The 121896-nt window shown below is 39.6% G+C and overlaps 2 protein-coding genes and 1 long non-coding RNA gene across 9 annotated transcripts in view; 2 read left to right on the top strand and 1 right to left on the bottom strand.

Moving 5' to 3' along the window:
* Nucleotides 1-4556: 4556 nt before the first annotated feature.
* On the bottom strand, nucleotides 4557-10673 carry LOC129206368 (uncharacterized). Its single transcript, XR_008577098.1, has 3 exons — nucleotides 10450-10673; nucleotides 7052-7240; nucleotides 4557-4690 (listed from the first exon to the last, which is right to left on the bottom strand). It is a non-coding gene; the product is annotated as an uncharacterized LOC129206368 (long non-coding RNA).
* Nucleotides 10674-10880: 207 nt separating this feature from the next.
* Nucleotides 10881-63827, top strand: GLRB (glycine receptor beta). Of its 3 annotated transcripts, none has more exons than XM_054825434.1 (10): nucleotides 10881-11005; nucleotides 12587-12740; nucleotides 24798-24904; nucleotides 27537-27604; nucleotides 34947-35176; nucleotides 38057-38139; nucleotides 40844-40984; nucleotides 44404-44556; nucleotides 50483-50775; nucleotides 61075-63827. In XM_054825434.1, the coding sequence occupies exons 2-10, from the start codon at nucleotides 12619-12621 to the stop codon at nucleotides 61369-61371; spliced, it is 1494 nt and encodes a 497-aa protein (XP_054681409.1). In that variant the 5' UTR covers nucleotides 10881-11005; nucleotides 12587-12618; the 3' UTR covers nucleotides 61372-63827. The 3 variants fall into 3 exon arrangements, with proteins under 3 accessions (XP_054681409.1, XP_054681410.1, XP_054681408.1); XM_054825435.1 differs by having other exon boundaries at nucleotides 10915-11152; XM_054825433.1 differs by having other exon boundaries at nucleotides 10916-11132.
* Nucleotides 63828-80574: 16747 nt separating this feature from the next.
* Nucleotides 80575-121896, top strand: part of GRIA2 (glutamate ionotropic receptor AMPA type subunit 2) — a 98853-nt gene continuing 57531 nt past the window's right edge. For 2 of the 5 annotated variants that reach the window (XM_054824191.1, XM_054824194.1), the window contains exons 1-2: nucleotides 80651-81039; nucleotides 81449-81589. In XM_054824191.1, coding sequence (XP_054680166.1) covers nucleotides 80952-81039; nucleotides 81449-81589 — 229 coding nt within the window. In that variant the 5' untranslated portion in view covers nucleotides 80651-80951. Of the gene's footprint in view, nucleotides 81040-81448; nucleotides 81590-121896 lie in introns of all 5 variants that reach the window. The other 3 variants (XR_008576880.1, XM_054824193.1, XM_054824192.1) reach the window with 2 other exon arrangements.

The raw sequence follows: 121896 nt of genomic DNA, 5'->3' as shown, positions 1-121896 counted from the left end.
TCTGGACAGGAAACTACTGGGTGGAAAGAGGTGGAGTTGCTTTGGATGTCTGGACCTCCTTCCATGCAATGGCCGTGTGGTCAGAGCAGGCCAAGGTGTGGGCCAGGTTTGGGTGTTTTGTCAATCCAAGTTCAAATGCAGCTCATATTTGGAGTGAATCACCAGTAAACATCAGTGGCTAGCTTTACGGAAAAAATACATTTTTGAAATAAAGATCTTTTAAGTGGCCTATTTTGTGGTTAATCTAATAAAAGGTTTTGGCTATATGTCTTTACACTTCTATGTTTGCATTTGTTTATCTTCCACCACTTTAATAAAAAAACTGCCTCTCTGGTCTTGTGTTATAAATAGCTGACTGTCAACAAAGTTGTTCTGAAATATAAGAAAAACAACAATAAAAAATTCTTTAATCTACACTGCCAATGATATTCCATAACTAGAGCTCAAAATCCCCGTTCACATGAACTAAAAGGGAGTTTTTTCATTAACTGCAGCTGAGCCAGGACTGTCCATGCTTTTGAACTAGTCAACAGGTGTCATTTTTTGTTTGGTTTGTTAGGAAAGTTCACTGGAGCATTTCAGGGATAATGGTAACATGTTGTATAGAGAAATATCAGCTATATGTGGCTTTTTCATGCTTAGTATATCCCAATGAGCATCTCAAGATTTCTATGTTTTGCTGTGATCTGTATTTCTGTAAAGCTTCAAGCCAAGGTACTTATTAAAGGGAAATGTTCAGTTAATTTTCATGTCTTTAATAAAATAAACAGCAGAGATAAGCATTGTTACAGTGGACTTAAATCCATTTTATGCGAAAGGCCCAGTACCTGAAGTGGATTTAAGACGACTGTAAAAAAAGGAGGCCGCTCCATTTTTGGAGTGATCAATCTAGCTACTGATCTGAAAAGTCAGAAAATCCCCTGATTATTAATATTTGTGGAAGTTAGCCACAAATGTGCAGAAAGGAAAGGGGAGAAGAGGCCTGAATGAAATGCTGGAACTGTGAAGCTGATATCGGTTCAATTTTATTAAACTATCATGAAAAGAGAAGAAAGGAGGAATGTGAAATTCTAGAAAGGGAAAGGACATAACATATTTGTTTCATCAAACTGTATACACTTAAAAGATGAGGTGCTGAGAAGCATACAGTATGGGCTTGTCAAAACACACCAAGCCAACCATTCTTTGACAGAGCAGCTAGCCTACTCTGTAAGTGAATAAAGGAGGTGTGAAATAATTTGACTTTAGTGAGGTCGGACTTTGTTATCTATCTCAGCATAAGCAAACCAGGAAATGTGGTCTAGTTTGAACCTTACTAGTGCCATTCTAACCTCCTTATCATCAGCTCTTAGTTCAGCATAACACCACAATTTGCTCCCTCTCCCTTAGGCAGCATTCCTGATGCCCAGTGCACTTCAGTCACCATTCAACTGGGAAGGTCTCTAGCTTGTGACTACCAGCCTAAACATCTAACCCAAGCGGTGTTACTCATCTCCTTTATGGCAGTTGTCTAAAACTGTTTTATCTAGAGGTCCTTAATTCCAACCGAGGCTCCACTGATGAGCCCACCCAGGCAGTTTGGAATCGAGTCCCCCCGCACTGGCAATGGGTGAGAGAGCCCCGATATCTCCTACATGCTCCATGTTACTGTCCAGGCCCTTGTGCAAGAATCGGAGAGTGGGATTTGACTGGCTGACAGTGGTCGTTAAGATTAGATTAGAGCGGGTGCTGAGAGGCTGGACTGGGGAACTCCATAACATGAATTGAGTGAGGAAATATAGCGAGACCATAGTGACTGAAGCAGAGACTAAAGTAAGGACAGTTTGTGTGGTAGACAAGGTTCAGACAATCTGAGGTCAGACAGACCAGAGTGTAGCTAGGGATGTGTGCCTGAGATGTGGAGATGTAGAAACAGATCTGCACAGCAGGCTGCTGTGTTTGCGTCGCACCAAACATGCTGTTTGTGGCATGCTGTTGCAGAGAAAAACAATGGCAAAACATTTGAGAGGAGACTGAATGGCAGCAAAATGTCTCCTGTGATTTGTGTTCCTGAGTTTCATGTCTGACTTAAAATTGAGGAGTGTAACTGCAACACTGATAGTATGTATTCTTTGTGTGATTTTGAGACCAGTTGTCTCCAATACATTTTATTTATGCTATCACTCTTGCATCAGGAAACATCACCCTCAGCATCTAGGCCATTAAGTGGCCAGTGAATGATGTCAGTAATTCAGAGCCTCCAGATTCTCACTGACTGTAAGGAGCTAGACCAGATGAGCCACCAGAAAAGAGGCCTCACTGGATATTAGGGAAAGTTGATGTGACTTATAAGTGCTGTAAAGCCCATTAGAGATGCACTTCTGCCATCATTGCTGCCAGCAGATATATATATATGAAGACTGTTGGCTGCCCCTAATGTCACTGTACAGTTTGCTGACATCTTTACTCAGTTCTTATGTCAGTATATGATACCTTCTCAGCTTCTGGTTCACATACCGGCCACAAAGAGATTGGCCAGGTCCTCTGTCAGTGTAGTCCCAGCAGTCTGTGTGTCCTTTCGCTGGTCAGCTGAACTTCCAGCAGCGAGAGACTCTAATGGGACAGAAAGCAGCTTCTGGAGGCTCGTCTCTGAGAGGCACTCAGGGCAGCTTCAGAGTCACATTTTCCTAGACACTGGGCTGGAACCCAGAAATAGTCACTGTCCAGTCTGTCTTCAGACAGATCTTCACTGGAAGCCTGTATGTTTGGATCCAGACACTGGCATGCTAACCTAAGACAATTTTTCTTCACAAACCATTACTGGGCAGACTGGGGGCTAAGCAGGGAAGGAATTGGGTAAAGATTGGAAAATCGCTTCTACTTGTGAGCCTGAGTGATTTTTGATTTTATGAAACAGGGAAAATGGGGAAAACCAGGACAAACTGTGTTCCTGTGCACGTTGGGGCAAATACCTATGCATGTATAGTGTTAGCCAAAGGAAAATGATGATATAAAGAGCCTGGAGTTTCTGGCTCTTATTTACCCAGTTCTTCTGCCCTACAGCAGCAGAAATTTGGACCTTTGAGCTGAGCCATCATGCCAGACTTGACAGCTGTGACAGCTAGTCTCAGACTATTTCTCTGCAGTCCGACAGTTCCTCTGTGCACCCAGGCTGCCCCATATTCTTTTGCTAATCTTGGAGGGGCAGGGCAGCAATGCCCTTGATATGTCCCTTGTTCTAATACACTAAGGTCTATGTGCTTTTGCAATGGTATTAAGAAATCCCTTGAGTTGAAAATGGTTGGAGTTTGGAAAGGTATTCCGGGAAAGTATAGAACCTGCTGGTCCTGTTCATACTCTTCCCTGGGCACCCGCCTGCGGCCACTGTTGCAGGCAGAATATTGTGCTACGGGGTCCAGTGGCCTGAAGCAGCGTGGCTGCTTTCATGCAGTCATTTGGCAATCTTCATCAAATACTTAATGACTGCATGGTCTTCATATGAACAGTACTGCAATTATATTGCATACAGAATAACGGAATGGGGCTTTGCCACGATATATGTGTCTGGGCAGACAAACCCCAGTCCTAGTCCTTTAGATGTTCAGAATGGAATATTTCCATTGAGTTCTGCATCCAGAGTGACTGCAGGATCTATGATTTTAACTAATACGTTCAAGATAAGCACTAACATAAAATACTGATCCTTAATCAAACCAAGCATTTCAAATCACGCTTACGGACATGAATAGTGGCAATGGCTCTGCCGACTGGCCTAATTTGATATCATAGTCAACCCATGTAAAGGCAGAAATATAACAATAATTATCTATAATCTGAAAAGAAGAATGTATTTTTTTCAACAACCAGGTTGTTTCTGGCATAAAAATAGTTCTCTCTACCAGCACTGACATCAGATCCGTTAGCATGTATGAGTCTCTCCTAGTTCAAGACAGGAAGGGTAATGTCTTAGAGGTGAGAAAATTATACTAAGGATGCAGTAAAAGGTCAGTACATTCTTTAACACCAAATGACCACAAATGCTAAAACCTCTGGCATCTATTTATAGTTAGATGTAAAAAAAGAGAATTAGCAGCACAAGAGCTTTCACCACGGCTTCTTGAACTTTCGGTGCTAGATTTATTTTTAATGCTGATGTAAGGTACATAATTTACACTGTACTTTTCGGGCATACTGTGTAAAATACTTGTTTCCATGACAAGCTGTCATTGTAGGATGAATGCAATTCCTGCAGGGATTTCTGGGTAACATATTTTTGGAAGTTTCTATTTTGGAAATTATTAATTGCTATTATAATTTCTGAGAAACCATGTCGTGTAATAACTAGGCACCAAGTATATAATTATGATTACTCTGAAGTGTGTTTTCCAAACTAAGAGGACACGGCCTTTCTCGCATGCTTAATTGTATTCAAACCTTTCAGAAGTATGTTCAGTCAAGAGGGTTCATATAACAGTGATTGCTCCAACCCCTAATTTTCTCCAATATTCCCTATTCTTGAAAAATATCTCCTTAAATACTGTGTGTCACATACCTGCGTTTGTGCCTCAAGCACCTGTTCTTCTCGCTGAGTGCTTATATTCTCCAGGACTTCCTCTGCTGTATAGATAATGGTTCTTCTACATTTTACAGTCTTCATTTCACTCCTTACCCAAAGAATCAGCAGTCAGGCATCACCAATTCTTTGAGTTTTCTGAAAGAAAAGTAACAGAACTTTAATTTCAGGGTAAATTTAATAATGCCTTTTAGGATCTTCTAATGCAGATCCTTTAACCTGCATGGATCTTTCACGCTCATGTTAAATGTGAAAACGCAGACATTCTCCTGCAAACTGCATTTATTTTGATGATGTCCCTTTTCTGAATTGCTAAATGTAAATGAGGAAACAGATCCTAAAGTTATGACTTACTATAGCACAAATGTAGAGAATATAATTTTTTTAGACTAAGAACCAAACAAAGTCCTTACAGTGAGATTTCTGCTGAAATAGCTGTCTGAAAGGCCAAAAGGATCTGTTTTCTTTAGGTAGCAGGCACACGACGAATTTTGGGCCTCACGTCCAGCTTGGAGTTGGAGCCAGGGATAATCATAATTCCTTCTAACACCATGATAGTGTGCTAGAAGTGTTCCAAAGACTGCAACTGAGCATCTTGTGGGTTGTAAGAAATTTGCCCTGCGGGCCTCTGGCACCATATGTCTAGCAGGTAGCTGACAGCTGTTCAGACTGAGTGCAAATCAAGAAGAATTTAAGTAAAGAGCAGCTACTACAGTAAAGCACATCAGCTGTGTGATTTAGGCAGAATGCATGCACTATGGTGGGCAAAAAGGAAATTTGAATGTGACATTGCAGGCTGTCCTCAATTCTGTCCTCAGGAACATCTCAGTGTCTTTCCAACATAGTCAGCCAGGAGGAATCCCAAATCATACCTAAAACTATTAGCTGGAATTGCCTTGACTTGCACAACAAGGCATCTGTCTCTTCTTTTCCTTTCATTATGTAAGCAGAGGAAATACAGGCACTTCAGCCTGTGTAGCATTTTGTATGCAATAAGTGCCTTTAGAAAGTGTTTATGATGCAGAAAGTATAGAATGTGTTGTTGAATGACATTTCAATAATAACTGTCTTCCCGTTTCTTTTCAAGGTGCAGCTATATTCTTTATCGATTTGTATAGATATAGCTGTGGTACAGTTATTCATGGGGCATGCAATTCATGCCTGTAGCATGTTGATAACAATTACTAATCATGCATTAACTCTTCCCAAGTCATTTACTTCTACCATTTATGCATGAACAAGCACTGCCTCTAAGAACTTTGAAGCTGACAGGCTAATCCTTTTCACCACTGACTTGTATCTCAATTCTTAAATGGCAGTATAATCCACAAAAGAAATGATGCCGGCGCTAAATGTGTTCAGCCAATTAATTACACAGCCAGACAGTTTTACTGAAACAGAGGGGTTAAATGTGAGCATACGGGTTAAATGTGGATGCATTCAAATAGGCATCTTTTGATTGATTTTTTTTTTTCCCCCAAACCAGAGTGACAATCTTTCTGAACATTCCAAAAGATTATCTTACAGGTAGAAAATGAGCGTGAGTAATTTTAAAGAGAGGTTTAGCTGGTCTTTTAACACTGTTATAAGTATATCATTGTGTGCAAAACTTTTTTTTTTTTAAGTTACTATGCTGACCGTGGGTATTACAAGGTGCAACAAGAGTTAAAGTTACTTCAATGTCACTAGTAAAATACTCCAACACAAGGAGAGGTGTTTCAGAAGAGAGAACACTTTTTTTGACAGTTTATACATTTCTCAGGCTGATTAAGCTGTCTTCTAGGAACATGCAGAACTTCACATAGCAATGTTATTAATTCTAGGTCCTAGGCTTATTTCCATAACAACAGGAACTATGAATTTGATCACTTTGGAGACTGTTTCTTAGATTGAAACCTCTAAAAGAGTTTTTCACCCGCTGATAGCAGCAATGCAAATCTTATTGGCTTCGGTGACTGGGGATTAAACTGTAATCTCTTTGGCAATGACACTGGAGAACTATTGACACACTTTTTGGTCTTTCTGCACAAGATATGGATATATGTATTCTAATATGGATACCTCTGCTTTCCATATTGATCAATCCTTTCAGGGATTACAGGACATGTACTCTGTTCTGCTGGGTTTTTTCACAGCTTTGGGGTCATTGCTACAGTACTTTCATTTTAGCAATGAGAGCAGGGAAAAAATCTTGAAGTCATACACAGAGCTTGACAGTGCTTTGCACGTGGACATCTGTCAGCAAAGGCATAGCTACATAGGAAATGCAAGCAATAAAATGCATAAGCCTGCAAGGAACATATGTTTTGGGCATCTTGTACGATCCAAATTTTCTGTATATCCACGACAACGATAAGACATGTGGTTGCTTCCTGTGAAGTACAGGCATTATTAATATGATTATGTCTTTTATGATCAATATATGCCATTTCCATTCTGACAAGCTATTTATCTATCAGATACATAAAGCCTGATATAGCCCAGGCTTATTATACTTACCAGCAATACCATGTTTGAAGGGGCACACGTTTCTAATCGTTTTCTCATTTAATTTTAATAAATGAGACACTTGGTTGTGCATGCAGCTCTCTTAAAAGTCTTCATTTTAGAGCCTCCACCAAGGCATAATAGTCTGAATTTGCCAGCATTCAGATCAACCCCGTAAGGATCATCTGTCACACTCAGTATCTGTAAAGAAGAGAGAGATGAGGGAACTGGAACATTACGGAGGACAGACTATAATTTTCTTCATCTGATGGCTCATCTGTTTGTTATTTTCCTCGCTGCTGGGTTTGCTACTTTAAGTTTCTGTATTTCAAAATGGAATGAAAATCACTCATTTTTTCAGAAGGAAGGAAATCAGGTACCTTCCGCAGATCTGGTTATTGGTAGCAGAAGGGAGAAACCTTTTATACCAAATACCTATTTTGTCCATATTTCCTACAATGACCTGAGGATATATACCTCTTCACAATAGTAGAAAAGGAAAGAAGAACAAAGAGCTTTCAGCATCCTTTAGAAATCGGTCTTTCTTAGGAGTCCTGTAAACCTCCGCGCTTTCTGGATGATCACCAAAGCCATCAAGATGTGACAGGTGATTGAAATAAAAAACATCTGCAATTACGAAGGTTGCAGAACGTGAAATCCTTTTTAAAATTATATTTTTTAATCATGTGAATTAAATCAATTCAGTTTATAAGAAAAACTTGTTTGGTGAGCATTGAAACTAATGAAATCTGATTTCCAATCATTGTGGGTCTTGTGGCTGTCTGGCTTTTTAACTGAATTAATCTAAAAGCTAAGGTATGGGTTTTTCTGTTAACAGAAATTTAAAAATACATATTCCCTTTCCTGAAAAAAGCTTGGTAAAGGCTTTAATAAAAATTTGTCAGCTATTTGACATTAGAAGTTCTGTTTTTCAGTCATAATTCTTCCTCTAGTAAAGCAGATACTTTATGAATTAAATATGTTTGTGTTTAAAGAATTTATAATAGCTTTCTCCCAGGTGGATTTTCTGATGTCTAGTAATCACTCAGGCCAGTCTGCTTTCTTTCTCACTTTTTTTTTCTTCTGCAGCAACATTAGCTCAATCTGTCTTCCCAGCCAGCTGTCTTTACAAAAACCCCAGGACTTAATATTTCTTTCTGGGTTTTTTTGTTTTCTTTTGTTTTGGTGTTTTGGGGTTTTTTGTGTGGATTTTTTTTTTCTTTTTTTAATTGTAGTATCAATCAGGTGGAAAAAATCAAAAGTTTGCAACAAGCTGTTTGAAACATGCACGCGTACAGAGTGTTATTACACAAAACTCAATAACTTAAGAAAGTAGACTAAAAAGAGCTATAAACCCAAAGAAATTCTATCTTATACAGCTACAAAGTATCTTTTATGTGATTGAACAGCAGGGCTGGACTGCTTGATCTTCAGATCTCCGTGTTCCACTACTGAAAACTAAAGAAAGGACGACCGTCCCTGGGCTGATCACTAGGAAATGTCTTGTTATATTTTGCATATGGTTTACACAGCTATTTTGTAGTGATCAGGATAATGCCTAAGATCAGGAATTCCTGGGAATTATTCCTGAATCAGAGAAACGAACATGGTTAGATATTCCCAGCAGGGGACACAGCAGCAGTTGTGAGCAGAGGAAAGACAGGAGTCCGCTCCTGCCCTCTGAAACGCAACGAATGCTGAGACGGAGGTGGGTCTGCCCTTATACATTCATTTAGTAGTCAGAGGATCTCTGAAATACAAAACACCTCCAAAACCAATCAGCAGAACCTGGCCCATTACTCATGATCAACTGGCTTGCTGGTACAAGGCTTTTATAGGAGGCTTTTTTCCCCAGTTCTGCAGCTCCCTTTTCTTGTCTTTGTCACATACGTCTCACCTTTATTAGCTCTAGAAAGGTATTAGCTGCATGCTATTATTTAATGTGAACCTGAGGGGTGGATGGTACTCATTTCTATTTTATGCATTGTCCTGTTGAGTTACCACAAATACTCATCCATCCTTAGGTGCCTACAACGATAGCTGCAGCGGGAGGCAAACGCCAGCGGATGTGGAGCCAGCCCAAGGGAGGCAAAGAGGCGCTTTGCGTACAAGAGGCGGTAAGAAGCAGCGGGGCTGGGGGCTGCAGGAAGCAGCCTGCAGGGAGCGGAGCCCGCCGTGGCTGCAGCAGCTCAGGCTGCTGGTGCTGGCAGCCATCCGACGCCCTGCCGCCGCTCCTACCGCATCTTGTAGGTGCTTGTTCTGCTCTACCGTCTTAAGGCTTTCTTAACGCAAACAGGGGACACGTCTGTCCTCGTGTCTCAAGCATGTTGCTGTCTTATTTGTCATGCCCCTATCCCGGTAACACAACAAAAATGCAGAAATGGCAATCAGTAGGTACCCAGTCTCAAAAATGTTTATGCCAGTCCTTCTAGAACAACTACAGCAGCTTGGTTTCTATTCCTGAGATGAAGTTTGGAAGGGTTTTAAAAAAATCAGCTTACCTTTTTTTTCCACACGCAGACAGTGTCATGGGTGGCCTCTGGGCTTTGCTTTCTGTTTCAGGAAACAACTTCACTTTGTTTAATTTTGCAAGTTCCTGTGTTTGAGCTGGAAAACTATGTCTTGAAAGACCTGTGGCCTTAAACTGACTCATGGCAGCAGATTTTTGCATCTGCATGCATGCATGCATATGCACATATGTATGCATATATGTATATGGCAGTATATGTATACCGTATGGCAGCAAATTCTGAAGGGCATGGAATTATTTTCGGAGTGTGTTTATAATTCAGTTAGGATGGGAAAATTGCTGAGAAGGTGGAGCTTAGGGTACCTAAAATTTGAGTATTACAGGATTTACACACTGCTTGCTGCCTGCCATGGCACACTCACCGGGTCGTGTGCCCACTTAATTCTCATTTGCCAAACAGGTGACTTCCTTCACTTTTTATCTGTCATTTTATTATAGTTCAAACCTCAAGAGAGCTTAACAAAGAAGCATGATGAGGATCACAGGACGTTGCAGAAAGTGCAAATTAACGTATAACACTGAATCATTGGATTCATTCTAAAGAATAAAAAGCATTCTTCAGGTGACGCTGCTCTTTTATCACACTGCAAGCTGAAGCTCTGGCAACGTGAACCCTTATACTATGAAGCTGAAGCTCTGGCAACGTGACCCACTCTTATACGAGGAGTGATAAGAGATAAGGCTGGAAGATAAAGAAAACTTGAGAATCATCATGATTTTCAGTAACTTGGTCGCTAAAAAGAATGGGAGACGAGGCCTCTGAACTATGATGGGAGGGCGAGCATTTGCTAACTTAAGTCTACTCGGCTGTATAATGGTGTTTGTCCATTTCCAAAATGTAGGCTAAATAGCTGATGGAAGCAAGAAGCTCAGCACGTACCTGTACTTCTACAAGTGTGAGATACCAGGAGCTCCAGAAAGAATTTGAGATACGAAATTTCCATTCCATCACCTCTCTATAATGCAGTTCAAGCCTACAGCGATTGGAAAAACCAATGTCCTTCGTAACAGCAATCCGCGCCTATCCCCGCAGCGAAATTTCTCGCTTTTTCACGGGGAAAAATTTGAAATTTTAAATGAAGCCACCGGTAACTATTGACTAAACGTGTGTGTATGTATAAATACACGCCTCTCCTCTGCATCTCCCACCGCTCCGTCGGTGCCTCGGCGGCGGGAGGGCCGGGGGGGGGGGGGGGGAAGCGGGAGGGGGGGCCGGCCGGTACCGGCCGGCCCCCCCTCCCGCTTCCCCCCCCCCCCCCCCGCCCCGGCCCTCCCGCCCCTCCCGCTTCCCCCCCCCCTCCCCCGGCCCTCCCGCCACCGGCGGTGCCGCTCGCCCAGTGCCCATGTGCGGGCGGGCGGCCGGGACATGCTCACTGGGAGGGCGCCGCGCCGCGGCTACCGCACATGCTCACTGGCCGCGGAGGACACCGTGGGAGGTAGGGGCTCGCTCCGCTACCGGAGGAGCCGCGTTTTAGTACCGAACGGGCCGCGAAATGGCCCGCCGCCTCTTCCCCGGTCGCCGCCGGCCTTAATCGCGGGGGAGCCGCGGCGGAACGTCTGGCGGTGAGCGTTGGGTAGCGGCGGTGAGGGCCGTGGCGGGGCTGCGTGTGGGCGCCGGGCCCGTGCCCTCGGTGGGGGCGGGCGGGGAGGGGGCAGCGGAGGAGCAAAGGGCCGGCCGGACAGCCCCGTCCCCGCCGGGCGGCAGCATCCCAGGCCCTGTCAGCACCTCGGCCAGCGCCGGTGGCGGCGGGGCCGGGCCGCGGCGGCGGGGCCGGGGCGGGCGCCGGAGGGGCTCGGGGGTCCTGTCCCGAGGGCAGCGCCGGGCCTGTCCCGTCGCTGCATGGCGGGAGAAGAGGGAAGTGCGGGGATCCCCCCCCCCCGCCCAGCTCGTTCACTCCTCCCGCTCTGCACCGGCAGCGCTCGGCAGCACGGAGGCCGCTCTCTCCCCGGTGCTGGGGCTGGCGGGAGGCCTCGGGCCGTGCCGGGGAGGCGAGGAGGCCGGGAGAGGGGTAGGGGGCGGCGGGGGCAGCTCCGCGACCGGTGGCGGCCGGGGGAGGGGGAGCTGCGGGTCTCCGGGGTGGAGTGAAGCATCCCGCTGCCTCCCGGAGGTGGGGGCAGGGTGAGAGAGGCAGCCACTGCTCCTTCAAAAGAATTAAACCCAAGTAAATCAAATCAAAGTGGGAAATGCAGCTGATACCGAGGCATCTCCGAGGTTTCCGCTGGCCCAAGGAAACGCCTGGGAAGTATCTGTGCGAGGGGAAACAAATGGAAAATGCCCTGGGTGTCGTGCGGCTGCGACCAGGGGCAGGTGGGGCCGTGTCTGGCCAAAGACAAACTCAGCTCCTGGCCTCTGCGGGATGTGCTTTTCTCTGTGAGAAGTCAAAATGTTAACATGAACACGATGTAATAAAGCACAGTATTCCAGATTGTGTTTAGTCATCTTTGCAAGGCCCTTTCAGTGCTGGCTTCTCTGCGGGAGTACTTCATGCGAAATAATCATTTGTGTTTAAATTCTGTACATAAAATTAAATGTGCAACTCTTTCTCATAACTAGCATTGAGATAATTGTCACTTTATCTGTGCAAGGACGTAGAGGGCTTGCAGTTCTCTGCCTTGCTAGATGACTGGCCGGTCACATTTAACCGTATTTAATGTAATTGATACATCACACTTTTGGTGAGGAATTCTGTTTCCAAGTTTCTGAGGATTTTGAGTTAGGCAGCCTTTGAAGGACATCATGTTTTTTTCTCAAACACACTGGAGCAAACTTGCACTTAAATCTGTTCCTCGCTGTCATTCTCTTAACTTTGGGAAGGTACTTGACTCTCAGAAAATTGCCTAAGTTGGTTCCATATCAGAGGTGCACCTCAACGGAGTCTCTCTCCCAAGGCAACTAAGACCAAACTTCTTAAAAAACCCCAAAACAACCCACATTTATTTACTTTCTGTAGGTACGTGTTCCCATTTGCCATATCTAGCCCTACTAACATAAACCTCTGTCTTTCCTTTTGCCACAGACTGAAGGTTTCTCTGAAGCTTAATCTTCAAGATGAAGTTCTTACTAGCGGTATTCTTTTTCGTGTCATTCTCCTTATGGGTCGAAGAAGTCTGTTCCAAAGAGAAGTCTTCAAAGAAAGGAAAGGGGAAAAAGAAGCAATATCTATGTCCATCGTATGTTCCCTGGTTTTTTTAATGCTTGTGTATGATGGCGATCTTGCCATATTTTTAACAGTGGAAATTAAGTGACAATTGAAGTAGAAGGTGATGCCTTCTGCTGAGAGAATGGGGTTTGGGGCGGGGATGGGAGGAAGAGGGTTTGACCAGTGCCAGAGCTAAGTTCTGTCAATGAGTGTGTTTCTTCTGCAGCAGGTCCTCTGTTTTAATGAAAGGAAAAAATCTAAGCCATAGTAAATTGTTTCTTTCTCTGTGGGGGATTCCAGCCCAGTGTCTTGCTATTTATGGGGACACAGTAATGTAGTCCCATAGTGTTATGCTGTCTAGCGTCATGGTGCAGGTGTACTGAAGAAAGCAAAGAGGATGGAAAACTGTCGTAATTCAATTTCTGGTTAGCTTAGTTCTGTGAGAGAAGGCTTGTCCTACGCGTATTCTTACTGCGTGTTGGATAGAACTAAGGTCTTCAGCATCTTCCATCAATGATTTACAGTACTATAACTTTTATGGAAGTGGATTGATTGTTGCTATAAAGCATGGCCTTATGGAATAATCTCTCTGTAAAAATACAGAAATTAAAATCTGCGATTACCCAGCTGAATAGGGAACGTATTCTGGACACTTACGATTACTTGATGTTAAAAATACTCCCTCTTTCTAATGCTTACCACATTTTAGGTTGTGATCCATAGGACAATGCAAAAGTTTTATTTGTGAGGGCCTCTTTTGTCATTTTCTTGGCTAGCCTTGCTCATCGTTTTAGTGTTATGGTGTAAATATCCAAGGAGAAGATCAATGGAGTATAGTAAGTTGCCAATAAGTGTAGAAAAGCGCTGTGCCTGAAGTGATAAAATTGTTTAGACAAATTGAAAACACATTTCTTCTTTGACCATAAAAGAAGAAGACTGGAAGATGAGACTGGCTATTTAACATTAATAGGTTTTTTCCAAAGAAAAGAAAAAAATAAGTAGAATAACCAGACGGAAGCAATGTTTGAATAATACTTTTTAAAGTTCCCACTCTTTTTAAATATTAACAGTGATGTTTATTTGTAACCCAAAATTTTTAGGAAGTTTCTACATATGGTGAGTGTTTTCATTCTTTTTTATATCAAACCTGAAAAATAAGATGAATCTTTGGATTTGAATACATTAAGATACAAGTCTCAAATGTGATCATGACTCGTCTGAAATGACCCCTACCCATTCTATCCCTTTTGAATAGTTAAGTTGAGGTCTGTATGGAGCTTTTGATCTGAGCTACCATGAGGTTTTGTAGCAAGGAGAGAAATGTCGTAGTTCCCAGGACAGGTGTAAGCACTGAATTCCTCAGAAAGTGAGTTATGCAGCTGAGAACTGAATCCGCATCTCCCATGGTGTGATCGAAGCAGCCATTATTTCCCCCCGTTTGTGACTTGGTCCTAATTAGAATTCAAAACATTGATGTCATTTTATCTTGATAAGTGGGGGGATTTTGGGGGGGTTATTTTTCTCTTAAGCACAGTATTTCTTGGTACCCTGTTCTTTTTGATACCAGTTGATGTTACAACCATTAAATATGATGCCATTTGTCACCAATATATTTGAAAAGCATTGAATAAATGCCATAATTCTTTAAGTGATACTTTTACATTCCAGCCAGTTCAAGCTTTCTGCGAAAATACTAGTGGAATCCAGTATTTGTCTGATGTATCATGTGTGCAGTATTGCTAGCTAGAATTAATTGCCAGAGCACTAAGCCCTATCGAATTTTCTGAATAATGAGCAAGTTGTCTATATCTTACTTGGCTGAAGTTTGCAGCTTGAGAGACAACCACTTGTAATAGCAGGGTTGCAAGACTGCTGGTTTTGTGGCTGGCACCTGGAAGACCTCTCATGTGAATGAACGATGAAAGCCAGTTCTGTCTTGCAGAGAAATTGGCTAATGCTCTCTTAACTCAGGCTACTGACGGTAAACTTTCAATCAGCAGCAAGCTTTTTATAATCTTTCACAAAACTTTACTTGGTGACACTCTGCATTATAAAAAAGGCTTCCTATTAGTAATTTTTTTCCTGTGGAAAAAAGTAAGGAATCTTTCCTCAGAAACAAACCAAAACACTGTGCAATGGAGTGGGAATTAAGTGACACCGTAAGGGTTGACCAAAAATAGTCTCAAAGGAAGTGGTCGAATGAAAAATTTACTAGCAAAGCACAAAAGAAATCTTTTAGAAGAAAGCATTGTATTTTTTAAAAGAAAATAAATAGGATTTTGCCCCATTTATAAAATAGAATGGTACAAATTCCTAATGAAAACATATAAGTTAAAATCTTAATCTACCTTTAATTTGCATTGGTCGCTGGTGCAAGAAAATTTAAACCTTAATTGTAACAAATTATTGCCTTTTGTTTCCTTATAAAATGTGAAAAGCTAAATTTTACCTCCTGAAGAGAACAAAACCCCCACACTAGTAGTTATATAAGGAACAGTCTTCTCTTTACAAACTTTATAATGAAATTCAAATGTACCCAAATACTTTTCAGGGAAAGATTTATGCTCAGTCTGATGTTACTGCCTGAGTTCCTTAGCTTGACATTAAGAAATGGGTGGTTATAAGACTGGTTTGGGACTTTAGCATGAATTTGTTTGTATGAAAACTGAATATACTTGAACTTTTCCTTTTATGGCTCTCCAGAATACAAGCCTTTTGCCAAATGTGCCCCTCTGGCATGACATTAACTACTATTAGAATAAGCTGAAAACAAGCTGATTAGAAACCCCATAAAAAGTTCATTATTGTCTCATAAACAGATATTTGCTTCTTTCAATTAGGAAAATTCTATTTTGTATCTTAGAGCAAAATCTCTTACTTGTGATTATTCATAACGTTGTACTTCTCAGTGCATTGTGTGACAGTGGCTTCATTGGCCATTTTAGTTTCATCTATTTCTGAGACTGTTTTCCCCAGCCTTTTTATCGAGGGGTTTCATGAAGCTGATGCTTAATCACTTGCTTCTTATTTTGATTTAATGCTTGCTCAGAGCAGATGTAAGATTTCACATCTTACATTTAGATCATTTTCCTTCTTACCTCAGGCTTTCCAGATGAAACATAGAGTAATTATACTTGTGTCTGATTCCTGAATGTTTGTTGATTAACAAAGAAATTGATATATTAGGCCTACAGTCCTATAATAGGGAGTATTGCAGCATAAATCTGAGAAGCTGGCTTCCACAGATGCATAGTGCAATAAAATATAAAGCTTTAATGTAACAAAACTCTTGCCTTTTGTCTCCATGGAATATATTAAAAAAAAAAAACAAACAAAAGAAAAAACAAAACAGGTCCACCTCTTCAATAAAAAAAAATAAGAATTTTGTGGATTACAGTCTTCTGTTTACAAAGCTTATTTTGAAATTCACTATACTGAATACGGATGATTTCGATATAGCTGCAAATGGATTTAGTCACTTGATCTCTTTCCTGATCGGAGACTACCCGTCAACTGCATTACCTCTGTTACTCACTTGTTAGTGACTTCTTCATAATTTGTCATCATACCTGTTTCTGGTAAACATGTTGGACACTTAGCTGTGACTTTTTCTAAGAGCACTGCTGAAAAATGTTTTTCCTTTTGGTACATCATAATAAATACTTCAGTTATTTTATGATGTGTGAGCTGCTGCTGTTATCCCCACAATCCTTAGCAGCCCAGAAGGTCTCTACTCAAAACTGCCTGCGAGATCTCTAGACAAATGAAATTATAAGGAAAGTTTTACTTATGACAGTGTTATAGAAGGTACAGAGATGTAAGAGTCAAATAGCAGCTAACAAAATCAGTTACGACTATGCTCATAATCACACCTATCCCTGTTAATTATAGTTTTCGTATGACTCAGCTGTTCACTTGCAGAGTGTTCATTTCTGAAGATCCCACAGCGTCTCTAATGCTACGGCAATGCTAAGAGTATAACCTCAATCACTAAATCTCATTCTTTTGTCTGGATATCAAGGCTGTGCTTAAAATAGCATCCCTCCTCACCTTGACGTATTGTTCCACATGGAGATTTATATCCATCTAGATGGTTAACTAAATACTGTATGATATCTATAGAGACTTTTTTACCCACAAAGCAAGAGTACAAATCATATTTTGGCTCGTATTCAATAAAGCATATCGGCTACTTCAGAAACTGTGAAACGGCCCTCTAAGCCCTCCAGAAAACATGGCTTGTGCCATCTGCCAGGGCAGAAGCTTAGAAAGGTCACAGATGCCAAGGTTCAATAAACAGCTTCTTTTAAAAAACAACAACAAAAGACAGTGGAGCTAGGGAAAAAAGCCTTTGATGTGTTTAAAACAGAGAGTTGTATGAAAGCCTGTCCTAAAATTTCTCTTGGTTAACTGTCAGCTTCTGACATGCTCTTCCCATAAAGACTGAAGTATAAGTTCAAAGTGTATCTATCTTTTATTCTCTCTACCTTCCCACGGACAAGGACTTTTCTTAACTGTATCACGCGTTTGGGTATGCGTGGCCTCTCTGTCGGTATGTAGTATGTGATCATCCTCAAAACATAAACGGTGGGAAAGTGGAATCGTCTCTGTCTTCATTGCCATCTTGCAGAAGACACTGTTGATAGTTGGTGAACATTTTCGTTTGTAGGTATGATGGGAGGGTTGATACAGTTTGTGGGAGAAGATGGAATGAAGTTGAAAGAAAAGCCTGAATTTGGTTGTGGAGGCAGTTACATCTCACAGTCATTCTGAAGATAAGTACATTGCAGAGGCCAGGTCTGGTTCCTATAAAAATTCTTTTGCCCCATGCTAACAGCAGTTGGTCAATGGTTTAATCAGTCTGTAGCATGTAACTCTCATGGAAAGCCATGATCCCGGACAGATAGGGCCACATTCCAGGAGGTTTGGGAATTAGTTTTCAGAGTGGATAAACCTGCTGGGGAGTAAAAGATAAAACTATATAAGCAAAACCTATGTGTTCTTGTAAAACAGTAATTAAACATGGTAGGCTGGTTCTCGTTCAGTAATTCTCCCTGTCAGTGAGCAGCATTTACTGTATTCTGAACACTGTAGTGATGAGACACTACAATCGTGCGGTAAAGTTACAGACTTTGTATTTCATATTCAACCTCCAGACTGAGAAAATACTTGGAACTGCAGGTTAAATTACACCCCCTAAACCTAAACACAAGGAAAACCATTGAACTAAATTCTGTTCTAAGCTCCACCAAAGGGATCTTTGAAAGACAAATTATATCGAATGTATCTCCACGTATACCACTATACAAGGTGGTTAGATTTTTTTTACCAAGATCCACGTATTGTCTCAGTACTTACCACGTTTGGAGAAAAGACTGGGACAAGGAACTGATGTGGATAATTTTAAAATGTCTGTAGTTCTGCTTAAACATCTAGATGCTGATCATGGTTCATGTCTGCATGCAATATCAGGACACAACAGGATGCCTGTTATGCACGAGAGTCTCTTAGGTGGTGACTTCGGTGGGATGCAGAGGTACCTAAGCTAGGAGCAAACAAGCTAATTTTAAGAAATGAAAGCACAGTTAGCTTGCTGTGAGCAGTACTAGTCAGGCTGGATGAAGTACCATACTAGCCTGGTTCTACTGGTTTGGGGGCTGTCCTCTCTGTGGCAGGCAGATGAATCAGCTTGCTTCTCTCAAGCTTAGGGAATAATAAGAAGGCACTTCAGATTACCATATAAACACTCCTTAAGGTGTCCAACTCTGGCAATGTTGAATGTGAAACCAAAGCTTCTCTGGTAGACAAGGACTGAAGTAGTGACACTAACTGAGCTATTCACACCACCCAAGTTCAGGAAGGTTGCTTACATGACTATGTTAGCAGACTATGCTCTTTGGTCTATCTACAGTAGGAGGTAAAAGATGAGTTATTTCACCTCCACAATTCAGCATGCCCAATCTGGGTTTCTGTTTCAAATTCCACTATGAAGGAACCTTTCTCTTGGTTCACCACACTGCATTACCTCCAAACTTAGGTACTGAAGTTACATATCTAACTTTAGGTGTTTAGTTGTCAACTGCATTTATGAAGACACATAAACTTTTTTTATAAGGGCATGTGGTGATAGGATGAGGGATAATGGCTTTAAGCTGAAAGAGCGTAGATTTAGATTAGATGTTAGTAAGAAATTCTTCACTGTGAGGGTGGTGGGAACAGGTTGCCCAGAGAGGTTGTGGCTGCCCCGTCCCTGGAAGCGTTTAAGGCCAGGTTGGATGGGGCTTTGGGCAACGTGGTCTAGTGGAAGGGGGTCCCTGCCCATGACAGGGGGCTTGCAACTGGGTGATCTTTAAGGTCCCTTCCAACCCAAACCATTCTATGATGATTCTATGAAACAATTATGCAGAGTTCCATAGTTTTAATGTAATTTGAGTGATATCATTTTGCATTGGAGGCATCATAATTATTCTTCCTAGTAATAGAGATGTTACCTGGTACAGTTTGAAAATGTAGCTATTAAGCATACTAGAGATCATAGAGATCACTCAGAAGAATTATATAGTATCTTATTGATTTGTATTAACCCATTTTCATGCTTTGAGTTATTGCACTCAGAATATCAAATGCCAGCAAATCAGAACACTGATAGTTTATATCAGGGAAATAGTACTTACAATAGTGAGACGACAGGTACTGTGTTTCCCAAAACTTATTTTTATCATTCTCAGATATACACTGCCATCTTATATGTCTAAAATTTCAGTTTACATCACATAGATTAGATAAACTGTACTAAAATCTGTTGTTTCAGCATTGTATAGGAAATTTTGCTGGAGATAACTGAACAGTGTGAGTTGTAATATATGTTTTTATCTGTCAAACCGTAATCTAGAACTATGCAAAGGCAAAGCCTAATGCAAAGGCAAAGCCTAATGCTAGACTATCCAAGCTATGCACTCTAAGCAAACACCAACAATAGAATAAGCATGCTACCTGACTGTCTGGACTGCCGTGTATTATAAGATGGCGTGTGAATACGTCCCTGTGACATCTTTTTTTTTTTTTTTCCCCCCTCATTGTCACGCCATAAGTAAAAAGTATATTCATGTTCTCTTCTAAAATTAGAGATTCTTCAGCATAATGGGATCTTAAGGCTAGGGGTCAGGGCAGTAGGTGAATGAATACAACAGCAAAGGTTCTTCTTCCCACTTGTGTAGAATATTGTTTATATTCTTTCCTCCAGTCATCCTCCTGTAGCACTGCATGCAATAAGAACTCCTTGTAACTTCAGTGAGCTCTGAGAGACTAAATGTCATGATAACTCATAGAGATATAATGTCTTCTGACACATTTGCTTAACACAAATGTAAGGAAGCTACATAAATTTCAAACCACATGTAATATGTGTTTCCTTTTGCCACGCATATCTGCTTAACTAAACTTCTGGATTTTGATTAGTGAATAATGAAAGCAATTATTTGTTGCCATCAATTTAAAATGTTAATCATGTTCTTCAAAGGCAGTGATAAAATGCGTAGAGCTGCAGTGGAAGAGGAGATGGACACCTTACTGCATGTCCTGTGAAATACAGTGTTTAAAGTCATGCTTTTATTCATCAATGATACCAGAAGTAACCTCCCAAAGACTGGAGAGAGGCCAGTCATGTCACTCAGGGACATCATGCTGGAAGACTAACTGTACTTTGTTTTCTTTCTGGCTTTTGTGGACACTGTCTGTAGAAGCGAGAACACTTTTGAGAATACTTTTTGGTTTGGGGTTTTTTTTTTTTAAGAAAAAGAGAAAACATACTTTGGGTTTTTTCTGGGGTGTTTTTTTTTTTAAAAATGTTAATTAGGCAAAATTCTTGTTAAAGCAATTTTTGTCTTTACTATTACTTGCTTTTAAATTCCCTTTGTAGGAACTGTGAGACTTTTATTGCCTTACCCTTTGTTTGGTATTCACCATATCTTGATTAGAACACCTCAATTACCGTGAAGAATGCTGCTGCTTTTCCATTTCCTAATGCTTTCCAGCAGCTCCACGTACATTCAACGCAAGTTGAAATAAATGTATTAAAATTACAACACATGCTGCAAATGGTGGAGATCTAAGGGGAATCTTAGGCTAGTTAGCAGCTTTTCACAAATGTGAAAATTGTAGGTTGAATAAGAAAAAGTAGTAAGTAACTTCTCAACTGGTGTGAGTGTTGTTACATGGGAATGAGACAGCCTTTACCAAACTGAAGTACTGCCTCTTTTAGGAAGGGAAATCACAGCTCAACTTCTTTTTTTGTTATGTAGTCTACACATTTGTCTATCAATAATTCATTCCAGAATGGCCAATTATGCAGGGGTGGTAGTGGCTTTACTTAAATATCTTAGTGGCATGAATAGTCCCAGCCTGTTTCTCCAAGCGCCTAACCCATCCCATTCACTGTTGCGTTAAATCGTGCTGCTCATCTGTCACTCTGAAAGTGGCATAACCTCTTAACTCACCAAAAGCTACACGTATGATTTATTGATTTGCAGGTGAAATTTAGGCATTTCAATCAGCAAAGCTCTCTGAAGGACATCCAGTCCTTGTGACGGTGTTTAGTCGCATGAGTGCTACTCAGTGACGGTAGTTCAATGACAGCATGCTGTAAAAGACCACAGTGAAAATATAACTGATACTCAGCAAAGCTTTTTTTCCAGTAGCCAGTCCGACCGCTTCATTCAAAGTCACCTTTAAAAAACAGCAATTACTGACTCTCTGTGCTGCTTCTCCCAACTCAAAACAGCCAATGCTGTTCTATTTCACTTGGTTCTTATATAAATGAGAATAAATGTGTGTGCATTACACTTGTATAAGTTCAAAACACTACCCAACAACTTACGGAAAATGTGATCATGATGTTCTTTACCAGAAAGCAGTGCTGTCACCCGTTCTTCATCCCATCACTGTCTTCCCAGTGCAGTAAATCTCCTTTACCTAATACATGGTTGACCTTTGAACAAACAGCCTGAACAGATATTCGCATTAACATACTTCTGCAGTGAAACTCAGATCTCACAAAATTACCACCTTATTCCTCTTAAAAGAAGAGACAAATAAACCTGTCAGCTGTATTTGGCTTTCTTTTGCTGTTTGATGCTCACTCATTTAATTTCTCAGACTTTTCTCCTCTTCTCATTGCATTTTATGAGCATCTGTATTTAATTTATGTGTCCATTTTATCTTCTGTGGTTCAGATTACCATCATCACTATTTAATGAACTTCTTTGTATAATCTATAGCAGAAATTTTACAAAAAAGTAAGATTCAAGTTTGTTCATTGGTTGTTTGTTTTGATATTTCATTAATACCAGGCATATATGATTTAGAAAGAAATCCTATTGCTTGTGTTAAAAGACCCTCCTTTTATAAATATAATTTCTGTAGGTATCTGCTGTAGACATTTTAGATGTTAAGATCTGTGACTTGCAAGGAAGCAATGCTGTGAACCTTTTCATGTCAGAATGAATATGGTGTACAGAGTGTTTGCCTGCCTTTTAAATAGTTAAATGAAGATTCTTTTCTGTCTTGTTCCTGCTACAAAATAGAAAATAATACTAACATTTACCATTATGTTTTCCTATTGTCCCATTAGTGGTAACTGCAAAAAAAAAGCATACAAAACTGATTTATGATATTTCTGTAGCAACCCGTTCATTGGTAAAGGTCATCACTGAAAACGAACACAAATCTCAAAATGACAGAAATAAATTAGTTCTTTTGCATAATGATCCAAGTCTAAATCAAATATAAAAAGCCACAAACACGACCCTGGGAGAATTGTTTGAAAGTGAATTTATCAAGTATTCAAAGGGGTTAGAACACCTACTGCTATGTAATTGCCTTAATAGTAGATTAGCAGAGGTTTATTGTACACAGAATAAGGACATACTAGGGAAGTTAACATGTGTTACTAAAAGTAAAAAATTCCTTGTTTTATTGGTGGACCATTTATCCCTGTATAAATGCTGATAGAACAAGTAGTTCGCCTATACGATTATTAAATGTGGCAGCAGTTTTAGTGCGTTTGCAAGAGATGGGTGGGGAATTATGTACTGCAGCCACTTAAAGCTCCTCCAAAATTTTTTCTCATCCTCTATGTTGTAGTTAAAGCTATGCTCATGGATACCCACTTTTTGGTAGCTACACCTTTGGGTAGCCTTCAGAATTCAAACTAATCCTGCTAGTGACTGGTGAGTAGTCTGAAATTTCAAGGAGGATTGAGTGGTTATTTGCTGTCTTAGCTGAGATGATTTGCTTTTCTCCCTCATGTATAACGTCAAACAAATCCAAGCAAATAGTTAAACAGATATGCAGCTTTACGTTTCAGAAATATCCTGGATACAATAGGGAAAACAGAAATCTGATTGTTTTGTTTCTGAAGGATAAAATGTTCAAAGGATATAAAGGAGACGATGATAGAATAAAATGAAGTTATGTGATCATAAATGGTTGACATGTTTTTAATAATAGGGAACTCCTTTATAGTTTTATTTATAAAAATTTTAGCTATTAAATTTTAACTGAGGAGATTAAATCTCATTGTGAAGGCATAGTAAGTGCTACCAAGTCAGCAGATCTTGTTCAATTGCTCCTGTTGTTTCCCTTATGGTTTGAGTTAAACCAATTGATTTTAAAGGTGGGGTTATTCATAAAAGCTCTGCCAGGGCTAAAATCCGGTCTCATCTCCAGTTTTCAATCAAATAGTGATATCACGCAATGGTGACATTAACTAATTAATTAATTCCCCAGTAGTCAATAAGGAGCTGAACAGGAGCTACTATAATTGGACATCATAAAATCAGGAGCTCTGATACGTTCCTACAAATTTATTTTTTTTTTAAACTGGCCAAAAGCCTTTTGGAACGTTAATATTTTCTTCAATAAATGTTTCAATAATGCAGAAGTCCCAGAGGACATGAAGGAAACTGAAGGATGAGAAGAAAACTAGCAGTGAACTGAGATGTTATAAAGAATAACCCATACGTCTGTCAAGTTGACATTGATGTGGAAAAGAATAATGAAAAAAGCAATTAAGCAGGGTAAAGGAGGCAATGGCAGCTGATACTGGTTATGGAAAACATTTAGGAACTAAACTGGATAATCTTTTAAAATATGTTCATGGGTTTGTTTGCTAGAGGTAATAGTGTTAATGCATGTGACATGCTTCTCTAGGGTGTTTGTCTTATTTTTACATGGCATTTTGGTTACTAAATTATAATGACAGAAAGTCAGCAGAGTAGTCATAAAATGGATGAAAAAGTGACTACAAGACAGGATTCAAAATTGGAAAACATCACTGGATGGGTTCCACAAACAACATATAAATTCATTTACATGACGTTATCAGCCTGCTGGGTGCTTGAAGTACATGGGGTGGGGACTGATGCACCCTTAGTGCTTTTTAGTACACCCAATTTTATGTTGCTACATTTACCTGTCACACGTTCTTTTTAATTTTAGTGATGGTTTTAATTTAACACCCAACAAGGTAAATGGAGATGTTTGAATTCCCCCTGCAAAACCAGAGGAGAGTCCAAGGCTTCGTTTTCCCTAACAAAGCTTTTATTAGCACTTGACAATGAGATTATGCAATGGCTCCAGCTCTCCCTGGAATAGCTGGCGCTGGCATGCGAGAGCAGGAGACTGCCAAAAGCCTCTGCGTGGTTTGGCACCCGCCAAGTGCCTGTCAGTTTAGTTGTGTTCCTAATCTGACAGTCACTGAAAATAGTTCAGGTGGCTGCTTTCTGCTAATGAAGAAATCATGTCGCTCTGGACATTTATATTAGGAGAGAAGGGAACAATTAGTGAATTGACGTTTATCTCCTTGCATGTTTACAGTTAAGAGTATATAGGAGAGCTTTTGTGCTTGTTATAGTTTCTTGAAAAATACTGAAACATCATAAGGAATGGAAGACTGTACGGTGTGGAACCTGAAAACGCTGAACATATTTGGCTCGTGAAATGGCATTTATGGCAAGACTTTAAAATGTCTTAAGTTTACGCGCACAGCTGTTTCTGTCTTAATAGTAACTAATGCACTTTTTTTTTACAGGCAGCAATCAGCTGAAGACCTTGCAAGAGTACCTGCCAATTCTACCAGCAATATCTTGAATAGGCTATTACTCAGTTATGATCCCAGGATAAGGCCTAATTTCAAAGGTTTGTCAGATATTTCAGCCTTTTCTTTAATCTTTGGAATTCAACTTTTCCTCTTTTCACACACAGAAAATTTATATAGAGATAATATTCACAACCTAAATTTCTGTTCTTTTAAAAAATGAAAATTTCCCTACATAGTGTGAAACTGTAGAAGATATTTACCCTTTTGAGCTGAAAGGTAGTATGTTAGGATTTCATTATCATAATAGTGCGTGATGCTTTAAGATTATTAATATTATTATTGTTATTATTTCTTCTACTTTTAAAAGTAGAATTATATTTTATAGAATAAGATATTTTAGATGTCTTTTTATCCCTATATTTCAGTTAGACTTTAGTAGTATCTCTGCTTTACAGTACTTTAAAACACCAAAATTCTCTATAGAGATCCTTTAAGATGACTTTATAAAACTTGGGATCAGCCGTATCACTATTTGGAAACCATACAATTATTAAATCCTTTAAAGATAAGTTAGTAATACAGCTTACACACTTTGGGATTTTAAATAGATAATGAATTTAAACACATTCTCTGACTTTAAAACATCTCCCTGATAGGCAAATGTTGTAGAAGTCTTCCATGTAGGCAAATGTGATTTCCTTACATATGCAGAAAAGATTGGAATACATACTCTCAAATACTCTAATAACTCATACAGCTGTAAGTTACACTTTCCAGGAATTAGATTATTTCCCTGCTGGAAAAAGACAGTTCTATTACATTAGAGACACTGCAGTTTACATAAGTCAGTTCTTTCTTTGTAAAACTTACATTTAATTGTATGTACAGCAAGAGACATTTTAACATGCATATCAATAGTATGAGAAATTTGGAAATCTATAATCTTTATTGTACTTTTGAAGAGACCATTTTCAGATGTTCTATTTAACTAAGTTGTATAAATGTATTTAAATCAGTTCTCGGCAAGCGTCCTGCTTCTTTCTGATTCTCTGTAGAATCATATTTATATGTTTTCAGCACTGAGCCTTGTCTCACAGAATGAATGTCCAGCCTCTGCTCTACCTGTTCTTCAGCATGATCAGCTTGTAATCACAAAGCACGTCGGAGATTTCTGTAACCACAAAGCATTTTGCAGATTTCTTTATATTTTTGATTACCTTGCTGGCAGTCTGGTAAGAATCAAGAGGGAAGGAAAAGGGAGGACATGTAATGTTAACTCACAGGGAGGCAGAAGAAAAAAAAAAGCGTTTCCTGACAAGTGGTTTGCCCATGTTAAAACTTTCCTCACACGCAGCTGATTTTTCTGGACCGCACTTCCTATTCGTATCTGGAAGAGATAGTACACTCTTAGCTACTAGTGGTGTGGTGGGTGCTCTGTCGCATGCATCAGGCGCTAAACCAAGTATTATGCTGATTGCATAACCAAAAGCACCACACCTAACTGGTCTGGTTTTAAAAAAACAAACTGGTTTAATAGAAAAAAGTGAAATTGTATCTTAGTGATTTTCTGGTGAACCAAGAGAATTTACTGAGTTTGGATTTAGGTATTAAATGTACACTAAAGTATTGTATGCAGACAAGCAAACTGTTAGGTGAGGCATATATTTGTATTTGCTTACTTTGTCAAAAGAGCTTTCATATATTCTTTCATTTATATTCATATTCATATCTCTTTATTGCTGAAAATAGGAAGAATTCCACTGAATTAAGTACTTGTAAGAGTATAAATTAGATCAGATCCATGCATCTAGTGTACATACTGACACTCCCAACATATAGGTGCTAAATAAAACTAGTGGACCATAATTAGTTCTCACAACCATCAGGCCACTGCTCCCTGCTTTGTGATAACTCTCTGTTAACACCAGATTAAATGACTGCCAATCAGTTCCCGCAGGGTGACAGAGGGCAGATGTAGCAGCTGTCACACCATCCCTCTTCGACTACAGGAATCCTGGCTGTGGAAAAGAGGAAAAAATCCAGTCCATGTTAATATCTTCACAGCTGCTTCTAGAAATTTTTCTTGGCAAATTGGTAACCACTGTAAAATGGAGCAGCTTTCCGACTCTCTTGCACCAAGGCAAGGTAGCCGTGAAAGCTGCACGCAACAATTTTTGTCTGCCTGTATTCATACTTTACAGTTATGTACTTGACTTGCACAAAGAAGTATCCTCTTAGAATATAAGTAAATGTGCCATTGTAAATCATAAACAGGTAATTTGGCATGATAGATCATCCTTATGACCTTGACAGTTAAAAGTGTCTGCCGCTAGAAACGTGAATTGCTTCTATCCATTACACTGTGTGCAAAAGTAATACTGGATTGTGCATTCAGTGATAACAGAAAATCATGGAATTTGAAAATTACTCAAATTTATGATCTGTCAAATGCTTTAAGATTAGCACTCTGGACTAAGGATTTTATTTTTTTCTGTTTTCTTATCACTACGTTGAAAAGAGTTTTTGTGATTTCTATTGGCTTTTAATGGAAATAGATTAAACCGCAGCTTTTGAGAACTGTATATATACTAACTTGAAAAGATAAAGTTGTATGACCCTATAAAAAAATATTTCACATTGTGATACCAGTATAAAGGAGCTTTAAATGAAGGATGACGTACCTTTACTGGATTGTGCAGCTCACTAGAAATCTCTTTTTTTTTTTTTAAGGAATTCCAGTCGATGTTGCAGTCAACATCTTCATTAACAGCTTTGGGTCAATTCAAGAGACAACTATGGTAAGACTGAAATTAAGTTAATAGAGTTAGTAAATTAAATTTCAGGCTGAGGATTAAGAGCTATAAAGTAAAAATAATTGTTATGATTGTAGACATTGAGAATTGACTTAATGGGGTTAGTGATTGTGCTTTATGTCATAAACCTATTAATCTGTTTCAGTCTATATTTGTCCACTCATTGTCATAGCTTTTAGAATCTGATGTACACAAAAGGAAATCCATGGTTTCTAAGATGCAAGAAATACACTTATTTCCCTAGGTTATTAAGTTCAGGGGGAGAACACATTTGGTAGTACGAATTAAGTGTCCTCTTCCTGAGAGTTAATGTATAGGTTGCTTGGTGTATTACTAAAGGGAATACTAGGGCTGTATATGAGAGAAAAAGCACGTACATGCATAAGGCTGAAGCATACAGGTTCTCTGTTTTATGTAGTTCTGAGGATAGGAGTAAATTCTGGAGGAATAGAAGGAGAAGGAGTAAAGGAGTAGACCATCAATGACCATACTCCTGTTAATTTACTGTGTGAGAGAGATAAACTGAGGAGTGAAGTTTCTAAAAATGTGTTTCCAGTTTAGTCAGAAAGTTTCAATGTGTCAATAACAGCACCAAATAATCCTAATTACGATTTTGACTTATTTTGTTTCTATAGGAAATAAAATCGATTTCAAAACAAGCAAAGCCCTTTCAAATATTTTGGGACTTGAAGATCGTTTTTGCAATGGTATTTCCAATAAATACCATCAAAAATATTGCCAAAAAATTACCTTTAATTGTCGAGGACGTTCTGACCTGATCAAGGTTTTTCTCTTGTGTAAAAAAGAGAGGAGTACACCATATCATGCCAGTACGTGGGAAGCCACAGCCAGGGCATGCACTCAGAGTGGGAGTTCTGAGGTCCTGCCTGAGTATCCCATTTAGAAATAACTTTGGTGATCTGTGGATCCAAAGCATTGAGGCGGTTCCCAAAATCAGGCTGCTTTTTTTAATGCTGTGACTAAGGCAGCATTCCTACTCATAATGGCACAAAAGCAATAAACCATAATACGGCTGATAAATAATAAAACACCTTTTGTTGCCAGTGGAAGTAGGTACCCACTTAAAATTCAGAACCAGCTTACGTGATACCCTAATGACATTTCAGTAGGACTGCAGAGCCGTTCAGAGTTAAACATATGTGATGGCTGAAACAGCTTTTGAACAGCTTGGACAGAAATTTCTGTTTCTTTAACTAGGAGTGAATAAAGATTTAGATTTGATTGCAAATGATAGTAAGCCAGCTAAGGCATTAGTGGGAAGTGATATTAAAACAAAGAATGTAAGTATGCCAAAGATACCTCAAGATTTATTTCCTGAAAACAAAACGGGGACTGAAGTTTAAAGAGGGGCAGGAGGAAGAGCAGGAAAGTAGGAGTGAGATAAGTGTCTAAGATGGCAGGTATATTAGGCCAGATGGCCCTTTCAAGTTTCTGAAATTTATTGCATGCTTTAAAAAGTGACTTTTACAGAGGCTTTTTTGCAATTCACCCAGATCCAAATAGTAACAAAACATGAATGTGAGGGGTGTGCTCCCCCCCAAATTAAGCATGCTCTCTACAGCAATGCATGTATGCCTGTCTGTGAATTCCTGATATGGTCACTTACAAATTTACTAGGATGTTCTGTAAGATAAGTCATGCTTTCCTCCATATTTCAGAACTTCAGACACCATCCTCACTTTAATTCATGCTTTTATTTAGATTTCTATGTGCAGCCGATCACCATGATAGCTAAGCATGTTTATGTGAAGTTTGGATTACTTCTTGGTTGCCTTAATATATCAAAGGAAGCACTGACAAAAGAAACAGTCAATCTGTTCCCCGTATATCACTTGGGAAGCCTTTCCTGGTGCAGAGGGCATTGGGTCCTGTGGACATACATCCTCCTGGGGATAGGTTGGTACTTGTCTTCAGACAGTCTGGGCTATGCATCAGACAGTAGAGGCAACTCTCTTAGACCAGGAAAAAATTTGTACCTCCAGAATCACAGAAAAAGTGTTTCCTGCAACTGAGGCACCAACTCTGTGAAGGACCAGAGGGGCCTCTTGCATTCAGAAAGGAGAGACATCTGCGGAGAGTAACAGAACTGCTGAAAAACGTTCCTCAGTGTTGGAGAGGAGAATGACTGACTGCATCTCTGCGGTCTCAGGCGTTGGTGTGAATCAGGAGGAATATTATTTCTTGACTGTCTCTAAAGTTACCAGAAGCTACTAATTGATTGGAGTGATATCATTAGTGATACCAAAATCTGTAAAATAATACATTTCTAAGTATTTCAGTTGATGAATTATTGTGATGATTCTTGGCGCCATAGCCACTTCTGGCTGCAATAGTTGAATTCATAGGCTTTTACAAAATCTATGTGGGGGTAAAGTGTCCTGTTTTAGCCATGCTAGAGGGATGATTCCTTCTTCTGGGTGATGGAAGGGTGGGGAAAAATAACCATGGGTGCCAGGTGTTTGGAAGTGAGGTGGTGGTAGAAGGCCCAACAAACAAATGTGTAGAGTGCCAGTGAGAAAAGGCCATTCGACATGCTGATTTCCTTTTGTTCAGAAGAATGGTAAAAGAGATGCAGAAGGAAATATCCTCAACAAGATGTCCTATACCCCACTCTTAGACCACTCTCTGAAATAGCCAACTCTGGGCTTAGTGTCTGGAACTTCTACCTAGTCAAGAGGCTCCCACAGCGTCCCTTGTCTTGACATCATAGTGGCTGGTTCTGATGGTTCCGCACATATTTCAGGAAATTATTTTCAATTATTTTTTGCTTACTGTCCTTCTGGTCCCATTATGATTGCATTCTTAGCTAGGCAGTTGGCTCATCCTCAACAAAAAAGAGTAGAGGTTACCTCCCACTGAGCTACGGTCTACTTACTTTTAAGAGAGAAGGGAATTTCTTTATAGGAAAGCATCTACAGGTTTGAAGTAATATTGGTTTGAAGCAAGATGGGACCCATCTATGCCCAGAAGCCTGTATTGCTTTATTTGAGCCCTTGTGAAGAAACTGAAGGGCTAATGTTTGCTCTCTGCCTAGAAAAGGTAGTGTTCATGTTGTGTTGTTGAAAACTCGAGATAATTGTGACATTTTCACACACGTATTGGACAAATTATGTGGAAAAAGCAAACAAAAAATTAGTTAACTACAGGGTAAATAAGAATTTATACAGCTAAATTGAGAGGAGCTGCTGCCTTCCAGTAAGACCTCTTTATCTTGAATCCTGTAACTTGTTTTCTTCTAGCTCATTAGACTATTTGTCTAGGTTCTCCACGCTAACTCTGCTTCTGATTTCGCAGATTTTTTTTTTAGACTGCAGATCTGTGGGATAATATGGTGACTATGTCACATTTAGAGATTGTTATAGACTGGGTGACCAGTCAAGGATTCCTAAGGATAGATTCTTTGTGGTATAAATACCTATAGGGCTGTACTATTTTAGCTGTGCTGATGATCTGACTGTCTACAGAATCTGTATTCAAGGTTGTACTTGCAGTGTAACCTTTCTTCACTGACTCAAATGGCAAAACACCACTTCCTCCTTCTCCTTTACTTTAAAACCTTGCAGAAAGGTCTTTTTAATATTTATGTATGTAATGAAAAATTAGATTTCCTTATTTTAATCTTAAAAATGTAATTTTCTACTTTATTAATGGACAGTGCTATTAATCTTCCTTTCTTTGTATGAGTGCAGTTCATGTAGAAAAAGCCTTTCGTGATCTTCTGTGTGCTCCACTTTGCAGAAAGAGATGCATTGGGTATGCCTGGTTTCTAGCCTGAGGAGTTTTTCTGGCCACATGCCCACTGTTTAGTAGGTTGCATTTGAAATATTTCCTAGAATGCCTCCCCTTCTAACCTCCCTGAAAACAGCTTGCCTTCTGTTGGAGTTTCATGGGCAAACAAAGCCCTGTAGAATACTCCTGTGATTATTTTTACCTACCAGGTCCTCCTAGCTCTAATGCTGATGAATATCTCTTAAACACCCCCCCTTCACAAACATACTCTCTCTCTCGCTGAGTCTTTTTAATTGCTTTTTGACTGTCCTTTATTATAAAATGCAGATCATTTTGCAATATTCAAGAAAAGTTTGTAAAAAGTATGGGAGGAAGACCATGTGCTTCATGCAGACCACTTCTTCAGACCCTATTGAACCTAATTGTAGCAGACATACTGAATCTTAAAATCCATTGCCCAAATTTGAGAAGACTGGTTGCAGACTTCTTTCAAAATAGATTTATGCCAAGTCATAGTGTATACTGCTGCCAGATGCTGTAATAGTTCTTATTCTAAAAAGAAGCCCTTCTGCACATCATTGTCTGGCTAGCCACAGTTTTGTATCCTGGTATTTCTTCGCTTCCTTCTACGTTTTCTATATTGCCTCAAGTATCTTGATGGCCTTCCTCTCCAGGTACCTGTCACAAGTTTCTAGTCATTTAGGTAGGTCTGAACCTTCCTATTTGAATTTAATGGGATTTTTCTTCCATTGACTTAAATGGGAGCAGAATCAAGTTCTTAAAATGTCATGACATCCTGTTGTTTCATATATTTAGGTTCATTTGTAATACAGCAAGGAAGGAAATAAAATAGCATCCACCTGATCTTACTTCCAGTTCTTATTTTGCCAGTGCATTCTGCTTTTAAGTGATGTAAACATCTTCTTCTGAACGACTAAGCTGAAGCAAGCATTGGACACTGCTTATCATTTGCTTATGGCTTTGAGAAGGCATTTTATTGTGTTAAAATTAGGGTAAGGCACTTGTTTATGGGGAAATTAATTTTGGCATAATGAATAGTGTAATGCTTGTGAGCATGAATGGTATGCAGTATTTATCTCATGTCGTTTAAAGTAGTTGTTTTCACTGAGGCAAGAAGTGTATATGGAATGGGAACTTCAGCAAGAAGCAAGTAAAGTAAATTTTCAAGTACATCAATATAATTGAAAAGATGCTTTCTGAGATAATGACCTGAATTCCCTTCTGTTCTGAAGCTTCTCTATGAGAGCCTTCCAGTATAAAGTCACTTCATATCAACCATTATTTTATACTTCTTTACTTTGACAAGATAATATAGGTATGTGTATAAAGAAGAGTCAAACTACGTATATTTTTTCAAAAACAGACTGCCAACAAGTAACATATCTCTCAGAACTATGCATATTAATAAATATTGCCTCAATTCTTTCTATTTAGTTTTGATACTTTGCTTTTCCTTACAATGCAGTAAGGAAAAATATTACACAGTATAGTGTAATAAATACCTGGGCTGATCTGACTGGTGGGCTGGACATGGGAAAGTGGGCACTGTATTCCAGTTAACAGGGTAAATCGACAGGGTAAATTATTCTGTATGAGGTCTTAGACAAGTGAACTCCTTCCTGTGGAGTTAGCGTGACTGTCTCAACGTGGCACTTGCTTTGGACGGTAAATATATACGTTATAGTAAGCACAACAGAAGAGAACTCACATTGTATCAACAGAAAAATGTGTAAGAGGGCATTAATGTGTAAAATAAACAACTTTATAAAATTAGTTTGTTTTGCAGAATACATTGACAAACCAAAAATATGTTGAGAACCTTCACTCACACATTTGTAGCATTTTGCTATAATTGTAAAGCAGCAGCAGTGTTTTCACTGCGCTAAGGCACAGCCCTTATCTCAGGATGCTTTGTACCTAATAGACAATTATGAAAAAAGCAAAACACACCATAGAAGACAACTAGGAAGACTGGAGATAGAAGTTATCGGACATCCAGAATTTTGGCTTATTTGGGGGATTTTTTTTACTTTATTTCAACAATACCTTTATTCTTTTTCTGTAAGTGATCTGCCTACATAAAAAGAGAGGCACTGGCTTAAATGTAAATGTAAAAAGCAAAAACACTTAGAGGTAAGACTGAAAAATCGTAACTGACATACTGGGGTCAGATATTTCCTTTGGATGCACACAGCTTTCACTAAGGACAGAACGCGTGCGGGTATCATTTTGCCCTGAGACACACACTACTCCGATTCCTGAAGGCAAAATTAGGCTCTGATTGAGCATGGCACTACTACTGTCCATCCTCGAGCAAGAGTCCTGCTGAATTCAGAGGGAAGTTTCCTCTGTGTAAAGTCTTGATTTTGTTTCCTTGAGACCTACTTTGTTCTGCTTCGGACATGCTACCTCAGTGCCTGTGTTGCAAACTGGCATCAGTTTTCCTCAGTTACAAAATAGTCCCAAATTGCTGTTACAAGGTCAGAGGCTGTATTCTGGATGTGTGGTGTAAAATCTACTGTCTACCTGGTCTGCTTTCTGCTTTTATAGTGTGATATTTTGCCATCAGTGTGCCACTTAACCAAATGGAGAATAAGCTGGAATTTAGACTCACAGGATATTCTGATAGAAGAGATATCGTGCCTGCTGCCTGCAGCAATGTAGTGTAGTCAAGCTATGGCTTCCCTCTGTCCTGCTGCACGCTTTTCTCTCTGCCTAGGTGTTGTGGCTTAACCCCAGCCCGTAACTAAGCACCACGCAGCTGCTCGCTCACCTCCCCTCCAAGGGGATGGGGAGGATAACAATTAAAAAATTCATGGGTTGAGATAAAGACAGTTTAGTAGGATAGCAAAGGAGAATAATAATGATGATGATAATAATAATAATTACATATACAAGTGATGCACTAATGCGATTGCTCACCACCTGTGAAAAAAACCCCAATGCTCAGTCTGTCCCCGAGCAGGGATCCCGCCTCCCAGCTCTCTTCCCCTGTTTACGTAAGGAGCATGACATGCTATGGTATGGAATATCCCTCTGGCCAGGCTGGGCCAGCTGTCCTGGCTGTGCTCTCCCAGCTTCTTCTGCACCTGGCAGGGCTGGGAACCTGAAGAGTCCTTCACTTAGTGTAGGGACTACGACTGCCTGGCAACAACTGAAAACTTCAGTGTGTTATCAACAGTATTCTCACACTAAATCCAAACCACAGCACTATACCAGCTACCAGAAAGAAAATTAACTTTATCCCAGCTGAAGCAGGACACTAAGTAACAGAGGACTACTATCAAAGAGACAAAAAAATGATCTTGGGGGGAGGATTTGGCCCTTTTTTAAAAAAAAAATTACTGTATACAAAACATGAGTGAGACGTCATCTACCAGTTTGTAGTAAACTTAGCACCTATCAATGTCATTTCAATAGTGATTACTATCTTTGTGACAGAAAAAATCAGGGCATAAATTGCTTTTCTCTTCAGTCTGATAGAATGGGTTTCTTTCTCCATGAGATTTTGGCTAGACTTTTGACTCATCTAATATTTATGTATTCTTCCCATCAGGATTATAGAGTCAACATCTTTCTAAGACAGAAGTGGAATGACCCCAGACTCAAACTGCCCAATGACTGGAGAGGTTCAGACACGCTGACAGTGGACCCAACAATGTTTAAATGTCTTTGGAAGCCGGACTTATTCTTTGCAAATGAAAAAAATGCTAACTTCCATGATGTCACGCAAGAAAATATTCTTCTTTTTATATTTCGGGATGGAGATGTCCTGGTCAGCATGAGGTATTTTATTGATTTATTTCTACTCTTTTTTAAAATTACTTGATATGAGATATATATGCTGTGTTAGACTTAGTAACATAATACAGTTTATGACTAATATTTGAATGTATATGACAGTTTGTAAACAATACTACAATAAATTAAATGCATGTAAAGAAATCACATGAAGGTGTTTTAAAGCATGTCAGTTGATAGCACAGCAAGTACTAGAAATTTGAAGTGTATGTACATTTGTATGTCATGTTAAACTAAAACGTTAAGTAAACTAGTATTATTGGAAACAAAATTGAAACCTTTTTGGTAATTGTTTGGATTCCTGGAAGCATAATGAGATGGATAAGATATCTGAAGTAAAGCCTTCAGAAAAATAATATAATTTGCACACCACTTGAATTTCTACATCAACTAAAGAAAATGATGATTACTGACTAATGATACAGGCAAAGGCAGAAATTGCAATATTTGTGCATATAGATGTTTTGTAAAAGTACTGAGACATAATCCTGATTAAGTTCTATGCCTTACTGGATAGAGAATTTTTCAGAAGACCGAAAAATATTTTTTAATTTCATTGCAATTAATGCATACTTTTTTGTGGTTTGACTTGGTTTATCAAAGGTATACATCATGCCATAAAAATAATTATCCACTGAAAATAGCAAACTGGTTGATTAAAAAGGATCTTGCAGTGAATTACAGATCTGGAGAGTTTATAGACAAAATGATTTGTAGAGATTAGGCTCACTTTCCTAACAGTGAGTGCATTTGCTTCTGGTGTGAACTGGAACATATTGCCTTGATAGAGGAAATAATGATGTACTGCAACTTTACGGTTAAAAGGGAACCACTTGTTAAATTGTGGTTACCTGAGCTATTTCTTCCTGGAGTAGAAGTGGCTAGAGAAAAGAAAGAAGATGGGAGACTCTGGGTTCTTTTTTGTCCGTTCCAAATAAGGATGAGAAAACTAAATCTCAAGACTTTTGCTGACAGCGATTGGAAAAGAAAATATATTTGGCAACCAAAGCATTTCATTTGTTTCAGCTGTTTATTTAGCAGGTTTTGAAGTCTGTAGAAATTAATATTTCAAAATAGAAAATCACTGTCAGCTATAAAGGAAACTTCGCATTTGAAAGAGCAAATGTTAAATGAAATACTGGTCAGCAAGTGGTGAATATTGACTGAATACTAATAGAAGTGTTTCTGATGGAAAAAGTCTTCTCTGAAAACTTCCAAATAACAAAACCACATTCAGTAAAGTTTGAAATTAATGTTGTCCTCTAAAAATATTTTTTTCATTTTAATAATACAGTATGTTCGTAAATTATATGTATGCAAGTAAAATTAATCTTCTGAGGCACTGTGGTTTTGTGACATGCTACTAAGATTTTCATTTTTTAAAATATATAATTGCTATGCCTTGTATTTTTAGTTTACAGATATATTATCACATATTAATGAAAGAATCTCTGGTTATCGAAACACATGAATGACAAAATGCATGTCAGAGAAAGCTCTTGCCTGCATAACTAGTTAAGAATTAGGAAACAATGTAGGAATAAACAGCTAATGCTCACATCAGGGGAAGTAAGCAGTAGAGTCCCACAGAAAAATCTCTTCCGAGTCCTGTGCTGTTCAACATAAATCAGCTGGAAAACTGTGAACTGGCAGGCGCTTTTAATGATGCCGAAATATTCAGGATAGTAAAGGTAAGAGATGACAGTGAGAATTACAAATTAATCTAATGACTAGGCAACAAAGTATGAGATGAAATTCAGTGTAAATAACTGAAAATGATGCACGTGGGAAAAAATTATTTTAACTTTACATAAAAACTGATTGGTTTCGAGGTGGTTATTACCAGCTAGGAACATGACCTTTGGATAATAATGGCTAGTTCTCTGAAAAAGTCAGCTAACAGCTCAGTATTGGTTGAGAAAGTGAATTGAATTCTAAGAAGTATTAGGGATTGAAAAGAACATCATGCCACTATAAATTCATGCTGTCCTTGCATCTTGAATACAAGGGCAGTTCTGGTCTTCCCACTGCAAGAAGAGAGGCAAGGATGGTCAAAGGTACAGAACAGCATCCTTAATAAAGAACAGCTAGCAAGGCAGAACTTTTCACATTGGTAAAAACAAGATAATTGAGGTGGTGGCATAGAGGTCTCTAAATCATGAATGGCACAGTTAGAATGGATGGCCATTGATTTTTCACCTTCTTTTCCAGTAAAAGAACTACGAGGCAGGCTCAAGATAGGTAAAAGGAGATGATTAGAGTGTATGCAGCTTAGCTGTGGCATTCCTTGCTGCAGGATGCTGTGCATGATTAAAGTTTACCTAGATTCCAGAAAGCAACTGGAAGCAAAGCAGCTTCTCGGAGGGGAAAAAAAAAAAATATATCTATATCTATATCTATATATAGATATAGATATATATATATACTGAAGCATCACTTCTGGTTTAGGAGGTCCTTGTGGTGCAACTTTCGGAGGCTGCTGGATATCTGGCGAACTATCATTTCCTGATTGCTGCAGTCTCATACTCTTTTTCAAGAGTCTGCCATTGGCCACTGCTGGAGACAGGACTCTGTTCTCTATGGACATTTGGTTTGGTTGTTCTGAAGACCTATATGTATTTTGTCATGTATCAGTAGGTCTCTAATTTGTGAACTACTGTATGTTTAAAACTCTCTATAAAGTTTTATTCTTGGACTAGTAGAGATAGCTCAATTTCAAACTGCTACTTATTATAACTTTAATTAAATTTTTCTGCTATTTTACAAACTGAAAATCAGATACCTATGATTTTTTTCTTTCTTATTGCAGTCTACTGCTTACATGGCAGCTCACACTGTTTTTAAATTCCATTTCTGTATTTTCAGACTCTCTATTACTCTATCATGCCCTTTGGACTTGACCTTGTTTCCTATGGATACACAGCGCTGCAAGATGCAATTGGAAAGCTGTAAGCAAATCAGTCTTTGCATAAAAACAGTTACCTTCTATGCATGCCTGAGAATCAAACAAAAAATTATCAATTCTGTATTGTTCATCTCAACATTTTTAATGGATCTTGAAATTAATACTCACCAGTTCCTACCAACATACATTTCCGTATCAAAAATGTTTCTTTTGGTTATGGCACCATGCACTTTGTTTTTAGCTTTTGCTATCAAACATAATGACAACTGATGAGTTTTATAAAAACATTTACAATAAACTTAGTAAAATGGAAACACATCTAATTTGGAAAAAAGAATCCATGTTTTCCCCAGGTAGGTTTAACTTCCGCAACTGTTGCTGCTTTGTAGGTCGTTGGGGTCCAATTTATCCCCTTGCACTGATGATGCATGGTATTGTTTGAACCTCTTTTGATATGATACCGAAGGAAAAGTATTTGATGCCAATACATTGAGACCATTTAGTATTAAACCTTTTGAAAGTGGTTTCAGGATGTGTTGTGGATGTATTCAGGCATCTCTCCCTTACCAATCCTTCCCTGAGTGATTTGATTTTATGAAGGGGCCACCAGGTCTCATCTCTGAAGGGCTTCATGCCATACTGGAAGTTGCAGCCAAAATGTTTCTGAAACCATCTTCTTGCCTGCTCCCCAAGTACAAGGGTGTCTAGTCCAGTACAGCCGTTTCCCAATACTCCAACCGCTGGTAAATCCCACTGTCATGGCAATCTGCTTTGCTGAGTAAGGACAAGTGCGAAGCAGAGAGAAGGAAGGTGGCTTGCTCCAGCCCATTCCTGCCATAACACAAAAACTTTGTTCAGTTGTTACTCCACCAGGTCTGGTGGAGAAGGGTGGGGAGGTGGGGTTAGGGAGGGGAAGTCAAAAGCAAAGAAAGAGCAAGGCTAATCAAAGCTGAGCAGGGCATCCTAGTGGGGACAAGGGTAATAACGATTTCAGAGCTTTACAGTTTTGGTTTCGATTGCCAGCATTTACCTTTAGAACTGTAGTATGTCCATAGTAGTTTTGCCCATCACTAATATCTACATACATTAGCTGGAGTAAAGTCTTATGGTAAATCCAAATCGGTTTGGGGTTAAACTGGAATTAGACAGTAATATTAATGGAAGTTTGCTCAAGCTTTCTCAGTCTGGGCTGCTTTACAAGCATTGCAATGTATAGTTATTCAAGGAAGAACTACTCATGAGAAAATTCTCAATAACTTTATTTAAACAATCTTATTGTCTCTCTCCATGCTAAGCTGATATATTCAAATTCAGGAGGAAATTGCTCCTTTGGAAAGATAGTATGCACTAAACTTTCTTCTACCTTCTAATTCAGTTGTCAAAAATAGGAATGGTACCCATGACCTCCAGTCTGTCCCTCCAGTTCCAACAGTAGGCTTGCTTTCCCTGTTAGCCATCGGCAGTTTTATTCTACTTTCTTATTTTCAAATAATTTTATTTTGTTTCTAATGGCTAGATTTCCAAAACAAAGAAGGCCACCAGTTTTTACTAAGCTGTTCTCATATCTGCAGTTATGATCCCCAGTTCTACACATGCCCTATAGGCAAAATTTTCACTGTTCAGTAATTGTTATCATAAAGGATCTGGACAGTTTTGTGATTCGCTGTATGGTGTAAGGGGGTGAGACTGATTTTATGAATGAAGCGTTAGAACAACTAATTATTTTTTTATGTTATCTTCCAGCATGGCACTTTGAGACATTGTGATTTTTATTAAGTTGTTGTGAATCTCAGAGAAGTGGTCTTATGAACAGTTTACCTTTTTTAATCAATCACAGCTGGTTTTCAAATACATAAAAAATCTGTCTAATGCCTCCAGAAAAAGAACAATTCATTTTTCAGAGGCTTTGAATTGCAAAATGCTGCATTCCACCTCCATCTTTTTAATGTTTCCCATCTTTGTTCCCATTTAACACACATTATCTCTGTTTGAATTAAGTTAATCCTTAATAAACAGAAGGTAGCAGAAAAAATGGCATGTAAATTCATGATTATGACTGCATTAATATTGCTTTATGCTTGAATATTGTGAGCTTAACTTTCACAGCCTGTCATGTGGTGGTGTTATATGTCATGATTTAGACACTCAGATGTATGCTGAAGTCTGTCCGTGCTCAGGAGATCATGAAGGCACTGAATTGATTTCAGTAGGACTACACATTGACTTAAATTCCTGATTGAGTATTTCCTGAATGTCAATGCTTTCATGCATAAGGGCCTTTAATCTAGAACTAAGAACTAAGCAGAAAGGTTGTTTTACACAAAAGCCAAGATTCATCACAGTAACTGAGTTGTTAAATTCTTTTTAACTCACCAGGACTTGTGAGTGGTGTTAAAGTTCAGTATATTTTTCATGCTTTGCTGAAGTAGAGTATGAATGAATATGGAGGCTTCAAAGCTGTGGAGAACAGGGCTTTGCTTTCTCTATTTAAAAAGTAAGCACTGTAACAAACACCTCTTAATCAGTGTAATATTGATGATAATATAATGTTCCGCCCACCAAGTCCTCATTTAGGCCTACATAAAAATTCAGTTGTTGATTATTTCATTTTTGCCTTTAATTCTTTGAACAGGAAGTAGAAAGAAAAAGAGTGAAAGAAATATGGTAAATATATGCTAGATTTTCTTACAGAGTTTACTCTGGTTGAGATGGTTCTTTAAACAATTATTATTATTTTGTTCTTGTAGTTGGTTACACAACTGATGACCTGCGGTTTATCTGGCAGTCTGGAGATCCTGTACAGCTAGAGAAAATTGCTCTGCCTCAGTTTGATATTAAAAAGGAGGATATCGAATATGGTAACTGTACCAAGTATTATAAAGGCACAGGTAGGTAATATAAGTTATTTTCTTGGGAAAAAAATTTAAGCTTCCTTCAATTACTGTTTAAGATTAATGGTTAATGCTCCAGTTCATGTCTTACATTCTGTGGGAGAAAATAGCTTACTTTTAACAAATCAGTAGTTCATATAATAGTAATTATCTCACATAATTACTGCAAACTAATTCAAATATAGAAACATCTAGGTTGAAGATGAGATTAAATGTTTTTCTTGGTTTTGCTTATATGTCTTCTGATCTTCCTATCACCATTTTGTTTCTGTAGTCCTAATACTTCTTTATGCTTGTAAATGCCTATCTTTTCTGATAGGATGTTCATGTAGAATTATGCCAGTTGCAGCAAAATAGGATAATTTTGGTTTTCTGGTTCGACTTTTGTTCCAGAAGTGGGTGCTATTAGAGTGTAACTGCAAATGCTTCGCCCTGCAGGTTCTTCCTTTCTCTTAAGTGTTCTGGAAAGTCTGTCATTACAGAAAGCAACTTACAATACTCAGCCCTGTATTTATTCAATCCTATGATTATTTTCTGAGTGTGGGCACAAATTTATCCAATGGTTTCTGTACTCTGGCTTCTAATGATTTATCTTTTCTACCTTGATTGATTCCTACCTGTAATTATATCCAATCACATACTGTGGCAAGACTTTCTACAACAACAAGTCAGCAGGGTGTATTTTAGTCAGTGCTCTCTCATCATATGAATAAATATCCCATTAAAACTCAACGAGGATGGCTGGGGTGCTGCAGCTTCTGAGCATCCTCTACAAGTTTCTCGTTGACTATTCAGCTGAAGACAAGGGTCTGTTACTTACAATTGCTCCTAAGCTAGATCCCAAGTCTGAAGAGATCTCAAGTAACCTTAGTAGATCTCAGAGTTAAGGAATTTAACTTGAAAAAGGTAATGAAAATTGAAATTAGGTTTGGTTTTTAACTGTAAAATGAGTGAGTTCTTAGCCTAACTATGTAATTCAGTATCTCGGGTGATTTACCATTTGTAAATAATATGAAATTAGCTCCCCTCAGGAAAATTCTGCATTTGTGAAAACACTAGCAACTGACAGTGATTGCATTCAAATCTAAGTCTGGATATGGTAAACGTTTACTTAGCACTGAAAAAAAAAATACTTTATTCTTAATTAAACAATGCATTTACTGAAAAAAATAGACTATGAAGTAGTGAAAAATTAAAGGGATGGATCTTGCAATTCCCCAAAAAATTCATAGAAATACGAAAATTGGAAGACTTCCATTCTATTTGAGGGAAAAAGGAAATACTTACTCAAGATCTTGTTATTGAAGTTATCATGATCATTTTGAGTTTTGCCCTAAATCTAAAACATCTAAAAGTCTTCAGATATTTAAGGTATTTTTAGGGACTTTAAGGAAAAATCTAAGAATTGTACACTTTTCCGTTAAACAGGAGAGAAATTCAGTAGTGTTCTTTCAGTTTTCAGCACCTTGTGACCCCAGGTTGAAATGACACTGTGCAAAGTGCTCGGTAAAATGGTCACATTTTGTGTGTGTGTGTATGTGATTTGAACATTAAGGAAGGAACGTTAGAGAACTGTCAGAGTGGGTGGAGTGACAACATGAAATTTTTAAAAGCTTTCATAATTCTTTTATTGCAAATCCTTTTTGTTTGAAAATTAAGAACATCCGTGTTAATCTCATAATCAAGACTGGAATTAATATTTCATTAATGTGAATGGAATATTTTAGTACTCTGACGTATTTTTAAAGGTTGTTTTCAGTAATCAGTAGTTATTTGATTTACTCTAAATTCTTATAATGAAGGTATTTAAAAAAACAGATTTTACGCACATAGTTAAAATTAATTCAGGACAAAGATTTTGTCAGGTAATCAAAGAGGCGGTGTTGCATGTACAAGCAAATTTTCAAAATTATGGCTTATGTAGGAGATTCTTGCCAATTGCAAAGAACTTTACTGCCTGTTTATGTCAACCGATGTTTTATCATACCTACCTAAGTAGAAAGAGGATCAACAATTTGGGGTGACTTTTCTGCGGCAATAAATTGAATATTTGAATTTGAAAATTGCCTGTTCTGTTTTTATCAAAATGTATGACAGATCCAAATAGGTCATCGTGAGCTGAATGGTGAGGGCAATGGGTACTATTCTCTGCCTGATGAAAGATGATACAAAGACATACAGAATGCATTTCTGGCATAAAGCAAACAAATAATGATTTTGAAGGTTATCCCTCATTTGAAAATAAAACCTAAAAGTATCTAGAAACTATTCAGAAATTATAAAGGGGCAATTTGTCAAACAACAGATCATTGAAGAGAATAGAATGAACTATGAAATACTGTATAGTGTCTTCTACACAAGGAAATTTTTCCTTAATGTTTTATTGTTTTGTTGTTTTGTTTATTGTATACCCAAACAGCACTTTGAAGATGATTTATCATGCCACAGCACTTAATTGATAAGATATAGAAGATAAATACATATATTTTTGACAGAGTCTATCTTCTAAATCAGCTTTGCACCAACTGTATTATAGATGTAGACTGATCTGAATTTTGAAATTGCTGTAATATACCATAGGAATGCCTTTTCCTTGTGATAGAATCATTTATTAAGTTGTTTTAACAATGTTATTGTATTAATATTAACTAAAAAATGCCAGTTCTGCTAATTGAGTAAAAATATGAACAGAATTTGTTTTCTGGCTATCAAACTTCTTGATCCATCCGTTATGTCCAGCAAAACCTCTAGTATCTGCAGCTTTTTTTATTGAATTCATATTAACAAATATCTTAAATGTTTGGGTGATATAGATCCTAATTTTAAAAGATTTGAGGCAGTACTCCTTGTTTTCAAAATTAACAGTGTTTTTAGAGTCTTTTTTAAAAAGTCCGTACAAATTTTAGAAGTCACCTGTACCAATTTCCAGTACTGGGGGAATCTCTGCTTAGAGTCACATTCAGATCACCTCTTTCTGTTCTGAACTTTTTACATTAATATTTCTTAATTCCATCTTTTGCACAAATTAATGCTAAATTAATCCTAAATAAGTAGGATTTTCAGATGAGCTTAAGCTAGCATGACTGCTAGGCCCCATTGGCTTTATCTGGACTGCAGCCTGAAGTCAGCATCATGATGGGAGTCACTTTAACTGCCTGTTACTGATGCGCTGTGAGAAGACGGAGGGTGCCTTATGGAGCACAGAGAGTACCACGTGCCTGGCCACACTTGGCGGTTATATAGTTCTGTGTTTTGAACATTTTTATTCTTTTTTTTCAAATTGAACTCTTTGCCTTTATAAAGAAAATCAAATCACTGAACTTTAGCTCTTAAATGCAAAAAGGCCTAGAAGATATGGATCTGAAGAGGCTGACCTGCAAAGCACATTAAACATTAATGCATTTATTTCTTTAAAGGTTATTACACTTGTGTAGAAGTAATCTTCACTTTAAGAAGACAAGTTGGATTTTACATGATGGGTGTTTATGCTCCTACACTGCTAATTGTTGTTCTATCCTGGCTGTCATTTTGGATCAATCCTGATGCAAGTGCTGCAAGAGTCCCACTGGGTAACCTGCGTTTACACGTACCATCACAATCCACTTTAACGCCATTGAGCCATTCTCAGTTGCTTTGACAACATGACACTGGACACTGAAAGCAACTTCACTTCCATTATCCGCTCATCATTTTCACCGAAACCTCCTCATTCCTAGTCCTGTAAAATCCACCTCCACATTGAGACTTCACTTGATAATGGTTCCAGCACTTATGTGGCAAGCACACTGTCTCTGCTCCTCTCAACCCAGACAAAACTGATCTTACCCATGTAGGGGTGATGCTGCAGACACTGTGGCAATACGCAGTTTACAGGAATTTGAACATCTGAATAATCAGTAAGAAAGCAGGAAGATGAGTAAGGCTCTAAATAGCTACCTCTTGGAGCAGTTTTTCTGAAGAGTAATAGAAACAGAATGATGTCTGGAAAAGAATTAACATCCTTGTTACCTGATTGGGTTTATTTCATTAGAGACTCAGTTCATGAGAGTACTTCAGGCTCATGCTTTCATGCTGCTCAGCACAATGCAGTAGGCAGGCCCTTCATTTATTGTGAGATAGTAGGACACAGCGTTGATCGAAACAATATTATCTTGACTAACTGGATTGTACATGGGACTCCAGCTCTGGGGTTGCCAAACCTGCTGACCCCAAGAGCTCAAGGAAATGCAGAGCCAGGCTCTTGCATCCTGATGCTTCTCCTGTTTGGATTCCTCTCCCCATGCCATGAGCTCTCCTTCCCCATGCTCTGGCCTCCCCATGCTCCTCTTTTCCCTGGCATTCCTCCACAAGTCCATACCCCTTATTTTCCAAACCTTTTCCATGTCCCAGGAAGTTCAGCACACCTGTTTTCAAGACCCCGGGGGTGGAGTTGCAGACTCCCTCCAGCCCCCTGCCTTCCTCAGAAGCCTCTCACCCACACTTGAACCTCCTCACCCCAAAGAATGAGTCCTGTGCAGCCTCAGGTGTGTTGGTAAGCACTGGAGACCTTTGGAGTCAGGACCTGCTGCATCACCTTACCAGTCCCTGTCTGATCAGTAGAGTCTTGGAGTAGTGGGTAGCTGAAATCCCTGTGTTAAGAGCCAGCTGGAGCGGGAAGGGTGCCTGCCAAACTTTGTTAGGTGGAAAAGTGTCCACCCCCTGGCCTGAACCCCATTGCACCCGTCTAAGGCCATCTACCATGCCTTTTCCTCCTCCAGTGGTATGATGGGCAAAACAAACTAAGAGCTGTAAAAACTCTGGGGAACCGTGACTGGAGTGCTACTTTTGGCTTCTGAGTCATTGTTGGCTACCTTGCTCTAATTGCGTGTAACAAAACCACTAATTATATTTACTGTATCTTTTTTCTAGGGGTCTGTTTCAGAATACAAATCAGTTTTATTTTTCCAGACCTTTAAAAATATTAATAGTTACTTGGGCAGGAGTCACAGTCTATATCAGTTTGATAGCAAGTGACACATGTAATCTCTTACCTTGAAAAGTAGCAAGGATGCATTCTATAATGTGAAGTATAAGACATTTTAAGAAAAAAAAGCGTGGGGAAAATGTAGCATGTCTTGAATTAAAAAGATAGAAGCAAGAACTAGAAATATTTTTCATGCAGCGAGCTCCAATATGATCAAAACCTAAGCTGTATTTCTACTTTTATAATCCTGCACTTCAAATAGCTGACCAGGCAGGCTTATTAATGATATATTAGATTTATAAGAGGTATAGTGCTGATTTATGTAACATTGATGTCTTTGTGACTAAACACGCGTGCTTATTTATTGTTTATTTGCTTTATTTTAAGTATTTATTGTCTCCTTTTATGTATTAGCATTTCTGAAATAATGTATTTTCAAAGATATTAACCATTGGCCTGGTTACGTGACTTTTCCTGACTCCCCAGAGAAGCAAAACCCACTAAATCTGACCGTCCTTTAGTCATGAGCCAGTGTTTAGTAATGCAAGTTGATAGCACTGTCACTGGGGTAAGTTTTATGTTTCTCCAGTTTGCAAGGCGGCGACAAACTAACTCTTCTAGCTACATCCTTGAGGACAGTTGACCTTGAAATCTACCAAGATTAACATTTCTGTGTCAAGTGGATGATATCTAATCCCAAAACAGTGTTACCAATGGCCACTACACTCTCAATGGCTAGATACAGATCTCATCAGATGAGAAGCTGTTTCAGATTTACTTATGAATATCTTAATAAAGTCATCCTTAGAATTAAGTAGAGTGGGCTACGGCTCTGCATGGCTGGGCATCTCAGAAGTTTCCAGGTGATTTAGGGATACAAGATCCTTTGCAAACCAGTAAGCAGAATATGTTTTTGTAGACGGCTTAATGTTCTGGGAGAAGAAGAAGAAAAAGCCTTTGTCCATGTAGGAACTAAGTAAGTTGCAAGCCCTGTAACATTTCACCCAGGTGGATCATCTGGTGGTAGGAAAGTCCACAAAGGGCTGGTACCTGGACAGCTGTGGCTCAATGACATAAAGGCTGATATCACTGAATGCTTCTTCCTAATTAAATGCTGTTGTTTCACCTTTTAATGAGCCCGACAGAGGACTCTCCAGTTCTTTACAGATGGACAGTGTGCCAGCATCTGTTTAAAAAATTCCTTTCGCTCCTTCACTGCTGTGTGATCCCCAAAGGGAGTAAGGTCTTCCCTGGAGCTGTAGGGATCTGAGGGACGTTGGGCTTCTGACGTGCTGGCAGCGTGGAGCATTAGTCCAGAGCGCAGGTGGGGGTACAACAGGGTAGCTGAAGGCTTGGAGTAGCGACGTACGTATTCCACACATACAAAGGACAGCTAGATCTGAGGCCAGGCACGCCCCTGCCCCATCACTCCTGTCCTCAGGTCTGTCTTAGTTCTAGTCATTTCATTGTAGAAAATTGTAACAAAGGTAGGGTCTCAGAGGAAGACGTAAAAATATAAGTTAGCACTGTAATGTGAAGAATTGGCAAGAGTATGTCTTTTAGTTTATGAAGTTTAATGAGAGAAGAGAATGTATTAGAGAAATTATAAGGAAAGGAAGACAGAATATTACCTTTTTCAATAACAGTAGTGAGATGAAGCCAGACATTTTTAAAGCAGTAATATAAACCAGAAAATACTGTTTTATACAACATATAATTAACCTGTGGAATTCACTGCCAGAAGGTATTGCTGAGGCCAGTAAGTTCGATGGATTCAAAAAAGGGAGATTTACTTATCTGGCAGCAGGTGCTGAAGTGCTTTGCTGGATTGGCCCTTTCTGGTATTATCCACATGTAACCTTAGGCAGTATTTTTAAAATAGTAGCGCTGTACAATCATGCTTTAGGCTGGGAGCTAACTAAACTTACTTATAAGCTAAACTTTGCCACTGAGAGAGATAGCACACTAGGGGACAAAAATGCAGAGGTATTTCCTGGAAAGGCTGACTTTCCCTTTACTTTGCAAGTGCAGAGGAAGGAGCTCTGTCCCTTCTCTTTAGTGCTCCCTGAGAAGAAAAGGGGGATTTTTATTTTTTTTTAATGAGTAATTTTTCAGTTTATTTATTCATTCTCCTCACTCTGAGCCTCAGGTTTTGAACTGCGTTAGGTAGGTACCTGATGCAGTTGCTGCCAGAGGTGCAACTTGCAACTTGTGTACTAGGGTCTCCAAGGCCATGCCAAGTCTGATCTAGCAGCAAATGGTTGCTTAATAGAATATTTCTGTGCTGCTATATCACTTTATTGTTACCTCGAAAACCTAGAAGTTTCTCGGACTCTGAGAATGAACTTTTCATCCTAGGAATCTAGGCAAATGGAAATTGGCAGCAAATCATCATCGCCTCAATTGCTCTACTGAACAAATTGATGAAAGCGCCACTAAAATCTTTTCAGCTGGTAGAATTTATAAGTTAGTTTTGTAGAATTAAATCCAAGATTGTAAGATCTAGTATTTCAAGCTCTACAAAGTGGTTGTACAAATGTTTTAAGCACCAGGCATGATAATATTACTCACATATTAAGATAATGTAAAGTTAGTAGGAAAAAGATTACAATATCCAAAATGTTGAGCCATTCCATATCATTGGCTAACTTGGTTCTTCAGGGGAAGGGTAGAGGCTGCCTTTCAGAGATCTAGCATAAGCATGGCATGGTACTTGATACAGCACACTGTTAGAGAATGAACAGAAAGCTGGGCACACGCAGAGGTGTTCTTTATATGTTAAGAAGCAATACAGCCTTATTTGTACTTGTTATTGCAGTTCATTATGATCCATAATTAGTGTTCAGCCCAAGACAGCTGGTGTTGGTCAGTGAAAATAAATTTATATAAAAGGAGACTATTCTATGCTGACTTTCTGTCTTTACAGGCATGTTTATACTTGAATGCTTCAGATACAGTAGGTCGAAAATAAGCCAGAATGGACACTGAGGTTTGTTTGTTCAGTATTTGCCATGTCGTTATGATCTGACATAGCACATCTGGCCATTCTGTATTATCCCAGTGGACAAACAAATCCAGCTTTGCAATGATATGTTGTTATTACACATTTCAAAATAAAACACCATATGATTCTGTATTTTGAAGTCGTATGACTGTAATGATTTCTTTATAGTTTCTCTTCAGTGTTTTAGCAGCTAGTAAGTTTCCCATTTGAGATTAATACCAAATAAATTATCATATCAATCTTATTGAAATCCAAATGAGAACAGCAGCAAAATAATTGTTATTTATGATCAACTAGAATTTAATACTTTCAGTTTTATTAACATTTTCACATCCCCAGTTACTTAAAATGGATCTGAAGAAAATGGTCTCTCTAAGAATTACAATTTTTTTCATGCTTAGGATAACGCACATGACCAATATAAGAAACATAGTTAAGACTGAGTATCATCTCCTTTTGGCCAACATTTTCTACAGACATTGATTACATTTCATGAAGCCACCCACTCATAGCCAAAGAAGATTTTTATCATTAGTGTTCAGAAAACCAAAATGGAACATTCTGAATTGGGAAGGTGAAAAAAGTTTTCCCCACATGACAGCCATTTCTAAAGTTAGCTTTTTCCAAACGCAGCTGTTTGTGCTACTTTTGCTGTTTCATAGGAGCCGCTTTGAGATCAGGCTTATATTTTGTCTCGCAATGTGAACCCTGTGTTGATGGTGACATTTGGAAGCCTTGTAAGGAGCAGTGCTTGTTGAAACCTAGTTTGATGACGAGTGTGACCTTTCAACAGCCTTTGCAGATGGTTTTAATTTTTTTCATGATAAAGGCTTCCTGAAAAGCCCTTTATCTAGAAAGCTTCCTCTAGATCCTGGAAGCAGAAATAGGGAATAATTGTAGACCCTCAGTCACCTCAGTGTTTTCTTCTTCACAGTGAATTGGGAACACAGACTTTTTAATGTGCTGGTACAGTTTTGCTCTTTAGCAAAAACTTCCCTTTCACCTAAGTTTTGTGTATCACACTTCTGGACAGGTCATTCAGAGAATTGCCCCTGCCTTAGCACAATTCAGATTTCTGGGACAACAGTGGCTCTTCAAGTCTGATTTAAAGGGCTTGGAGTCTTTTGATTTAAGTATCATATATTTCTTTTCCGTCTTGTCGGACTTAGACGCACCATTGTACGATAAGTGTCTGGAAAGCCCATTTCCCAGTTGTGTAATGAAACAGGAAAACCAGCGCAACCAGTTTAGCCTCACTTATTTCTTTCTCCATTTGCAAAATGAAGGTACTCATTATTAATAATTCATCACTAACTGCAGGATCCTACATGAGTATTCAGTTTAACTTGTTCATTAACTGAAGGCATGTGCACTTTGTCTACCTGCTGCAAAGTACACCGACCGCATTGTGAAGTGCCATTCACCGGTACAGAACATCATTCAGTGTCGTCTGTTTCAGAGGAAGAGCACAGCCAGTGTCAATAAGGGTAAGTTTTCTTTAATCAATATATTGTTTTTCTTTCCGTAGGTATTTTCTCAGTGCTCAGCTTGGCATCTGAATGTACCACTCTTGCTGCTGAACTTCCCAAAGTGTCTTACGTGAAGGCCTTAGACGTGTGGCTGATTGTTTGCCTTCTCTTTGGGTTTGCATCCCTGGTGGAGTATGCGGTGGTTCAGGTGATGCTAAACAATCCAAAGAGAATTGAAGCCGAAAAAGCAAAGATTGCCAAGGCAGAGCAAGCGGAAGGGAAGGGTGGAAATGCTGCCAAGAAGAACACCGTGAATGGCACAGGGACTCCTGTCCACATCAGCACTTTACAGGTAGGAGCTGCGAAGCTGTATATGCAAAATCAGTATTATCCTCTGTTAACGCAATCCCAGGAATATACTGTCATAATAGTTTTGGATAGTGCTTAATCTTAGAAGTGGCCCAGACATTAAAAACATGCTGGTAATTAATGGCTAGCAATCTGACCAATTGGTCCCTAGTGATTTGGGGTCGGAGGTACTAAACGAAAAATTTGTCTTTTAATATCCTAGCGCCATGGTTGCAGCTGAGCTTCAGGTAAATAAAGTAGCAAGCAGCTTTACAGTTGCTATTTTTCTCATAATAAATAGCAGCTGTCAAGCCGTAACTATTCAGAGGACGGGACTCTCAGGCAGTATTTGCTGAGAGCGTACTCAAATAACACCCGTCTCATTGCCTTCCCCGGGATGGCCGCAGCTGCACCGCATTGCATGTCAAGCATCTCTGAAGCCAGGGATCCAGAAGTCTTGGCATTTGTAAACAAAAGGCGAGTCTGTTTGTCTGTCAAACAGTTTCTGCATTTCTTGTGTTGCCAGATAGAGTTTATGGGTAAATTGGTCAGATCTCCTTATATGGAGAAAGATGAGATGTACATCTTCGCTCAGGCCAGGGTTTTCCATTATGATGTTCTTGGTGTTGTATAACTCCCCCTTTGTGCTCCAAGAGTTATCAGGCATCCCAGGCCAACTGCCCTCAGTCCTGAGTGATATTTAAATGACATTTATGCTATGGAAGAAAATACACTATGCTGCAATATATGAAATACAAACTTGGCTTATCGTTTTCGATGACTCAGCACTTTTGACATGTAAAATAAAGCTATTAGGCCAGATCCAAGTGATAATATCAGTAACATACAATGTGACTGTAAAGCTTCTTTAAGGAGGGTGTAGTTTATGCCAGAATGGCAGAAACCCTGCCCTAGCATCAAGCTGGCATTGCCCATAACTAATTACCCCCAGTCCAGAGGAGCTGCAGATATTGCAGAGCGGTGCACTTGATTACCATAATTCTCATCTGTTAGACGAGTCTCCTGGGAACTGTACTGGCAGGCAACCAGGCTCAGCTTAGAGCAACCCCATGTCTGCTTTGACTTGTGTCACAAGCAATTCCCCAAGCCCAGGCAACGTGGGAACCGAGTAGAAAGAAAGATGGCTCTGCTACAGTTTTGCTTCCCCTAACCTGAATGTGATACTTTTGTGTTCAGCAATTTGTGCGTCCCAAAATCAGATGTTTGTTGTGACAAAATAGTTGCAACAGTCCAGCAGAGCAGCATAAAATATACTTATTCCTATTTCAAGTATTTAAGAAGTGTAAGTCTACAGCTTGATCAATGACAAGATTAACAAAAAAAAAATGTTTTTTCAGTGGTGTGAACAAAACCAAATTGCTAAATTACTGACTCTCCTCAGTGTGTACACCCTTTAAGGTGCTTGCCATTGTCATAGCCATAAGGAACATAAACTGATAAATTTTATCAGCTATGCTATCTTTTCATCTTTTAATAAATTTTTTCAAGAAGTCAAGTTTGAGTGTACAGTGCATTTTAAGACTTAGAGGAAAGGGAGTCACTGACCAAAAAAATGAAGCAACTTTCCCCACGAATTATGTCTAGCAGTATGTTTTTAGGATTCAGACCTCAGTCTGCCCTCCCAAGATCTTGCAGTGTCTCCCCTCCATGACCTTGCAATGTCAGGTCCGGTATCTCGTGTTTGACCTGCACTTTTCAGGGTATTCCTAATTTGTTAGCAGAGACCTTTAACATTCCAATATCTATAATCTCTGCAACAATAATCTGTGCTGGATTTATATGGAGTCCTGGGCACGCGTAGCTTCTGGTGATCTTTATACAGAAAGTTACAAAACATTTGTTTACCAAGACATATTGGAAATATGTATTAATTGCTGTAAAAGCTAGCCATGTGGCTGAGTGGTCACCTCTCCTCAAGGCTAGTGAGCCAGCTTGTATCCAGCCACCTGCTTTGAAATATAGCCTACCCAAGGAAGGGTGTCCTGGACTGGTCATTTCTGGGAAGATCACCAGGCTGAGACAGAAGAAGATCCCAGACTGATGAATCATTTGACATCAGGACATGGTAGGACAGTGATGCTAGCTTCCATATATTTGAATGCTGTAACACTGCCTGGCTGAAAACTCCCTCTCTGAACCAGCTACCGCGTAGGAGCTCTTTGGAAGTTCTCAGCCCTGGAGAAGCCTGTTCTAAGCTCCTAAACCAGAACAGGTCTAAATCTTTCAGTAGCTCTGGCTCCTAATCCAAAACTAGGCCTGCCCCACAAAATTTGGATCACTCCTACTACCGACCTAGTAATGATCAAGTAGAGAATGCATTTTGCAAAAATGCGAGGGAGGGAAACATTAAAGAAACAGGTAACCGAAAAAACCTGTATGTTGAAAGGCATAAAGAATATGAAACAAAAAGAGGCCAGAGTGCTACCCCAGAACTCCGGGAGCTCTTTCTCGTCAAGGTCGTGTAGGATTGTGTGTGAGGAGAGAGCAAATACTGTGCTAAATGTCTGTAAAGACTTAGGCAAACCAATGTATAGCTTTAGGAGAAAAGGAGGACAACTTGGAACTGTACCCTTGACATGAGTGTGCATCCTACAGAAATGTTCGAGGATGTTCTCTTTCCACATAGGAGGTGATGCTAAGGCAAAAGTGACTGAGGGTGTTGCTGGAAATCTCACCATAGCTAAGCTTGAAGCAGTGGATAGACCAGATGGGGCTCAAAGGTAAAGCCAACAGGAAAGATCTGGAAGCAGAAGACTCCAAGTGGGGAAAAACAGAGAGCATGAATAATTGCATTTGTAAATGTTTCTCCAGCTTCAATGAAGCACTTCTGTATAATGAGACATTAACTGAATGGTGCTGATACATATCTGTAAGTTATTAGAGGCGAATCAAGTTTAAAAAGAGAAATTCCTTTATTTCACTTCAAAATGCCCCTGATCCCAGTGCCAGGCCAGTTTCGCAGTGTTCCCTGAGCAGCAAGTTGCGCTCTTGCTGCCTCTCACAGCCATGCAGCATTGCAGCAGTGATGTCTCTGCAGGAGATTTGGGGAAGGGGCTGGTATGTAAGGTACAGCGGGCTTGTTGGGGTTGGAAGGTCCCAGGCGTGAGGAGGATCAGAGGGAACACAGGGAAGCAAGTGAGGTGGGCAGGCATCCCTGGGTCCAGCCCTCGTGGAACAACTTGCTTGCATGTGCTTGCTCCATTTGTGAAAGATAAAAATGGCATCTGGGCTGGAGACTTGTTTGATATTAGTAAAATCAAGCCATAACAAAAACATGTGATCATACTTAAAAATACAAGCAGCCATTGTTCCTTTTTTATGACAAGAAGTTGGGTAAAGGGATAAACTTTTCAGTATATTCTAAAAATTAAAAGTTTGATTCCATTCGTAATTGAAGGCGAGGAGAAGAGATCCCCTGTAGCAGAACCTGTGAGGGTCCACCTGAAAGTTTTCAGTGGAAAGCACTACTGTGGCAGTAAAGTCAGTGATCATGACTGATAGTCACCAACAGCAACGGTGCAAATGGCAGGATGAAAACAAGGCTCACAATCTGAGAATCAGCCAAAGATGGAGAAAGCCTTCCATGGATGCATAGCTGCTTCTCCTCTCCACCAAACCCTGGGTACCGGGTGATGTAAATGAAAACTGTATGTTGCCAGCATACGCCAAACCCCTGAGCCCATGCTTTATGACTCATGCCCCCTCCAACAAAAACCCTTGAAATGTCAGTGCCATTTTAAGCCCACAGTTTTATTGATATAACTGTCGGACTGAAGTCAAGTGGTCCATCTGGCAAACCCAACCTGAATCTGCAGAAAAAAGAGAAAATTCAACATAAACACTTGTGCTGTGTTTGCTAGGAGCTGCAATGGCTATGCATTTACAGGCAAGAAGCCATGAGAAAGAACAGTTTGGCTCCCTTAGCTCATAGTGGCTGCAAGTAGATGCTGTTCTAAGCAGAGGAGAAAATTATGCAACCTGGTGGTAACTGCTGGCACTGGCTTTTTATTGGGAATCCTCAGTAGGAGTTTGCATGTTTCCTAGCAATGTAACATCATACAGTGAGAAAAACAAGCAACAAGGGAAATGTTTTGAAGATGAATCAGTTTCTTTTTGCTTTCACTGGTGGCGTGATTACAGGGCGAGATTGCACTGTTAACTATAACACCACCCCTCAATTTGAAAAGTCACCTTTTCATCAAGCTCATTTATAGAAGCTGTCCCCCACTGCTGATGACTGGAGAGAACATTTGCTAAAAGAATGGCTCTGGCGGATGATGAATAGGGCTATGCAAGTGGTGGTAATAGCTCTAAACCCAGTTATTTTTAAAAAGAAGTAGTGCTATTGCTTCCCTTATTTTGTCAGAGCTGCATCTAAGCTCTGAAACCTGATATGGGTTATGTTCATCTCTGCTGATTTATAGTATACCTGACCACTGGTGGTGACCTGTGGTGACCTGGTCTTCCCATACTGTCTTTTCCCCTCAAGTGGCACTCCAGACTCAGATTTTTCTTGTAGAGCCACCAGAAACCCAGTTTACATTTTATCTTGTACGCAAAACCACAGGCTGCAATCTATTTTAATGGTTCCTGACAGCATTTCAGGTACAGGGTAGGTACTTTCTGCTCTAGTAACTCACGTATCCATCCTTGGAGATAATTCAGAACATGACTGTAATAAGGCCCCGAGCAAACTGCTTTGAGCAGGGGTTGGACTAGACGATCTTCAGAGGTCCCTGCCAAGCTCAGCTATGCTGTGATTCTGTGACATTTTATGTATAAACATTTTTTGTGCTGTACTTCGCAGTTAGTGGGGTAATGAGAATTTGCAAGGAACATAATATTTGGAATGTGATAGCAAATTCCTGCTGAGCTGCACCAGAAAACATACTCAGTCTGAATACACACTAATGCTAAACAATCATTACTTTATTGATGATCTACATCTATCATACGGCAAGAGCGAGAGAAGAGCACAAAACAAGTGGAAGAAAGATTAATGACAGAGTTTGCTAGAACTACTCCTTCATCTTGTATGGAAGACTCTTACACAACTGGCAGCACTACTGACAGATCTGCATGCCAAAAGAGGTTGGGTGCAGCAGAAGAAATGATTTCATGGCAGAGAAGAGGTGCTGGGTAGGGCAGAGAAGGCTGCATTACAGTAGGGAGGCACTTCAGCCTGAGGGACGCGTGCTGAGCTTGAGAGGCTGCCAGCACTGGAGCACATTTGAAGCTTTGCTAGAAATTAGGGACAATACGTTTCTGCTCTCAAAAATTCCTGAATCCAAAATGATGGCATTTTATATTACACTTCATCCTGACGGATAAAAGGACTTGATCACAGGATGAATAGTCAATTGAAAAGGATCTTTATTCTATTTGCAGAAAACAAATTTAGTCGAGTCCTGGTATTCTTGGTGCTGTGAAAGGACAGGTTTCACAAATTTGAAAGCTATTTTTTCTCATCTGGGTGGAAGAATTTAAAGAAAAAATATGAACGATGCTGGTGAGCTGTCTAACAGTGTTCAAAACAGCTACAGAACGAAGGGGAGCTATACTAATTAAAAACCAAACGGACGAACAGCACAATTGAAAACAAACTCCCCAAAAATTGAACATTAACTCAGCTTCAAGCATTTCTCTTTTCTTCTCACTGGTAAATGGAGAAGTTGATAGCAATTAATGTAAGCTGAAATCCAGAAAATAGGTGTAGGTAATAGCTGCAGATAACAAAAGGGATATATAGTTGGCATAATTGAGGGCAATAGGAAGTTACTTTGCACGTATAGCAAGAATACGAAAACCAGCAACGAGTATTGGCCCAATGCTAGATAGACATGCTGTAAGTATCAAGAATTAGCAGAAAAAGCAAAAGTGTTGAACAAGTGTACCGCTCTGTGTTTGGGGAAAAGCCAGATATATTCGATCAGATAATGAAATAGCTTTCATTGACAGTAGCAAATGAGGATGTTAAACAGTAGCTATTAAAGTTAGACATTTTACAATCGAGATTTCAGCCTAAGTTGCATCTCGGATATTTGGAAAAGCTGGTCCATGAGTGCTGTGGAACATTAATGCTGATTTTTTAATAAATCCTTTAAAACTGGGAGGGTTCCAAAAGACAGGAAGAAGCTAACATTGTGCCAGTACTTTTAAAGGCAAAGTGGCATAGCATGAATAATTATAAGCCTGACATCAATCAGTGGAAAATATTGCATAGCTAACAGGGGGCTGACTAATTATTCATAGGTATTAATTATCATTAATATTATTCATAATTCAGCCCCATGTTAGCTAATAAATTTAAATGGGTCAGTAAAATTAAAACTGTTCTGAGTGTTTATTGATTTAATCAAACTGAATATATTTTTTAAAAAGATTATCAATTAGGTTGACAGAGGTAACGATGTGGAGGTAAGAAACTCTGAAGAACATTTGACTTGACTCCATATGTAGGCCTGGTTACGTCATCTGAATTATGCAAAATCAAGGTTAGATTTGTTACCATCTGTAAGTACCAGCAGTTAATCAGACTAACTATAGTGATGCCTCGTGACTGAAAGTTGAAGCCAAATAAATTCAGGTTAGAAATAAGGTACATATGTTTGTGAGGAACAAGGTCATGGAAAAAATTCTTCATTCTGGATGTTTTTCAAGGAAAATGTGGTATAAGTAGTTTGGGCAGTGAAGGTGGAGAGCGATAAGGAGCGATGAGGAGCACCAGAAGCAGCAGAGGCAGCGGTGGGGAGCTAGTTCCCCCTCCCTGCCAGCCTGCCCGCACAGGCAGCACTTCTTGCTTCAACTCTTTCCCCACTTTCTTATCACATTATTCCCCGGAATCCGCAACCGGCGGCTTCCCGAGCCAGGCCTGGCCCTGCTGCAGTGACACGCTCGGTGCAGCTCCGGGCGCCGTGGCATCCAGGGCAGCGGCAGGTGCTGAGCTCGGCAGCGGGCACCCGTCAGCCTGCGTTTTGTAAAAGGTGAGAAAGAACCAGCGCGAGGGGCCTTCTGGCGTCATTTGTAGGTATTTCGGAGCTGTTCATCAAAAGGCAGGTGTTCTGTCCAACATACCAAACCTAGACAAGGTGGCCCAGTCCTGGGAGAAACGAGAACTAGGTCTGTGTTTTGGGCCAAGCCCCCAGAGCCATGTCACCTTCCCGTGCCCTCCTCAGCCCCTCCGCCTCCGTGCTGGAGGGACGAGGAGCAGCTGCCAGGCTCCATCAGGCACGTGGGGAGGCCCTGCGCTGTTCCAGCAGCCTTCCCTTCCCAAACAGCTGCTCCCGTCCCTGGCAGGGGAAGAGCTGTGGATCTGGTGGAAGCGTCCTGCGGGCCAGCTCTGGCCCACGGGTCATGATGCTGAGGCAGGATATGGCAAATGATATCAAATATTTTCCAGGGCCAAGGTCTGTGTCAGGATGAAGTCAAAAGGATATAACATTTAACAATGTTTTACTTTCTTTACAAGTCTTTGGTGTAGTACTCTAAAATCAAGTCCTGTGGTATCGTTTTCCACAGAAATGGTTCCTGTAGCCCTTGGCAACTGTCAGGAATATCGTTACGCTTCTAGCACAAACCAAGACAGGATGAATAAAAAGCAGATAAACTACTTTTAGTATATATTGTCTCACTTTGTTTAGGGAAAGCTGTAGGCCAACTGAAGTGAATTTAGATTAAAACAATAGAAACATTGGAGACTTGAAGAGATGTATGAGAAGAAATTTAAAAATATGTCTAGGCAGCGACTGAATGTGGAAAATAGAAGCACATTCGATTTGTAAAGCCAGGGAAATGAAAGAAATTATTTTTAAAAGTAACATATTCTTGCTAAAGAAAAATTGGGCCAGGGTGCTCTTACAAAGGAAATCGTGTCGCCCTGATAAATCAGTACTACAGCTGACGCTAAACTAAGCAGAGCTCTGTGTGAACATGCTGCGAAGAGTCCTCTGCTGATGAGGCACAGGTGACCTAGAAGCCATTCCCTCAGTTCTTGGTCCCGCGAGTGAATGAGAACCGCCTTTAGGGGAGTACAAGAATATTTTGTATTGTAAATGAGAGCACTTAGGCTACGATTAGTGTCATTGAGCTTTGGAATATATCGCTGGCGGTATGAGAAATGGACTACAAGTTTGCAAATCCAAAAGGAGGCTTATAATTTCATACATGATTCTATTTCTTGTAATGGCCTGACTAAATCCTCCTTAGTTTTGACCATGGAAAACATGTAACATTCCTGTGATTTCAGTTAATGTGCACCCCAGTCCTGCAAGTTACCCTTTCAATGCACAAGCGTCTGCTTTCCATCTTTATTACCCGTATCGTTGGGTATGATCTGATTGGAAGGAACCTATCGGATCATCGAGTGACAGCCCCCGTGCAACCGAGGGTCACATAATTGTGTTCATATGTGTCTCAATCACCACCTTACTAGACAGTTTGCCCTTGCTACTCCAATATTGAACACTATCCCAGACTGTCAGCTCTTTGATGACTGGGGAACAGTTGCAAAAATTTTTATATATACAGTTTTGCCTTACCATCATGGAACACCTATCTTGGTTTTCTTTTTTATAACATGTAATCTTGGTTTTGTTATGTAACCTGCATCTCGGTTTTAGTGCATTGGTTTCAAAATTTACTGTTTTCCTGAGAAATATAAGCCTGGCAAACCCGGGCAGGTTTGCTACTCCTGGCTGAGGGAATGGTGCCGTGCTTCTCTTCCACCTTGTACCAGAATCAGCCTTGTCAGTAGTGGGGGCAAAAGCCCCAGTCAAAGTTTAGGTCTCTTCCTGACTGCCACAGTTCTTTTCAGCCAGGATACCTTGACAGTTGTCACAGAGAAGCTAGTAATGTTCTCCAGAATGTTTTTCATTCATCTGTAAGTCTGGTACTATATTTCACTATTATTGTAATTACAAAATGTGATGATGTCAAATATCCTGAACCATCAGCCTAAGCCTGCAGAAAACTCAGAGGTGGAGAGAGCTGAGAGTAAAATGCCTGAAGGCTTTGTGGAGGAAAGATAGGTTACTGGGAACGAGGGATAGGCAGCTTTTGAAAGAACCAAATTTTAGTGTATCTGTGGCTCCAGGAAGTCCTAGTGAAACTTATGTTAATGTCAGTTGCCCATGTGTATAACCTGATTTGTGAAGCAACTTTTTTTCCAACTAGCTCTCAACTTATATATGTGAACAAATGACGTTATTAATAATGCAGTTAAGTTTCATAACCTGTATTCTTTTTTTTTTTTTTCTTTTTGCTGCTTTACTGTATAGCCCAATTGAAATGAAACTTTGGGAGAGATTTACCCAAGTCACAAAGCACAGTACCTTGCAAATAGTCTCCTCAAGCTCCCTGAACAGTGTGGGGGTCGTCCTCCCAGAGATTTGTTGTACCTGAAATATAAACTTTATAAAATCCAAGGAAGCAAATGTAGGAATGCTATTTTTTTTCCCCTAAAACCACTTCAGTTTGAAGGGCATCAAATACTTTTTTCTTTTACATTTTCAATGTATGTACCAGTACGATTGTCTGGTCTGTAAAAGAGAATCATTCACTTGGGGTTACCCATAGCGCAGTAGTACTTGATCCACAAGAGCACTGATGGAGCTGTAGGAAAGACAGGTATTCAGTTGCTGGATTTAGATTTCCCAGTTAGACAGTTCTCCAGTGTACCGATGGGAAGCGCTGAGAACAGTGTTGCATCTTTGTTACCTGTCTTTAGAGAGGCACCAAGGACTGCAGGTACAAACAAAGTGCCTTCTAACCATGCAAGGTAGTCACCCTGGGATGACATACTGGATCTTGAGCTGGCTACTACATAGAATCAGGATAGACTTTAATTGTTGCAACAAACAGTGAATTTTAGGGTTAATTCTGACTGTAGCTTCCAGGCTTCAGAAAAATGTAAGTATTGAATAGTACCTGTCTTGCAGATTCATCAGCACAGAACTGATTTCCAGAAATACTCTCTACAGAAATATTCTCTCCCCTTCTATCATCTTAAAATGAAGGAATCTAACTATAGCAGGTTGCACAGCATGAGGCACCTTGTGCATGAAAAATTAGACAATTATGAATGTTTGGATTACTTTATATGATTGACTGATCATCCTTAAGTACTTTATAATGCAACCATTCAGCAAATTAGGCTGCTGTAATATATCCCTATCAACAAGTAATTTCCTATATGTTTGTTTGTGGTGTTCTCTAGCAGCTGCATTAAGTTTGCTAATGAAATACGGTGAGTAGATCATGATTCCCCTCACTCTTTATTTCATAGGTTGGTGAGACCAGATGCAAAAAAGTTTGCACTTCGAAATCTGATCTGAGATCCAATGATTTCAGCATCGTTGGAAGCTTGCCAAGGGATTTTGAATTATCGAATTATGACTGTTATGGGAAGCCCATTGAAGTCAACAATGGGCTCGGGAAATCTCAAGCCAAGAACAACAAGAAGCCTCCTCCTCCCAAGCCTGTCATTCCATCAGCAGCAAAGAGAATCGATCTTTATGCAAGAGCACTGTTCCCTTTCTGCTTCTTGTTCTTCAACGTCATATACTGGTCCATATATTTATGATAAATCTTCTATTTATTTTTTCATATGTGTAAAATATATGCCATTTCATTACCCCTTCCCAGTCATGAAGGCCACTGTGTGAAATTATTTGCATTTGCAAAGCAATATGTTGCATTTTGATGCCATGCGATTGTACTGAACATATGGCATCTGAAATCTGAATGAAAGCATGACACTGCAATGTCTGTGCTCCAACCAATGTTGTATATAAATGTACAGCATACATCCTGCTTTAGGAATATATATGAAGGACAATGCATACTACATTATAAAGCCGAATAACGCTCTTCAGTTATTAGTAACATACAGAGATTTAAAGTGTTTCTGACAATGAAGCTGATGTGCACGTTCAGTATTATTAAAATCAGTATTCTAGTATATGTAGTATTTAACAGCTTTTCTGCTGACTTCCAGAGTAAAAACAAAACAACCCAAACATCTTGTTCTTGTATAATTTTAGATGGCACTGTTGAAGAAAAAAGCTAAGTTGTAATTCATATTATTTAGGCTTTGTAAGTGAAAGCAGCAATGAATAAGCTGATCTTGTCTATGTGGGAAAATAAAGATCAGAGAATTACTAATTTTGTAAAATCAGCTCATTTAGAAAAAAAAAAGACAACAGTTGTATCCATCAAGCAGGCACACTTAAGTGTGTGAGAATATGCTGACAATAAAACATTGGGCCAAATTTTGACTGCTGTTTCCTTAGGCACAAATGAGATACAATACGTCAAAAGCAGGCCACTTCCTAGACTAAAGGTATCAGGAGTTTTGGAGACATCGCAAGATGCAGTTCAGTATTGGATTATATAGTACTTTTTTACATTGTCATCTGGCTCATTTTCTGAAGCGTCTGGCAAGCCTGCAGTATATAAGTCACAATTTTTTGTTGTTGTTGCATCGGATATATCTTACTTGACTTGTTTATGCCCTTGAAAGCTTTCAGTTTAAACAAACCAGTCGTTGTCAAGATGAAATCCTGTTTTTACCACTAGTTACACTTTTTTGGTTTGCCTATTTTAGCACAGATGACCCAAGCTAACACCTAGCCACCAGTAGAAGTGAAGAAGTATCTAAAGGTCTAAGGGACTGAGACTTTTAAATATATCATGAGCCCATGTGCCTATGTGTTAATTAATGGCTGCCCTCACCAACTCATTGATTTGGCTGCTACTTTTTGGAGAACGAGGTCCTGTGCATGAATCTGCTCTGATAGGAGGCTGCTCTCCATTTCCCAGAGGAAACCCTATGACATGGAGACTATGGAAACGTGATCTCCCCGAGGTGCGTAGGGCAGGACCTGTGGTCTCCCATGGGTGCCAGAGTACATCCCTTCGTAAGGGCAAGTCATGAGGTGAAACGCAGCCACGTGAAAGCTGCTGGTGTGTAGGCATCTGGGTAGCGTGTGTTCCCCGGGAACGCACAGGGGCTGTGCCTCAGCCCTTGGGAGTGTGCCGTAGAGAAACAGGTCTACGCTTGTAAAGCTGGCGCACCACAGTTAGTTAAAATATGGAAATAAGGCAGTTCTCACTAACTTGGCAATTCTTAAAAGGAAATAGGGATTATTGGCTCCTCAGGCGAGGAAGCGACTGAATTAAATACCCAAAACCTTCCACAGCACGGAAACAGACACAATCCCACTTGTGCTACCTTTCTAGCTCATCCAGCATGTGTTGAGCCAATGCAGACCACACAAGTGGACTGTTGGATCATTTGGGTATTGTCCACCACGTGAATGTTGTCCACATATGGCCAGCCTGCACAACCGGAAGGTCAAAAATTGGGAATATAAAAAAAGCAAAGCACGCCACGCTGGCTTCACTGGGCATCTGGCCGGTCTGCACGCACCACCCAGGGCTTCTTCTAACCACTGCCACTTTGTGATCAACACCCCCGTCACTACAATTCTTGTCTGGGTTGAAGAGATCTGCTCTTCAGGAGGTGATCATGTGCTTTCCACCAGCTTCCTGGCCACTTTATCGAGGAGATTTCAGGGAGCCACTTTAGCAGGGAGCCACAGTTTGTCCTTTGGATTTCTTTCTGATCAGAGGAAATGGAAGGGAAATCCCAAACGTTACTGAACCGTGTTGAACCAGGGGAAAAAAAAATTGTATCTTTAGGGTCTAGTTCAAAGTTTTGATATTTCTGTCTGTTGAAGGTGTTTACAGAATTGTCAGAGACTGAGAAGCAATAAGGATAAGTCAAAGAGAGGAAGGAAGGGAGGGGTAATTTTTATACACACAATCAGAGTGCTATATTTATAGACATTATTTATTCTCATACTTGTATTTTTTCTTACAGTACTGGAAGGCAAGAAAATAATTAGCCTGTGTTGGAAATTATATGACTTTTGGAAGATAATTTTCTTGTTAGAACTCTTATTAAATGATTTATCTGTAATTAATGTCCACATTCTATCTGTATAATCTCAATTATAGATTTTATTGTTAAATTAATCTTTGTTCCTTCTTGCTTTCCTGCTTACTTGATGGCTTTTGTGTTTTATCATAAAACATTTAATCAATAATACACTGTAATTGCTTTCCAACTCACACAAAAAGGAAGCAAAAGGAATGTGTATTGTTAAGGTAAAGGCTTTTCATTCATTGTAGCACAAAAACTAAGGACAGAAGCAAAGTTTAACAGCAAATTTGGAACAGAATTTAAAATAAAACAGTATCAGCTATAAAGTATTAATTTTCTTTTTACCTAAGTTAGATAATATTGCAGTTTTTTTATTACCTTGGAATATATTAACTTGTCCTACTGAGCAGTAATCATTGATTTATTTTATTTTTCTTCTTTCTACTAAAGGTCATTGAGAGTTTTGCATAACATAGCACATTATGGTCCTCCAGCACCCTCTAGTTGTAAAATTCTGCCTGTTGACTTATTTCCAGAATGAGGTGCAAATATAAAACTGTACGGGCAGTATAGGATGTTACTTGTTAGTGATAATGTGAAGGGAAAAAAATATTAATAAATTAAAAATAAATGGACATAAAATCAATGGATCACTACAGAGACTTGCAATGCAATATGAACTTTAAATTGTAGAAATTAATACATTCAAGTACTAGCAAAGGTGAGGCTCCTGAAGTACCCATCAGTAACCAGATTAACTAGTCATGATGTCTGAACAAACTGCGTGACAGCAAAATCTGTTTCTGAGGGAGAGACCATCTGTGTTTCAGATGACATTTACTTTAAGTTCTCCTGTTTACTGGTAGGAGAGTTACAAATTTTTGTTCTGCCCTTAACATAAAGCTCAGTGTTTTCTTGGCTCTTAAGCATCGAGGGACAGTATCCAAATAGTTCATTCCTTTCTTTCATGGGGTTATGGCCCTTTGGATATCTTCCCACTTCAGGATTTTAGAATACATTCAAACACTGCATCAGGAATTTCCATGGAGATGAATTAATTCATTTCTTAACCGCATCCACAAATTTAAGCTATACAATAAGTAAGGATGTAACTTAAAAAGTATATCAGCAGCTATGCGTTAATGCTCTGTTAGGCTGTGTGAAATGTACCGTGTGGAGTAATCCACGCCTTACTTTCATACTGACTTGACTCATGCTTGACACCCAGTTTTAGGAGCAGCTCCGCAGTGTATCTTGGCACATCCTTTTTTATTTTCAGTCTCACGTTAAACCTAGCTGAGCTGGTGTATGTGAGCAGTCTTGTCTGTTGGGTGAGGAAGGGAGTTTATTTCTGTAAGCGCAGCATGCGGAAGACTGACCACTTGGAAACATTGCCAAGCAACTTTCGTTATTCAAAGTCTTCAAATTAATTTGGACTTGGTAGTAGGAAATGCGTGGGCAGAGGGAGAGCGTCTTCAGTGCCCTGTTCCTCACTAAAGAGAAAGAAGTAACACTGCCTTTTGGGGTAGTTTCAGTGAGCGTGACCCACAGAGATTGATCTGGCTGTATAATAATTTTGAAGGAAATGCACTTACGAATAATCTTTATTTGAAAATATTTCACTCTGAGGAGAGACAATAACTTACGTAAGCAGTCTGTCATAGCTGTTAAGGTAATCTATTAAGAGATGTTATAATACAGCTGAGACCATTGGTCTCTTCTTCAATTAAAGCAGCTTACCGTTATGGTTATTGCATGACTTGTGCTGAGGATATTTATAGAAAAGATAACAATAAATTATTTATTTCCAAGGCAGTGCAACCTGAATATATGCAATGTCAAGTGATTTTTGAGGTTATAGAGATAGTGTAGTGCTGAAATGAGTACAAATGCAGTGTGTAGCAGATAAGGGAATGATAGGACACTGTTACTTGATGCTTTGGTGTACTAATTCTGGGATTAGGGAAGATAAGGTGAAAAGAAAAGGAAATTCAGTTATGGAGAAATTGAATAATAGGTTTGTGTCTACAATTCAATTTAATTGTGTCTAACAATTTAATTGCTCCGTAAGTAATAATATGCTATAACAGTTATTTTCTTTTTATATACATATAAAGAATTACTAAAAAAAAAAAAAAAACCAAACCAAACAAAAACTTAAGCTCATCTGTGGTGCCAGAAACATACAGAAACTAGTTCATTCATAGGAAGCTCTACACTTGAATAAACAATGGAACATACAGAAAACAAAACGCAGTTTTAAAGACATAAAATTCTCATTGTTGTGGCTTTGTCTATACCATTGTATCAAATAAGTCACAAACAATCTGGGCTGCTTGCAGCACTCCCTTGCATTTTGACTTCCTCAAGAAAGTCACCCGCCCATCTACCTCCCAGCACCTGTCCTCATTCCAGCAGTGGTAATAGTGTCAGCAAACATTTAAAAAAGAAATTTCAAGGCTATTTTGAAATCTTTCTGGAAACCCTTTATTGCTATGAATATGTCTACACTGCAGTCACTAAAATGTCTGCAGCTAATGCAGGCTTATCCAAATTAGCTTTAAACTAGCTGACTTGGGGACGGCTGGCGACGTAGCCATGGTAACGGTGAGCTCCGGCTGGGAAGCCTACCTGCTGGCGTAGGAAATGAAAAAATAGGCTTTGGTGTTAACCCCCACAAAGCTTTATGCTGCCTCGGCTATTGCGCTCACACTGTTGGTTTAAAGTTAGCTCGTGTGGGTGTTTATCAGCCCGTGCCTGCAAAATGTCGATGCACGCTGTATGACGCACTGTGGGCTAGAACTGAATCATTTTTTCCCACTGGTGATGTGAAAGATCCCAGTATAAAATATACTCTTTATGGGTCTTGATGACATACGGGATTTCTGCCATATTTAATTGTGTGTCCTGACAAAAATGTTCACCGCTAGTGCCAAAAATGAAACTCATTTTCCCAAACCAACGCACGTGTAAAAGAATGAGATGCATTCGCCCACCTGAGCATGAATGAGGTTGCCTGCTGAGTCTAGGTCACAAGACTATTCCTTTTACACATTAAAAGAGCCATTCTGTTTAAAGTCCCTAACCCTAATAGTAGATACTGGATCGTAATGTTTTAAATGAATAACGAGACTAAAGAGACTAAAGACACTAATGACACTGAGAATATAAAAGTCTTTTTTTGCTTCCAGGTTGTTTGTGGAGGTCAGCCCTGGTTTTGGGGGGCACCGATTGCTTTCCAGCATGGTGTTTCTCTACACGTCAGTGCCTGTCAGGGTTCTGGAGAGCAGCACCGACTGACGCCCTCCAAACAGGGAAGGTGTTTGAGGGGCCTTCGAGCCCTTTAGTCAACTCTTCTTTGGAGTACCGAGGTAGATCTAAAGTGTGCCTGGCACCATTAGCTATCACACAGAGACAGCGCTACATTAAACACACGTCTTTCAGCACAAGAAAATTTACAGTCTTTCCCCTTATTGCCTGCAAGTATGGTTTACAGTGACAGAAAACAAACAGTAAGGCAACGTGGGTTACTAAGAGATTCTGTCCCACCAGGCAGTTGCTTAAGCCACATAATGTGCTTTGAAAGGGAGAAGCATGGGGACTGTGGAGTAGAAAGGATAAGGTTTTGGATAACTGCTTTCCACCTGATGAGTTCTTCAGGATGTGGCAGTGGATAGCGTGGGATTTTTTCATATCAATCTGTGTATGTCTGTTTCTTTCTATGAATATCCACAGTGGGAGTCATTTTTCACTTGAGGAAGCAAAGTCAAGAGGTTTTTGGGTTTAAGAAACCCTCCTGAGTATAGCAGGTCAAGTTGTTGTACTATTGCCCCCTGCAAAAACCTTTCAACTCAGAGGAATCCTTCTCTAACACCAAAAATTGCAAGAAAAATCCCTGCCGAAACCGCGGCTGCCGCTGAGAGGAAAAGCTGTGTGTAGGCAGCCCCTGTGCTGCCACCTTCTTTCGCTGTAGCATACGTTGTGATAATCAATAGCACTGTTTAGCTGTTCTGTACTGCAAAGCACTCCTTTTATCAAGACTGAGTTATTTCCTTGGCAATATGCTTCAGCTATCCTACTTTTCATCTCCGTGCTGTCAGAGCAAAGATCGTGCATGTGACTCTGACGGAGTTCCTGAAGGCAAGCCAGTGCTGATGTTCAAGAACAGAGGAACGGTAATATATGAGAAGACCTGGGAGTCCCTTGTTTCTCAAATGTTAACATCATCTATGTTATCCCATCTCAGTTATGTCCCTATAACTCAGAATAGTGTGTTATTTCATTAACACCTCACTACATGCATTAGATTCTTTAGTTAAGTGTATTGAATCATGAATTTCTTGTCGAAAGCAGAATACGAAAAAAAGTAGTTCATGCGACTTTTTTTAAATGTTGGTTTTCTCTATTAACCTTAAAACATGCATTTGACCCAGAGGCTAGGGAAATATATTTCTCGGTGTTTAATAAGCCTTACATTGTCATAACAGATATATCAGTGTCTCAGGCAGGCTCGTTCTTTCAGATTAATTTGTTGTTTCCTTGGGTCCCAAATGCTAGCTCATTGGAAAACATTAATTTGAAGACTGGCTATTTCAAAGACACAATACTGACAGGAACTGAGTGTAAAGACAAATGCTTTTGACCAATACCACTCTGGCATCAGTTTCTTCTTTTGACAAAGCCTATCTTGCTACCTGCTCTCGCTTCTGACAGAGGTCCTGTTTAGCCTCGGCCTACTGGAGGATGTAAAATCTTTGCAGGCTTTTTAAAATATCTGTCCGATTGTGTTAGCTTCTGAGGCAGCTCTGCTCCCATTCCCCTCCCAGATGTGCTTCAGGATCAGGCTATTACAGAAACAATCTTCTTTTTTCAAGCAAATACAAATTATATACAGCATCCACCATGAGCTGTAATCTACTTTGTGGAATTAAACTTTAGTCTTTACTTATTAATCTCTCATATTTTCTAGTTGGTTGTTGTCCTGAGGTGAAAACTTCTCAAGTAAATAATCTCTTAAATGAATAAACAAATGTGCATAATGGCGGGAGAGGATCACATCATTGACCTTGCTTGTTTTCTCCGGACTTGAAGGTCTTCCCTTGCTGTAGCCTTGAAGCCAAGGAGGTTTGGAGGATCTGCTGCTGCTGAAGTCACTATGGCTGCCCTAGAGAGGCATGGACAAAGACAAGGCCCCCTCCCTGCGTAGGACCTGCCCTACACGGCTGGGTTCGATGCAAGCTAGCCAAAGGAAAACACAGCTGGCTTTCCCAAACCCTGTGCCTTGCAATAACATGTTCATTGCATTCTCCACTTGATGAGTTTTCTGGAGCAGAGAGGCACTTTATTTAGAAAAATAACAACAACGATGCCATAGTAATATTCCCAGGCACTGCAGTTTCATGGGAGGATTTTACACCACTACTGTAGAATACTGAATATTATGAATTTCACCATGGGAGATTTTAAACAGAAAATGCATATCCAAGTTGGCAGCACTTTATTATCTGTTACCCATAAGCATGGCTTTATTGCTTTATTTATCTTATGCTTCCATGTTGTTCCCATTCCAAGAACAGCATCTTAAAATGGGAATTTTTCAAAGTATGTGAATTACAAAAGCATATTGTGGTTTACACTATTTTTTTCCACAGGAATAAAAGAAAAAAAGAAAAAGTGTATTTTACATTACAGTGCTCTTGCAGCAAGTTTACTAGTCTCTGTGAAGTCTTGATGAAATTAAATAGGTGGAAAAAAATTTCATGGAGTGTGCAAATGAAACAGCCAGGAATAAATCCATTTATGCAAGACTCACGCTGAGAGTCTGATGAGCTTTGACAATTGGAATAAATTATTTTGGCTGAAAGGAGATTCCAGCCTTAAAAGACAGGACAACATTGAATCTTTCAACAGTTTTCATTTCTTGGCTGAAAAGAAAAATATATCTTTATAGAAAAGACCAGGTAGTCTTGCCCATACTGACCTGATATCTGCGCCTGACCAGCACGCTCTCCTGTAAAATGGCCTTTCTGCCAGTTCATGCTGCAAGAATTCAACAGATGAAATTATTTCTTCTCTGACCAAGCAGTAAAATGACTGCTGTTAGCTGACTGGCGCGCGGCGCGTGACTGAAGGCTTGGCCTCATATCCAGCGTAAGTTTGAACATCAAACGTAAGTGACGGTCTGCAGCTAAGCACAGCGCCCAGTACCTAAAGGGAGCCAGATGTCCCTTCCCAGGTCTCCTGTGCAAGTCTGGCAAACTATGCCCTCTGTTTTCCCCTGCACCAAATGACAGACGATAACAACGCTACTGTCCGTTGCACTAAGGGCCTTTTGTTTAGATAGGACGTGGCTGGGATGAAAAATAATCTGTTGCTATATGTTGTACACTGCCTTGCAGCACTACTGTAAGGCACACAAATAATAAAAATTATTATTTCGGTCGTTATTGATAATAGATCCAGTGGTATACAGTAGTGACATCCGTATTTGTCTTCTGCCAGTCTCAACATTTCTGGAAGCAGTCTGGCTCTGATTTCAAGTGCCTGATATTCCCCCATCACTTACATTGACTTTACATTGTAGGTGTTTCTGATTTACTCTCAGAGGAAGATCAAACCCACTGCATGTATACCTTCTTTCCTTCAATATTGCTCCTTTCTGATCTCTAAAAATGATTCTCGAAATAACCTCACTGTTCCTTCCTCGGATCCAAATTCCACAGAAGAATCTGCAGAATAACAAAGAAAGAAGTTGTATCTTTTAAAATGGTACATTTATTCATTTATAATTTAAGGTACTTATGCATAAATATCCATATTTAATATAATGGCATTCTTAGGACTAAGCCTTCATGAAAACAGCTTGTCAGGACTTAATAACTTACCAGGATTTTCCCCTTCCATTATTATTATTTTGTTTTGCAAGTATTTTCAAAGTACAGCAATATCATAGTGTGTATTTTTTCAGTTCCCTGTGAAATAAATCGTCCCCTGCCATAGCACCGAGTAAGCTACGTGGGCAACAGGATATTAACTCACATGCTGGAGTAGCTCCTTCAGTTGCAACCTCAGAACAAGTTTTGTCACGTGTAATGTAATCAATAAGTGCTATTTTTTAAAGAAAAACCATGATTAATCTGTATCTCATTTTTTTCTAGATTGTTAATATTAGTAATGCCACATAGTTATTAATCAGTATATTAAGTTAATATCTAGTAAATAAATTAATAAAAGAGATACTATAAAGTATGGATAAGTTTCCTGGGGTTTGTTAGCTAAATCCTTGAGGTGGGAAGCTCACAGGAGGCAATACAGTCTTTCATTTACAGGACAACAATCCAACAGCAGCGTAGATACAATCACCTGGGGGCGGGTTTATATATAGGAAGTTAACAGTGAATGCCACACGCCTATCTGATTTGTGGATTGCTTACTGCCTTCTCCAGGATGGAGCGGAAGCCCTGCACTGCTCCCACCAGAAAGCAGGGGGTCCTTTCATGGTGGGCATTCAAAAGCAAAGGATTGCATCAGCCCACAAAGGGCGGTGTTTTCAATCCATTTCACTCCGCTGTCGTTTCATGGGATATTACTGCAATTGGTTATCCATAGGTATCACACAATCGTTTGTCAGTAACACCAAATTGTCTGTTCTTCTAATGAGGCACTGTATCGAGATGAGTTATAATTAATAAAATTGTAAAATAATCAGATGATGAATGGAGAAAATTCCATCCAAAGCATAACATTTATACTACAGACATTTTTTTTATGCGCAGTGCTGCAATATCTGTGAAGAGGTAATATTGCATTCTGCTATCTTGTTCAGCAGTAGCGCTCAGAGTGCTGGCAAGATTTGTGATTTTCCCTAACTGCCTCAAATAACTGAACTCTTCTTGCTGTAAAGAAAATCTGAACTATTGCTACTATTCTGGCATGAGAACATCAGTAAGAACCAGATGATTCTGGATACACGTTTGAGGCTAGAAGTTTCTGTTCCCTTTGTATTTCCCCTGCTTTTTCTAAAGGAGGCCTTGCGTGGTTTGGGTGAGCTCGTTTCCTTGCCTTTGACGTTTATTTGCTATAGCTGACCCACCTCTAAAATGAAGGTGCTCTTTTGTCAGTGCCACTAAAACCACAGGGAGCCCAGCAGAACACGGGCAAACGTTGGTGAGGGTTCTCCTCCAGAAAATGCCTTTCGGTATTCATATTTACCTCAGATACCATCAGCAAAGATCTTTTACAGTTTTAGTTATAGAAAGCGAGTTCGTTAGGTCACATTAGCAGACCCGTTTGATTTAAGAGAAAAGCATAAATGCCGTACTCGCAGTAGCTACAGCTGGTAGCGGCGGGTTGGGTACAACCAGGGTCTGAGAGAGAGGATGGATCCCTACGGCAGCGTGCCCATCGGCGGTCCGCGTATTCCTCGCTGCGGCACAAATCCTTTCCCTGTCCGTCGGCTGTTTTACTTCGTAGCTGGTATGGACTCAGGACAGTGATGTTTCTCAGTTCAAGGTTAGGTTGCTGTCGTGCACTCTTAACCACCGTCTTTGAACTGCCCTTGAAACCCCATCGGCTTGTCTCTTTCTTTTTAAGCCCTCGCTGCATTCATTGTTCTGTGTGAAAGGAAACCAAAATTGTTCAGAACCCAGCTACCTGCGCACATCATCTCTGTGCGTACGTCTTAGTAGGGCAATGCAATTAGCAAGGAATAAGGTAAATCTCAGGTTAAATGGCAACTACATAGACTCTAATACAGCTAGCGGTTAAGCTGGATAAGATAACTTTCCATCGTAACACAAATGAAGTTTCAGTAAAGACAAGCAGCATCATTTAGGTTCTCTTTAATGCCACAAATATTATAAGCAGAAACTTTTCTGCTGTAAACTCTGCAATTAAAGCCTGTATTTAAAGCAATTATGCAATTAGAAGAATGTTATTTTCTGCACATTTGCTATGATGTAGATGTATTTCTAGTCCAAAGTATGAGATTAAGTGCCTCATGAGAATTGTTTCTTTTTTCTTACATTTCTGCTTTGTTGTTTGGCCTTCTGTAAAACCTTGCCATTAACACCATGCTCTTATCATAATTAATCTCTGGCAAGATATGCCTATGCAGAGGTGAAAGTAAAAATATCTCTTATCTGTGCTGTGAACTAGTTCTGGGACTGAACCACCGAAGTGGTTTTTCAAAACTAAAAATAAACTTCTGTTGAGCACAACTCTGGACATTTCTGTGATAACAAAAGTGACCTGTTTCTTGACAAGATGATTTTCTCAAAATAAAAATTATTGATGCCAAACAAGTAAACGGTGAACCCAAAAGATATTTGTGTTGCTGAAAGATCGTAATGATAAGGATAAGAGAGCTGATGTTTCAAATCACAACAGTCCTTTTAATCCTATATCCTATTTTTGATGGGATTTTTCAAAGAATAGTGTAAAATGCCTGGGTAAATGAACAAAACAAAACAAACCCTTTATATCTTTTGGATATTTCCTGAAGAAAGGAATTATTATCTCATCTCATGCAATACTATCTATTCCTCCAACTTTATTTATTTTTAATGTTGCTAAGTGCTTGAGCTCCGTGGTATAATTTCTGCAACAGCACAATATGTCTCTTACTTATTTGTGTCATAAAATACATTATTTTAACATTTGCTCAAGTGTTTTTGTATGATTGATATAATTTTTCAATTTTTTTATGAACAGCATAACAGGGAACATTTGACTGATGGATGTTTAATCTCTTACTCACCATAGCTTAAATCTCCCTTTATTTTCCCAGTGACAGAAGCCCTGACAAAATTATAAAACTATAAAAGTGATCTAAATGAAATGCACTGTAATGACATAACCTGTTTTAAATTAAATCCATAGCATGAACATCTCTCTTGTTAAAAGAAGGATTGGTTTGAGTTTTTTTACTTTTTAAAATTAAAAAAAAAAAAGAAGAAAAAAATCGGCTTTATACAATTTGCGTATAAACGAATCTATGAGCTAATTCTCAGTTACCTGTGGCCACATGAAACCATGTTACGCTGCCGGTTCAGTGTAAAGTGGTTATGACTGTGACCGGTGGTGTTGGTATAAATGGAAACTGATGCCCGTGTACCTTCTGATACTTCTGTAAGGTTCAAGAGGGAAACACCCGTACAGAAGAAGGAAAATGGAAGCTTCATTTACTCCCTTGGTGACGGCAGTGAATTTTGTTCCACTGTACCGTGGAGGGAGCAGAAAAGCAGCCTGTTACCACCGTATATCTCGCTACGTTGACGGCTAGCCAGATTGCCTGTGCTCTGCTGAGCAGCCTGGAAGCGGGCATCCCTGCCCCAAGGGACGGAGGAGGGGACACGCCGCCCTTTCCCCCGCCCCGGCTTGCCTCCTGACCGGTTTGGTCTCCAGGCCAAAAGCGAGGTTAATGCTGGCGTTGTCGTTGCAGCTTTCTTGCTCATTCAGAGAGGTCTTGGTCTCGAAGCCTTGTGCAAAGGATGTGAATGAGATCGTTGTTTCAGACAAGACGTTAAGTAGGAGACACATTCACTCCTGCACTGCAAAAGATTATGAGAAAGCTGTTTTATTTTGATTAAGGAGTTTAGTGTAAAAGTTAGGGACTCATTAGTTCTGCTGTGGTTGAAAGCATCTCTGCAAAGCTTATTTGAATGCTATCCTGAATGTGGCATGAGGGCATAAAACAAATTCTCGTATTGACTAGCAGTGCAATACCGCTCTCAGAACTTCCATTCTCTTACAGAGTTCAGTGTTCGTGAACTAATTTTACCTTGTCAGGATATAAAAAGCAGTCCGGTCTCTGACGTTCTTTGACCTTGTCAAGGTATCAGATTTGCAACAGGTTCAAATTTGGAAAAGATCACTCGATTTCTCCAGGTTTCTAAAATGGGTGGAGTAGGCATATATTTTATGAGTAGTTTTTATGGATGAAACATTAAACCAAGAACGTGCTTTCTCCATCTCAAGAATGATCATTTCATGGTCCATTGCCCATGGGCTGGTATTTGTCCAGTATCCTTATTCAAAATACTGCCTCAGCACACTCACTACAATGACAGAAACAACTTCCTACAACATTCATAATGTTAAGTGCAGCCATAAGGAATGTTTGAGCAAGCGTATGCAAAGGTGTTGTTATCAATGGCACAAATTATCCTTGTTTTTCAATCTGTCTGTAACTCGTGGACCTGGAGCTGCTCCTCGCTATCATCGCTTGGGATTCTGAAGATGCGAGATCACCGCGTGGTGCTGTGATTGCTGAGGGAGAAAACACACAGTTTTCGGGAAATTGCTTCTGTTGTGCAGAAAAAAGGCCCGAGTCACAAGTGAGTAGAAATCAGAGTATGAGTAACAGCAAAAGTGTACCGCAGACAGGTCAATAAAGAGCGGACTATAACATTCTTGTCAGCTTGTGTTTGCCTTTTAACATTTTAGCATGTTGTTTATGAATGCAGGGAAGTAAGGTGGAGAGGTGATTTGACAGGTACCATACCTCAGCAAAGTACAGTCCACCAGTATACGAAGTCCGACGTCTTCATCGTCTCCAAAGGGCTTTTCATTGTGAATAACGAGCAATCCATTTCTCACAGGTGACAGAAAAGATGCAAGGCTAAAGAGGAATTTCAATGATTAAGAACTGACCTGAAAAATGGGTGTAGGGTTCATATTTCAAACATAGACATTGGCATAGAAAAAGGAGTAAGAACATGATGAGAATAAAAAGCAACGCTGGAGTCAAGGCTGGCATTGCTCGTGGAACAGATGGGAGAGGTGGCAGATGAAAAGAGAGAGGATCAAGGCTGGCTGTTACAGTCTAAAGCGAAAACCCAACACATTTGAACTAGCTGTGCTCTGCAGGGGGAATGGGGATGGTAAAATCAAAATAACAGGAGGGAAAAGAAAGATTCTGGTGGCGATGCTTTGGCAAACCAGATGGAAATCAGTCAAGGAAGGAGACAGCAAGGAAGAAGAGAGTAGCAGGTAGGCAGGAAAAAATTAGGACAGGAATAAGAAATGTATTCCTTGGGACTGAGACAAAGCAACGGAAATTGATTGTACTGTTGGAAGAAAGCGGAAGATTTTGCCAGACAAGAATCATGGATTTAGCATGCATGGTCTAATCTGAAAATGTTCCTTTTATCTTTTTCCAGAGCCTTAATAATGTAATTTGCTATAATCTCAGTAGAAAAAAATTGAAGTAATCTATAGCGGATTTTCCATGCACACGGATAGTTCAGCATATACCTAAGTGATTTTATCGGTAAAATATATATAACGTTCCTTGCAAACAGCAAGAATGCAAGTAGCTCAGATAAATACAGTAAATACCAATTTGCTATAAGTTTCTCACGATGGTTAGCTAAGCTAGTAACAAGCTGCGCTGTCACAGCTACTATACAGCAAAGGGAACTTAAAGTTGTACGATTATCACTGATTATTTTACAGTAGTTATACCACAGGGTAGTGATGTTGCTTTTTTTGCCATCAGAATCACATAATAGAAGCCTAAGCTATTCCTAGGTGCCTGTCATCCCCGAGGTATATGTCCTGTTAATGGGAACAGTTTGTGTTTGCTAATCAGGAGAGGAAGCAGAATGAGCAGGGGAGGTCAGGATGTACTTTTTATTTTTAAAAAGACTCTTGAGATCCAGAAGGAACATATGGGACTAAACAATTTAAGAAAGATTTGGAACTTGAACCTTTCATTTGTATTTCCTCTTTATTTACATTAACTGGTATTTGCAAAAGTTCTGCATATTTCAAAAATCCAAAGACAACAATCTTTTTCGAAGGGAATAATTTCTTGACTGGCCATAGAATCAAAGGATTCATACATTGGTACAGCCTTTTTGCATCCTGCACAATGTGCATATTTTAAGATATTTTCCTAAAGAAAAAAATGACAATTATTCTGAATAGAAAAACCAAATATTGATGGCATATAAGGCCAAAAGGGACCACTATAACCATTTAGTCTAAGCTCTTGCCAAGGGCCTTCTCAGAATGTAACTTTTTCAACAAGGATTTTTAGAAAAGAATCTGATTTTAACTGAGTATTTTCAAGGGCTGAGGAATTCACTACAATACTCGGCATGTGATTGCCAAGGTCAATGATACATTACTGAAACAGCAAAACAAAATATGAACTTTTATTTCTAATGGGAATATGATTAATATCACCATTCAAATACTGGGTGGGTTTTGTTGGGGTTTTTTACTGCATCCACCTCCTCAAATGCTTTATGTTCTCAAAGCTACTTTCCTGAAGCATGTACTCCATGTCATCAAGTCATTCCTGAACTATCCTGTCAATAAGTATATGGAGTGATCGCTAAATGTTTCTGGGCACAAGGCAAAAATTTCCAGTTCTTCAGTCTGGCGGTTTCCAGTTTCTTTCCATGTCTCCTGTGCACCTGCTGGAACACATGAACATTTGGTTGAATTGCAGCCACTGTCTCAACCAGGATTGTGCCAGGATGAATTGCTGAGGAAATATATTCTTGATAAACTCATATTTATTTCTGATTAGCACATGTATTAGCCCTCTCTAGCTTCCTTACTCACTTCTACCTTATGTTCAGAATATCATCTATTAGAACCCATTAAATCAAATATAGCCATGATTGAATCCTGCATTCTTTGCAATAAGTAGCAAATCTCTCCTGGACTTCTATGGAATCGGGATTAAGCACTTGGCCTTTTTAGGGGTTTGACATCTTATTATTTGATATCTGGCCTTCTGTCATCTGTCATTGTTTCCATGATTATTGCACTGCTATGTTCCTTTCAACAAGTGATTGATGCTTATTATTAACAGTCCCCCTGTTGATGCTTTGTTCAGATTCTGAACTAATGCATTTTTATATGAGCTTTTATCATGGATTTAGAAGAATGCATATAAGAATATCATCTTCTGTTTTTAAGATTACAGTCCTCACTTACCACTTGCTAGATTCTTTTCCTTTTCTTGTGCAAAAAGTATTGAATGTGATTCCCAGTAATGTAGCCTGATTTTTTATACACAGTGTTAATGAGTATGTCTATTCTTAGTACACGGTCATAAATTACTATCACTGATAAATTTCTTTTTTCTCCTTTGCCTGCTTGCATCTTTTTGATTAGCATAGGACTGTCATAGAAATAGAAAGTTGATGAAGGCCTTATTTTATTATCAGCATTTTCCCCCGTTATTAAATTCTGATTAAACTGTTTTCTTGCTGATTCACCAGCCCATGCTGTCCTTTTGTACTTACTCATCTCAGCTGAAATCTTTTATTTTTCTCTGGCACACCACCAGTAGAGTATGGCCACGTAATCTGACATTTTTTCTACATGTTCTGACACGACACGAATCTGGAATACTACATGCACCTACATACACACAGACATTGTACATGATGTATACATATACGTATTTACAATTCTGTAATGGAAAAATATGCATTAGAAAATGAACAGCCAGGGTGGTATCAGTTGTGATTGCCATGGCAGTTGTTATTAACTCACCACAAATAGTCTGTACAAACCCCCCAGTCGGAACTGGTAATTAACTTCTTACTCAGGTCACTTTTATTTTACCCACCTGCTATGCTGTGTTCCGTAGGTCTTTAACTTGAAAGGTGTGGCAAGGACACTGTCATGATCTTCAGGTTCTTCATCCATAAACTGTTTGACTCAGGTAAGGTTGCTCGCTGTGCGGTGCCCACTACAGTGGGATCCAAGCTTAGTTTAGCATTTATGCATGGTTTAGTAGAAACAATAAAATAGCATTTTGCTATCTAACCAGATAAAACATGCACAACTATGAATTATTCTTATTGTGTCTGACAAAGGTCTTGACGTGCATGTGGAATAGCACTGTTCTCTATGGCACCAAAAAACCCCCACAAAACCCCAAACCAAACGAACCAAACCAAACAGCTTAGAGATTTAAATCCTTTCCATAACTGTAAAGACAGTAAGTTCAAAAAGTGAGATTCTTCTAGATTCCATTTTTATATTTTATATTCTTATATATTCTTATATATTCTTATATATTATTATATATATTCTTATATATATTCTTTATATTTTTATATTCTTAATCCTTTTTATACTTTAGTTCATTATGCAGCTGTAATGTGTATTGGCAAACAGGATTATTTTTTTTATTATAAAATATTAAAATACAATCTTCAAATGGCAATCTTTGCTGCACTTTAACCTCATTTGATATACATAAGGCGATTCTTCAGGTGAAAAAGGTGTGTGTTTATGATTTCTTTGTGCTCCTGTTAAAGACTGGCAATATTACTCTAAAGTATTTATTAAAAGTAAATGCTGTTACATCTCATCATCTAGGGCGCATTGAGGACTACCTGAATGCAAGCTTTCCTCTGATATCTTAATCTATCGATTGTCACAGTGACACTGTTGGCTCCTTCCACAGAATTCAGGGCTGGGTTTTACGGTGGAGCACGCAACCTGACTGCTGGGAGGGACCAGGTGGGGGGCAGAGCGAGGAGGGGCTGTAGCGACCCTGCCATTCCACCCAATTAGCGCCCTAGGGTCTATAAGCTCATCAGGTTAAAGCTCGCCCTCTTTTTCAGGCTCATCTCATTTTGTGGTGAGAGAGAGATGATGACACAAGTACAGACGGAAGCTAGTACAGAATTTCCTGGTGAAATGACTCGAATCTAAACTTGTCATGAATCGGTGATCGGTAAAGGGCCCCAAACTGTGTTCAGGAGATGTACTTATATTGACGTCTGAGTATCTGAAGCTTCAAGACCTTTCTTTGTCTCTGGAAAGGAGAATTAAGACAATTTAATAATGAAAAAAAAAAAAAAGAAAAAAGGAAATGCAATGCAAGATGAGTATCCTTTCCTACATGGATATTCCTCATCTTTATTAACAAAAAAAGTAGTGTTTTAAAAAATATATACCAGCAAATGATCAATTACTAGCAAATTCCTTGTCACAGTATTGCTACACTGCTCTTCTTCTATATGTGTGTTTGTGTGTGTGTGTGTGGTGCATAGCAACAGACTTTGTGCCAAACTGAAAAATGTTAATTAAATTAAATGCTTGCAATAAATAATATGGCTTGAACCCATCTTGTAAAAAAAATTTAAAATCCCCATTATATATGAAAATGAAATATTTCGATAGGTTTAAACCTTCCTGCATATTAATTCTTCTCTTTTGGGTACCACAGTTAAAAATATGCTTTTCAGGTATACCTGGAAGGTGGCTACATCCAAATGTCATCCTGGTGAAGACCAACGAAATTAAAAAAAAAATAAAATTAAAAAATAGGCGGCTTTCTTTTTTCTTTTTTTAATTTGCATTTCTGCATTCCATCCAAGCTAACATCCCCTGCTGTCACAGAGAGAACCCGGCGTGTGACTGACTCCCGACCCTGACTTGTGCCTCTTCAGAGCAGCCCAAACACCAGGGGCTCTGCGTGCAGGCGGCGGCGTGGGCAGAAGCCGCGTCCGTCCGCGGGAGGTTTGAGCTCAGGTACCCAACCCCAGATAGGCTCTCTCGGGGGCCCGGGCGGGGGGAGTGGGCAGTGGTGAGGTCGGGATGGGACATCGGGATCAGGCCCGGGGGGGCCGCCGGCCCGGACCCCCGCCGCCTTTCCTCCCCTCCCGCCCGAGCCCCGGCTCCGGCGGCCGGCGCGGCGCCTCTGTCCGCGGTGCTGAAGGGTGGCGGCGGCCCTTACCGCGGCCGCGCGCGGAGGGGCGGGCCGCGGCGGCGAAGGGGGCGGGAGGGGCGCGCTCCCGCCGGCCTCGCTGCTCGCGCAGGCGCGCCGCCGCCTCGCCGGCTGCGCTGCCAGCCCGTTGAGTGCGAGGGAGCGCGGGCGAGCGCGTGTGAGGGCAGGGCCGGGCGGCGGGCGCGCTCAGGCAGCGGGAGCACAGCGGCGCCGCCGCCAACGGCACGCGGCCACCCCCCCCACACACACACACCTCCCCCCTTATTTCCGGAGCCGGGACGAGGACCGGAGCGGCGGCAGCTCTCAGCGGCAGCGTGGGCAACGGCTTCTCCGGCGCCTGCCGAGGGGTTATTTTCGTTTCTTTGCTCCCGTGGTTGGCTTGCTCCCGCCGGCCGCTATCCCGGAGCGCAGAGGATCTAATTTGCTGACGAGCGCGCTCCGCGGAGGAGGACGAAGAAGAAGAAAGGGCTGTTTCCGTGGCTTTGTGGATGCTCTACTTTTCCTGGAAATGCAAAAGATTATGCATATTTCTGTCTTCCTGGCTCCTGTGTTGTGGGGACTGATCTGGGGGGTCAATTCTAACAGCATACAGATCGGTAGGTGCCCGCATGCCGGGGGACCTCGCTCTCCTCCTGACGGATCCCCCGCTCCCTCATCCCCGCCGGTGTCACTCGGGCATTCCTGTCATGTCGCCGCGAGCCCAGCCCCACCGCGGTACCCGCCGGGCGCCCGTGAGGTCCTCTCCGGCAGCCGTGGCCAACGCCTCCCCCGTCCCCTCGCCTTCCCCCGAGCCGCACCGCTCGTCCCGCCGCGGCCCCGGGCTCCGCCGCGGCGGACGGGCACGGGGCGGACCCGCAGCTGAACTCGCCCCGGCAGCGGTGCCCGAGCCGGCGGAGCCTACCGGCACCCCAGCCCAGCCCCGGCGGCGGGAAGGGACGCGGCCCCGGCGCTGCTCTGCCCGTGCCCCCGCCCGCCTGATATGTGTGCGCGTCTGTTTCCCTGCAGGGGGGCTGTTCCCGAGGGGCGCCGATCAGGAGTACAGCGCGTTTCGGGTAGGGATGGTTCAGTTTTCCACCTCGGAGTTCAGGCTGACTCCCCATATCGACAACCTGGAGGTGGCCAACAGCTTCGCCGTCACCAACGCCTGTGAGTAACGGACGCCGCCAGCCTGCTGTGGCGGCGGGGCGCCTGCGCACGGCGCGGCGGGGGGCAGGTTGTGTGTGTGGTGTGGTGGTTGGCGGTGAGGGGGGCGCTACGCCGCCGCCCAGCAGGTGCGGGAGCGCCAGGTCCCGGGGAAACGGGGCGCGGGGTCTCCCTGCGCCTCCGCAGCCCTCGAGGAGGTTTAAAATGGTTCCTGCCGCCCCTCTCCCCACGCGTTACATAAGGCTGCGGGGCCGCCCGCGGCGCTCCCCCACCGCCCGAAGGCTCGCAGTGGGCTCGGCCGCGGAGCTTTCCCGTTAACCGGCGGGGGCCCCCTCCCGACAGCAGTCGAGGGGGCGCGGAGCGGACGGCTGCACGGGTGATCAGCCATTTTACGCCGCGCGGCGCTCCGGGCTCCATCTCGCCTTCCCGGGAGCCCCTCACCGTCGTGGGAGGCCACGGGGCCTGCCCGCTCACCGCCCTCAGCCTCGCCGGGAGCCCGCCACCCCCGCGGCTTTCGCGGCGGGCTGCGCGGGCGGTCGGAGGGGCTCTGCCCTGGCTCCGCCTCCGGCGAGGCAGAGCCCGGCGGCATGCGGAGCGCGGAGCACATGCGTTGCTCGAGGAAGCGCTGGGGAAGGCGGGGTGGTGCGGCGCGGTCCACCTAGCGCCGAGAGAGGAGCCCCTGGGTGGGGGTCCCGCAATGATGTTCGCTTCTGCCCGCCGCTCGGTGCCCCCGTGGCAACTGCCCGGCGTTTGGCCGGGGCGGGGTGCAGTTTGACCCCGCGGAGCGGCGTGGCTGGCCCGGGAGAGCCGGCCGGGCGAGGGGCAGCTGCAGCAAAGGGCTGCGGGCGCTGCCCGTGTCGGTGATGAGAGCTGTGTGCGTGAGGCAGTCGTTCCCAGAGCGAGGAGGGCTGTTCGCCTTCCCCCGCTGCCCTGCCTGACATGCCCGTTGCAAGCGCAACCGGGGCAGGAGAGAGCCGCTCTTGTGCCGTGCTGGCCGCTCCCGCCGACCCACGGCTAACCGGCCGCCCGGCGCCGCGCTCCCCCGAGGCGTTTTCCCGTCCCTCCTGGAGACAAGCCGTAAGGGACCCTGTATCTGGAGGTTAGCTGTCAGCGAGAGTAATTTCCCTCCATTGGCGAAGGTTTTTTTTTTTTTTCTTCCCTAATTTAGCTTCGTTATGGTAGGTGCGGTGGTGCTGAAAAGGGGCGTCTCGGCACAGACGCTGGGATAGGTAGTGCAAGAGCTCAGCCCAAGGAGCTTTCAGTGGCACCTATGAGTATAGGAGGGTATGGCACACACAGCTGAAGTCAAAAAAGGTCAGGGCGCGTAACCAGCCACAGTAAGGCTAATTTGCTAATCTTTGCAAACTCTTTGGGGAGTTCTTGCTTTCTTAATTAATGAGGGTTTCCAGCAGCCAGAACCGCGTGTGGTTAGTATTTGCAGTATATGTTACTGGGACTGTTGGTGAAGTAAGGGGTTGTGCAGCAGTTCAGATGGCATTCAGCAAAAATGTGATTGGTGTTTCTCTGTTTCTCAGTTCTCTGAAGTCAAAGAAATCCTGAAAATAATTTGTGTAAACCACCTGATTTTATTTTTTTTTTCCTAGTACTGGAGACAGGTATAGCCACCTGGTCTTTGCGAAAGTAAAAGATTCATATTTTTCTCCAATCTCATAGATTTTTTTTATCTGTGTTTGCATGAATGCATCTGCCTTGTTCTTGAGCTTAGCTGTCTTCCTTGGAGAACTCTTACAATACTCAGATGACGTGTAGGCTGCAGTGATGGACTTTGAGACTTCCAGCAGAAAGGAGATGCTATCCACGTTTCAGGTTTCCCTTTCTCTGAACGTTGTCCAAGGCTTCCATTTTCAAGCAGTTTAAAGAGCACCAAATTAAGACATGAACATCAACTTGCTTTTTCATCATATTAATCACCACGGATGGTTTAGTGAAGTTATCTTGTTGATTGGATTTAATTGACTAGTGGAGCATATGCTAAAAATATATATAGTATTTCCTTGATTACTTTCCAAGAAAGGTTTGATTGGAGAACAAGAAAGACAAATATTTGCAATATAAGAAGTAAAATTTAGCCATTGATTGCAGAGCACTGCATGCACAAAAAGATTAAGGACTATCCACATTTTTGCTATCCCCTTTATGCTTGTTCTCATTTGAAATATTGAAAAATCTGCAGGTTGGTTTTTGTTTTGGTTTGGTTTTTTCCAGAATAGTGTACAAAGAACCTGTGTCCAAACCCAGCACCGTTAAACAATGCAGGTGTGAAAGAAGGTCACAGAAATGTAGGATAATACGAACTGAAAATGGTTCAGTATTTACCCAGGTATTTCACCCCAGCAAGGTGATTTTCCTTCACAGAAATACAGCGGCAGGCTTACGCTCTAATAGAAACAATGACCTTTTTCTGCCCTAAGAATAACAAATTTTCTAAAATCGACAACCGAAATAGTTCAGCTGTTGATGTGAAAGCCCCGAACCGGCCCGGCTGGAGGCCGCAGGAGCTGCGGACGGCGGCGTGTAGCCGTGCGCCCGGCGGGGTGGCAGCCGGTCCCCGCCCCGGCAGCCGGCAGGTGGCAGCCGGCAGCCCCGCTTCAGGTGGGTGGGGGAGTCGCTGCCTCCCTCCAGCCGCTTCGGAACCAAAGGGAAGCTGGGGCATACAATTCCATCCGCTTTAAAAACAAACAAATGAACAAAACCCAAGCCCGCTGTAAAACTATTTAAAGGAGTCTTCAAACTTCTTATCTGCGCTTGCCAAGAGTTCATTCATGGAGCAAACAGTTTTCAGGTGAACGACTTGTATTGCTGGTACTACTTTTAAATTAGGTTCCTAAACTTCGAGAAAAAGAGGAGATGGTGGTCATGTACTCCTGAGGGATGTTCAAAACAGTAAGACTACTCAGTCATTTAAAGGTGACCAGAAGATACGGGTAGCAGAGGAGGAATGGACACTCTGTGAGTAGGTAGCCTTAACTTATTTAACACATCCGTAACAAACAGTCACTTTAGGTTGTTGTGAGTCTTACGCAAAGTTGTGTTGACAGGTCATCAGGAGTAGCTGTTGGAATTTAATTGCAGTTTGACACCTCACATGTCGGTGTCACTAGGAGGCTTGATGGTTTTGATTGAGAGATGGCGCAGTCTTTCTTCAGACTGGTGGCACAATTAAGAGAAATGTTCACTGCCATGACTGCAGTTACATCCTTCAAGAGAAATGGGCTAGGCTTAGCCCTGTTTGAGAATTCTTGGTGATTCAGAGGATTACAATCTAGGTGGGGAAGGCAAATGTTAACAAAGCCGTTCACTGGAATAACAGAACCTCTTTGGCTTTCAACAGCTGGGTGGAATTGGAAGGTATCAAAAAACCTGGACTTTAGGTCCTTCAGCATAGTGTGATTGAGTCTAGTCGCATTGGAGAAATGCTGACCATCAGTAATATCAGATTTTTAAAAAATTGTTAATTCTGTCAAAACAAGAAAAGAGGAAACTGGTGAGGATTAAATCCTTTCTTCTTAAATCCATCAACCCAAACAGTTGTATTATGTACCCACATATTTTTGCACTGCAAGGATATCGGAGTTACCTAGAGAGAGATTTGCTATGGAATACTATAAAACCTCCATAACTGTAACAAGTTTTTCATATAGTAGTTTCAGCACAGAGGTAATACATGCACGGTCTTGGATGTTTAATCCTGCTGGCTTAAGAGCCAGTGTTGAGCTTTTCTGTTTTAAATCAAGTCTTACAGCTCTGCAGGGATCACTGCACCATGACATTATGACAAGGGGATGCTGATTCATGCATAAACCTTAGATCCTTTCATTATATCTTCAACCAGCAGCTTTGAAAAGCTATGAATATCTAGCGTGTTGCGACTTGGGAGTCATGGCGAAGGTTTTCCCAGCCATTTTGGAATATAATGCTATAGATTGCATTCTTAAAGAAATAGCATTCAGCATACTGCTGGCAAAATGATTAAAGAATAAGCAAAAAAAAAATATCCTGTAGTGGTAAAGATGGGAGAAATTTAGATGTGTTTATTTGAATTACAGTTGCTGTGGATCAAGTGCAAATATATTTCACAATAAATGATTAGAACTGATTTTGAAGGAAAGGAGGAATTTATTAAATGCTTATGTTTCAGTTCATTCATATTGCTGGTCCTTCTCATTTCCTTTTCACTATAAAACATTTCTCAGGCTCAGTGAGCAGATACGAAATAAGTTCTGTACCTTCTTGTAATTAAAATAGACAAGATCAGATGGGTTTCTGTAGTAAAATGATACAGTAAAGCCGGGTTGCAGCCTACAATAGGAGCTCTGGTGCTTTTGCTGCTCTCAAAACATTTTTCCCCTCAAAATCAAGCTCTCTAGCAAATTTTAAACATTCTTCTACTTCTGAGAGTTATTCATAAAGAAACCTGGGGTATTTATTGTGTGATAGTGCTGTCCCTGCTGTGCATCTTTGCTCCTGGCTCATAGCATTTTCACACAGCCGTGATCCAGAATGTGGGCAGATAAAAATATGACAGTTTTGGCTTGGCTACTTGACTTTTCAGATTTTTATTATGTGATTATTGCATTAATTTTGTTCATGTATCTGAAAGAAAAATTTACCATGTGGTTTTGAATATAGTATGAATAAATATTTTACTCTTATAAACCTTAAAGTGAGTTATATTTAATAGCAGTTTGTGAGTAGCATATGAAACAAGCCTTAAATATACAAATCAAGCTCTTAAATCAACCAATACTATCAATCTTCAATGTATTCATATATGCTTTTATTTATATTTAATATATGAAAATGTAGGAACTCTTTTCTATTTATGATAATGAAAGCTTTAATTTACACCAACTTTGATAGGATTATTGACTGCACATAGCTGGGGATGTACTTAACTCCTTGCATACACAAGACTTACTGTACTACCCAGTGGGTGTTACACACCCTAAAACAGAGGTCACTGCGTTAAGTGATACTGTTACTGCCGATTTCTTCAGTTCTTTTATCAAGCTTCTCATGATTAAAATATTTTTGAGAATTAATGCCTGTTTAACAGATAAATAATTATTTTTTAACAGTTGATAATTACTAGGGAAGTATGTAATAACTGGGAACATGTTACTAGTTTGAAAATGCATTAAACAGGTAAAGAATATTCTATTATTATTAGGCAGAAAACCAAGATAATCAGCATAATTAATTTATCAGGCATCTTATGTGAAAATGTGATTAAATTGTAAAAAAATATTTGCTCAAGGAAAATATATTTTTAAATTAATAATTCTCTAATATGTGCTGGTAGGATAATTTTTAGGAAACTAAAAGGAGAAAATAACCCACGGTAAATGTAAAAGTGTGTATATATGTACATGTCTATACACACACATATATATAAATGTACGTACTTATATAGTGAACAATAGTTTATTTTGAATGTCACATTAATAGAAATCAGTACATTGGTTAAATGCTACAATCCATTTTCTGAAGAGGATTATCTCAGAGCTCTTACTAGTAAGATAATTTATCACTTTAAGTCAGTGTTCTCACCTCTGTGAATTGAGTGCATGAATTACTTATACTGAAGGTTCATGCCCATATTCTGGAACCAGCGTCATTGCAACTGGAGCCAAGGAATGTCAGGTCAGCCTGAAAATCACACTGAAAAGATACCTGAATAGGTAAAAAATTAGTTGTATATATCAAACTCTCTATATGTGTTTATGTGAATGGGCTTCTCATATGACTATTAACTGGAACTCTCATTTCTGAAATGAACAAGATTTTTCCATTACTTTGTAATTAATCATTGCGTTTATCAGAACATGAATACAGTGGCATCTGCTTTTAGAAGACTGTGGACAAAGGATTAATTCCTTTTGCCATCTAGATTTCTGAAGAGGTATAGGGCAAAAGCCTGCATGTTTTTATACAAAATACGTGGGTTTTTGAAGCATCATTATTATTTTGTCTTCAAACCTTAATGTTTTCCTTTAATAAGTTTATTAAAAAAAATCTGCATTGACTGCAAGTACATATTAGAGGTAACCTTGTTAAAACTGAAAAAGGGCTTTGATTTAAATGGATAAGTCTTTCCAATAATGAATTCTTTATGGATAAACAATAAGGAGTGAATAAAAGCATCAGACAAACATAGTGAATGCATATTGTAAAACAGATCAACAGTAAGGAGTAAAAGCAGGTTTTAAATAATCATATGTTGAACAAATTCATATTGCACCTTCTAAAATCAATAACTGTGCTTAAAATACTGCTATTGTATTTATTTGTATGCAGTTACAGAGTGGTATAGATGTCTTTTGAAATACTGTTTACTTCTCTTTATCTATCTGTATCTAGGCCCACCAAAGGACATTTTTTATTTTTTAATGCAATGCTGCTGTGCCTTCTTGTTTAACAATTATTCTGTAACAGATCTTTGATTTTTTTTTTTTTTTCTTTTTCATTGTTTCAAGAAAGGTTCTCAAATCAGGCAGTTTATGGGGAGATTACCTTTTTCCCCCTAAAGTTCCCATTTGGGAAATTAATATAGAGTTTTAACATTTCTGCCATGAATCTGATTTAATGTACAGATACTTAATGCCTTTACCTATGGCTAGTCACTGTATGAGAGTGTAAAAAAAATTTATAAGATAAAGATGTTCATTATGATTCTGCAATGAGGTGTGGTTCAGCTCCAGCTACTACTGTCTCCCATCACCTGCTCCTAAACCTGACTCAGAGAAATTAATAGAATTTTTTTGAGGGTTGAAATGTTACATGCAGTTCAGCTAAAGGTGATGAAATTAAGCACAAAAAATGTCTTATTTCAACTCTAATCTACTATTTTATTTGATATCAGAGGAAGGATATTCAGGTCTATATTCATTAACTTAAATCAGCGTGTGATTGCTTTGTATGCTTGGGGTGCTGAGTTTGTAACTGAATTACCAATCACTTAAGCCAGTCCATGAATGACTGACTTACTGAGCTTTATTACACATGAAAATAGTATATTTATTACTTAACTACAGAAGGTAAACGTGCTTGCATTTCACTGCTGAAAAGAAAGAGTACTTTGTCATTTGTGTTTTAAAATGGACATATTTTTTCCAAATGATTCTTCCAATGAACAAGAGTAGGACAAAATTCTGTAAAAAGATCATATTGGCCCTGATTCATAAATGCATACTCACACACCTGGTAGAAGAGTTTCAAAGCTCAGTACAGGACAGTGGCTAATTATATGAAACGTTCAAACTAGATATATGAACACGTGCTTGCTGTGCTATCCTATGTATTCAGTTTAATCTCAATTTCAGGTAGTTAATACTGCATTGATTTGATGCTGCAATTTTTCAGGCTGCTGTGATTAAGGCTGTTATACCACTGTAATTGGTTGTCAGTATAAATGTGTTTAAAAACATGACTTGGGGTGGAAAAGATGCCTCTGTTTATTGCAAATTATGTGAACTGATTTTCTTTCACACACTTTGAAAATTGCAAACTACAGATTGTTTCTAAGCACTCGGTGTGATAGATAATTTAAACAGCAATCTGTTAGGTAACATGGAGATGTTCTCATCTATATGGAGAAGACTGCTTTCAGAGCTTGTGTCAGCAACAGGACTAGAGAGCTCAACAGAACGCTTTTGCAACTACTTTGCAGCCTGGAGAAAGGATTTGTTTTCTTTTCCTTAGTTTTCTGCCTTTTATGAATGTATTTGGTAGTTGTAGGACTCTGGTCTATATCCATAAAATGAAAAAGGCTAATGTGGTTTACCATCCCATGTAATGTGAATCTAAAATATTTGAATGTGTTGCATTCCCTTGTATATGTGTAAACTACCTCAGAATGTCTGCAAATGTATGCTAATGAAATAGACTCTACAGCTCTGAGCAAGTCAGAGAAATTTGTTCAATAATCTCATAAATCTTGGAAATTGAGGATGTTGAGGGTTTTGCTTGCTCAAAATGTTCTTCCTTGATACTAGTTATGAGCTGTGTTTGACAAAATGTCTTCCAAGCCAAAATGCTGATTTTTTTTCCTTTATTTTTCCCTCATATGTATATAGCAAATTCCATAATGCATCAATAATGCAGTCTCAGAGGGAGTTCTTGGTACAAATCTGGGATCTGGAAAGCAGCAAAACTATCCTGCGTGATTGTACCTTCTGCAGACATACTGATATCAGGGAGTTTATTCCAGGTGTAGTATTTGAAAAGCAGGGTAAATAATTTGCATGGCTAGCGCATGCCAAGCTCATACTTATATAAGCTACAGCAGCGTTACTTATAGCAGAAGCACTGGCATTACAGTGAGTGGTTAGGAGAATCGTCCATTCATGTCTTGTCCATGTCAGGCAGAGGACCTGAATTTAACCCTTTGTCTTTCACTTCCTAGTTGAATGCCCGTAGTGCTGGACCATTTTTGTTTTGATGTTAGTCTCCCTCTCTGTCACTTTTCTACATTTTTCCTGCCCCAATTAAATTTTGGTAAAAAAAAAATCTCAGTAATCTTACTTTTGTCCTGATGCAGGAAGGGGGAAAAGTAACTTTTAGGTTTTTGTGAGCAGGAAAACAGTTTCTTGCCCTTTGTTGTTGTTATGGTAAAGTATAGAAGGGAAAAAAAGGCAATGTTAGGAAAATTCAGTTTTATTAATTTAAATAATTGCTCAATTAACAAATGTTAATTGGCCAGGTTTATACACAGCTTTAAACTTTTGAAGCCATTTGAAATGAACACCTGGAAACATAATCATATCATTTTATTATATTTAAAGACTAGGTGGATTTGAGGGATCAGGAAATAGATGAGAATATGAGCCACTGTACATTATAAATTGCTGTATGAGTGTGGTTTTAATTTCACTCACAGCCTTATATCTGCCCCATTTTAAGGTGCTTTCATCTGGTGAGAGTGGATCATGCCGAAATTCTGAAAAGTCATGACTGAAAAGTCATTCAGTCCTTTTACTGACTAATCGGATTAGTTCATGTATTCAGCAACCCGATCCCATAGTCTGGGAGTCCAGAGTAGTAAGACCAGACTATTTTTGCTCGAATAAGTGGTCAAGCTTCTGCTGATGGTGGTAGGAACAAAACCAGATCCCAAATTCATATTATTTCTTTTTCTGTATGAGTGTGGAGGACCGATTTATTTTTTTTTGTATATGGGAAAAGGCAGGGATTAAAGAATTCCTAAAAAGTGCTAAAATGTTTGAGCATCTATTGGACCTACAGAATATTTTTTCCAGACTTTACAGTACATGCTCATGTATGACCCTGGGTTTTTTTAAGTATTGCGCACACATTTCTTAAGTGCTTTGTCAGGACTCAGTATGGAAACCTTAGAAAAATTACCCATTTCAATTTAATGTAAATATGTAAATAGAACTGTTAGCTTAGCTAAGAAAGGAGAGATTTGGTCAGTGTTTGTATAGGTGAAGAGGAAAAACATAATGCTTGCTCCCTCTGTTTACATCTGATCATGGATATTATTCTTTGGTAAAATCTTTGCATAAATTTGAATTTTTTATTTTTTCTTAACTCCTTTTTCACTTGTAGGAAAATGTGTTTTGGCTTGATTTTATAGAACTCAGTAGTGTGCTTCTGCTATCGAAGTAAGCAAACATCTGTGAACTGCAAATACTGAATTATTAGCAAGTGAAGCACTTAATGTTTCTTTGAGTTTATCTCTTTACTTCTATTTCAATATGATAAAAAGAGAATATATTCTTCAATGTCTCCATTTGTGGAGGCACTTTGAATTCATTTGCAATTAATATACCTGAAGACCCAGTTTGTGATACTTGTGCTATCCTGTGTGACCTCAAGGTGCAGCTCCAGAAAATGTGAGGATCTTTCAAGTCCTGTAGCACATCTGGCAGCTTGTGGGGACACCTCAGATACTCCAGTGTCTAAAGTAGCGCTTGGTACATGTACTTAGTAATCTGAATAATTTCCTGAGTTTCATGAGAAAAGAGCATGTCTGTAAACACCCAAACAACTTCTAGGAACTCTGGCATTTTTGTAGGCTGTTAAGTACTGTTGCAATTAGTTGGTGTTTGTAGTGGAAAGGATGGATCGTATTAAGTCATAACAGTCATTCCAAAGAAATACATACTTTCAGGGATACTATATGACTATTCCAACATGTTGAAGAGCCTCCAGTATTGCTACACATCTTTTTTTCCTGTTAGCTTTGTCCTTCTGGAGATGCAAAACATGGTTCGCTTCAGGATTTTTAGTTTCCTTTCCTTTCCTTTTGGACCCATCAGTACAGTGGTTCAGTCAGTGTTGCGACTCCTAGCATGACTTTCCATTTTCTGGTACGCAGAATCGTGATTTCCTATGCCAGTGTTTCTGGCTTGATCTTGCACTCCAGGAACTTGCAGTGTTCAATTTTTGCAGTATTTTGTTGTTACATGACATCTTGGTATTTATATGTTGCAGCATGTAGAAGCCATTTTCCAAACTAAATATCAAATGCCTTAAAAAACCCATGTATTTGAAAAAAAATTTTACTTGGTATGTTTCCTCTCTTCATATAGGTGATATATTTCAACAATGTAGATCTAATGTTGAAGTTTCTTTTCTTTTTTTTTTTCTTTTCTTTCTTTTTCTTGTTCTGTTGTCATGGTGCTCACAGTTCTCCAAAACAAGTGTTGCTACTACTGCGTTATTAAAAAGACTGTGAAAGTAATTGTGCTAATTATTTAATTTTGACACATTGGTGGTTCTGTAGCTAGAAATTTGTGCCTTTAAAATTAAGCGTCTTATTTACTAAATGTCATTTGAAACTTCCTGAGGAAGCTAGCAACATTTGCAGGAACATGGTTAACCTAATCGTATCACTACAGATTGCTTACCAATTGTGAGCTTAGTTAGGTGCACTGCAACTTAAGTATCTTTGCATTTGGTCTGATTCTGCACCACCACCACCCCCTTTTAAGAAAAATTCTGGGTTTCTTCTCTCTAGGCTTCCTTTTTCTCCTTTCATCTCTGCCAGCGAAGTATTCAAAAAATATGTTTCAGGAACTCTAGCCCATCTCATTAGAATTGTCTTCTGTTTTCCAGGTTCGAGCTTAAGAACTCCTTGCTCAGTGACTGATTTTGTTTAGGATACAGATCTGTTGGGTCATAGTGACATTAGTGATGGATGTAAAGTGGGGGGTTTTGTTTGTTGTTTGGTTGGTTTTCTGAATGCTTTCTGTATTAGAACTCAAGAAATCTCATCTCATTCCAAAGCAGCTTCCTAAATGTGTATGGCAGACCAAAGGAGAGACTGTATAACATGACAAGCCAAGAAGACGTATACCTCACTGCGGAGTAATCTCATGTAGTTCAGATCTGTCCCACCCATCCTTCCAGACTTTCAAGCTAGAGGTCAGATGTGCACATTGCAGTTTAGGTTGCTTCTGGTATTTCTGGGAATTCCTTGTTCTGTAACCCTTGGTAGCTTTATATACTTGCTTTGAGTCTTTCTTAGCTGTGGTGACATCTCCAGTTCTTTTCCATAACATAGGCCTTACAGGCCAGTCCCCAAAGTGATTTGTCAACTACGGTGCATAACACTGTCATGTGTACAAACTGGGAGCTTACAAGAGTCCAGAAATGGAACAAGGCTGGAGGCATCTGTTACCCAAACTGAGTGGTGAAAATTAGATGCCTAACAATGAAAATGGCAACAGTTGGCACCTAATGGAAAAGACATGGTCAACCTAAATGACAGAAAGCTGCTATTTAGAACCTTGTACCCAAAACTGTCCAACTAAAATTGTTCCTCTCCCTTCTTGGGTGACTGACCACAGCCCTGAGGCAAACGAAGTGGGCTTAATGGCCAGTAGGTTCTTTCTCAGCTATAATGAGTTTAAAGGCTCTGGCTGTATGGTGGTCTGGATGCTATGCTGATCTTCCACCTTTTGGTTGGAGTAGCCCAATGCTGTAGAAAGAAGTGAGAGAACCTGGGAGCTCAGAGGATGGTAGAAAAGAGAAGCTGACTTTTTGCCTTATCTTTATGGAAGACAGTTGGGGCCAGGGTGAGAAGGGTATTTTTTTTACACTTGAGAAGCAGTTACACGATCAGGTCTCTTTTTCTTCCAGATGTACTAACCTCAAGGTTTCTCATTAGATTGAAGTTCTTCTTTGTATCTTTTACTAGTAGACCTGTATTTTTAAACCTGATGTGGTAACAGAAAATACGTCTTTTGGCCTCCCATAGGAGGGACTGCAGTGCATTTTTTGAATGAGTTTGTTATTATCCTGGAGTTACAGTTTGTATTCTATGCTGTATATTTTAGGTGGTAAAAGTTAACGCTGTTTGTATTTTAAGGTGCACTGGCCATGAGCAACATGGTACTTGCTCTTCCCATGGGTCTAATTGCTTCATTGCTTCTAGATTAAATTCAGGGTAGGGAGTTTAACCTGTAGAGCTCTGTGTATGTTTAGTTCTGGCTATATGGATAGACAATTCTTGTTTAGCTGTTGTGGCAGCTATGTTCATGGACACTTAAGCTAAAGATTAGGATGCTGTTGACAGGATGTTTTCTATGAAGGATTCTCCAATGTCTATGTGCTTTTCATGATCTGTTAGGCAATCTGTTTGATCCAAAGTATTTGCTGAAGGTGCTGGTTGGAAAATGAGAAGGGGAATTATTTTTAGGAATGCTATCTTCCTTTTGGTCATCAGATAAAATAAGATTAACTTGTTTATTTCTGTATAATCTTCATGCAGGAAAGGATTAATTCATATCACGCTCCATTTCCATGAAGGAGAAAGTAGGAGATAACAATAAAGCACTCAGGTTTTTTTCTTCCCCCCGCCCCCTTTTTTTTTTCTGGGTTATTGAGCAAAAAGAATGGAAGTTCCATTTAGGGTAAACATGTTCCTATCACCCTTTAGAGGCACGTAATATATGCTATAGACTGTGCTGATTTTTCATTTCCCATTTCTACATAGGAAATGAAAAATCAGCATAGTCTATAGATTATATTATGTATTATAAACAAGACATAAAATGTCAAGGAAAACTAAGCTTACAAACAAATAAAACAGTCCTGTCAAGATCTGGATTTTTCATACATAGCATGAAAAGTGAACTGTTTAAACCTAGAAGTCAGGATAATGGCATGAATAACTGTAGTGATAGGCTGTTGAATAGCAAACGAGGGCATCGAGAAAAATTAACAGAACAGCCTTGTTCTGGGTGTGTCTGTAACTTTTTACAGGCAGTGAAGTAACAGTGATCACAAAATCTTATGTAGCCCTCAGGAATAGGTTAACAAGATTTTCCTTCAAAAATCTCTATTCAGTTGATGTAACTCACTCCGACAGGTACTGTAGGTTGAATCCTAAAAGGTCCAGGGTACTTAGCATGCCAGCAAGAGCTATCTGGAACTGCAGAAGTTCAGCAGGGCTGTGATTTACAGGGTTTGTGCTGGCCTTCACCATGCATTTGACTACAGTTCATCCCATTTTAGCTCACCCATGTAATTATGAAAAACAAAATATACAGAAAATATTTGGAGTTTTAAATTAAGAATAAACATTACAGAGAGTTAACACATCGTCGAATTAAATGATGAGTCTTCTATTAGCAAATTACTACAGCTGATGACAGGTGGAGACTGTCATTCTAATCCTGTGATGATATCAACTGAGTACCGGTGTACACTACCAGTCTTTCTTTTTAGTGTGTCTGGATTTCCTTCCCAGGCAGAAGGGTGTTTTTGAAGGGACAGTCGGTGCTCTGTCAACCCCCCAAATGTCAGCCAGAACTGTTGCCCAGGCCGGAGGTGCTCCACAGGGCTCCTGGGTCTGCCGTCTACAGGCAGTCATAGTTGAGCAGAACATGCAGTCCTTATTAAAATCATGCCATTTGCTTAGGTAGCAATACTACCAGCTCTCAATGATTAATTTGGATTATACCAACTGATTGGCCTAAATAAACTATAATTAGTAAAAAAATATAGGAATTCTGACAATTTTCAAGATGGAAATTCCTTTTAACCATTGCTTGTTCTTCAACACAAATATGCTTCTGGAGATTGTTTAAAAACATAACTTAATAAAGAGAAATCTTGTTGAACAGAATAGGCTAGAGTGAAGGTCTGCATATGCACCTCCCTCTCTCTAAAATTATTCCTTCTCAAATTCATTGTCTTTGGATCTTTAGCCATTTATCTCCCCTCACAGTAAATGTCATGGACGTTTCTTTTTTGAGAAATGGTTAATTTTAATCACATCTAGTTGTAATTATTGTAAGCTGTAGTTACATTTTTAAAAGGAATAATTTCAATTAAATCATCAGCATTGTGGTCGAGTTTTCTGATAAAATAGCAGGTAGCAGTTATTGATTCCTCTAAAAATGTAACACCTTTATGGTATTTCTTTCAGTATTTTAAACTCTTTTCACAGACTCTTTGACAAGTGAAACAACCCAAAATGTCTCTCTTCAGAAAACATGCATGTGTACCATCTCATGGTGATCATAACCTACCACTTTTTAAGATTTAGGCAAGACATAGAGCACAGAATGGTTATTTGACCATGCTTTGTGCATAGTCTAGAAAATGTGTACAAGAAGGATTTTTTTCTTCTTTTTTCAATGGCAATTGAAGCTTATGATGTAGTAGTTTGTTTTTTCTTCAATTTCTAATTTCATGTTCTGAAACTTGGAAGATTATGCTCATATAGCAGCAGCTTAATCTGCTGTCATTTTGTAACTGAAAGACTAAACACTAGATTGGAACATTAGAGAAGGGAGTTCTTCCCCTCCCTGGCATGACTTTAGACTTGTTTCTATGTGAGTGGTTGGGTCTTGATAGTAGACACATGTGTCAGTTAAAAAATAAATAAATAAATGTGCATGTATAGTTTGAAGGGATTGAGGAGATTTTTTAATAACTCTTAACCTTGTATGTTTGGAGTCCTCCAAAACAGAAGTAATTTTTAAAAGTCTTAAGAATAAGACAATTAAACTTGAAAATATTTGTGAAGTCATTTTTTCAATGGCATATAAAACAATATGTGTTATGAAAGAATACATGATGGTGATGAAACAGTTCACAGTGACTGGATGTGCTATAAAGTTTTCATGAGCAATCATTTAGGATTATCTGATTAGCATGAGTGAGTTCACCTTTAAATAAACTTTCTAACTACTTATTTTGCAACTTGCAAGTAGTCTTCTCTGATGGCTGGTAATGCCTTATAATGTGCTAGTGGGCTTATGTCCTTAGTTACTCTCGCTGTACCAGCCCTACAGGTTTTGATGTCTGCCAGTTAGCTGCAGCCGGTGTCCGGGCATGGTTTAGAGAAGCACAGGCCAGGAGCTGTTTGCAGTAGGCAATCTGGAGCTGGCCACCTTGCTTTTAAGGGAAGAGTGGTTGGCTGTTTGGATGCGAGTCGCCCAGCCAGTGGCAGTGGGGATGGAGAATGTGTACGGGCTCATCTTGTTTGCTGTTTCATTATTGTATTCACGATTTCAGGACATCAGGGATTTGCCTGACATATTGTAGGTGACTTCAGATCCTCCTTCCTGCTTTATCTCCTGCTCCTGTGATTTTGCATATCCCCCTTCTAGGATAGATGATTTGACAGAAGTACGTTGTTGGCAGGAGTGAATGAGGGCATGTGTCAGGACTGCATCACTTTGGAACTCTTCTTTGCATAGCAGAACCAGAGGGGCAAGCCTTGTCAGCATGACACAATTAAGGTCAGACTTGAGTTCACACCAACATTCCAGTTTTCCTGCCATCCACTCCAGCAATTATAAACACAGAGGGATGTCAGACGTGTCTCTTTTACCATTCTCCTTGTATGACTTGGCCTTTGCTCTGGAATATTTGACAATAGGAACCAATATTTAACATCTGTGTCGGCAATGTGGACAGTGGGATCGAGTGCACCCTCAGCAAGTTTGCCGACGACACCAAGCTGTGTGGTGGGGTCGACACACTGGAGGGAAGGGATGCCATCCAGAGGGACCTCGACAGGCTGGAGAGGTGGGCCCATGTGAACCGCAGTGAAGTTCAACAAGGCCAAGTGCAGGGTCCTGCACGTGGGTTGGTGCAATCCCAAGCACGACTATAGGGTGGGTGAGGAATGGATTGAAAGCAGCCCCGAGGAGAAGGACTTGGGAGTATTGATGGATGAGAAGCTCAACATGAGCTGGCAGTGTGCACTTGCAGCCCAGAAAGCCAACCATGTCCTGGGCTGCATCAAAAGAGGCGTGACCAGCAGGTTGAGGGAGGTGATTCCACCCCTCTACTCCGCTCTTGTGAGACCCCACCTGGAGTACTGCGTCCAGCTCTGGGGGCCCCAGTACAAGACAGACATGGAGCTGTTGGAGCGAGTCCAGAGGAGGCCACGAAGCTGATCAGAGGGCTGGAGCACCTCTCCTATGAGGACAGGCTGAGAGAGTTGGGGTTGTTCAGCCTGGAGAAGAGAAGGCTCCGGGGAGACCTTATAGCAGCCTCCCAGTACCTGAAGGGGACCTACAGGAAAGATGGTGAGGGACTGTTTATCAGGGTGTGTAGCGACAGGACAAGGGGTAATGGGTTTAAGCTGAAGGAGGGTCGATTTAGATTAGATGTGAGAAGGAAATTCTTCACTGTGAGGGTGGTGAGGCACTGGAACAGGTTGCCCAGAGAGATTGTGGGTGCCCCATCCCTGGAAGTGTTCAAGGCCAAGTTGGATGGGGCTTTGGGCAACCTGGTCTAGTGGAGGGTGTCCCTGCCCATGGCAGGGGGGGTGGAACTAGATGATCTTTAAGGTCCCTTCCAACCCAAATCATTCTATGGTTCTATGAATATGCTCCTACCTGCAAGTTTTCAGTAATGAAAAAGATGACTTCTTGTGCAAAAGAAGATACTTAAAAAACACAAAGCAAATTTAATTGACTTGTCTTTACATTTAGCTTAATAGAAAATCTCCAGAGAAGGGCATAACATTGCTTTTCTACAAACATACTAAAATCTTTTTCTTTCTGGTTGCAGTGTTCTGTGGTTTCATGTTGCATTAATTCTCAGTTTTGATCGTTTCCAAATAAATTCACTAAAATGAAGGGGGGGGAGGGGAAGAAGTTGCTCTGCTATCAAGAAAACACCACTGACACTTTTCTGACACAAGATTCTGAATGTATTGTGATGGATCCTTCAGGGAAACTGGGTGCAGTTTTTCCTATGCTTTTCTGGAATTCTTATTAATATTAACTTCTGGCAGTGCATTACAGTGGCATTACAAACCCCAGAGCCTGTTTCAGATGCTCATGCTGCCAAGTTCAATCCATGTATAAGTTATAGACATGATACTTTTTCTGGGAGAAAAATACATTGCTATTTTAAGAGCAGTTCCTCTGTTGTTTGCTTTGCTGTGTTTTACCTCGTGTAGCATTAACAGAAGTGAAATGTTTGATATAAGAAATTGATTGTTTTACTGGGTCTAATTTAGTCCTGAATGTGAACAGCAGTGTTTGCATTATTCTGGAGTTCTGTTTTAACTGTCAGAGCGGTGTGTAATTCTAGTCTGGGATTTGATATTTCCCCTCAAGAAGAAACATAAATTGGAGCGAAGAGTGGCTTTTTAAAACCAAGCTGCAGTTTGAGGGATTTCTAGTATCAGCCAGTCCTTCATTTACAATAATGTTTGGTAGGTTTCAAGGCCTTGGAATTCTCTGAAGACAGACACTTTTTTTTCAAACTGTAGGCTAGTGTGTCACGAGGCTTCGAAAATGAACTGATTTTTGAAGTGGGCTCATCTTCAAGCCTCAGCAATTCTGGGAGGGGGGGTTGGGGTCATTTAGGGTTAGGGTTTTTTTTGTGAGTGTGTTTGGGGTGGTTTTTGTGAATTTTTTCCTTTAAAATTATTTACTGAAAGATTTAGTTCAACTTGTGCTCAATTTGAACAAAGTATATATGCTCTAGAATAGAATGTATTGTCTACATATTAATCCTTAGGGAAGAACAATGGAAAGGGAAACGCTTCTGCTAGTCAGTTTGCAGCATAGCATTAAAACAGTCGATTACACAGGTGAAGATCCTGACTTTGAATGCACACACATCAGATATGAATCATCTCATATAAATCACACCATTACAACTCACACCATTATAAGTTGGTGTACATAAGACTTGCAATCTGATTGTGAATCAGTGCTTTTTCTGAAGTCCTGGTATTCCTTTCAGATTATTTCCATTTCCTCACGGGTATCGTACACTAGTGACAAGGGAAGTGTTGAAGATGATGAGAGGCAGTTAAGAGCACTTGGGATATTACATTTAGACTGGTCTGCATCTGTCAGTAGTTTTGAGGGATTTGAACTACGTAGCCTTTTTATCAATTACTTTTTGCACTAGACTGTTATAATATACGAGATTGCTAATTTGAGATTACTTTGTTCAGTGTTCCAAAAGCCTGTAAGTACTTCTGTATTTATAAGCAGGTATTAAGAGTGATTGCTGTACGTTTGGTAACTGTGCAAACAGTTTCATTGTAAAACCCTTCAGCAACTGTGAATAAGAACTAGTTTGTACTGCAGAGCATTGGCTGCATTTATTTCCATTACATTCATGTCTGGATGTCCTTAGAAGTATTGCAGGTTTATTGTATTAGACATTTTACAGCTGTTAAGTGCCAATCCTTGGCCCAAAAAGTTCAGAACTGAAGCGTACAAGGGAGACAGAAGAACTTTCTTCCTCTTTTCACATGCAGTGCAAAAGAGGGGTGGAGGGTGATTAGATTGTTTACTCAAGGTCATTATGAATGTCTACAGCAAAGCTGGAAATGAGTCTAGGTTTCCTAAGGGCTGGTGAGAAAACAAGAATTCTGTTTGACAGAAAAATTCATTGTTTTGACATTAGTTTGCTTTATAATGAGTGAGGGAAAACAATCCATCAGAAATTTCTTATGGGTGAGGAAAAAAGAGAAAGTTGAAGAGGGAGAGAAAGACATAGGAAGAGAAACTAAGTAGGCAGGAGGGAGGGAGAGAGGTGGGAGGGAGAGAGAGAACTATGTCAGAGCATTTGTATGAAAGGGGGAAAAACAAAGTCGCTTTCTCCTCTGCATGATTCAGGTACTTGAACTGATGTATTGTTTTAAATAAGTGCCAATTAGAGAACACTTGCCCTTTTCTCTGTCCTTTTTCTTTATCTGTGTGACCCAAAACTCTATTTTGGATCTTAGAAATTCTCTTTTGGGATGAGAGGGAAGAAGGAAGTGGGGGAAGATCAATTTGAACAAAAAGTTTCAGTTGACAGAAAATTAATGTCTTACTAAAATATTTCTGACCAACCACATTCTTAAATCCCACTCCAGAATCTTAGGTCGTCTTATTTCTGTTAATTGCTGCATCACACTTCTTTTGGTCTAGAAGCATATTCCAGAAGGTGCATAGGTGCAGAATAACAGATTAACTCCTCTAAGTCCTGTCTTTTGGAGAAAAGACGCACAAAGAATTGAACAACCTTTTTTTTTTTTTCTTTTTTTTGTTCTGGCATATATGTTTTAAAGCGAGGGTGAATTTCAATGTGTTTTTAAAAAAAGGATATTTCTAAATGCCATTTAATACTAAGTTTCCAGGCGGTGACATGAAAAGGGCTTTGCATGGATTTTTGTGGTAACCAAGTAGTAGTAATTAAGACAAAAGTAAAATCAACAATATTGCAGAAATAGACCTTAAATATAGACCTTTCCTGGCCATGGAATAGAAGTCTTCCATGGCATGAGTTACAGTGTTAAGATCTATAATCTGTGAAATGCTTAATCCTTTACTTCCTAGCTAAAATGTATGACTATTTTGCAGTCGTAAAATTTCAGATAGATTTTGTTGGTTTTCTTCCATTGTTGTCAGTAGGTATTTCTAGCAGCAAAGAACAAGTGAATTAAATAGTCTCATGACTGCTTATTATTCTTTATTAGTTTAATGCAATATTTTAAGGAAAGCAACACTGAATGAGAAAGGCAGGTATAAAATCCTGCACATCTCTGCTCTGGAGGTATTATTTCTATTTTTTATACTAGCTGTAAATATAAAATACTTCATACAGAGGTGGTAGATAATTTCCACCGGGGTGGTGAAATACCTTCTAACAAACAATAAATGTTTGAATATGGAGATAACTTCCTGAAAAAAAATAAGCATAATTTAATAATCTAACAACCTTCTAAATTTCAGAATGATAAGACCTGTTGGTTTGCATACAAGTGAATCATAGAATGGTTTGGGTTGAAAGTACTGGAGCAACCTTTGGGTTGAGGTACTGGAACAGGTTGCCCAGAGAGGTTGTGGCTGCCCCATCCCTGGAAGTGTTCAAGGCCAGGTTGGATGGGGCTTTGGGCAATGTGGTCTAGTGGAGGGTGTCCCTGCCCGCAGCAGGGGGGTTGGAACTAGATGATCTTTGAGGTCCCTTCCAACCCAAACCATTCTATGATTCTATGAAAGGGACCTTCAAAGATCATCTAGTCCAACCTCCATGAATGAAATGAAAGACGACCTTCTAGTTGTAGGAGCTCAAAACTGTTTTCGTCTGCTAACCAATATTGCTTTTGTTTGGAATGAGTTCTGTTTCAATCACATGTTGTTTATGTGTAACTGGATTGTGAGTCATTTTAATAATGATTCTCATTTTAATGATAGAATTACTGCCTATTTTATGATGAATGGGAATAGTACTTTATCATCCTCTTGTTGACATTGATAACTTTCATGTTTTCCTGGTTGTACTGGTGGCTGTACATCAGTTATGAATATGAGGGAATCAGTCTTGTGGGGGATGTTGTGAGTAACCAGACTGGTAGTTCTGGTTCCATTTCTCATTGTCTAGGAAGAACTCAGATTATTTTTGGTATTTTCAGAGACTTCATCCATAGACCTCTGATTAGGTTAGCAATAGTCTTTGACCCAGTAGAAAGCTAGACAGTGTAAATTTTATGATACTAACCTTGATTAATGAATGTAAAGGAGAAAGCTACAGAGTTTATCTGGTTCCTGTGTCAGCAACTTCTCAGTAGTAGAAGAAAACGTACATTCTCAAATTTGTTACTTCAGTTGCCAAAAAGAGGCTCGCTCCAAAAGAGGGCGAGGAGGTTAGATTACTTCACTAAATGGCACACTGATTCTTCCTGCTATTTTGTATTACTGGTGTTTATTGCAGAAAGTTTGATGAACTTACGTGCATCTAAGTCTTGGGGGAAACAGAATATTCTTCAGTCAGTAGCATGCAGGCTTTTATGAAACTGCAATGGTCTTAGATGACCAGAAACGTAAAAATACAGTAACAGTTAGATGGTAAGCAGAAGCAAAGCTAAAGTGCATCTTGATCAGTGAGGAACTGGTGTGAATCCAGTGCTGTGCAATGATATGCATATTGAAAATGGGGAGTGTTACAGAACCAGGTTTTCTATCCAAAGTGCTTTGCCTTTCTCTTTTTCATTGCTTTTGTGGATGGGAACTACTATTCCCTTTTGTTCCTTGTTTCCATGTCCCTGAAGGTCAGAAATCAACTAACTTATCTGACACATCTGGAAGAAGAAATTATGTAGTAAGCCACCAATTCCAATTATATTAATAAAATTAATGGTTGCTTACTGAAAAGAAATCCTAAAAATAAAAATAGTTAAATACTGTATAAATGGAACTGAATTTATGAGATTGAATTTCAAATATTTTTATATCTTAAATTTATTTGTAAATGGAGAGCATTAAACAAGATAAAGACATTGTTTAGAGAGATCTCTTAATCTTACCCAATTGTACCAGTTGTCCTCCTTCCAGTATCTGAACAAAATTCTCAGAAAGCAGAAATTCTGTTTCTGTTGCCATTGGAGAGATGTAATTGTTTAAAAGCACTGATTTTTGCAGCATCTGTTACCATTTTTCTGTGATATTAATTCAGACCAAATCTCTGGTCTATTCAGTTTAAGACTGTTAGAAGTTCTACTGTAGTCTCTCTAATTGCAGGGGAGGGGAAGGCAATATTTATCTTAAATACTTGCTTTTGGTATGCACTAGAACACCTATAGTTAAGATTATAGTGTACTTGTTATTAAAAACCAAGTTTTGCATCCTCTGCATATGAAGAACAGCTTGAAAACTGGTTTGACAGTGTAGTGATCATGAGACATTTATTATACAAAAATGGGACTCATTTGATCAGCAGTACTTTGAGATATTAATTCCAGAGAATGACTGGTTGTGTAAAGACGAGTGTTATGAGTCAGGGTTCATATGAGAGTCATGTTTCCAGGATGAACCTGATGGGATACAGTATGTAATGATTAGGTTAAAATGAAATTTAATTTATTTAGATGTGATGGTGACATGAAGGATAGTAGGTTTCTGTGTATAGAGAGACAGAGGAAAAGAAATACTTTGCAATCTATAAAGAAATGATGGCCTAAGATGGGAGAATACAAATTCAAGCTGTCTTTTCCTGCTAATTCAAGTTCCATTTTTATACTCAGCAAACTCAATGTTAAACCTCCACCAATAATAATTCTGTCTTAGGGAAATTAATTTTTACTTCCTCCTTTCCAGAAAGAAGCTAATTAAAAAGTTTCGGAAGGATCACTAAAGATAGAGCAAGCTGTAAAACAGAAGAGAGGTATGAAAAAGACCAATCCTATCCTCTCAGTATTACTATTTGTAATTAGGTTTGAATTAAATGTGGCAGATCTGTGTTCGTGGCTTTCACATCAGTAGTAAATGCTTTAATTACTAAACTTCTCTCCTAAAGCTAAGAATATATTTCAAATAATCTTGACCCAATGGTCAGAATTCACCCTGTGATGGTGACATGTGAAAGAGGAGCAGAAGGTGCACCTGTCAAATTACTTTAATCAGCTATCTAAATCAATGGTCACCAATTTCCTCTATGTTTAAATAGATCAGTTGCCCATATCTTCCAGAATATTTGGATAGATTTTCCTTGACATTCTCTTCGTCTTTTCCCCATTAGTTCAGCCTCTGCTCTCAATCCTTTTCTTACATTTGAAGTACCTGGTTAGCTGGAAATGTGTTGGTTTTATTTATCACTTCATTATTCTTTTCAAAGGTTTGTGTGCCTCAAGTCTCATTTATTTTGTCTTTCTGCTAGATTATTTTCAGATGTGTCCTGGTTTTTGGCTGGGACAGAATTAATTTTCACCAGAAGCTGGGTACAGGACACAGCCAGGACAGCTGACCGAAACTAGCCGAAGGGATATTCCATACCATATGACGTCATGCTCAGTATATGAGGGGGAAGCTGACTGGGGAGGAGGGATCACTGCTTGGGACGGGCTGGGCATCCAGTTCCAGGCAGTGAGCAAATTGCATTGTGCGTCACCCACTTTGTATATTCTTTTATAAGTATTGTTATTTTCCTCTTCCTTTGCTGTTCTATTAAACTGTCCTTATCCCAACCCACGCTTTACCTTTGTCTTCCAATTCTCCTCCCCATCCCACCAAGGCAGGGAGGGAGGAGTGAGCAAGCAGCTATGTGGTACTTAGTTTCTGGCTGGGGCTAAACCATGACAAGATGCCAGCGGGTATTTTGTAACAGCAAGTACACATCCCCATAGCTTTTTTCTCTTTTTATTTGGTCTGTCTAGAAAATGGAGTGACTGAACATCTCAGACAAGAATTTCTCTCCAGAATATATTTCACTTTAAGGTCATACATTTGTATCTCTAAGATCACGTACTAAAGTCTTGGCACAGAAGAAGCTAGTGGTTTGCCAAGAAGATGATCAGTAGAAATGTTGCAGTGCTGCCATGTGCATACTAATAGAATGTCAGACAATGAAGCAACAGATAATTCTATTTTTGAACTGAGTATAATGTTGCTGCATTGGTGTTAGTTTTCTCAGTGTATATATCACTGGAGCGTCTATATAGAAGGATGCTGCTCCAAGTCCTTCTTGTGAGGTGGCATTTGATACAATTTCCTTACTGTCATAGTAATATTTTACTTTGGATTTTTCCTGGTTTCGGCTGGGTTGGAGTTAATTTTCTTCCTAGCAGCTGGTATAGTGCTGTGGTTTGCATTTAGGATGAGAATAATGTTGATAACACGCTGATGTTGTGGTTGTTGCTAGGCAATGGTTATACCAAGTCAAAGACTTTTCAGCTTCTCATACTGCCCCTCTAGCAAGGAGGCTGGGGGAGCACAAGAAGCTCAAGGAGACATGGCCAGGATGGCTGACCCAAAGTGGCCAAAGGGATATTCCATACCATATGATGTCACGCTCACTATATAACTTGGGGGAAGCAGGCCGGAGGTATGACCACGGCTTGGGAACTAGGTGGGCATTGGTGGTCTGCGAGTGGTGAGCAATTGTGCAGTGCGTCACTTGTTTTGCATAGTCTTTTGTTATTATTATTCTCTTCCTTTTCTGCCATATTAAACTGTCTTTATCTCAATCCGTGAGTTTTACCTTTTTTTTCCCCCGATTCTCTCCTCATTCCCACTGCAGGGTGGGGAGTGAGTGAAGGGCTGTGTGGTTGTTTTAGCTGCCTGCTGGGTTAAACCACAACAGGATTAAAGGGTGATACAGTCTTTACTTTTTGGAAAACTAGTCATTGGTCCCCTTTTCCTTTTCCCTAGTTTGTATTTTTCATAGACTCATTGCAAATTTCTGCTAGTGTAAACAAAAATCTTGACAGAGAGTTTAGCATTTCTTATGCTACTTAACAGGGTTGACACTCTTAGCTGCTTTCCTCTTTCACACTGCTTGCATCTGACCTAATGGCCTATTTTTGTCATTAGCTTGCTCCAAAGTGATCTACATTTTGCTGTGATTTGGTAAAAGCTGGCATACACTGCCAAGTCACAACTTGCGAGTTGGGATTTAAAGGACTTTGATAGGTTCCCTTCCGAGACTGCCATGCACATTCACAATGACTTCATCTTCTGTAGGTCCTTTAAGTATTTAATACTTTTTTTTTTTTTTTTTTGAGTGTGGGCAATATACCAGAAAGCACCAAATTCACTGCAAGCCCTGTCTTCCCAAAGGACCATTTAAAAAGATTGCTTTTCTCTTCTGACTGACTTGCCAGTATTCGGATTGAGTTTGTACCTTGTGTGAACTTGTTCCAAGGAATCTTATCGCAGGTAGATAGGCTTTCCTGAAATACTTGCTCTTTTGGGTCTTAATTATATTCACAGTACAGGTATGATTTTTTTTTTCTTCACTGAAACCACTCAACTAAAACCACTCAACAGTGCTTCCATTTTTATAAAATGAGACTGAAATGTGCCATACATAGAAGATGGTTCTCCACTAAAGATTATATGGTTAATGTAGTAATGGTGGTTCACTACTGTCATTACATTTGTAAATATAATTGATTTTCCAGTGATAGACATTCCAGGCCTTTGAACACAAAGGGAAGAAGTCTTTAATTTCTTCTGTTGCAAGTGTCACCCCTAGAAGGACTTCTGTTAATGTTAATGGTTTCTAAGGTGTTAGTCCCACTGCTTATTTTACTGCTGCTTAAAAATCTAAAAAAACATTTTGCTGCTCTTGTACTCTCATTGCCCCACTCTCTGATGTCGGTGCCCTACTTAATCTGCTAGTGTGACTCATTTAGATGATGCTGGCATCATGACGCAAACTAATCTTTTCCTGTATTGTAAAGCAAAGATGCAACTTCCTTGTGCTTGGTATCATTATCAAATAGCACAAGTTCTGCACAGTTTCAGATAATTACAAATGCCAGTTGCCAAGGAGCTTAACCATTCAAGAGGCAAAGATTTGTAGGGCTGGGCAAGTTTTGGTGCTGAAACTGAAGGTGCTTGAGGTCATGCCATATTAAAGCGAGACAGAAAAGCAGTGTATGTAGGACTTTCAGTTGAAGAACACCTCTGAGAACAGCAGTTTGTCAGCAATGACACAGCATTTTTTCTAGCTATAGTACAGAAGAGAGGAAAGGGACACCTTCAGTGGTTAAGCTCTTTGGCGTGAGAAAACAGCAAGGAATGTGCAATGAAGTCCTCTAACTGGCTAAAATGCAGTCTTTCCAGTGGTGATTTACAGTTGTTCTTTCTTGGCTTTGCCTTTACTTTTCACAGAAATTATTTTCTTTTTTTTTCTTTTTCTTTCTTGTTTCATCTGCCTCCCTCTTTTCATTTCCAATTCATGAGTTTGCCTTTCTTTTCTGGCTTCTCATTCTTGACTTACAAAAAGTTGTATTAGCTCAGCCGCTCGTCATAAACATCCTCACACTGTGGAATGAGAGAAGTATAAGGTACATCTAATGGTACTGAAAAAATAAAAACCATAGATGTTTGTACAGTCTGCTGTGAGAACATTAGGGCACAAGTCTTCTTTGATCTACGCTATGCTGTATTGATTTAACTTTTAGTCCACTAATTAATTCTATGACTTTGGACTTCATTACAGCCTTTGAAAGCAAGTCTCATATTTCGGCTAAAATTTTTTTACTTGTGGTGAAGGCTTTATTTCGTAAGATGTATTCCAGAATAAGAGTGTCCACAGAAGAGTTATACTGTCATAATGAAAAGAGTGTCATTAATTCTGGTACAGTTTGTGCTGGTAATAACTCTATAAATACAAGTTCCTAGGTAGTTTTTTTTTTAAAGATATCCATTATTTTAAGGTACTGGAAAGGGGATTTTTTTTTTTTTTCAAATATCTCTCAATGAAATGTTAGTGAGGGCTTAAACATAAAAAACCACCCTGTAAAAGGTGTTGCCGATACTGTGCAGTAACTGCAGCTCAGCATCCATTAATGAGAATGTGTAGGTTAAAAGACTTTCCTTTTGCAGTGATTGAAACTCTGAGATTGTCTATGCAGACATACCTAACAGAAATTAGGATGGCTTAGCTAAAGTCATAAAGTTAACATGCATTTTAAAACTTCCCAACAAGGGCATGCTCTGGTGAGCTAAACCCCCTTCATTTCTGTATGTTAGTGCCTAAAGAGAATTTTAATGTACTTTATGTCATATAATGTTACAGCTATCATTGCTTAGCTCCCATAGTGGATGTTAGACTCCTTCATGGTTGGTGAAAGTGTCTAGTAGGAGACGCCAGTGGGTCAAAGACATGGCTCTGCCCTGGAAGGAGAGTGACTTAGAGAACAGTTTTGCAGTCTTAGTCGTCTCTGCTGCCTGTGGTTTTTGTATAAAACTGGTCGGAAGTTTTTTGAATCCAATCAGAAAGTTGGCCATATGGACAGCTTAGAACTCAAAGCTTACTGCAGTGCTACCATGGTAATAATAGAAAGGACTGAGAACATTTAAAAAGGGCAAACAAAGAAGTTGAAAATAGAAGAAAATTAATCATTACACCATTCTTTGAATAAATCATTCTTTAAATCATCATTTTAATGCAGTTTCACAGCCTGAGTTGGTATCGCCCAAAAGAAATTTGAGACAGAGTAAGCTTTTTATTGGAGTATGTGTGATAAACACTGGCCAAGGCACATTTTTACATAAAAGACAAATAATGTTTGAGATATCCTTTGCCTAAGGTACTTAGCACATGCTTGCTCAAAATTTGACTTTCATGGCTGTCATTTGAATTTGTCAAAGAAAGCTGTGAATAATTACATTTACATAAAAAAGTTGTTTATCTCCCATATTTGAAGCAGGTTAAACCTTTTGCCATCAACGCTGTTGTTTAACCTTTTATGTTGTATCCCTGCTCCATGTTGTTCTGAACTTTTATTTTACATTGAGGGTTATTACTCTATTTTGACATTGCCGTAATACTGTTTTTCACCTGAAAGCTCATGTAATTTTGCCTACTTACAGCAAATAATTCATTAATTTTAGGTTAAGTCCCTAACTGGCATATTATACAGCACATTCTACCTTTTTAAACTAGTAACAAAAGCAATATAAAATATTTTATATTTTAAGCACAAAAAAATGCATACCTCCTTTGAAATTAGCAGCTATATAATGAACAATACTTCTGCAGTATTTTAATGTACACCATATTTACCTAAGTAAATAAAACCAAATAAAAAGTAGTCCCTTTAAGGATATTTTTAAATTGTCTTTTGAATACACAAAGCATACACATATCTTGTGCATTGCATGAAGATTTCATAGTCATGAAAACAAACCTGATTTTTATGTTAGTATAGCATAATTGTCCACTACTGTTCTTGGCACAGTTTTCTCCTTACATGACTTTTAAGATACTATAAGGTAGTGACTTCAAGCCTCAGGATACTCTATTAAGCAGAAAAGGAGGAGAGGTTGTACCTTGTTTCTGACTTCCAGCAGCCTTTGATTTTCTTCCTTTTTTTTTCTTCCCCTTCTTCTTTTTCACGTCAGCTTTCAAGATAGTATATGATTTATATTTACATTTACAATCAGTTAACTGTATTCACTCCTGTTGTACTGGATTCAGTTCAACAATATGGGCTAATGGTGCAAAAAAGTTTTGCTGAAGGAGGGGATCTGCATATAAATTGATCAAGACATATGGTTAAAGTGTCTTATAAAGGTTCAAAATTTCTCTACCATTCAGGCAGTCTGTCTCCATAGTCAGGGTTGATGAGGTATTTGACTAGCATTTATTTAACAGAAGATAGCAGCAAAAGGTACATTATCTCCTCTGTTGAGGAAAAATAGACAGGAAAAATAGACAATTTGTTTATCATTGTCTAAACAAATTTATTCTTACTGTTACATAAAATATATTAATAAAGCTAAAGACTATAAAAATGCAACTTTGTGCTGGATTCATTAAAAACAAATAAATCTATGCACAGGATTGCTCTGCCTGATGCTGTAAACTCATAGCTGCATAGAAACACTGGTTTCAGTAAGGTGACTGGAAAACCACATTTTCAGTGGGATTGACTTGGGTGTCTGCGAGGCAGTGAGCTATGTGGGGTTGGAGCCCTGATGGCTGGGGGTGCCCTGGGCACAGAGCCCCATCCTGTAGTTCATTGACCAGCGCTGGCATGCAGGGGCACGATGGGTTGCTCCCAGGGTTTCTGTGGTAGAAAAGTTTTCTATCCTTGTGAAGAGCGAGGCTTCCCTTTCTCCTGCACAGAGCCATTCTGTATGTTACGATGGTACTTTGAATTAATCAAGTGCTATTTGCACAATGGTGAGTGAGCTTGGATTATTAAGAGCCTCATGTTTGCTGTTTCCTGTTTCAGTAAATAGCAAAACTTGCAATGACTCCAATGAGAATAAGATTAAGCTGTTACTGTATTTCATATGTTTACATAATAAAATGGTGGTTCTTGCAAATATTTCCAATGGTAATTTCAGGTACTGAAATGCCAGCTCAGGACTGCTCTGAAATTGGCATTACCTGTTTTCTGTGTTTCACAGAGGATAAGCTGAAGCACTTCTAGTTTTCAGGGCAAGGAATTTCACAGTATCTCCAAAAAAGGATGCTTGATGAAAAGGTGAAAGAGCTGGGGGGGGGCGCGGAAATCCCAATACTGGCTTATGCATTAGATTCAGCTAGATGATCTACAGCTGATTTTTAGCATGCCTTCAGGTAGAGAGCAGCAAAAAAGGTTTTATGTGTTTGAGCCTTTTCTGATTTATGAAGTGTTAGAGAGTACCTGTGATACCGTAACAAACAGACAGTGTTTGAAATACAGAAGCCTTTCTGTCCATTTGTGGTCCTTAAGGGGATGAGGCCTAGTAAGCTCAGAGGACTGCTTGAAACAGGTTGCTGCTAGCCAAGGAGAAAGTGAGAGAGAAAGACTGTGTTAATGGTGAGGATCTAGTTCACAGGCAGAGCAGTTCTGATACAAGAACCTTGGAAGAGCCAAGGGTGGGGAAAACCTGTGAGGTGAAATTCTCAGGTTTGCCTCACTGACAAGTGAGCGAGAATAAATGAGATTTTGATTCCATACTGATGCCTTTGTTTCACAGGAAGTTGGAGAACCCATTTACTGTTGGTCAGACACTGTAAATTTGTTCTTTTAGATTCATCATCCTTGTTCTGTGGCTGTCAATGAGCTTTAGATCAGGTCTTGTTCTCCAAAGGGAAATGTTTTTAAACAGTACTCAATGTAATTAAGTATTTTGTCATAAACAGGTGTTAGGCAGAATTTCTGTTTGTTTCTTGTAGTAAACCCTAAGTAAATTTATATAACGGAACTGACATTGAATATGTGATTAGAAGAGCTGATTTCAGCTTCGTTGCATGGGTCATGAATTCAAGGGAAAGAATATACACCTGTGCTTTAGTGGTGGCTTGCCACCTAGGACGAGCCATATGGTTAACTAAGTGTTATGAAGCAAACTAGGTGGCATGCCACAGCTGTGATCTAGGTGTGCCCTTCACTTCACTGCTTTGCATGCCATATGCTACAAAATGCTGTATTTTATTGCATTACATGCTGATCAGGTGTTATTTATAGGAGTTTTTTTAAAATCCTGATGTTGTACGTGTTAGAATGCTGTATGTGCAAAACCTGATTACTCTGCGCAAGCAGTGTGAGATACTTAGATTACCCCAAACAAAGTTATCGTAATATAGGTAGCATTTCAGTTAAATACAGTAAGTGTGGCTTACAGAGATAAATAATATTTTTATTAATAATAATTTGGAATAATTTAAATGTTGTTTCTTGATCTAACTATGGAAAAATACAAAAAGAAGCAAGCATACGACCCCCCCCATCCATACTATCCAAAATTTGAAATAGCTACTGAATTTCAAGTAGGGGAAATGCTAGAGGAAACATTCTTGCCTTCAATATTAGGATAGAGCAAAAAGTCTTAGCCATTTCACTTGAACTTAAGCAGTTGATCAAGCTGGTGTTTCATAGCTATGAAATTTGTGGTCTTCATCAATGAAAGAATAATGCCTGTGTCATTCAAAACTTTATCGTTCTGATACTTCTGTGAGGAGGCAAGAAGTACTTTCAGTCTACAAATAAAACCAGTTTGATTTGCCAAAAGTAGCAGAGGATGTTAGTAGAGCTGAGACACAGTAATTTTTTAAATTGTAGGAGCCCAGTTGTGTTTTATAGCTCTGAAGTCTAATTATTCAAGACTGGACTACTCTCTCTGCAATGCACAGCAACCACTCCAGCTGGCTTGTGCTAGAAATTTTAAATAGCCACTTGTAAGTATAACAAATAAGTCTACAAGATCTACAGCATGATTTACTGTATTTTGCCAGTGCCTGGTGTTCGGTTCATGAAACAGATACTCAAATCATGACACTTGTTTGAAAGTCATGAGTTTTTAAAAGTAACAGGAGCGAAGAGAGGTAATATTTCTTGGGGAAGTGATGCAGTTGGGATTGTTTCAGTCAATTAGGACTTCAAACAAAACACCAAACCAGACACTAATGCTAGGACTGTTTAAGATGTCAACGTGGGTAAACAATATGTTTTGGGTTTTTGGGTTGTTTGTTGTTGTTTGTTTTTTTTTTTTTTGTGGGAACTGGTGTAACCTGTTCATATATCACTGTGAAGAATTAAGTACCTATTAAGAACAGAGAGTTAAAGAAGACTTGAAGCTTAATACCTCTGTTCTTGTGATAAACTCCTTTTTACAATGTTGTCAGTGAAAGAACCCGAAATACTCAGTTGACACTAAATTTGCGCAGCCCAACATAACCAGTTCTAGTGCTGTGCCATCATATCAAGTTTTACTTCTCTCCAAATGGAAATATGTTTTTCATACCTGCTGAGAATAGGTGGGTGCCTCCACCTGAGTGATTCAGTTTGGGTTAAGAATGGGTTTTTTGAAGGAAGCTTCGTGATCAGCCGTGCCTCTGCTGCTTGGTTCTCATTGCGGAGCGGCACAAGGAACACATTCTATTTGAATTAAACTCAACTAGAGGATGTGTTTCTGGAGTTCCACCAATGCACTCAAACTGCTAGTGGGCATTTAGTCCACGAGGATGACCTAACATACACATAGTTAAAGGCACAGTGTGAATGACCAGAGCACAGTATATACTATGAATACGTCTCCAGGTGGCTGGGGCATTCAGACTAGATCCTTAGTCTGGCCTTTTGATGTGCAGTGCAGGTGTGGGGCTTGGTTTTGGTTTGGTTTGTTTGTTTTTTTTTTTTCTAATGGCAGTAATCTATTTCTAGGGGGCTTATCATTGGTTGCTTTAAGTTGATGCATCTCCCTGAACCTACAGTTTTCTGGAAGGATACTGTACTACTTTTTTCTGATATTTGATATAAAGGAGAAGTGAATTTTAATTTCTGTGATGTAAATGTACCTGGAAAAGACCATTGTTTTGACCAAATCTGTGCCTACAAGCTCTTAATAAACAGGGTCAATTTCGGATGACTATTTGCAAGGGCTGAAAAGCTTTGAAAAGCTTTATTTGCTTTCCTAAAGCAAATCTACTAAATAGTGCTGGTAAATATTTCAATGATTGTTTATCTCAGTTAATTTATCATAAACTTTTAAAGCATAAAACCAAATCCTTGTGGTGAAAAAGCTTATTTTCCAAAAATGAGTTACTGATTGTATATGCCCAGCAGACAGTTTCCTGACATTGAGATCTACTTTGTTCAGCTAAAGGAAGAGGTATGGTTTGAAACTATAAGGCCATAAAATGTCTGTCTTTTTTTAGTGTGTGTGATGACTTGGGCTCACCACAGAAACAGCAGTTAGGGTGGGTGAATGGCATATTTTTATAAAATCCAATCTAGAATCCCTTAAGCCTCTGCAAAACTTTTATACAGTGAAAGAGCATACCTAATGTAACAGGGGTTTGCTGTAGAAAAGGCCCAGAAACTGTGATCCTCAGACACTATCACAGTGCTGAGTGGGAACATGTTTTCACACTGTTCTAGATGTTGGACAGGTTTCCTCTATGAATTATTTTATTTTTAGTTTGATGTAATGTATGTGCATGTCTATACATAGCATGCAGTACAGTGTAGGAGTTCAAATTAGCTCAGGTAAGAAAGGCAGGGAGTATCCATTTTCTTACTGTGCTTGCAGTGAGTGCTCGTTTTACTTTATCATTTTAAAGCTCTCCATACTGTCTTATTTTTGAATAACTTCTCTTAATTAAAGTCATATAATGAGGACAATAAGCTGTTCACTAGGGTGTCCTAATTAAGAGGATTTTACTGCTTTTCTGATTTGTATTACTAATAATGTTTATTGAATGGTATTTGAATACTTTACAAATAAATAATGTTTCTGTTATTTCTACAGTCACTGAAAATATCCAGCATGCAGATAGGAAGGTGTGTGATATGAGTATTAGACCGTTTGTAACTACAGATAAAGCCCAGTAATTAGGTAAACAGCTGATTATCCCAATGAATGTCAGAAATCTGTAATGTGTTACAGGAAATTAGACTATGTCTGGAAGTGCAGCCTAAAAAGCCACCAAAAAAATCACCTGTAAGTATAAGCCAGCCTTTGCTGTGGGTCAGTGGTTGAGGTTGGAACAATGCTGGGTGGAAGTTGTTACAGGTGGAGAGGCTCATCATCATTTTTCCTATGAGGACTAGAAGCTGTTAGACCCAAGACAGCATAGGAAATTGAGGTCTCTTGTCTTGCTTATTGTTACATTTCATCATTAGTTTGTATGAGATATTCCTCTCTGCAGAGGTGTGTTTATGCCAAAAATTTTAGTTAGATGATTTATTTTAAAATTTAAAATACATTTTTATTTATTTTATGATTTAAAATCATCCCTCCCCTCTGGAGGGACTGAGACCGTAGGATAGGTATGAGAGGGTGTTGCAGTAAGCTGTGTGCTACAGTGCTAGCTGTGCTAAGTGCCAAGGCTGGATGAATGAAGTAGACTCCCAGTTGCATCATTTCAGAGAGAGATATGTAAGCAATAAACGTCTAGGACCAAATATCTGACTTTCTCAGAGTAACGTGTATGGCAGGTCACAAATGACCAGTTGGAAAATAACAGTTTGTTCCTTTAAAAATGTAGTGCGAAATCTTCCGAGAGTAACAGATCACTTACATATTTTCTGCTATACCTTCTCTGCCTCAGGAAATCCTCTTTATTCCTTAGAGCAGTTTCCTTAAGATTTATTCCAATTTCTTTTTAGTATTTTTACGAGTCAGCCTCAGAGTCTTCTGATAGCTATCCCTATCCTCCTAACAGAGAAATGGTACTGAAACCATGTTTCCTTTTAGATGGTGTAAGGTGTTCTGAGGCAATGCTAGACAATCTGTTCAGGAGTGATTGTTGGCTCTTCTAGGTCAGGGAAAAGAAAAACAAGTTTCATAAATTGAATCCAAATCTGCCAACATTTCAACAAAAAGTAGTTGTACCTACCAAGTTAATTTTCTCTTCCCTTTTACAAGCTTTCAAATACACAGTTTTACACAATAACATTTTCTTGGGAACTGGAAGATGATTAGTTTAATGAAATGTAGAAAAGGGATGCTTCCAGCAATGCTGATTAAGGGAAAGAGGAGATGATGAGTCTTATGTTGTATATAACACTTCTGGTTTGAAAAGTTTGTGAAAATTGTCATGCTAAAAATGGAGAACTGCATTTTTAGTTGGGATAAATTATATTGGCTCTGTTAAATTAAGTAAAATTATGCTGACTGCACAAACTAAGAGTCTGGCCCTGAAAGAGCTGACTTCTCCATGACTTGGAGCGTGGCTCTGAAAAGCCAGTAGTCTCCTCTTAGATTTGATTACTTGCTCCTACATCTAGGAGGTAATACTTTATCGAACGTTCACAATTTGTGTTACTGCAAGGTTGTAATTGTTGGGAAAGGTACAAACACAGTCAGAAGGCCAGACAGGCAGATTTGAAAGGCGAGTTCTTAGATTTGAAGGAAATAAATGAGTTAATTTTTTTATAATTAAATGGAAATAGCATGATTTTTATTTGGGGTGGTGGGAGGACGGAAAGAAGGGAGGCAGAGGAGAGAAGTTTCCTAAAGAATGTCCTGATTTTGGAGACAACAGGTTTTTTTGAGACAAGATAAAGTTATATTTCTGTTATTTAACACGGTTGCCAAGTCACCAGATTCAGGGTTCAGGAAGCATTGTGTCTCCTTCAGCTGGCAGTAATGGGGATTTAGACAAATACACTAGGATCCTAACAGTTTTGGGAAGAGCTGTGTGAGAATTTTGTGGAATATGGGCAATTTTTTTCATGAAGAGACTTGCATTGCATTTTAATTTTATTACAGGAATTTTATTTTATTCATAAAAGCATAATTGTTTTAACATGATTCTTTCAGCAGTGTTTGCAATGATTCCTTTTGCATCATGGTAGTTGTCCTAGCAATGAAAAAGATTTCCAAATGCTTACAGTACACAGCCAAACAATATGTAATTGAATGCAACTGTCATTGAAACAGACTGCTTTTCTGACCTGTTGTTTCAGTCTGAACTTGATGTTTATTTACCACCTTCATTATTGCAGCATTAGCATATAGAGAAGCTGTGCCACATCATCATGTACTTTCCTAACAGATGGCCACTAACTTCTTGAAGGCTTTTTTGTACTTGCTTAAAATATCCCCTATTGGCACAAAGTTTCTTTCCTCAGTGTGAGGTATGATTGACTAGTTGAAATAGATTAATCTGCCTCTCCTCTGGTTTTTGAGCTTGTTTCGTACTGCAGCAGCCCAGGTTTTGACTCTGATTTTCCCTAATGATCAAAGCCACTTTTGCTAATAACATGATGTGGAAAGTTCCATTCAGTCACATAATCTCTGAACAAACAGTTCAGGTTGTAGCAGTAACTGAAGACCGCATTTCTGCCAGAAGAGGTGGAAAAACATCTTCTGTACCTGCTCCACCATAATTGTCCTCTACAGACATTCCAGCCTCAGGATGTAAATTTTGCTTTCTTCCCTCCCTGAGGTTATGAGAATTTCTCTAGTTGTCTCTGTGCAAAATTGAAGCCCCCTTTCTGTTAGCGATTGTTTGTTTGCTAACTGCCTGGCTGTTGCTCCAAGTTGTGTTTTGTGCTTCAACGCTGAATGTGCAGGTGAGGAACGCATCACTGAGGTATTTGAGGTCCACATCATTACTTGGGGTTGTGTGTGAGCTCAATAGTTGATGGTTGTCTTTCCCGGTGAGGTCTGGTTTTTTTACCATAAGATATACATATATATATATATATATATATATGCACAATCTGCAAAGAGGAAAATACGCAGTTTAGATCAGTATTGAATGGCTATAATTCCAGGCATGCAGATTCTCTTAAATGCTCAAAATAAGATAAAAATCCACATTTATGGGTGCTGGAACTAAAAATCACAAAAAGAGACAAAAAAGGGAGGTCTTTGTCTATGTAATTCAGTGTTTTATTGTCCAGAAGTATAGCATATTTTTAGTTCTAATTGCCATTGATGTTTTAATTGGCATTGATTTGCCTCTCAGCTTTGGTAAATGGTATCTTGGGATTTTAAAATGCCAGCCTTTATTTGGGTTCTCTGTCCATGTTTTATTGAAACCTAGCATGAAGCTTAGGTCCGTTGTCTTACCTTTTGGTTATTATGCTCTTCTTTGAGCCTTGGGGAACTGTTTTTTCCCCAATTTTAGTTAGTCTACCATGGCCCTAGAAAAAGTAACTTCATCTCAAGTTGTGCTGTTTAAATACATACTCCTTCATGGTTCTAAATAACACTTTGGATGGACTTACATGATTCCTTATGCCTTATTCACTCTCCCTGAAGAGAAGTTTACCCCTCACATCTAGAAGGTAATAGTATAATCTGAATGGGTAAAACAGACCATGCAGATTATATATAACATTGCTACAAAAAAAAAAAAAATTCTTTAGTCTATAAAAGTGTATACAATATGCTTTCTGCTCTGCTGCAATTTTCTTAATGGTTTTGGAAGCAATCCTTATTGTTTTTTATTTTCATAATGATTTCTGATGCAGTTTCAATCATATGTGAATTCTTTTGGCAGCTGTGGTTCTTGCTTATTTTTTGGTACTTTTGTTCCAGCTATTGTTTGTGGTTCCTTTCTACTGTCTGCTTGTTCTTAATGTCGCCTTTCAGAAGCTGAAATTACCAACTGGGCATTCGGTTTCCGTGGCTTGTTCTTGGCTACTTCCAACTCCTCTGTCAATTTTTCAGACCAACGAGCATTTCCTTTGTGTTTTAGTCCTCTTTTGCAGAGGCAGTGCTTGACTCTTTCTCCACTTGTGCCGTATTTTCTTTATTAGAAGAGAATGATTATTCTATTGGGCGTGATTAAATAATGTGCACTGAAGACTTCTTTCCCTATGTTAATATTAAAACAGTTTTGTTAGCAAACCAAGTTAGTATAATAAAATAACGTATAAAGTCACATTAATACTAGACAGGATTTAAAAATCTAAGCATTAAGTGGAAAATACTTTCTCAGTCATTTTAAATTTTCATCTTTGGACAGAAACCACGTACCAAACTCTCGTATAAATAAAAATATAGAAATACTTGGAAAAGTTAGAATGTTAAGAGTCATAATAAGATTTTTTGGAAACTTACCTATATGCAGCTACTATCAGGCATTTGTTTCAGTAATTTAAGTGAGCATTTTGCCAATTTTCTTTTTCCAATTTAATTGTCCCTGAATGTAAACAATGATTAGGTTCATTACTCTTCCCTCGGAAAGGAAATCTTGGCTTAAGAAGTCTTGATCAGGAATAGTTTCTAAGCATATATTTTCAAATGCAGCTATTTCTAAGTGATTTTTATACCTCTAAAGATTAGTTCTTCAGTCATGAAAATTAACTATCGTTCCTAAACTGGCATCACTTAATTGTGTAAAGCTAAGCATATTTGTAATATTTTTATATTTTGAATTTTCAAATGTACTCTTCAGTTGGCACTATTTGAGTCTGTCATGGTTTAGCACCACTCAGCCACTCGCTCACTTCTCTGTCCCCTGGTGGGATGGGGAGGAGAATGGGAAGACAAAGGTAAAACTTGTGGGCTGGGATAAGGACACTTTACTGGGACAACAAAGGAAGAGGAAAATAACAATACTTATAAAAGAATATACAAAGTGGGTGATACACAATGCGATTTGCTTACTGCCCAGAACCTGATGCCCAGCTTGTCCCGAGCAGCAACCCCTGCTCCCTGGCCAGCTCCCTTTATATACTGAGCATGACGTCATATGGTATGGAATACCCCTTTGGGTCAGCTGTCCTGGTTGTGTCCCCTCCCAACTTCTTGTGAAAATCAACTCTATGCCAGCTGAAAACCAGGATGGAGTCTTAAGTACAGGATGATATGCGTCACAGAAACATGGTCTATATGATGAGAGGCATAGAATGTATGTTGCTGTATTTCCTTGTTTCTGGAGAACCAGTTGTGGCCACAGGGCTAAATATCAGGTTATCCTGCCTGTTCATTGACAAAACAGGATAGTGGAATGGAGAAGGTGTGAAAGAGAGAAAGGTATGAGCGCATCATGGTAAAAAGGTCGAAAAAGAAGCAAATGTAGTTAACAGTGGAAGAATTAATAATTGACCAAGTAGTTTTGACCTTCCTTTGACAAGGCACCTATTTCTCATTTCAGGCTTAAGCTTAATTTTGTTGTTGAACAAATCTAGGCCTTAGCTTTTGGAAAAAAGGTCTAGGACACATTTTCACTGTTCTGGAAAACAAGGGCAAACTTCTTTTTTTTTTTACCTGATTATGTTAGTAGAAGAACAAGTCAAATATAAAATACTTAATTCTTAACTATAGTGAAACCTTCTAGGAATTGTTGTTTTTCAGGTACCTTTAATTATTCACCCTGTTTCTTGGAATTCCCAGTTATTTGCCATTCTAGGAGAGTCTCTTTAGAAAAGTGATCACAAAATGAGCTTACTATATTCTTGCCCTCTTGTTGCTAAGTAGGCCATTGACTGTTTCTAGAAAGGATAACATAAACCCAAAGATAACAATTAACATAGAAGAGCTTGAAAGAAATGAATCTTGGCAGTTACTTCCAAAGTCTTTAATAAAATAGATCTTTCATGTTTCAGTGGCTTATGAGTCGTAATCATCGTGATTTTTTTAATCTAATAACTGTGAACAGCTTGTGATTCACCATTATAAAACTAATGTCTCCCAGCAATAACAACATGACTGTAGACTTAGTCTAAGGTGGGAATCCTGCCAAAAACAATTACACTTTCTGCATTATCCACTGGATCACCATTATATATTTGGACATACTATCCCTTCTTTTCCCTCCTGCTCCTGAGAGACCAAATGCCCCAGAACAATTGAAAGCATTTGTCTCGAGACAAAGTCTAAATGCTTATTTTTAGCAAGTTTTTATTACATGGCATAGGTGCCTTCCCACCTACCTTTAGAAGAATTTCATGCACAGAAGCACAGCACTGACGTTCTTCAGTGTACAACCGTTACACTGATCACTGCTGATGAAAATTTAGTTTTACCTGTGTGAATGTTGATCCTGATTTTCTGGCTGACCCACATAGCTTAGTATTTGCTAATGTATATTATGTCCTTAATTTCAAGATTTGTGTTAGAAAGAGTTTTGATATCACATCCAGGGGGCCCTAGTTGAATTAAATGAGAGTTCATATCTGTGTGGCAGGTTTCTTAATAATTTTTAAAGTATAAAATGTTTTTGCTGTTATCTTAGTATTTGTAAGGATTAAGTGCACATTGTGTGTGGAATTCAGCTTTTAAGCTGCAGCTCCTATATGTAGCTAGAACTGCAGTGATTGACTTAACCAGCTGGAGGTGGTGCTTTGTACTTGCCTCTCACTCTGTACAGGAGAGGAGATCAAAATTCCGGTTTTACCAATCTTCCCCAGAAGACGACACATGTAAGGACTGAGCATTTACCAGGTATAAAGATTATTAAATGGAGAGCCATTTGCTGTGTTAATCGCAGAGAACTGTGTTTGGTGAATAGGCAGTAAGTAACTGGTGAAGAGAGGTAGTATGAGTTTGCACCATGTCAGGAAGGATGTTCAGTTTGCAAGAAGAGCATTGCCTTCTGAAGAGTAGACTGGTTGCACGTTGGTGTTGCTGAAAGGTTACAGAACTGCTCCACGCACTTGAGTGCAGGCCAGCGGTCTTAACAGCTCTGTCCTGTGGGTGGAAGGTGGAATAACACCTTTTGCCCTGTAGTGGGTTCACCCCAGCTAGCAGCCAAGCACCCACACAGCTGTTCACCCACTCCCCTCTACCCCCAGGGGACAGAGAGGAGAATAGGAAGAGCAAGAGTGAGACAACTTATGGGTCAAGATAAAGACTGTTTAATAAGTGAAGGAAAGAGGGGAGGAAAAAACCCCACCCAACTGATGCAAAGGCAGTCACTCACCCCCTCCTACAAGCAGAGTGATGCCCAGCCAGTCTCCAAGCAACAGCCACCTTGGAAGTCAAGGACCCCTTCCCTTTTTT

This window comes from Grus americana, chromosome 4 (genome assembly GCF_028858705.1).
Source record: "Grus americana isolate bGruAme1 chromosome 4, bGruAme1.mat, whole genome shotgun sequence".
NCBI classification, from domain to species: Eukaryota; Metazoa; Chordata; class Aves; order Gruiformes; family Gruidae; genus Grus; species Grus americana.
The sequence above is the reverse complement of the archived record's forward strand: the minus strand, read 5'-3'. Positions and strand labels throughout refer to the sequence as shown.

Excerpts from the sequence above, each read along its gene's own strand:
- GLRB (XM_054825434.1), top strand. The coding sequence starts at position 12,619 with ATGAAGTTCTTACTAGCGGTATTCTTTTTCGTGTCATTCTCCTTATGG. Across the intron at positions 12,741-24,797 it reads AAGCAATATCTATGTCCATC|GCAGCAATCAGCTGAAGACC; the intron begins GTATGTTCCCTG and ends TTTTTTTTACAG. Across the intron at positions 24,905-27,536 it reads GATAAGGCCTAATTTCAAAG|GAATTCCAGTCGATGTTGCA; the intron begins GTTTGTCAGATA and ends TTTTTTTTTAAG.